At 39.7% G+C, this 144179-nt stretch overlaps 6 protein-coding genes and 1 long non-coding RNA gene across 11 annotated transcripts in view; 4 read left to right on the forward strand and 3 right to left on the reverse strand.

The window, feature by feature from the left end:
- Positions 1-19658: 19658 nt before the first annotated feature.
- Positions 19659-47376, reverse strand: LOC105945731. 4 transcript variants are annotated; one of them, XR_004223456.1, is made up of 4 exons: positions 47285-47376; positions 47038-47102; positions 21135-21389; positions 19659-20149 (listed from the first exon to the last, which is right to left on the reverse strand). It is a non-coding gene; the product is annotated as an uncharacterized LOC105945731 (long non-coding RNA). The 4 variants fall into 4 exon arrangements; XR_004223458.1 differs by having other exon boundaries at positions 47198-47289; XR_004223457.1 differs by lacking the exon at positions 47038-47102.
- On the forward strand, positions 23461-32382 carry angptl4 (angiopoietin like 4). Its single transcript, XM_002938552.4, has 7 exons — positions 23461-24039; positions 25969-26079; positions 26218-26320; positions 29674-29787; positions 30052-30147; positions 30475-30750; positions 31111-32382. The coding sequence occupies exons 1-7, from the start codon at positions 23548-23550 to the stop codon at positions 31290-31292; spliced, it is 1374 nt and encodes a 457-aa protein (XP_002938598.2). The 5' UTR covers positions 23461-23547; the 3' UTR covers positions 31293-32382.
- Positions 47377-47529: 153 nt separating the features above from the next.
- On the forward strand, positions 47530-57736 carry rab11b.1 (RAB11B, member RAS oncogene family, gene 1). Its single transcript, NM_001011048.1, has 5 exons — positions 47530-47719; positions 51088-51283; positions 53111-53304; positions 55559-55639; positions 56303-57736. Exons 1-5 carry the CDS (start codon positions 47680-47682, stop codon positions 56446-56448), a joined length of 657 nt encoding a protein of 218 aa, NP_001011048.1. The 5' UTR covers positions 47530-47679; the 3' UTR covers positions 56449-57736.
- Positions 57737-63274: 5538 nt separating this feature from the next.
- On the forward strand, positions 63275-71482 carry marchf2 (membrane associated ring-CH-type finger 2). Of its 2 annotated transcripts, none has more exons than XM_018093634.2 (5): positions 63275-63572; positions 65443-65672; positions 68660-68855; positions 68995-69204; positions 70715-71482. In XM_018093634.2, the coding sequence occupies exons 2-5, from the start codon at positions 65461-65463 to the stop codon at positions 70871-70873; spliced, it is 777 nt and encodes a 258-aa protein (XP_017949123.1). In that variant the 5' UTR covers positions 63275-63572; positions 65443-65460; the 3' UTR covers positions 70874-71482.
- Positions 71483-74006: 2524 nt separating this feature from the next.
- rab11b.2 (RAB11B, member RAS oncogene family, gene 2) lies at positions 74007-87495 on the reverse strand. Its single transcript, NM_001004880.1, has 5 exons — positions 87442-87495; positions 78576-78771; positions 78081-78274; positions 76856-76936; positions 74007-74492 (listed from the first exon to the last, which is right to left on the reverse strand). The coding sequence occupies exons 1-5, from the start codon at positions 87479-87481 to the stop codon at positions 74347-74349; spliced, it is 657 nt and encodes a 218-aa protein (NP_001004880.1). The 5' UTR covers positions 87482-87495; the 3' UTR covers positions 74007-74346.
- A 1860-nt stretch (positions 87496-89355) lies between these two features.
- lonp1 (lon peptidase 1, mitochondrial) lies at positions 89356-105548 on the reverse strand. Its single transcript, XM_002938553.5, has 18 exons — positions 104943-105548; positions 100941-101029; positions 100231-100350; positions 99729-99948; positions 99518-99579; positions 99311-99440; positions 98477-98560; positions 96143-96363; positions 95587-95725; positions 95252-95430; positions 94888-94975; positions 94460-94582; positions 94084-94200; positions 92521-92661; positions 91802-91967; positions 91276-91484; positions 90833-90997; positions 89356-89683 (listed from the first exon to the last, which is right to left on the reverse strand). The coding sequence occupies exons 1-18, from the start codon at positions 105450-105452 to the stop codon at positions 89534-89536; spliced, it is 2913 nt and encodes a 970-aa protein (XP_002938599.2). The 5' UTR covers positions 105453-105548; the 3' UTR covers positions 89356-89533.
- Positions 105549-126962: 21414 nt separating this feature from the next.
- larp6-like.1 (acheron) overlaps positions 126963-144179 on the forward strand; it is a 25449-nt gene continuing 8232 nt past the window's right edge. Inside the window, 2 exon segments of the mRNA NM_001079168.1 lie at positions 126963-126979; positions 137768-137943. Coding sequence (NP_001072636.1) covers positions 137783-137943 — 161 coding nt within the window. The 5' untranslated portion in view covers positions 126963-126979; positions 137768-137782.

Genomic DNA, 144179 nt, shown 5'->3' on the forward strand with positions numbered 1-144179 from the left:
ATAAGTACAAGTGAGTTCCAACAAATATGGAAGAGTGGAAAGGTCTACAACAGATTAGCAGAGCTGGAACTTGTGTTGTGTTTTTTAAACTCAATAACTTAGATGCAAATACCTCTGGAGAGTGTGGTTCTACAAACTTGTTTTAATTATATTTTTGAGGAGCAATATGAGGTTTCATCATATAGTCCTCTCTATATAATTAGTGCCTGTAGGGTTTTATGTTATTAATTTTCCTGGAAGCCTTGAAAAAACATCAGACACTGATATGCCTTTTCGCCAAAGCATTTTTTAAACACTATGAGCTTACTAAACATAAGCTGATCTCTCTTCAGGATGAAAGAATGTAAATAAAAAGATTATGCTATTATTTTTAGAAGGGGTAATTATTTTATATCCAATTGGCTTGGAAAAAGAAAAATCTTGGGTAAACAGCTGTAATTAATGCTGCCATGGACTCCACAGAAGTAAATGGAACAGGAATGGAGTTGTTAACAGAAAGAGGAAAGCTGTACATCACTTCCTTAAATCACTTCCTTAATTGAGCATTAACATTTTTTTATAGAGGAAGTAGCTTTTATGATCCAAACATTAATTGTGTTGTTTTCAGAAACACCAGCACTGAATATGCCATTTTGCCCCAAGCCACAACCCACCAATTATGCTCCATGCTGTGTCTTATTCTTTGCATTTTAGGTACATTTCAATGTTTTAAATAGGTGTGGGATTAGCTTTAGTTCAGGTCCAAATTACAGGGAACTGGTGACTGGGCTGTAACTTTTGAGTTGTCATGTCGGTTTCATATTGCCTCTAGGCATCATGATAAAGTTATAAAAAAAATTAACATTAAAGCGGACCTGTCACCCTAAGAAATAAGTCCAAATTATTTTCTATATTGTTAGTTGAGCAAAATAAACTTTACTTACTCTATATAAATAATATAAATCGTGTTTCCTTCTGTCTCGGAATTACTCAATCAAAGCAAGCAGGCAGGCACCATTTTGTGGGCACTGTTATTAAGACAAGCTTTGTATCATGCCAAAATCTTGTTTATGTGCCACAATGGGGGGCCAGATGCCCATGCCCATGCACTGGCTACACAATTAGATGTGGAGGAGGGGGGGGGGAAGTGAGATGTGCAGTGACATCTAGGAAGTGCTGAATGGAAAGCTAAAGTTATTGTCTGCCCCACCTCTATGCCTAAGGCATAGAGGCGGGGCAAGCAATATATGATTGACAGCTGTGATTTTTAAATGCCTTTATAATGGGTTTGGATGTATTAATATAAAAATGAATTTGGGTTTCATGTTTAATTTGAACAGGACTTTTATTATACAGATTTTCATGTCTGGGTGACAGGTCCACTTTAAGGTTCCACACAAGAAAACCAGACCTCTCACGCATTAGCTAATCATACCAATTGCTTTCATTTTCCTTATGTTTCAAATGTACCCTAAACATAAGCTTTTACAAGAAGGGCCCTCTGATTCTATTATTGTCTCTATAACCTTCATTTGTTAAATGATTTTAAGACTCCTGTTGATTATAAATGAATGTAAAGCACTGTGTAACTTGCTGGCGCTATATAAATAAATGACGATGATGATACTTGTGCTGAATATAATTATGTATAATTTTTTAAGAAAATTTGCAATGATTGTTAAAAAAGTATTTAGGCTACAGGATAAATGCTAAAAAGAAATGTATAACTATATACCCTTAATAAGATAGTATCTTTGCAATATAGCTTAGTTATGAAGATTTTTGTAGTTCCTTTCTACGACTGAATTTAAAGTGTACACTGATAGTGTTTTATTGCACTATTTGTTGCCAAAAATATTGTTACTGTAACAGTATGATGGAATTTCAATATGATGAAACACTTGACAGCTCTTACAAGGGCTATTTTCCCCTTTTATCCTGGCAGCTGCTGCTTCATTCAATTGGTCTGTTCTCTGCATTTGCATCATACTGACATATGAGCCATGTGCATTGCTTTTATACTCAGTCCCATCTAGCATTACTATAGGGAGAATGTGTGCAGTAAAATGCATTTGCATATATTCATATTTTGGAAGGCAGTACAGGTATGGAATTCATTACCAGAAACCCGTTATCCAGAAAGTTCTGAATTACGGAAAGGACGTCTCCCATGGACTCTATTATAAGCAAGTAATTCTAACTTTTGAAAATTATTTCCTTTGTAATAATAAAACAGTACCTTGTACTTGGTCCCAACTATGATATAATCAATACTTATTGGGGGCAAAACAATCCTATTGGGTTTATTCAATATTTAAATGATTTTTTAGCAGACTTAAGGTATGGAGATCCAAATTCCGGAAAACCCCAGGTCCTGCGCATTCTGGATAATAGGTCCCATACCTGTTCAGAGTCTTTGTAAAAACAGAAGGGTGCAATACACAGATAATGAAGCAAACTGCTTGCAAATGCATTCAATTTAATTATTATTAGTTGCATTGGCAACAAAAGGATGCAAATGTTTTCCACTACATTTATCTTTTTGGCCTTATTTCTCTAACCTCCCCTACACAGAAACAAATGGATATCTGATAAAATGCCTACAACATTCAATGCAGTTTGCAATCAAATTACATAATGATCAATTCAATTTTGTAAGCTCTGAAACCCTGCAAAAAACTGATAAAACATAATCAGAAATACCTTGGTCCTAGAAAAAACAACGATAACTGAAAACCACACAGCAACGTCTAATTTCTTTTTAAAAGGAAAAGCAGGCTACTTAAGCACTACGTTCACCAACAATAAAGTGTACTTTATCATTTGCAGATTGTCATGATTTTGGTTCCGCACTTCAGATTTCTTTCCCAGAATCCAATGTAATTGGGCTAGTAGCAATAAGATGCAAAATTATAGATACTGGAGGTGCAAATATTTACACTGGTTTGTAAACTTGTGCCTGTGAGAGAGAGGGAAGCATGTGAAAGAGATATAGGTAAATACTTGCATGTCCTTTCATTGTCATTGATTTAAATTGAACAGCTTTGAGCACCTATAGGTGTAAAATGGAAAGGGAGGGTGCCAGTTGCTGTGTCTAATTGTCTCATAGGGTAATTAACAGTTTAAAATACAAGGGAAATGTAGATCACTGGGGGGGGGGTGACAATTTTTTAGGTACCCACACTAAGGGGCTGATTTATCAAAGTCTGAATTTCGGATCTTAAAGGAACAGTAACACCAAAAAATGAAAGTGTATAAAAGTAACTAAAATATAATGTGCTGCTGCCCCGCACTGGTAAAAGTTGTGTGTTTACTTCAGAAAGTCTACTATAATTTATATAAATAAGCTGCTATGTAGCCATGGAGGCAGCCATTCAAAGGAGAAAAGGCACAGGCACATAACAGATAACAGATAAAACACTATTGTATTCTACAGAACTTATCTGTTATCTGCTATGTAACCTGTGCCTTTTCTCCTTTTTTCCAGCTTGAATGGCTGCCCCCGTGGCTACACAGTAGCTTATTATATAAATTATAGTAGTGTTACTGTAGCAAACACACCAGTTTTACCAGTGCAGGGCAACAGTGCATTATATTTTTATTACTTGAAAGCTCTTTCATTTTTTGGTGTTACTGTTCCTTTAAAAAGTACGATTGCAAAAAATTTGTATTAAATACGATAATTTCTGATGTGCGTTAATTAAGCAAAAAATAATATCGCGATCGTACAAAAATATTGTGGTGCTATCCGAAAGTTCCGGAATTTTTGTATCCAAATGATCGAAATTGGCGCAAAAACCTTTCTGACTTTGAACCTTCAGTGCATGATTTTGAAAGTCTCCCATAGGACTCAATGGCAATCTGCAGCTCCAACCTGGCCCAAGGAAAGTCTCCCATGGGGCTCAATGGCAATCTGCAGCTCCAACCTGGCCCAAGGAAAGTCTCCCATGGGGCTCAATGGCAATCTGCAGCTCCAACCTGGCCAAAGCAAAGTTACGATACCGAAGCTTGAATGAATTCCGAAACTTTTGTACTCGTTGCAACAAATACTATTTTGTCGCACAAATTGACACAAAGCACGAAAAAGTTGCAGAAATTAATGAAAATATTGTAGAAAATGTGCACAGTTCTAAAACTTAGAAAAAATATGAATTTTTAGCATTCGGACTTAATCGTACTTTAATGAATAGCCTCTTAATATAACTGCTAAACTTCAACCAGGGGCTGGTACTCCTTGTTGATGAAGACTGCAATCTTATGTGAGTTTGGAGCTGTCCCTTGGGGCTGTCCAAGACCAAGCGCATGCACAGTATATGTTGGAGAACAGGTTGCTTTACACAGCTACTCTTTATTGTTTCTACAATATTTTAGGGTCATTTACAAATTAATTACATTTACAATCAAAGGTTGTTGCTTGCTATAGTTAAAAGTCTCTGCCACCATTCAATAGTGGTTACAGTTATAAATATCTTTAGAGCCTTTAAACTTATATATGAAAATTGCTTATGTAGTGCATCCTACTTATGCAGGTTGAGAATGTGTGTATACTGTGGCTGCCAGTGGGCCATTGTCTCCAAACACCGTGCAATCACTCCCAGGACTCTTGCCACTTGTTTACCTTTTTCCCTTTCTCTCCCAGTGAATCCTCTTGCTGGGGTGTCTGGTAACTTAAATGAATCACCAGGACCACTGGACTTTCATGCAAACAACTGTAACTGGTTTATTAACTCTGAAGTTAGGCAGTAGTTTTTCCAGCATCAGTATTTCACAATTTAGTTGCAAACAATTTACAGGTCGGACCTTCAGTATATTCTACACAGCTTCCTTGGAGGATACACACACCTGCCCGGTGTCCCTGTCTCCAGAATAAATGCACCCATGGTGAGGACTTGCTCCCTGGCAGATCTCCTGCCCCTGAGCTCACACGCTGACTACCTTGCCTGCTATCTCTTGCTCCTAGAGCGACCCCTTCTGCCCTCTCTCTAATTTATGCTGACTAGCACTCTGACCTGTAATCCTCACCAGCAGAGAGGTGAGGTCCCAGGCAAAAGACCCCTTGAACATGTGACACATCCCCTTTTATATTAGAGAACACCCCCACCTAGTGGGCATTCTTGAACTGCAGGGGAAACATCTATTTTAATCTGGGAAGTATAACTTCCATAAGCACACCATTAGGACCACTGTTAGGCGTCCAACAAAAATTGATGGTTTCTACACTTAGAATGACATTGTCTTTAATTACGCAATTACAGTGGTGGAGGATCCCTTTAAGAAAGTATACTTTGATACTACTTTGTCTCAAGGATTCCAGTCAATGTTCATGAAGTTCAATGAGGGGTTCAATTAAGTCATTGGATGATGTTCCATTTGAATAAATGCAAATAGAGAAATACTTCAAGACCGGGGTCGGACAAAGGCCCCGTTGCTGCCATCGCACACCTCCCAGCAGGCCCCACCTCCACCCATCTGCCCTCTCCCCCGAGTGCGTGTAAACTAAATTTACCTGCAGCGTGTCGGGAGAAGAAGACCAAAGGATTGGTGGTGCGCCCTGCAGGGATCAGGTCTGGGCCGCTGGGGCCCACCAAAAATACACTGCAAGAGAAACTTACATACTGTTAGGGCCACCATCACGGGGGGAAGTAGGTTCAGTTGTGCTGCTGAAATCCTCTTCCATGAAGGGGCCCAGCCTTGTTGCGAAAGTTATGCAAGTTGCATAGGTTATGTATAAAGTTACTCTGAAACGTATGCAATTTCCGTAAGTTCCACAAAAACTGCCTAGAAACGTATGTAATTTGCATAATAAGCAAAAGACAATGTATAGAGGCTTGACAAGTGCAGGCAGGGGCAAACTCCACTGACCACCAATGATTTAAAAAACTGCTTAGGCTGATGCCACACGTGGCGTAGGGCTGATATTTTCAGCAAGCGGAAAAACGCTTGGCGAAAATTCAGCCCTACGCCTGCTACTTGTGCTTGCACCCGAATGAATGGAATACACTCGGGTGCAGGCACATGTAGCCGATATACGCAAGAAAACGCGTGAGAATGCAAAGTTTTCTTGCGTATATCGGCTACATGTGCCTGCACCCGAGTGTATTCCATTCATTTGGGTGCAGGCACAAGTAGCAGGCGTAGGGCTGAATTTTCGCCAAGCGTTTTTCCGCTTGCTGAAAATATCAGCCCTACGCCTCGTGTGGCATCAGCCTAATTCTAAATTAACACCAGCTGTTTATATTGGGAGTGTTTTAACTTAATTATTAAGTGAACTTTCAAGCAGGATAATGACTAGCTATTGGGCCCCAAAGCAACATCATTTGGCCCCTATGCTTACACTATTTATGTACCTTATGCAAAAGCTTTACTTTCATAGAATATCCACTGACCCCAAATTAAAATACTGACTTACTAGCATATTCAAGGGGAAGGGGAAGATACCAGGAAAGAGTTGCAAATATTTTCATTCTTACTGTAATACATTGTGAAACAATTACTATGAAATGTTTAAAAATGGAAAAAGGAAGAATGTTTTTTTGTTGCCCATTAAAGAATATTTATATATTTTCAGTTTCAAATTGATAGTGTTGATTTTGTAACCTTTTTCTCATGGGACCCAAATAAAATATTTTAAAGTTACTACTGGATGTTGCAAGAAGTATTTTCATTACATACAAGGATCTAATGGGAACCCACCATAAACATACAGACTAATATTTAGACTTGCTGTGATTGGCCTCCATCTGTGTATTTGTAAATGCATATCTGACTAACATTGTCATTATGTGAATTTTATGCAATGCATTTAGTTCTGCTCTTACTAATCTGATCGCACTGGAAACCACGTTTATACAATTTCAATGCAGTACTCTAGACCAGTGCTGTCCAACTTCTGCGGTGCCGAGGGCCGGAATTTCTCTCGCATAAATGGTGGAGCGCCGCTAATGGAAGCCAGTTTTGACCACTCCCCCTTTAAACCACACCCACTTCAAACCACGCCCATTTATCACTATGGTTGTGCAGCAAAAACCCAAAACTTTGTCCTCACTCACACCATCATTCATATGTGAAAGAATTATATTATTATTATTATTAAGACGTACCCTTAAATCCATATGCCTCCTCCCCTGTGGATAGCACAGCAACCCCCAGCACATAATTACACACCTTAGGGACCATTTCATCGCTATTTCCAACTGCTAACAAACTCCCAAAACAAACCCATGCCAGGTTCACCTCCCACAGGCAGCATAGGTTAGGCAGAGTATGGCACACACAGGCAGCACTCTGCCTGCCCTATGATGCCTGTGTGTGCCATACTCTGCCCTATGCTGCCTGTGTGTGCGATACTCAGCCCTACCCTGCCTGTGTGTGCAATGCTCTGCCAGCCCTATGCTGCCTGTGTGTGCCATGCTCTGCCAGCCATATGCTGCCTGTGTGTGCCATGCTCTGCCTGCCCTACCCTGCTTGTGTGTGCCATACCCTCCCTGCCCTATGCTGCCTGTGTGTGCCATACTCTGCCTGCCCTACCCTGCCTGTGTGTGCCATATCCTCCCTGACCTATGCTGCCTGTATGTGCCATACCCTCCCTGCCCTATGTGCCATACTCTGCCTACCCTATGCTGCCTACACACAGGAAGCATAGACCATGTACATACAATGTTTGAGGTGTGAACAGGAGAACAATATGGGTGATTACAGCCTGAGCTTGAGGTGTGAACACCGCAGGGGGTAAACAATGCAGAGATTAGAAGGTGTGAACAGAACAGGGGATTACATTTTTAAACAATACAGAGGGATTACAGCCTGAATCTGAGGTGAGAAACATGCAGGGGGCCAGTTAAGTTCAGTACTGATACCATTTAAAGCTTATACAAAGGTAAGTCGTCAAAGCAGCCAGACAGGTGGGGGCCACACAGAGGGGGGTCGCGGGCCGCCAGTTGGACAGCACTGCTCTAGACATATAAACAGGATGCAATTTGTGGACCACCTGAAGAAAAGCTTTAGCATCTATCAGTTCTTTCAGTTTGTTATAACAATGCTTTGTTTGTATGGCCCTATCTGATCCCCATGGAAATTCACAGCAGCACAATGGTCCAACTACTTATACATATTGACTGTGTAAATAAATGAAGGTGTGCCTTATTTTTCATTATAAATATGGTAACTTATCAATGTATGTTTAAATTGCAATTACTTGTTTCATACATATATTGTATTTTGTTTTATAATGGCTTTTGTGTATTTCTCCTTTAGAATTCTAAAAAAATGAAAATATTTGGTTCTGTATATATAAGCACCATCAGAAGGTATATCCATCTCTACTTCTCTGTTATGTAATCCATAGCATGACACTTTTTAAATTTACAAATGAACTTATTCAGTCATTCTAACCATACTGTCAGAATTTATTAGGTATGGGTCTACACTGCTAATGAAGTGGAACTGATTTTTAACCAAATCCATTGTGCAGATTTGCAAGAAGTTGACATTTTATCAAGTCATTTGCATTCATGTGGCTATGATCTCTGCATTTCAGCAGCAAAATATGATGCAACAAGACCTGAACATTGCATCAGCTACAATGCCTGCCATTCAGGACACTATCCCAGCAGTAGGCATTTGCTAAAGTAAGTACAATAATTTCCCAGACACAAAGCTGCACCTTGTTACGGGCTGTAGTGTATAGAAGCCCGTACCTGCCAGGAGTAATCTCTTAGGCGAGACAGGCAAGCCCTGCCAACCCCGGTATTCAGCAATGTCCTTTTGAGGCGGTGGGACTGACATGCATCCTACTCACAGCCAAGATTATTTCTGGAAACGTGGTACAGAGGGGATCAGGCAGAAGCAAGGTCAAAATCAGGCAAACGTCAGTGGCAGGCAGTGAAGAATTGTGGTCAAAAAGTAAGGCAAGGAGTCAAAACCAGGGATTCCATCAAATACAAATCTTAGTGAGAATCTAGGAACACAGAACCAACTTGGGCAATTCAAAACAGAGAACCAGTTTTAAATTCAGCTTTGGTGCCAAAAATGATGTCAGCGCGTCCACCAGCAGCACGATGCAGCGCTGGGCGTCATTGCGCATGCGCGCCTAGAGACAGTGTGTGCCAGATGCACTAAAGATGGATGCACCAGGGAACAAGCCTACAAGGTGAAGAGCTACTTAAAGGAACAGTAACACCAAAAAATGAAAGTGTATAAAAGTAACTAAAATATAATGTGCTGTTGCCCTGCACTGGTAAAAGTTGTGTGTTTACTTCACAAAGTCTACTATAATTTATATAAATAAGCTGCTGTGTAGCCATGGGGGCAGCCATTCAAAGGAGAAAAGGCACAGGCATATAGCAGATAACAGATAAAACACTATTGTATTCTGCAGAGCTTATCTGTTATCTGCTATGTAACCTGTGCCTTTTCTCCTTTTTTCCAGCTTGAATGGCTGCCCCCGGGGCTACACAGCAGTTTATTATATAAATTATAGTAGTGTTACTGTAGCAAACACACCAGTTTTACCAGTGCAGGGCAACAGTGCATTATATATTTATTACTTTAAAGCTCTTTCATTTTTTGGTGTTACTGTTCCTTTAAGTATGTGACCTGTAGGGACCACAGTATGAAAATTGTGCTTTTGTCTTGGCTGCCAATTCAGCTTCAATTTCAACACCGCACCTTGCCTGTCTATTGTGTGTTATAAAACAGCATAACCTCTCATCATTCCTCATATTACTACCAAGCCTCTCTGATGTCTTTACCTTCTTCATCTGTATAACACATCTCCATCTATACAGTATCTAGTAGAATTAAAGGAGAAGGAAAGGCTAAGTCACTTGGGGGTGCCAAAATGTTAGGCACCCCCAAGTGACTAAGATCGCTCACCTCATACCCCGGGCTGGTGCCCCTGTACGGAGAGAACAGCACCAGCCCGGGGTAGCAGCAATCGCTTCCTCCTTCCTGTAGCGCCGCGTGCGCATGCGCAGTAGAGTGAAAAGCCGAACTTAAAAAACAGTCGGCTTTTTACTCTACTGCACATGCGCCGGCCGAATCGCTACAGGTACCCTGGTCTGGTGCTTTTTTCTCCTAACAGGGGCACCAGCCCGGGGTACAAGGTAAGCGATCTAAGTCACTTGGGGGTGTTTAACATTTTGGCACCCCCAAGTGACTTAGCCTTTCCTTCTCCTTTAAGTCTAATAGACACATGTGTCTCATAGACACATCTCCAGCTCTTCTCTACTTCTCTCCTAGCATTATTTTCTCTCCTTTCTCTTCTATATGCTCTTTTGGGGAAGTGTAGAGTTACAAAATAAAGCTTTAGTATTACAATTAAAAAGTTCCAGTATCCAAAAACCCTTGCATCCCCCCCGCCAAGGAGATGCTATTTCACAGAAATAAAAAAGTGGAGGGCTGGCATCCCTGATAATCCCTCCCCAATTCCAGAACTGCGTCTAAGCAAAAAGCTACCCAACTGCTAGTTGATCCAAAGAAAGGTGTACCTTTTCTAGGGACATGCCCCCCTAAGTACCCTATCTCCAGTATAAAAAATCTCAACTTTGCTAATAACTAAGACTTTCCAAACCCTTCCAAACCCATTTCAATAGGACCCAAGTTGTACAATACCAAAACAGGGTTTCTTCTGCTTCGGTGCTATTCACTTGTCTTCCACCATATGGGGCATGTAAGTATGTTTAGCAATGCAAACAACTGATTTTTTGATTTTTGTTTTTTGTTTTTTTTTTTAATTTCCATAATGCTCAAATCTTCTCCAGGCCTCAGGAAACCTGCTTTTTGGAAGGATAAGGGGGTGTTAGAAATCATTGCCTATTCATTCAATCATTATTGTATTTAATGAATATGGGACTCGATTTCCCACTACTTCTGACTGTATTTCATGTACAGTATTTGTTGTACCACTGCCCTCTGTCTCTCACTGTATTCAATGTATTTTGGGTGCCACTACTTCTGCCCCTCACTGTATAATGTATTTAGGATCTGGAGTTATTTTTCACAGAAGTCAATAAGCATACTGTGTGTATATATCTTTTACTGTACAAGCTAATTGAGGATAATGGCACATGGGGCAGTTTTTTCACAGTGTATTTTAGTTGGCAGAGAAATGCCTGAAGCACCCTCAATTATTAATTAGCTGTATAATTTTGTCTGTTTACCCATTCACTAAAATTCAGGACAGTACCAGCAGTGCTATTAGCCCATGGAGGTACTACCAGTTCAGGCAGCGTAATCCTTCAGTAGAGCTGCTATCTTTTTACCTGCCTATTGTTCTGCTGACTTGATGCTGGGGGGGGGGGAAATAGAGGGAGGTGAAATCACTCCATCTTGCAGTTTATCAGAGCACAAGTCACATGACTGTGGCACCTGGGAAATGAAGAATATTTCTTCATTTCAAAATTTAATTAAAAAAAAATCTCCCGAAAACGCCTTGCATTTCCTAACATTGAAATCCCTGCAAGTACTACCCTTGTTTTACTTTCAGCAATATGGCTTAATTGCAGAAAAATGCAAAGGAAGGGAATTTCCCATGATTAAGCCAGGTCACCTCGACAAATATGTTTTGTTTGCAGCGATTGCAATGATAGGCAACGGCAGACATTTTCAGGAGATTTGTCGCTGCGGTAGTATAGATTTAACCACTGGTGACAAATCATACCATGTTCCTTTGCCCTAAAGTCCCAAACAGAATACCTGCATAATATAAAACCACTGACACACCTCATGCTACAGATGTTACCTGCTCTTTTTACCACAATGCAGCATTGTTTCTTAGAATTCCAACCAAGTAGGGAGTTGCATGTATTGCAGTTGCACCCATTGCATCAAATCAACTGTAATTGTGCATGCACATGTTTGCATATCTAGTGGCAAACACTTTTAAAGTGGAGTCTAGGTCACTTTCAACGGACAGTGCTAAAATCATCATCATATCATCATATTAGTGTATGAATGTTTTGGCACAAGGTTGCTGTGCCTATTGACAGAATCACTAGAATTACTGCCACATTCAGGGTAAAGGTAGTTCCACCAGTATGCGAAAAATATAGCAGAAGAGGAAGGACAGATGCATTGGTGTTTATTACAACAATACCAAGTTTGGCATCTGATCAACACCTAGGGGCAGATTTACTAATCCACGAATCTGAATCCCGAAAGGGAAAAAATCGTATTGGAAACGAAAATGTTGCGACTTTTTCGTATTTGTCGCGACTTTTTCATTGCCGTCGCGACTTTATCGTATTTCGCGCGACTATTTCGTCGCCGTTACGATTTTTTTGTATTGAGAGATAGTAAATGGCGGCAAAACCAATCCGATTTATCGTGACGGCGCCGAAAAAGTCGCGGAGAGTATACGAAAAAGTTGCGCCGGTGACGAAAAAATCGTGGGACATATGAAAAAGTCGCGCCGGCGACGAAAAAGTCGCAAAAATATCGATCATTACGAATAAACGCATTCGAACCGTTCGTGGATTCGTAAATCTCCCCCCTACTCTAGCTGTGCCTGAATATACCGAATGTAAGCATCAAAACAGATGCAAATTGCCATGAAGTGTAACTGCAAAGTTTTCTCAGAGTTTACCAATGGAGATGCAACTGAACATTTTGTTTTGTAAATCACATGCAAATTGTAGTGCAAGTCTGTGCTGGTAATTCTGGTGCAGGGATATACATGGCGTCAATAAAATCATTTGTGTGTGTGATTCATAATGTGCAAGACAGTCGTGTCAGCCTACATAAAACCTTCTGACAGCTGAAAACCAGTACAGCCGGTATTTTGCACCTTGCAAGCAATGACATACAAATCATGAGAGCAGTCTACCGTGGATGCAGGGTCAGACTGGGCCGGCAGGATTCCAGGGAAAAACCTGGTGGGCACTGGCCCTTGTAGACCTGCATTACTGGACCTTTGCAGTAAAAATATATTTGCTGCTCTGACTCTACCAATTAAATTTAAAATCATATTTTCTGTTAATAAAAAAATGTTTTAAATAAGTGTACATCCTGTCATAAAGAGAAACTTACCATAGTTTCTCTTTAAAATCGTTCTGAGGGAAAAAATGATGAAAACACGTGACTTCTTTGAAGCCTCAGACCTCACTGAAATTCCAGTGCTGTATCCAAAGTGTTAGATTACCAGAATAGCAATTCCCTGCATACTGTACCATAGTATTCACTGTACACCAGGCACTAAGTCAGGAGCTTAGTGTGTGCAAAGGTCAGGCAGGCGTAGAACAGAGCAGATGTTTAGCCAGAAAACAGCTTTAGTCCCATTCCTTTGCATTCAGTAGAGTGATCACAGCTGTAAATGAGTCAAGGGTAACTTTCACATTAGGGGCTTTGTAAAGGAAACCTGAAAATTAAAATGAACTTATGGGGGCTCCATTCCTGACAGCTGCACTATTTGTAATTGATTATGGGTATAAATGCCCCATGAACTTATTGCACCAGCCTTATGGTCCAGTAACTATAGCACTGGCATTTCTGGGGCCTGATGAGGCCCCTTGCTCTACAATTACCTCTTCAGCATTGGAGTGGGTCCAGGGGAGCTGAATTGCAAGTTCAGAGAGTTCTGTACTAGCAGAGTCTAATATCTATTTTATTAAACAGAAATTTGGTTCTTAAAAGTTACCATTGGCAGCTTTTTTTGTGGTAACTAGACGCTCACTGCCCCCTGAGGCAAGGTTCTCACCAGGAGTGGCCCTACTCTATAGTAGTAATGGTCCAGGACTTTAAAGTTGTCAAAGTAGCTCACCATCTGGAATTTTCTTAGGAGTGTCAGTGACACTGCACATGCTCAGTGTGCTCAGGGCAGCTGTTGAGAAGCTAAGCTTAGGGGGCACAAATCATCAATGGAGGCACAGATCTTCCCTGCTAAAGGGTTGTGGTTGCCTTGGGCTGGTACTGAAGTCAATCATAATAAACTTCACATTTTGTTAGTAAGGAAAGCTTTGCATTGTGCCAAAATCTTGTTTATGTGCCAGAATGGTGAACCTAATGCACCTGCCCATGCACTGGCTACATAATAGGATGGTGAAGAGGGAGGGGGGAAAGTGAGGAGGGCAGTGACATCTACAAAGTGCTGAATGGAAATGGAAATGGAATGATGTCTGTCCCACCGGCAATATACGATTGACAGCTGCGATTTTTAAATGCCTTTATAATGGGTATTTTGTGATCATTTGCACCCCATCAATATAGATAAGTAGATGGTTTAAGCGGATTATACAAAAAACAGTCAAAAAAAGCTGCCTGTGTATGGTCACATGTACCATATGTGTAGAGTATTTATGGGAGGTTGGTTCTATTGCTATGTGCTGTGCTCTGTGACCAGGGCTGCCATTAGGAATCCTGGAGCCCTATACTAAGGCCCTACCATCAAGTAAAATGGCCAGAACATACACAGCCACACCCCATATCTACCCCAGTGACACACACAGTTACATGTGCTGAAAAACTGCCCATGATCTACCCACTCCCCACATCACCGCTCCATCCTCTGACATCACCACCACCCCCCTGCCTGGAGTCCCCACTGCCAGAAGGTAGCAACCCTAGCCTAGAATGGAAAGTAAGAACTCATTAAAAAAAGTCAAAATGGGTTGTTTGTGGCACTGAATAAATTATTCAATATTTTTTCCTAACCCAAGAGTGCCCATGATTTGATTTATCTGTGGGTAGGGTAATAAAAGGCCCAAAATTGTCTAGGTAATAACCCCAGAGTAGTGTTTGCTGACAAGTAAATGTAGAGTAGACTCATGTTATGGCCCTTACACACGGGCGTCTATTGATATTTTCTTGTTATGTTTTTCATTGCTCAGGAATGCATGAGTTAATGAAGCCCATTCTTCCATTTTCTACCTGTACACTGCACTGTGCTGAACCATGTTCCATCTCAACTGCATTCAGCAGTTCAGTGCGGTGCTGTTGGTACAGGCACAGTAGAAAAGAATGTGCTATTTAACTCTTGCATTCCTGTAAGGTGGAATGCTTACAAAGCCACTGAATGGGAACACGTGAATAAACATATGTATAAGGCCCTTAAAGTGGTACTCAAATGTTTCTAAAATTTTTAGAAATATGGCAGTATCACTAGTAATTTAGAAATGTATTATTTTTATTATTATTTTTTTATGTTTTTGTTCATTTTTATAGCACAGACATAGTGCAACCACTTCACATAGTGTGTACATCAAATCAGTGGGGTAACTACTGATCACGGGATCTGCTTCCTCTATTGTTGCACGAACAGGGATTTTATTTGCAAGTGGGTGGGAGGGCACATGCAGGCAGGGGAAAAGGGATGGGTGAGGTTTGCTACCCTGCAGGTTTGCTACCCAGATAGCACTTTTTAAGCCTGAGTGCTTTGCATAAAAAACAAAGAAAATAATAAAACCACAAAAAATAAAAACGAGGAATAATTGAAAACAGCTTTAGAATGGTGCTGTCTACATCACTCGAAAATGCACAGTGCTGCTTCTTTTAGCGATACGCATCAATCACTAAACAGTACCAGTGCCTGGTGGTAATTCCTTAAAGGAGAATGCAAGTCAAAATTTAAAAACATACTGCCCAATAGTCCTCCTATTGTTTAGTAAAAACCCCACACTTTTGGCTCACCTAATCAAATATTTACTCACACTTACTTCACATTTTCTAGAACAGGCAGCCATCTCTAAAAAGGTATTCTCCCTTCCTTTCCCTCCTTGCTTCATACTGCACATGTGTTTCATTCCCTCCCCCCCTCCCCTCTGCCAGATCCGCTTCTGATTGGCTGGTGGGTATGTGTAGCTCAGAACAGGAGACAGGATCAAGTTACGCACATGCTCAGAGAATAGGAAGGCTGCCGCTGGCACCTACAGGAAGGGAAGAGAGATTTCAGTGATGTCACTGTAGGCTTCACACTGCTGTAGGCTGCCAGTACCATATCTCAGAGAAGCAAGCAGGGATCTGGGAATTTAGATATGCAGTAAGTACTTAAAAAGAATGCCTTTAGACTTACTTTTAATTTATATTAACCTTTCATTGTCCTTTAAATTTAGTTGTCATTGCATTAAAAAACCATTGCAGAAATCTATGCAAAACTGTATGGGTGCTCTACAGGAATGTACATGTGTAACAGTGTATACGTGTTTAGTTAGAGACCACCAAGATTCAGGCTGAACTGAAAAGCGGTAAGCGGAAAAGCGGTAAGAAAATGAACATGCTGTAAGCACCCATGCTAGAAATGTCACAGCATCAAGAGGAAAAAAAATACTGCATGGGTCAAATTCTAGACTGTTCCATAAAAACACCCATCAGGAATCCATTTAGTTAATTCCCATTGTGGATGTCTGCACGTGTTTCCACTGCCATTTATAGCTATGAACTTAAACATTTAACAGGGAACGCAGTGAACTTTCACCCAGTAACCAGCAAGAGTAGAATTTCATTATATAAATGGTAAAACTCTGCATAAGGACCATTATTTAACAGTTCATAGAGGAAACAATAAAGCAGACATTGCAAATGTTGCAAAATTGCTTCAGATATTAAGATTTAGAAAACAAGTTAAAAGAAAAGTCCCCTTTTAAAATAAATTTTAGTTTGTTATTAATAGATCTATATAAGCAATTAGTTACTTGGGGGCACATTCACTTATCCACGAACGCTCCGAGTGTTCGTTCGATCGGTCCAATCGTATTTTCCACAACTTTTTTGTACCTTGCGCGACTTTTTCGTATTTTTAGCGTGAAAATTACGTAATTTTCAGAGCGCCAATACAATATTATCGTGACTAATACGATTTTTTCGTAAGCATTTTCGTGATATTTGGGACCTTCGGAAATTTTCGTTTTCAATCCGAATTTTTCCCATGCGGGATTCGAACTCATGTTTATAAACATAAATCTGCCCCTTGGTCTTCACTGTTTTTTTTGTATGCATTTTTGTTTCATTATTAGGGCTCTGGCACACGGGGAGATTAGTCGCCCGCGGCAAAACTCCCTGTTCGCGGGCGACTAATCTCCCCGAGTTGCCTTCCCCTGCCATCCCACCGGCGAACATGTAAGTCGCCGGCGGGATGGCACACGCGGCAGTGCGATTTCGCGCAAATCGCCCCGCCGCGTCTGTTTCCACCCCGATACTGAAAATGCTATTTGGTTTTCAGGGTCACTGACCCCAGCAACCAAAACACAGATCAACAGTGAAGGTTGAGTTTTACTGGTATACTAATTTTTATTGCTTATCTTTCTTAGCCTGCGGATAGACACAGGGCGAGAAGCCACCCCTATACTTTAAGAATCTTGTGGCTGCACCAGGAATCATTGCTTTAGCCAGGGTGCTGCCACACTAAGTGGAATTCGGCAGAATTCCAGGACGTTATCTTTTTTATGTAAAAAAAATGTTTTAATGGGGCCCTGGTAATATCTGATATTGTGAATGTAATGTCAGATATGTGTGAATTGGCGTTATTCATGGGCATTTTCATTTGTGTTTGGTGGATTTTTATTCAACTGAACTTAACTGCTAAATAATCTCAATCAGCCCTACAAGTCAAGTGGCATAAGCATGAGGACAAGGGATTGGATTGCCATGTGATCTTCTAGGGAAGCTGAATGGCAAGTTTGCGCATGCCAGTGTGAGAGGAAAAGCAGAAAGGCATAGGAGCAGAGACCCAGTCTATGGGTTTGTAATTAAGCTACTGTACAGGTCTGTACTTATAAGAACATGAAATGAACTAAATCTTGAATTGCTATGCGGAGGAATGCATTATAATATCTTCTAGTGTAGATTCATCAACAGATCCCTTGTCATAGGGTGATAATGACTGATTTAGACTTTATGTCACATTAGCATTAGTGTGAAGAGGTTTTACAAAATCCAGGACTGGATTCATTTTACCCTAATGACATGGGGTAAGTTGGCATCCCTGAGCATGGTAAACTTGAATTTGAAAATTGTAGGAAGACTTAAATTATTTATATATCTCATTTACCCCAATTTCCATTACCCGCCAGCAGGAGGTAAGGACAGGGCAAACTGTTCCTCCTGAAGCTGCTCTCTTCTCTTCATTTATGACTCCTATTATGTGTATATACATTAATGAACACTTCCATAATATCTTGTCACTTAGGGGACATTTTGTTTCCTGCTGTAAGTTTGCACAACCATGGATAACAAAAGTTTCCTACCCACCAACATGTAATGTAAATAGCCCATGGAAAAACATAAGTATTACCTGTGCTGTCTAAAGTAGCCCAAAGGTACTGGTAATTTATATTAATGCAGATGGGAAAGAAACTTTTGATGTTTTGTCATCAACGGTTGTGCAAATTTACCACGGGCGACAAAAACATCCCTAAAGGTACATGCAACTTCTTGCCACCCCCAGAACAATTGTGTTATAACTTGGGATCAGCAGGGGACCCAGCACCCAGACTTGCAGGCCCAATGACCCCCCCCCCCCAGTGCTCCACAGATCCATTTAAATGCATATGGGCAGGGGTAGGGAACCTATGGCTCAGGAGCCAGATGTGGCTCTTTTGATGGCTGCATCTGGCTCTCTGCCAAATCTTTAATAAAAAAAATAACGACTGGCGTGGCCTGCGCTTGGCGGATAGAAGACGTGTTCTAAGCCTTAGAACACGTCTTCTATCCGCCGAGCACAGGCCACGCCCTTCTCCGCATTCGGCATCCTTGGGACACACCCTACTTTGCCCCACAGTATCTGTGCCAAACATATTGTATGGCTCTCATGGAATTACATTTTAAAATATGTGGTGTTTATGGCTCTCTCAGCCAAAAAGGTTCCCGACCCCTGCATATGGGTTCTGCTCCACCTATAGTAACCACTGCCTATAGCAAACTTTACCTTACCCCCTTGTTTTAGAGCATTTTGGAAGAACAACAATGGCATTTTCTTCAGATCAACTAAGCACATTATTAGTCAGATATAGTAATAAAACATAGAAAAATCATGTAACTACTACTGTTGTTAACTATATGGGGGAATTTCCAGTCTTGCAAAATTGTTGGGAACAAGCTCAGAAAGCTGCAGTTTTATCTGGCAAGCTTAAATCATACAGACCTTTTTTACTTCATTTTATATTGTTGTATAGACTTTCACACTAATATAGCATCAAATTTATGTAATCAGAAACCACATTACAGCAAGTAGGATGAGATACTATTGAGCATTGCTTTGAGAGATGGACAGTTTGATCCAACTAAAGTCTGTGTAAACCACTGTAATGCTGGCCATACATGTGGCGATCTGACGATGTTTTGTGCGACCATCGGTCGCACGAAACATCGTCAGATGTGCCACACACCATTCAGGGCTGAATCGGCAGGTAAGGAGCGCTGAATCAAAATTTTCCAACTGGTCCGATCGGCGAGTCGCCCGATATCAGCAGCTTCCTGCGATATCGGTCGACTCGCCGACATACCATACACACACCGAATATTATCGGTGCGTGTATGGCCACCTTAAGCCATTCTCTGCCTGGGTGGTTCTGACTTTTCAAATAATGTAGCAAAAGCAAGTGATATAAAAGACCTGTAAAGAAGCATGCAAATCTAACTTCTACTACATTGTTTTAAGAGACAGAACCAGCAGTGTGGAAAGAGACAGACAGATGCTGTTTACAGTTGCAATGACATTTACAAATAATTTTAAAACCAATGAAAATGTTTATTGAACATATATTACAAAGTTGCTTAGCATTATATTTAGGCAACATTAGGCAAAATTTTATTTTTTGGTTTAATCTCTTTTAATGTCACTGGAAAAATATTTATGTCATAATGTCCCTCTTGCCCTCCAATAAATAATCTTTAGAGCAGGATATAGAGATCCAGCTAAGGGTCGTCATCACTCTCCTGGGCACAACAAAAGTTCTTTGTCTGGAAAATGATCAGCATGCGGAAGAGCTGCGCACCACAAGGATTTGCGATGAACTTTCACACAGTAACCTGTAGGTCAAGTCTGCATCCAGAAAAATGCTGTGTGATGGAAATGCCTCGTCACTCCCCCACATTTCTAAAAAATCGTCGCATTGTGGGAATGGAGAAAAAAAAATTCGAACATTTGGAACAACGGAATTGATAAATAGGTGAAAGGTGAAAAGATTTTTCTCCACTTCGTTCCAATGGTTTTGTAATTGGGTGTACACATGAATAACCATCACTGCAAAAAGAAAAATAATATAAGGAAGCATTGCAGGGAGATACACTTATGATTAAAAAAATAAAGAGTGATGGATTCTTATATAACGATAAATATACAGACAAAGGCACAGATAGAATAAATAGATAGACATATATACTGTAGATAGATTCAGATAGGTATGGGTATAAATAGGTATGAAAAGATTAATACCTCTACTATATATTATACTGCACTATGCCACTACATATGTACCACACAGGCATTCTAGAGTGGGTATTCAACAGACTAATTTCCATGGAAAGCCAGAGTAATAATGGCACTCTAAGCTGTGCAACTGTGGGCCTCGGTCTCCCTTTGGGCTCCATAGACTCCTTTGGGTTCCAGTCTTTTATCAAACAAGTCTTCATGTTTATGGGCCTGTACCATGCAAGGAATTTGAAAGCACTATTCTAAGTCATGACTGAAAGACCCTGTCACAGAAAGTATGAACTTCAAATCCATCATAATATACAAAATATATCTCCAGTAATAGGTATAAAAAGATGTAGAGAAAATAAAGAACCTGGTATTCAAGAACCTACCGTGAGCTGTATATGCTTTTTCACTTAAAGAGAAACTATACCTATGTAACTATATATAAAATATTTATATACTGTATAGTCAATAGATGTATCATGACATGAAGATGTAGTGCATCTTCAAGGAACAAAAACTCAGTTATAACTAGAATAATTAGTATTTTTCCCTGTACTGGAGTGTTACAATTATGCTCCTACAACACAAACGCATGCATTTGGATGGAATACAACTGCACACCTACAATAACCTACATACCTATGAGCCAATAATACAGATATGTAAATTAGAGAAACTAGATACAGTGGCCTTTGCCTAGTAACTAAGAAATAGGACTTGTAGGAGATGTAAAGCCAAATGAGCTATTAAACCTATGGGTTATTGTATTGCAATGCCTTAATTGTATGCTAATTGTTATATGACGTACTGTATAGTGATAGATGTATGAAATACGTGGTCCTTCTTTGATTGTGTTCTGATGAGACCTCTGGCACGTCTATATTTGAAGCACAGTGTGACACAACATCCTGTGTATTTTTGGCCGATTGACACTTTCACAATTTCTAATCTTGTGTCTGGGAAATAGCTGTTCTGATTCACTCACAGAGTATCCTGTGGCTGCAGGACGGCACACCCGCACGTCTCCAACTTTATGCACGTGCCAGCTTCATGCTGTCCAGGCCTGTTCAAAAATAAACAAAGTGCAGCTGTAGGTGCAAATAGGTATCACAATGGAGACATGTATATTTAGATAGGTGCACATAACTGCAGCTCTGTAAATGTCCTATTTATGCATGTAGATATAACTACAGGGGGATCACAGCAAGTAATTTCTGAATTATGACATATGTTGCACTTTTAAAAATAACAGAAAAACTAAACTTATATGGGGCAAGCAAATGTAAAGTATTTTATTCCTTATAACCAAAGAAAATGCCTTTTACCTCCTATACCCTGGGCTGGTTCTCCTGTTAGCAAAAACCTGCACCAGCCTGGAGTACTTCTGTATAAAAACCACTTTCTTCTGATTCTTCTTTCTTCTGTTGCCCCTGGCCAGCACATGAGCAGTAGAGTGAAACGGCTTTTTCTTAAAGTGATACTGACACAAAAAATACTCTTCAAAATATTAATTAACATAAAAAGTTACCAATAGGTCATGTTAATAATTTTTCAAGGAAAGGTTTGCTTTTGTAAGTAACTGTTATTTAAAGTTCCTAAACCTGACTGCCCCTTTTCAGCCTGTTATTTATAGCTTCTAATGCTAACAGACTCTTGCCGCACAAATATGGCAGCCCCCTCATAGAGGGACTTGGGGGATCAGATAGGGAATGTAAAACATCAGGAAGTACTTTTATGACAACATTATAAAGTTCATGCAATGACAATGTTATGATATATTTTAAAACAGTTTAATTTTAGGTGTCAGTATCCCATTAAAGTTCAGATTTTCACTCTACTGCACATGAGCACCCCCCAAAAAGAAGGAAGAAGAAGGACTAATACTGCAACGTGGTACTTGCACAGAAGTACCTACACGGTGTAGTTTTCTCTTAACAGGAGCACCAGCTCAGGGTATTAGGTAAATGATTACAATCACTGGGGATGCCTAATATTTGCAAGTCCCTATGATTATAACTTTCCTTCTTTTTTAGGGTAAAGACACACATTGCTACTAGTAGTAGCTACTTGTCTTGGCTACTAAAATAGACAATTCTGATCAATTGCCTCTATGTGTGTTTTAGCAGAGTCAATTTTCAGTATTGGCAGGGTATTTTTTGGTGTTTAGTAGCAGTGAAAAACTAGCTGCTACTAGTAGCTCAGTGTGTCTTCACCCTTACAGGTCAAGGTTAGATGAACATAAACTTTTAATATGTCAGTGTCTGTGTCTTTAAATATATAATTTCCAACTATGCACATAATTTGAACCTACTGTACCAGCAGGATCTAAAATTAATTTGCTGCTAGGTCCAGTTTAATCTATTAACACCAGTGGATTTAGGTACAATTGATAGAAAGCATGAATGCAAGGGGTTTCTGTTCCAGACTGGTGCTCAAAGCAGGTGCATGAAACAACTGACACCAGATACGTGCCAGACTTTTAGTGCTTATTCCACGCTGAACCCAATGACTCTGCTAATGTCACGAGTAATACTCTTCTATGGTGACCTCCCTTTTGGCTGCTCTTCAGTTAGAGCACATAAAATGTGACACTTATTTGGGCTCCATATCACAGGGCCTCTTTGTCTTTAACCACATACATAGCATTCTCTCCTACTTGCTTGCTTCCCCCCAGAGACACCATCTTTGTGACTGTACACAGGCATTTTGCAAGCACTAATAAATACTCATACTTACATGTTGGAAAGACAGTTCTGGAATAAATAATAAAATAGTAGCAGCAATACACATACAGCTGCATAATTTTATGCTAGGGCGTTTAAGAAAATGAAGTACACATATTATAATATGAATACTAAAATAGCACTGCGCATATTAATGAAACTGCTAGTACCTGTTCTGCATATATACATTAATCCGGTGTAACAGGCTATCTGTTACCTAACGATTGTCTGGGAAGCTTAATTCCCAGGCAAAATCCATGCGGCTAAATGCGTGTGTTTGAGGAGAACCAACAAGCAGGAATTCACTCTGGAGAGCCGACTGAAGGCAGAGTGACATTTGCCACTCCCCTAGTCACACTCATTGAGAGAAGAATAAGGGAGGGCGAGAGGAGGGGTCATAGACTGTATATAAAGAAGGGTTCCTTGACAGAGAGCACAAGCCTGAACTTGAGAAAGGCAGACAGGGTGAAGGGGATATAGTGAAGGAATTACGCAAAGATGAAGCTGTTACTTGCAAGTATAACTGTGAGCCTGCTAGTGCTGAGCCTGCTAGTGCTGGGAGGGGAGAGCTGGGGATTCTCTTCAGAGAAGAAGGTGCAGTATGCCTCCTGGGATGAAGTAAATGTACTAGCTCATGGGTTGCTCCAGTTAGGTCATGGGCTCAAAGAACATGTGGACAAGACCAAGGGGCAGCTGAAGGAGATCAGTGGCAAGCTAGTACAGCACAATGTGTCCTTGCTGGAGCTAAGCAGGCAAGCCAGTGAAGTGCGGGAGAGTGGGGAGGTGCTGAAGGGAAGGTTGCAGGAGCTGGAGGATAAGGACAAGCAGCTGTATGATGTGTCCCAGGGGCTGAAAGGAAAGGTGCAGGAGATCAGTAAAGACAGACAGCTCCTGGAGCACAGGCTGCAGAATATGGAGGCCAAGATCCAGCTGCTGGAGCCAAGCAAGAGGCAGAATCGCAGTGAAAAAGAGGACCTGCTGAGCATCCAGGTGAGACAGCAATGTGGGGACAATGCAGGGGAAGTGAATGGAAGGCATCAAACTGTATAGGTACAGTAATATATTGCAACCAACCAGTTCTTGGCTGTGATGGTCAAGTCTACATTACAATAGAATAGGAAACATCCTCTTGGTTGCTATAGGTTACTGTGCTTGATCACTTTGGCACTTAATTGTGTAAAGGATTACTTATGGCTCTAGAAAAAAAGGCACATGCAGATGTTAACCCTCAAGCTTGTGTTAAACTACATATCCAGATACCTTTAAATATCAATTTTCACTTCATAGCCTGACGCTATAATAATTAGTATGGGTACGCATCATTTTAAGTATTAAATGCAATGGATGCAAAATAAATTAAATGGGAAATACAGGGTGGTTGCCTAGCAATGCAGGCATGCTGCTCCTTTTAAACCAGTTATGGCAGGAAAGGAGCAGTTATCATTAGAGTGATGTATGTAACAGTAGCCCACCGTACGTAGCACTGAATTTTTACTCTCTGCATGCACTGAATGTTATTGATCTGATGAAGCAATACATATAAACACCCCCAGTGTTCCATGCTCCTGTTTAAAAACAATCTGTACGCCACAGAGAAGTTTATCCATTTATTGTGGTTACTTAATAAGGTAACCAATCCTTGTAAATCCTAGTAATCCACATAACCCCATTAACCACCTACTGCTTCTTCCTTTTATCCATATAATCCACTTTAGCCACTTACTGCCAAATTATATTTAAACAAAACTAAACTCCTATTTTCAGTCTTTCTCTGTCTATGTTCAGCAGCTGTTTGCTGGTACAGCTTTCCTTCCTATTAATAATATATACATTTCTAGGTAAGGTATGCAGTAACAGTACTGAAACATTCTGGCACGAACTGTCATTTAAATTGCCTATACTATAAGTGGCAAACAGTGAACAGCTGTCTTTAAATTCTGATCCCGAGACAAGTTCAATGAGAGATGTTTCCTGGAACATAAGAAGCTGCCATTCCAAAGGGCAGTAACTTGTTTACTGCTCTGTCCTCCTCACTTAAAGGCATGCTATGTTTTGATCCTGTTTATAACAAGTCATCTGTTCAACCATAAATGTCTCTATGTATGTTTGCAAAACATTATTTGCCATAATCACTGGGCTGTTCTTTCAGTGGTCTGTATATAGGGACTATAAAGTATATGTTGGTAAAGGTATGTGTGTGCATGCTGGCACAGATATCTGTATTAGTACATTAATTTTAGTGCTTAGATATGTGATATGTCAAATTAGTTATGTCATTAGATTTAATGATTGCTTATGTGGACATGAAACTTGGTAACTTCCAAAACATGGGGTACATTATCACCCATATGAACTCCATGTAATAAAAATACATTATAATAAGGGTCCAAGAGTATATAATCCACCTAGCTAGAAGTATGTATATTCTGCATTGGCAGTAAGAATAAAATTGTTTAGGAAATCTGTCTAGTAGTAGGATATACCTAAAGCTGAGGCATTAGGGAAAGATGTGTAATAAAATCTCAACAAACACTCAGCATCCCCCATTCTGCACGTACTGCATGTGCAGTGGGTGGTGATGTAAAACTCTCTTGTTTCACTGATCAAGGGGGGGAGGAAGTGTTTTGTGGGGTGTAAAATGTGCTGTAGTTAGTACAACAGATTTCTATACATGAGCATGTGCACCTTACATTCTTTGTAAAAAAACATTGTGGTGAATCATTTTATGGTACTGCTAATTTCCCACTGAAGAATGTGTTGGTATTGTTGCCATCAATAGTGGACTTTGGATATTGTAAAGGGATTGATTAGAGAGGGAATTTGTAGTAACTCCCATGAAAGTAAAGCATATATGAGTTTCATAGTTAATATTACACTTGAAGCATTTATTTAATGATTGCATTTTCTGTTCTATTGCAGACTTTAATGGAGATTCAAAGCAAGAGGATTGATGAGCTTTTAGAGAAGATTAAACTGCAGCAATACAAACTGGATAAACAAAATTTGCAAATTAAAAGCTTACAAAATACAGTAAGTCTAACTTTTATCGGTCAATGAATTGAATGCAGGGAGAGATTAAATATTTATGAAACAAGTTAGAGGAATGAGCAGATATATAGAATGACAAACTTTATAATATATGTAGCTAATACAAAGCATATATTACAGATTCAGAGTAACAGACTTGAAACTCAGACATGGAAGATGAACCTTAAAAAAACTGTTGAAGATGAAGCTCAGAGTAACAGTAGCACAGAAGAAGGAAAACATGGTAAGTAATGCCAAAGCAGGGCAATTATGCTTTCATAATGACTCCTTTTATTCCTAGTCTTGTTGTTTAGGGCTCAGTAAGGACTGTAGTATTCATTACAGAACTAACAAGCAGATTAATACAGTTTATCATCCTGACATGAAAATGGTACATTATGTAACTGTATCTTTTTCTGTGTATTATTTTAAATGCACTTGCCTGCATGCTAGCTTTGTGTCCAGTATTAAGGACAAGCAAACACAGAAAACACCCATGTTGTGTAACTGAACCTATACCAAGAAAACCCTTTGCTTTCATATATAAAACTGTAATAGCATTCAAAACATTCCATCATCTGCTCTTAGTCCCCTTTTTAATCCTGGTGCAGGCTAGACATGCTTATATAAAGCTTGAACTGTTGTTCTTATAGTATTGTACACACTTGTTCTAGCTTCCTTTCTGTTCTGGGTTAAATCCATTCACACATTTAATTGTGGACAGAGCCTACAAATTTAAGAAAGTTATAAGCCTACGTGACTTTTCCTGCCAAGTATTTCTGTAGGTCATCTAAATGTGATTTTCTGTCTGCTAGCATGCTGCTTTGTGGTAATTTTGTCTCCTTCTGTAGCATGTTCAGGAAACAGCTAAGCCTGTAACTATTTCGATTGCAAATTTATGTCCAGTGTGATATATTAACATACAGTCCTCCTCTTAGGGGGTTTGAAAAATGCTAGGCTATAAAAGAGCATATGCAGGTATGTCATCTCTGTACTAGCATTCTCAAACATTGTTAACTTAGCATTTCACTGCAGATGTATATTAAAAAGTAGGACCCTTCTTGACATACAATGACATATAAAAGCAATTTATATGGTCACTGAACTCTGAGATGTTTTATAATTTTTTTTTTCATTTTATGAAAGGGGTACATTATTTCCTATACATGTAATAAAGTAGTAGTACAAGGAATACTTAGCTCACATTGCAAGAGTGAAAATTGTCTCTTTGAAACAAAGCAAGACTGTTACATCCATACTGGTACTGTAAATAGCCCCTTTGGTGCCAGTCCAGTGTGTTAATGGAATGACCCTGTATGAGTTGTCTCTCTTGCACCTGCATCATGAGAACAGCTCCCTTCAATGTCATTTTAGTACAGTATGGAGCCTGTACAAAGCCCCAGTTGTTTGCATAGAAAACAGATGGGGATAAGAAGTCTTGGCTCAGAGCCGAGTGTGTGAAAGTTGAAGCCCTATTCCATGTAGGAGAGGGTTTAGCCACCTCCAGAAGATGAAGTCTCTGTGCCCTTAGCAGAAAACACTTGGAAAGCTTCCAACTGTGTGAAAGTTCAGTCCCCGTAGGAGGAATAATAGGGTTTAGTCTTCAATGGGATGAATGAAGTCAGAGGGGAGACTTAACTAGTACAGTGCCACTAAAGCTTAATTCATCAGCCTACTTTCAACAATGCCAGATATACACAGTCAGTAGATGAGAAGCTTTGCAGATGACAGCCTGTGTTACAAATGTCCAAGACTAAGGGTTACCACCCAAAAACAGAAACAGTGACAAACTACCACCTATGATACTGATTTAACAGTACAAGTATAAGATCTATTATCCAAAATGATTGGGACCTGGGGTTTTCAGGATAAGGGATCTTTCCTTAATTTTGATCACAATACCTTAAGTCTGCTAAAAATCATTTAAAGATTAAATAAGCCCAATAGCATAATTTTGCCACAAATATAAATCCATGCAAATTAGATGTCAGTGTCAGGTTAGTGCAAGTTACTGTTTATTTTATGGGAGATGACCTTCCCATAATTTGGAGCTTTCTGGAAAACGGGTTTCCAGATAAGGGATCCCATACCTGTAAAAATGCAGCAGAAGTTAAAGGATGATGCACAATAGACATATTTCTATGAAGTAGGGGAAAGTTCACATAACTGTGTGTGTAGGGGATTTTCTTAATGTTCCGTACCACAGAAAAGAAGGAGCAGCCTTTCAGAATTCCCCGTGTAACCTTTCCCCTACTTCTCACATTGCACAGCTGATGTAATTCTTTACAATGCGTCACACTTACTGTTACACGGAATCATTTCAAGGTGGTGGGTTGAGCACAAACTATAGCCTGAAGCATTCAAATCTCTTGATACATAATGAAGCCATATTTTCATATCCCTAATTATAGTTGTTCAGCCTTTTAAGCAATACATTTTCCAAAATGCATTATTGCAACATGTTTTGTATTACAAATCCACATTTACAATTAACTTGAAGAGAAACAGACTAAGTTTATAATTATTCTGTAACCAGTACATTCATGGTTATACATTGACAGTCAGTACTGCCAAAGTTACTTTGTAAATTTTTAAAAGAAAAAAAATGTTATTATGGAAAGAAATGTTTATGTATTCAACCTGTGAAACTTTAGAGAAAGTAATCCATTGCCAGGACTCTAGAAATTGAGTTAGAGTTTTAACCCAAAAAAAAAGCACATATTAAATGAAATTAAAGAAAACCATTTAACAAATGCATCAAAAGTCAGTCAACATTTACAGCTAAAGCAATGGTGATATTTTAAAAATGCAAAGAAGGGTGATCATTACATCTAATATTCCATGTTATCCAAATTTACTGTGTTTGGGCTAGTAGAAATGGTTGGTACAGGCCTTTTAATAAAATGGTAAAATATCCCTTTAAATTGCCTGCAGACTAGGTAGTGAAGTGTACATTATCACAAAAACCTGAAATTGTAAACATGCAGGAGGCCAAGCCTGACATTCCTCAGCCAGATCAGGGAGGAGGGAGACTTTAGAATTGGGTGAAAGTTCATATTTACTACTCTCACCATAAAAGACTTATTTTTACCATGGACTTAAACCCTTTACCTTATCTGTTTGGTTATCTACGGAAAAAAATGATTGATCTAAATTTGCATCACAAACTTTAATTTCTGATTTTCATGAGCTACGAATGGACTTTAGTCTTTTCTGTTAAAATTGTATCATGTTGGCACATGTAAGGGGTTGAGGTTAAAGTCCACAAGTAAAGCAGATTTTTTTTTTGTAACTTATTAAATAGCACAGGGTCAGAACAGTGTCATGAACTATGAATCATAACAGAAGAGCTGTACGGGTTGTAAATAATGTCTTACAGTGTCTAGTCATTTATTACTTGGATATGTACCTTACTGCTATAATGCATCATCATCTAACATGGCTTGAAATTAAGAAACTTTAGTGTTCGTTGATGATATATGGCGTTGCAGACCTTTTATTGTACATTTTTATTGGATATGTATATTAGTCATGTCTATTGATTCATTTGTTGACAAACTAGACAACTTTTTAATGATATCTTCTTTTGCTTTTCAGTGTTCCCTTCTGACTGTCACCAAATCTTCTTAGAAGGAAAAAAGTCCAGCGGAATCTTCTCAATACAGCCTTCTGGTGCTCAACCTTTTGAAGTCTATTGTGAAATGACAGCCGGTGAGTGAACTTTGTTATATTTTTTATTAGTGCGGGTTACTAGATTTTCATTGCACTGCACACCTCACATTGTTTAGAGAAATTAGTTTGCATAAAGGCAGAAGGCCATATAAAAAAATCTGGCATTGCAAATAAGCTATTTTGTAATGACGCATAGTTCCTCAGAATATAGTTACCAACACATATCAGTAACCAAGGACAGAGCAATGTTTTTTTTCCAGTTACAGATGTGACTAATGTACAATTTTTTTTTTTTTACAACAGACGCAGGCTGGACTGTTACACAGAGACGTACTGATGGCTCTGTTGATTTTGATCGGCTCTGGGATGCTTACACAGATGGTTTTGGAAACCTAAATGGTAAGTAAGAAAATATTTTGCTTTGTTCTGCTATTCTTTTTTTTACAATGCTGTCTACAAAGCTCATACAGTAAAGTGTATAAATGTAGTTATTTCTACAGAAGAGGGTTTGTTAGGTTTTTTTAACTATAGCTTTGTGATTGCTTAAAAACATTTACCCCATCACCCACAGGACCACTCAGGATTAGTTTAACAGAATAACTCTATGCCTTTTTTAGCCTTTGAGTCTGTGCGTGTTACATAAGGCATAAGAAGTACATTCACTATGTTATTATTTCATTTAAAGTAAGTCATATAAATAATTAACTGGATTTCTTGTGCTTGCAGGAGAGTTCTGGCTGGGACTAGAAAAGATGCACCAGATTACTCAGCAGGGACAGTATCTCATACACATTGATCTCCAGGACTGGGAAAATAATGTCCAACACATGGAAGCAAAGTTTCTACTGGCTGGTTCTAATGAAGCCTATGCTCTTCAGCTTCTTGGCCCAGTGACTGGGGAACTAGAAAATGCGCTAAGTGACTTTCAACAACTACAATTCTCTACTCGTGACAGAGATCAAGACAAAAAATCTGATTTTAACTGCGCCAAACACCTTTCAGGTCAGATAAATTCTTAAAAATACATATACATATCAATCAGACATTTATAATCTTTTAATGAGTAGCAAACTAGGGCTTACAGCCTACAATGAAATACCCACTAACATTAACCTTAGCTCTGAGCTGCTTTAAGTAACATTTTAATGAGACTTAAAATAAGCTGATTGTTTACAGTGCATGAGATAAACCTGTCCAAAGCCATTGGTGTTATAATTCAATGCATGAAGTAATTGATAAATAAAAGCAGCATTTAATTTAAGAAATAGCCCTGACCCATACTGTAGGTTGTAATATTGAGGTTTTAATTTATACTATGTATTAAAATATGCAACTAACCATGATTTTTTTTTATGCTTACAGGAGGATGGTGGTTTAGCTCATGCGGCCATTCTAACCTTAATGGGAAATATTTTCTCTCAGTACCCCGAGCAAGGCATGAGAGGAAACAAGGGATATTCTGGAAGACCTGGAAGGGCCGATACTACCCCCTGAAGTCTACCTCTATCAAAATCCGTCCTGTTGATACAGACCTTACTGTGTGAACACTGATCACCTGAAAGCAACCAAGTTGAAACTGATTCAAAAACTAAAAACTGTTGAACATCACCAATAGGGTGTTTTTTATTGCTGACAGTTGTCCACAGTTGTCAATTAGCGTGGAATACTATGAGCTGGTCAGCTGTATACTTGCTGAAAGCTTTGAACAGCTAGTTAATAGTAACATTAGGCTAGTAAACAGTAGACAGATTAACGTTACTGAGGGGCAGCACTTACTTTTTTTATGCCCACAGTACAATTACATTTTACTTTTGAATTTTTACTTTGTTCTGTTTACAGATTCTACATCTATTCTATGCCAAAATGTATTGCTACAAATGCTCAATAGAGCTTTATTTTTGGGGGGGATCAAAATGTAGACTGCATGTGTGCCATCCTACTGCACCCAAATCTGGCCTGAGTTATACATTTTTAAATCAGGTATTGATTAGACTGATACTGATTATTGCACTAATTATATTGTGTACTGTTTTTTACACTTTAAAGAGGATGTTAATAGAAAAATGGAGGACTCCAGATAATATTAAAAAAAAAAATATCCGCAATACACTGCAGGTATGAGGGGACAATGCTCATTCCATTCTCTTCAAATGCAGACAGGTACTACAGATCAGGCCACTATAGGTCAATAAGCTGTCCGTCTTCTGTTAGGTGGATAAATACTGATTTGTTTCTTGCATAGAAAATGCAAACATTTGCTTTTTATAGCTGCTCATTTGGGAGATTTCTGGTAAAAAAAGATTTTGCTAAATCAGTTCTACTTAGTTCACTGTGTGCAAAATAAAGTCCTTGCAGGTTTATGCAAAGATGTTACACTTAAAGAATATCTTACAGCCTGAACAAGGTTCATATATTCCAGTCATATTGACTGATTTACAACGGTGACCAAAAACGTTGAACAATGTAAATATTTTGTGTTTTTTTAATGCAATCTGTTGTTAAATGTGTCTGTATATTTAAATAATTGTAATTTATAAAACAAAAGTATTCAAAGTTTCATTTTAACATTTTTTATTTGTTCATTTTTCTTTGGTTATCAAATAAACATTCAAAAGCCCAGCTTTTTGAATAAGAGCATGTGTCTGTCTTATTATCTGTTTCTACAGGGAGATAACAAGAGAACAGGTTTAGGGTTCCATAAAATATTTCTTAGTAATAAACTCAAATGTATGGAAGAAAGTTATTGTTAAAGGGATAGTATTTACTGTTTCTATGTGTGAAACATAAATTTTATAGTCATAAAGATTCAGGAACACATAATGGAATAGGTTATTCTGCAGAAGATGCCCTATTCATCTTGATATTGTAGTTCATTTATGTGCGGAAGCAGTCATTATTATAAGCTTTCAGGGAAAGACTTTGGAATTGTTTTCATATAAGGGTCATCTCTCAGTTATGCTTCATAGGAAGCAAAATTTACACAAAACATTTATTATTTTCTATATAAGTAACTTAGAAGTCAGTAAAGCCACATATCTTTCTAGTCTACACAGCAGTTAAACAAGCAGACCCAGAAGTGCAACTATATTTAATAATTTCTTTAAACCCATAACATGGAGTATGCATGTAGCTTATGAAGCACAAACAATAAAGAAATTTATAAGTTAGTGTTGACTTCTGGCTTTTTGCAATATGAATGGCAACTGGGTGGCTGACTTAACACATTCTTCAAAAACAAGAGTGTTGAATGATAAAATGTATGTATGTATATCTTTATTTATAAAGCGCTACTTATGTACGCAGTGCTGTACAGTAGAATACATTAATAGAAACAGGGTTTTTAAGATAATAATACATAAATACAAAGTATAACAATTAATACAAATAAATACAAGATACAGTTGCAAAGACACAAGAGGATGAAGGTCCTTGTCCTGTAGAGCTTACAATCTATATGGGAGGGTAACAGACACAAATAGGCAAATATAGGTGCTGTAGGTCACAGCGGGTGAGACTACAATATAAGTATAAGAGTTTAAATGATCTGAAAGGGTTAGATTGCATGTTATATATGTGGAACTGAGAGCTCTGTAGGTTCTGAACTGCACATTGGACATGCACTGACACGTTGAATAGATCAAAGTCTGCTATGAATATTCTCTCTCTGATAGGTACTGATTTATAGCCTTATAAAAAAAATTTCAGTATTATGTAGAAAGTTACTTTTGAATTAGCTTTTTTAAATATTTAATGTATTATCTGTTGATCTAGAACCTACAAATAAAACATTTATTGACAACAAATGTCCTATTTTATATGAGAGAGGAATTCATTATATAGTTCTGTAGAGAGCCATGAATGGTATTAGATCCAGAACTAAACCCAGTGTATTCTACACAGCTTATCTGTTATCTGCTATGACACTGTGATCATTCTCCTTTTTCAGCTTGAATAGCTGCCCACATGGTTTCTGAAACTAACACACAGTTTTCATGAGTGCAGGGTAACAGTACATTATATATTAATTACTTTTTCATCAATAGGCATCAGACTAATTGCTAAAATGCATTGGGCTGCTGTGCTGATCAAATTTTAAAGCTGATTATCCACTTCATTCTGTAAGTGCAATGATTTTTATTTAAAAAAACACAACTGCTGGTACTGTTTTACACTTTGAGAGTGCACCTCTGCCTGGCTGAGCTGTGAGCTGCACCCGTTTATACAGGAGACATTAATCATCTGGATTATTCTTTTAATTAAAAGTAAATGGAACTTCAGGATTCGATTAACCTGCCAGTAGGGTTTTGAAATGCGGGAGGAAACCCACACAGACAGAGAAAAAAACATAGAAACTCTATGTAGATGGTTGGTTGAAATCAAACTTAGGACCCCAGTGCTGCAAAGCAGAAAGGCTCTAAGCACCGGGACACCATGCCACATATTTGTTGTAGAGCACTGTAGCTGAAGAGGATGAATTATGTTTTGCTCAAAAGTTATTGCAGATAAAAAAAGATGGAAATAGTATGAGTTGCAGGCCCATATTTTCTCCAGATCTGGCTATTGGCTGATATTCCCATAGGGCCCTAAGACATTGATGCCGCATAACTTGTTAATAAAGCATCTCTTGCTGATAATAATAGAGAGCACCCTATTTATGTCCCTCAAGGTAAAGAGGCTGATATCTACCATGAATATACGTGTTATGTAATTTGACCAACTGGATATGTAACCTTGAACCTTTCAACTGTTTCTCTCTGTTTGATTAGATTTTTCTTTTTCATTTTTTGTTTTGTATTTTTCTGTTTTTTTTTTTAAACAAACCCGCCCCCCCTGGAAAAAAGTCATATTAAGCTCAGTTACCTTTAATGCTTTTATAATATACTTAGAAGGCACTTGTAGGTGTCCTTTTGTCCTTTACATTTAACCTTCTCAGGTACTGTGGTTTAGTGATGGCTGTAGGCAAGGAAAGTTCTGTGATGTATGCAATTCATTTCTCTTTTGCTAATGTTTTTCTGCAGTTAAATGGAGATTCAGTACTGTACTGACTTGGGAGTTCTTATTCTGAAGCACATACTCTGCAGTTCCTATGTGTCAAAACTAAACAGGAAAAAAGAGGAAATTTAAGCTACTCCATGTTTCCCATTCAGCTCATAAAAAAAGAAAAAAAAACTGTTATTAAAACAACAGGTAAAAAGTATATTTAACACAAACCCTATTCATTGAACTCATGTCGAACAATGAGTAACAATGTCTCTTTAATTATTAAACAACCCTGATTCCAAACACACATAGACATATACACAAAAGCATACTGCCCTGTGCTAAATCCAACAGCCCAATGGCAAATTTTAAAACCAGCATGTACATAATTTAAATCATTGCCATTAACCATTTTTTAAACACAGAGAACAACTGATATTGTCTCAAGATACTGAGCTTATATACAAAAAGGGGGGGGGCTGAGTTAAGGCAGCGTTGTGACAAAGGGGCAAGTCTAAGGGGCGAAGACAAGCGGAGCTACTAGTAGCGATACTTGTTAATGGCTATTAAACTCTAGAAAATACCCTGCCATAGACAATACTGAGAATAGCCTCTGCTAAAACACACGTAGTGACAATCATCAGTATCAGTAAATGATCAGCATTGTCTTTTTTAAAGCCACAACAAGTAGCTGCTACTAGTGGCTCCATGTGTCTTCACCCTCAGACATCAGGGGCATGGATGAGGTTGATTTATTTTACAGGTTTTGCACTAAGCAAAACCAGGCTGTCCAGTTTAAAACCAGACAGGTGGTTACCCTGTTCAAGGCTGTTAATTTGGGATAGGATGGCCTGTTACCCTTAGTATTGATATTTTTTGGGACACAATTGCAAAACTGGGGGCTCTCGCTGTATGTGTACTTTGGATGAACTGCTTGGTAATAAAATGCTATTTATTCTGAATTCCATAGATATGAAAGAACCACCAGAAGCTCCTAGCTCTGATGTACCAGAACCCTTAGCAAACCGTGACATGTACAAGAAGTCTCTAGGATTATGTTGTGCTGTTGTTTGTCCAGCAAAATCTCAATTATAAAACTTCTCTTAATTTTATAAATTTAGTTGTGTCCCCGTCATTTCCATAACATACCAGTGCCTCTTGTGCAATGCATCCTTTCAGCTCCCTCTGGTGTCTGTGAAAAACACCAATAACATTTACTGTGAAAGATGAAACTAACTTTGTCATTGGTATTTAGTACACCAGGCAAGAACTGTTATTGCAGATCAAGTCTATGTTGTGCAGTAATTCCTACCTCAAACTTGTTTTAAACATATTTTATTAACATAAAAAACAGAAAAGAATAACAAATAGAAATATTTTTACAAGAATCATTGTAAAAAAAACTCTAGTTGATTATAGTTGCTTTAGGCATAAGTTATATGCTATGGGGAAGATTTATCAAAGGAAAAAAATTGAGCTCACCACAGAAAAATGTTCCCACTCTCTATTCATTCCTATTTGATGTTTAGATTATTTATCAAATGGTGAACTCTAACTTTTACCCATTGATAAATACACTACTAAAAATCCCGTAGGAATGAATAGTTTTTCTGTGGTGAGCTATAATTCCTCACTTTGATAATTCTGCCATATAGTGGCGACACCTTGTGGTGAGAACAGTGAAGTATCCGTTTTCATTCTTTTCAGATGTATATAAATGCAGAGATATATAATGTTGGCTGTTTAAGGTATAAAGGTTGAAATCTGGGATGGAAACGGCACGGTGAAGAGATCGTATCCGTCTATCTATCCTGTAGATTTGATACCTTTACCTTGTGACTTCATAAAACATGCTTTTTTGGGAGAGAAAATAAAATTCATGTTTTTTTTCACATTGTGTTGCCCATAGGTTACCATTTAGGTACCATTACAAAATATTTAACACCTCACTCATTTACCTATTCCCATGCACAAGTAAAAGACTTTGCTGCAGTGGTACCCATTCTCTGAAATTCCCTCTCACATTCTACGATTTTCTGCTGATCTCTCTGTCTTCAAACACTTTTTTTTTTATAGAAAAGCTTATCTTTATCTAGCATTCCTTTGATATACACTGCATGCTAATGCCACCTGCTAAATGCATTGATTGGTGCCACTGTCTTGTCTCATACCCCTTCTTTTTTGCAAGTGCTATTATGCAGGGCTCTCTTTACCTTTTGTAGCAGCCAATAATTATATTACAGTGTTTAACTAACAAGGCAGAATCTGTTGGTGCTTTATGTTATAATATATATAATGTATTATCAGCATGGGAAATCTTGGAGAGCACTGTAATACAGAATTCTGATCTTAGCTGATGTTAAACTGTCAGCATCAAATTTCAGCTTTCGGGAATGCAGGGAGTTGTGATTTAAAATGGCTGGAGCCTGAATGATGGATAGCATTGATATAAAATTAAACTATTTTTTTTCTTTCCTATAGCTGCTGTCTCTTACAAAAAAAATGCAAAGATACATCTGTGAGGCATAAATGCATTTCTTTGTTATTCCTGCAGCCTATTACTGCTGATCTGTGGGGCCCATAGAGGTGAGGACTGAGGCAGTCACCCCAACTGCAGCCCCCTAAGTACAGCACTTGATATTTGGAGCTCTCAAACCACCACCACAAACAGTGCCCAACTGTAACAAGGTGTAAATATCAGCAGTAAAATTGCAGCATTCCATTAAATCTGCATAACAAGGAGTGGGTCGGGTTCAGTGATGCGTGTGCACCCGGCACAGAGAGCTTGGGTACAGATGTGCACCACTGGATGATGATCTGCAAGCATGTCTGGGTGCAGTGCCAATGGGCCCCTGATCTCCATGGGCCCCTAGGCTATAGCCTAAGTATGCCTAGGCATTAATCTGCCCCTGTTACTGGGAGTCCATTAGGAACTCCTCTGGATTAAATCTTATTTAAAATGCCCCTAAATAGTGTACCTCCCTTAATAAAAGAATGGCATCAGCAAGTTCATCATCATTATTACTTGTGGCATGGAAGAAGGATGCGGTTTTGACAGAAGTTTTATTATGACAGCTTTGTTTAAAGGAGATCTACAACCCCCGGGCTATAAAAGCCCCCTCATATAGCACTGCCTTGACCCCCCTCACCTCTCCCTTATGGGGTAGTTTCTAACTTTAAAAACTGTCCCTATCTCTAACCCCAAGCTAAAAGAGCAGAGTAGTGCAGATTCGTACCTGCCCAACATCTTCCCTGCAAGCGAACAGTCTTTGGGTCTCACTGCCGATATGAACCATGCTTGCGCATGCGCAGTTGGTGGTAGCAGGAAATCTGCTTAGTCTGTGGATGCGCAAGCAGGGTTTGTGTCGGTGGTGAGACCCAAAGACTGTTCACTTGCAGGGAAGATGTCGGGCAGATACGCAGCTGTGCTATTCTGCTCTTTTAGGTTGGGGTTAGCGATAGGGACAGTTTTTAAAATTAGAAACTACCTAATAAGGGAGAGGTGAGAGGGGTCAAGCAGTGCAAGTTAAGGGGGCTTTTATAGCCCAGGGGGGTAGTTCTCCTTTAAGAAAACTGGAGATGGAAGTACTGAAGGTTGGCGTGCCAGAGGGAAATATAAAAAAAATTACCTGGGGGTTAAATAAACAAATGAAATCAACGGTGAATTGGTTAAATGTAGAAATTAATACTTTGTCATTGGAGTTACAATTGCAGGGTAATGTGGCTCATGTCACTGCAGTTGTGCGTAATACTAATAATGAATAACGATAACAATACTAAAAAAATCACAAAGACAAAACACAAGTTTGCACTATACCCCTGGCATTCATTTACTGTATTCAGTCCAGTACGGAAACACTGACCCTTTGTAGCTCAATGGCATATAAGTAGGACCCAGCTTTCTTTTTACCATTTAGCACCCTCAGCTTTTATTCCATTTTAGCCACTAATGTGTGTGAGGTCCACTGGGGCTCCCACACCCCCTCTGGGGCCACCGTCACCCACCTACTCATCCACTGCCAGCCCCTTCCCCACCTTATTCTTACTTATGCTGCAATTGGGGGAGGCAGGGCAGCAGGGGAGTGACAGGGTAGAGCAGGCACTGACTGGGTCAAGGTCAGCAGGTCCCACGAGGGTTGGGGCGCACCCCTTTTTTTCCAGTGTCCCTTTGTCCCAGTCCAACCCTCATTTTAGCCACTATTAGCCATGACTTGGCAGGCCCATATTTAGCAAGTGGACTAACTTGGTATCTTTGACATTTACCCAGGTCAAATACTGGGTTTCTAGGCAGTTACTGAAGGTTATGTATGGGCCTTGATCAAAGCAAGGTTTTGATGCTAATGTGTGTGTGGCTAAATCACCATTATTCTGTGACCTTGTGACCATGCTGTATACTCAAGAGAGAACTTCTAGAGGGGGTATTTCATAAATGGAAGGAATGGCAATGCAGTACCTGCTCTAGGAGAATGGCACTGCCTGGCTGATTGGCTCTATTAGCGTATTCGCTCTGCCCCAACAAATAGCTCCAAATCTTTTTCTATCGTTTTATTTACCATCTGGTGAACAATGAAATGCCCTCGACATAATGCTTATATAGAACCACCAATGCTATAGACAGAAACCTGAAGGGAACTGAAAATCAGGGTCGCTTAAAAGCAAGAATGGGCTAACCATTCCACCAGCACCAGAGGCAGCTTAATCCATGCCTTTAGGATGGCAATACACCAGTCCTAGATTTTTTATTTTAAGCTTCCTGTTAATTTATTGGAGAAGGAAAGTCATTTTGGCATTTTACTGCCAATAGATTTGCCACATTAATGCCACCTAGAACAATATATTTATTTTGCAGAAACATGTTAACATACCTGAGTAAACAGCTTAAGAAGCTCTCTCCTTTTGCTTAAGATAGCAGGTGCCATTTTAAGTGGCTTCCTTCCTGCAGTCTCTAGCTGTTATAGCTGAGATCACACATTCCTAAGGGAGCGGGAGGGAGTTCTTAGAATTCAAGCTGTTTCTGAGAGAGGAAGTCAGACACTGGAACATCAAGTTTACAAAAAAAGAGACAAGAAATCCTGTGTTTCTTTTGATAGAGAGTGCAGCATTACTGTAAGCGCTTATGGCTGTATTTACATAGACCTTTTTGATAAAGCTTACTTAGTTTTTACCTTGCCATCTCCTTTAAAAAAATCACACTCAAAATGCCCACATTGGAATATTAGTTAGTTGGAATCTCTGCTCATGAAGGCATTGCTGTGCTGTCCTGCCATTTGAGTGTTAGAGACACATTGGCTACTAGGAGTCCCTGGAGTATAGAAGAACCAATGATGGTCCTCACTATATGATGTATTCAAAGCAGACATATTTTTGCCCAAGATTTGGAAGTCCTAAAATACTTTGCAGAGAGGCACAGCTAACAATATTGTCACTGGTTCATTAATAGTATTACTGTAATTATTGTTAATCTGAAATGGTTAAATGTCACTTCTTAAATTCCAAATGGAGATGGAGTGAAAAGGGATCCATTAATGGCACCAAAGCAGTGTCACAGAGAAACCAGCATACTGCCATGGAGGTAATTTTTTAATGCAGTCCATGAAGGCTACATCTGATCCTTAGGGTATCACAATGGGAGAGGTGCTTTTTAAACAAGCAAAATCCCAGCATTCCAGTCACAGGCAGCACAACCCCAGTGTGTGCTATTCTTAAAACTTATATTACTCATAAATAATTGAAAGTATTAAGGGTCAAATCATATTAGTTCATCCACTAAGCACATTTCTAACCCAAGGGTGCCAGTGGATTGCTAACAACATGCTAGGGTTTGGGAACTATGGCACATAGAGTATTTTGATTGTCAGTGATTTTCCCATGAAAGTTAGCATGGAGTACATATGCAATTTTCGTCCCGGGAAAATAAACAAAATACCCTATGTGCCATAGCTGTGTAGTTAAAGGGGTAGCTCACCTTTACATCAACATTTACTGTGTCACAGTCAGTGATATTCTGGGACAATTTACATCTGCTCTTTTTGTATTAGTCACGATAATATCGTATTGGCGATCTGAAAGTCACAAAATTTTCGTACTGAGCTATTGTAAACAGCGGCAGAACCTTTCCGAATTTTTTGCGCAAGCATACAAAAAAAATCGGCGAAAGTACACTCGGAGCGTTCATTCGTGTCTTAATAAATCTACCCCTAGGTCTTTTTATATTTTGCCTGTTAAGTAAATCAAATCATTTAATTAAAAGTATGGAATCTGTTATATAGAAACCAATTAACCAAAAATCTCTGAAATCAGAAATTTTAATTAACTGATTGATTTGCTTTTTCTTTCTGTATTTAATTCCAAAATTAACTGTACTTAATAACTAAGCCATGCTGATAGAAAAAAATCATTGTGAGGATCTTAATATATAAATGTTTTTCATTTATTGGGCAGATTATTGTTTGGGTTTTATAAGGCTCAATACCAAACAGGCAGTTGAGACCCAAACAGGCCCAAGAAAAAAACAACAGTTGGCAACCCTAGACCAGACCCCCTCATGCCGCATTAAAGGAATATTTTAATCGGAGGGTGCTACATGAGGAAACACTTTTGCCCTGCTTACACAATATCCTGTGCTTTGCATTGCAAAGAACCACAGGAAATGATAAGTGCATAGGATCCTGGGTCCCCCGGCCTGCAAAACCAACACATTTGGATGCTTTTTTTTTTTTAGTTGTGGATAAACGTAATATACTGTACTGTGGTTACAATCTTATGGGATTTCCCTTATACAAGTCAGTGCTGTTCTTTGTAAGAACTTGTTATATTTGGTACTTGGGGATGGGTATATAAACCCAAAACATACTGGATGTGTAACTGCTGCTATTATTCATGTATTTTTCCCTTGACTAGACAATAGTGGAATATCACTTCTTAAAGGGACACTGACACCAAAAACCTATTCTTCAAAATATAAATGTATGTAAAAGTTAAAGGTCATGTTGATTGTTTCCCACTGATAGGGCTTCTTTTATAAGTAAGTGTTACATGAATCTCCTAAACCCTACTGTTTCACCAACCTGACTGTCCCTTTTCAACCTGTCAATTATGGCATCTAAGGTTAACGGACTACTGCAGCACAAATATGGCAGCCCCCTCATAGAGGAACATAAGGATTGGTTGTTTAATGTAAAAGCATTGGGCAAATATTATTAAGGAAAAACCAGTGGCATAAATAGATGTTAATTTGCTCCACAGCAAATCCAATTTAGGGCCCCCAATATATTAGTAAATTGACCTGTTCTACCAAGATATATTGAAATTGCTCATTTATTCACTTCAGGGCCCCTTGCAACCACAGGCTCTGCTTCCTTTATAGTTACGCCCCTGGGCAAAACTATAAAGAGCATGCAAATACAGTGTTATAAAATTTGTAAAAAAGGGATTTAATTTCTGGTGTCAGTATCTCTTTAAAATGTCCAGAACATTCCTTCTTACCATGTTTGCATTCAACCAATCGTGATGGCAAACTCTAGAGATGTGTTGTTCTGTTGGTATCTAAAGTGACCTTTTCCATTAGGCAAGTCCCATGAAGGAATTACTTGCCTTGTTTGTAAGCCATACCCTTTTATTCAAATAGAAAAGAGTCCTACTTATAAATAGGGAAAATCCCACCACTTTCAGCCAGCAATGGGTACCACACTGCCATTGTGTGCCTGCAACTTGTAAAAGTTAAAAATGTAAATTAGCAGTGTTCACCTCTGGCTCCAACAGTCAGTGGGTTTCATGGTGTATGTGTGTGTGTATATATATATATATATATACCATATGTAATAAAAGGCACCAGATCTTATATCCACCACCCTCCTAATTCCTATATATATATATATATATAGGGTATATTATCCCTGCCCCAACCACAAATTTTATTCCACTTTTTATCTTATTCTCTTGATATCAGGGCCTGATACTCTCTTCTTTTAATATCCTTGCCCAAAAGCTTTTTATTTCCCAATTTTACTTTCTGCCTCTGTGGATATTTTTTTCTACTTACAACCCTACCCACCCCTGCAGGGGAATGCAGAGTGGCAAGTAAAAAAGGCAAGCAGAGGGCAGCACCAGTTCTGAAATTATATTTACTCCTTTATCAGTACTGCTAAATACTTACTTTGCTCAGATATGTTGTGATATCATGTGTGTACCTGCAATGCCTTAGCTTTGAATTTCCAGAGGAGCAGCCACAGCCAATACACCTAATATCTTACATCATAACTGGGTGAACCAAAGCACATGTTTGGTAATGCTGATAAAGGAATAATTTAAAGGAGAAGGAAAGGCTAAGTCACTTGGGGGTGCCAAAATGTTAGGCACCCCCAAGTGACTTAGAACGCCTACCTTGTACCCCGGGCTGTTGCCCCTGTACGGAGGGAACAGCACCAGCCCGGGGTAGCTGCCGGCGCTTCCTCCTTCCTCCTCGCTTGCGCGCGCATGCGCAGTAGAGTGAAAAGCCGAACTTTAACATTAAAGTCGGCTTTTCACTCTACTGCGCATGCGCCGGCCGGCGGATTTCGCCGGCAGCGCGCAAAGGAAGGAGGAAGTGGTGTCTACAGGTGCCCCGGGCTGGTGCTGTTCCCTCCGTACAGGGGCACCAGCCCGGGGTACAAGGTAGGCGCTCTAAGTCACTTGGGGGTGCCTAACATTTTGGCACCCCCAAGTGACTTAGCCTTTCCTTCTCCTTTAAGGTCCTCACTTGCCTAAATACTATTCTTGCTTCGGTCTCTCCATGTGCAATTTCCTCATTTGGCCTTTTTCTTAATGTGCCTCCTTGTTTTTTCCTATTCCTGCTTTTTTTTCATCTACGACTAACATACCCTTCTCTCATGTCTGCCCCGTCATGTGGCATACTCTTCCTATTCTCCAAACTTTTCCCAGCCTTATGTCATTTTCCCCCTTTGATAATATATTTCTAGCTTCCTTGCAGCATCTGTGTTCAGTCGGAGGCTTTAAATCATTCTGTCATTGCTTCCTTCTCCCTGGCTCAGGCTTGTACTGGGTGCCTGTGTGTGTCTCACTCTCACAGGATAACAGAGAAAGACATTGCACATTACAAGCTTGAAACAGGAGAGGGAAGTGATAACAGAATGATTTAAAGCTGCACAGTGAACCACAAGGGTCTGGTTGGATCAGGATGATGAAGAAGAATTGGTTCCTGTAAAAGCTTGCAAATCTGATTTGAAGTCGAAGACAGAATCGAGGTTAGAAGACGGAACAGGTAAGTCAAGAATGGCTGAAATCTTTTTTTGATCCATTTGAATGCCACTAGGAGCAATAACCAATTCAAGAAATTCAAGAAGTTTTATCAAATTTACATTTCTCAAATCTGACAAATAACTGGTGCGACCAAATACGAGAGAAAACTTTTCTCATGTGAAGATGGTGTTCAGTCAGAGATCTTTCGTGCGACCAAGATCGGAAATCGCCACGTGTGTGGCCACCTTTAGCTCAGGTTCTGATAGCAGATAAGTGCACCCAAAAGGTATTTGAGACCCAGGAAGAAGGTCAATTGGACAGTCATATTTCTGACCAGGACTTTGTCTTCCCATTGTACAGTGAGAGAAGGATTTATATGAGGTGAAGAAGGACAAGTCAGACATTTGTTGGTAGGTGACCAGGCAAGCCACAATAAAGACAAAGATTTAACCTTCTATGTCCCAGATGTTCTTCAAGGGAGAGAGATGGCCAAAGGGTGCCAATTTCCATGGGTTTGAGTACTGAGAGTGTCTGAGAGACACCACAGATTTTCTCAAAAAAATTGCACATATAAATATACTGGATGATAAGGAAGCTCTCCTTTGTACCACTGAAGTCTCTAGCCTTTATACATGTATTCCTCATGATGAAGGACTGGCCAACAAACTTTTGCATAGAACACACTTACAAACTGGTATCTAGTCTTCTTCCTTTGCACTATATAACAAATTATTTTGACATGAAATTACATCATGTTCAGATCACAATACTATCTCCAGACACAAGGTACTAGTATGGGTGCTAACATGGCAAATATCTTCATGTATGAGCTTGAACAGAACATTATATTACAGAACATGTTTTCTCTGAGTTTCTCAGTATTTTCTGGTAATGTAGATTTGAGGATGATATCTTTTTTGTATGGAGGGGCTGTAAAAAAAACTGGTCTTTCCAAAATCGGTCTTTCCAAAAGTCAGGTGAGATGTAAACACATCAGATTATATGGACAGGAAAGAGAAGATGATCCAGATGTTAAGGAACAAAGGGTATCCTAAATCTATTCTTAAAAGCCGAAAAGTAGCTAGAAACTAGAAAAGACCACGGAAGAAAATAACGAGCAATAAAAAAGAGAACAGATCACTGGATAGGCTTTCGTTACTACCTATGATATTCACTCAAAGAAAGTGAGGAACGTTTGTTTGCATATAAAGGGAAAAATTTCAGTGATTACTTGGTACATACTGATATCCAACCACCTAAGGAACAAAAAGCAGAGATTTTTAAGAAAACCCTTGATTGGTACCTTTCCTTGTCTCTCCTGTCAAAACTGTAGCAGCATCATTACGGGTAATGTGGTTTTACATCCCACACAAGGCATTCAAAAAAAGTTAAGAGGTTAACACACTTGTATATGAAAAAATGTAATTTATTTCTAGAAATGTCCCTGCAGAAAAGGATATGTTGGTAAAACTAACTGGATGGCACTTGTTAGACTTACGTACGTACGTGTTAGAACTATACCCCCAGGCGCTAAAAGCCCCCTTAACTATCACTTATCACCTAACCCCCCTCACCTCTCCCTTATCGCATAGTTTTTAAAGGAGAAGGAAAGACTAATAAAGAGTTAATCTCAAGCTGCAGGCATACTTTCAGTTCTCTCAATAGTGCCCTTAAGTCTCCCCATAGTTCTCCAGTTCAGATGATCAGGAGCCAAACAGGAAGAGAAAACGCTGAGCTGTGTAAAGAAAGTTCCCATAATGCCTCGCTCCTGCACTGAGACCCAGACCAAGTGTACATGCTCAGTTAGTTAGTTATGAGTCAGCTTCCTGCTGATTGGATCAGATCCACATTCCTAAGGGGGGGGGGAGCAGGAGAGGGGAGAGAGAGCTGCGTGTCTCTGGCACAGGAATTGCAGACACAACAAATCTTTTCACAGAGAACTCAGTGCAGCGTTTCTGTAAGTGCTTATGGCTGTATTTACATAGAGCTTTTTGATAAAGCTTACTTAGTTTTCACCTTTCTTTCTCCTTTAAGTTTAAATGCTGTCCCTATCGCTAACCCCTAGCTAAAAATGCAGAGTAGTCCAGCAGCATTCCTGGCACCTTGGAATTCAGTTGGGATCACCCCGTTTGATCCAATCATACAGGTATCGGCTTTCTAATTTGTTCTTGGTAGGGCCAGAACTGATATCTTCGCCGATATTAATTTATTTATCGTGAACCAAATAATGCAGTTCCAGGGAGCAGTCAAAAATGTCCGGGTTGAGGAAGGCAGCTATGGTTCACAAGGCAGGACCAAGTTGCAGTCACAACAGGAAATTAAAAGGAAAAAGGACGCTAGGCACAAGACAACTTTGCATCCTGGAACTGGTGCCCGATTCACACATCATAGCCAGAATGCCAAAGGAGCCGATAAGCTGCCTTACATAAAGCATGACAAAAAATAAAAATGTTCCTTACAAGAGCAAGAAAAGTGGAAATCACTGGGGATAGGGTGCCAGCAACACACTAGGCCGCAGGTGGTGACGTAAAAGGGAGTAGGCTGTGATGTTGCAGTCGGCTGGTTTCCAGAGGTCCCCTGCCTGGACCACCACAAAGGACCACTGTGAATTCACAAAAGATGGTGGTGCAGCCACCTTCTGTGAAGATGTTTTTTTTCAGCAACTAGGGGCAATGACCCAGGGTCCAAGCTTAGCAGTCACTTAGGGATACCTAACAAATTGTCACTGCCCTTCCTTTCCTTGTCATTTTACCATTATACTTTACTATGCAACAACAATAGTGACCATACCTTTTACCAAAATTAAAAAATGCATTATATAGAGTTGCCATCTGGCCTTGGCGGTAAAATGACACTTTTTGCCAATCTTACCATAAAGTAAAAGGCAAATATAAAGCAAAAAGCAAATATATTCTAAAGCCATTATTTTTTTTTCCAGAAAAGCTGGCAAACTGTATTTAATTGCTGACCTCAAGCCTTCTGTGTTGTACAACCACAAATGAATAAGTAACATCCAGGGAAAGACTATATAAGCAGGAAAGCAAGACAGGAAATGTGGTAACATCCCCTCACCAACACAGCTTTTCGCACTTTGGAGTAGGGCACGTGACTAATGATTTTCGCTCACCTTCTCCGCCCTGCGAATAACAATAGAAAGACTTTACATGTTTGTATGTTCAAAATCTAAGCTGCTGGGTTTAAGAGACGTTTGTTTAGAAAACAAATACAGTACTTTTAGAAAAGCAGCGGCAATGGAATGCAGAAGTATTCGAGAACAGCCCACATACCAATCCTCAAAGGATTCCTACGCAACCCATACCTGCAACTCGTTCCCCTTCCCTCCCTTGGCCAATTGTCTTATCAATCACATCGCGTCGAGCTGTGATTGGGTGACTCAACGCCTTTCCTGCAACTCCGCTAGCCAGTAATATTTTCACAATTTCATCCCTCCCATTTTGCCATAAACGCTATATGATCGGCTGTCTCACTGGTCACTTATGAGTTTAACCCGCCCTTCACAGGGGGAAGAGTCTGGCCCTGCTGGTATTGGTTCACATGACTGTCATTTAATCCGCCTGCCTTGGTGGTGTACTTTAGGATTGGGTATTTCTCTGGTCGTTCAAATATTTCGCTCAGCCTCTGAATTTAGTGTTAGTATCGCTGCTTTACCGGGACGGTCGCCTGTTTGTTACCGGGACAAGGTCGCTAAAAAAAATGGGAGCCAGAGATGACGAATACGATTATTTATTCAAAGGTATTACGGGGTGGTACGGGTTGAAGCGCAGGTTTTAATTGCAGTGGGTAGGCCGCTATGCCTTGGCCTTTGGTTAATGGAGGTTTTCTCTACTAGAATAGGGCTATCAGTTGTAGGCTAAGGCTTCGTTAGAGAGGAGATAAGCGTAGCTAGGTTGTACGCGCCCTACACAGGAAGCCCGAGGCATTCGGCTTATCTACAGACCCCCGTTTGCCCCAGGTAGCGGAGACATTCTTGGGGGTTGTGGCCCTTCAGTAGCTGGAAGGCCGCAAGTTGCAAGCCTATAACATGTATGTATAGTATTTGCCGTGTACAGAACGTAGAAAACCTTGCCTAATAAACCGTTGAATAGTAGTTAATTATCTAGCGTTACATATTATGGGAGCCACCCTTACAGGCTGCTTGTGTATGTGACGGGAGAGCAGTCACACTTTAAAATGATTAAATAAGTTACAAGGAAAATGACTGTCCCTGCTTGATGTACTAAGACTTTATTCACATTTAGAGGTGCGGTTGGTCAGTTGCCACTGGCATTCTCTATATTGTCACTGGGACATGTAGTGTGACAACATTTAAAAAGGTTTGTTCTGCTTCACTTGTTTTTATTTCCTGTTATTTATTTATCACTAACACATTTCCGCAGCACTTTACAGAGATTATACATCATCCACATCAGTACCTGCCCCAGCGGAGCTTACAATCGAAGGTCCCTATTGTATTTCCATACACTATGGTCAGAAGCCAATTAACCTGCCTGTTGCCATGTTGAGCTTAGTATTTTGAGATAAGTTCTGCAGGATGACATCACATCCCTTTCAGATTCCCAGCACCATATCATTGCATTTTGGTAGCAGCACAGTATATACATTGAACTCTGATGTTATTTGTGAGAATGCCAGGCATTGAACCATAGGGAATATATCAATGCTTATTATGTAGGGCTGTAACATCTGCATTTATATTCTGTTCAGTTCTATAGTGTATGGCTATTTAGTATTGGATGGCTTGAAAATGTATGCAGACAATACAGATTGGCGGGTGAAAAATAAACCATACATACTTTTTTTCCAAAGCAGGCTAAGTATAGTCACATTTATGTGGGTTGTGTAATTTTTTTAAACTAGCTACACAATATCAGTTAAAATAATTTCTTCTTGAAGCACTAATATCACTATAATGATTGTATTCAAGATCTACCACTGGATCTTAAGATGGTCATTTGTAGGCTGATATAAGCTGCTGGACTCCAGTCATCATCTTATTGGCCAGTGTATGGGGCCTGCCTGGCTCATATCTGGGTAAAAATTCTGGCCAAAAGGTGTCTGACTAAATGTGTTGGATCTGAAGGGGAATCTTTAACTGAAAAAACTCAAAACTTATCAAAGTATTTTTTTTCTATAGCATGGTCAGAAGTTTAGTTAAGTTATATTGTAATGTAAATGTGAACTTCCCCTTTAAGTTTGCATTCTGTTGACTTAGCTGTGATACCTGCTTTGGCATGTCTGAAATATGCAGCCAGTGCCTTAAACATGCCTAATAGGCTTATAGATAGTCTGAAGTAATTATATTAAGTTCCTTGCTACTTATGTTATACAGATAAGGAGGCCATACACTGGCTGAGAAAACTGTCTATTTGACCTCTCCAAAAAGAGTAGGCTGCTGTTATCAAATTATGTATGGGGCTTTCTTGGTAGCCTGTTCTACCAGTATCTTTCATAATGTTGAAATAGCACATTAAAAATGATGCACATTATTAATGTAAAATTCACTAAGATACAAGGAAACGTTACTGAAGTTTGGTTAAAGGAGACATTTTATATAAAGTTCCTCTTTAGTTATAATATTCATCGTCCCTCAAAATGTGAAATGATGCAAAAAGAAAGATGTTTTGAAAGCATTTTACCTCCTAAAACTGTCATTATATGAGAGCTGCATACACAACCTCTCTAATCAGAAGCCAGAGTGAAATGAAAGATGGGAGTGTCGCTTCAGTCTCCCACAGGAAGTGGTCACAGCACTGACTGACAGGCTTTACCCAGCAGTAGCAGGGAAAACCCCTCCCGATTTCCTCCTGTGTCTCTCTGCTTGTGCTGCTGTCAGGGGGTGGGGTGAGAGCAGGAACAGACTGCCTGTGACATCGCTAAGCCCTGCCCACTCTATGCATATTCACTGCACTATAAGTAGCTGAGGCTGCCTTACCAAAGTCTGTCAGGGCCAGCAGCCCCAGCCACATACTGAAGAGTCTAAACTGGAAGCTTGCAAAAGTTCTTGGTACCTTGGTTTAGTGCATTGTAAAAATATATGGCATATATCCCCTTTAAAGTACCATATTCTTCAGTCATCCATGATAGATCTTTCCGAAATGCCTTTCCACTGGCATCAAAGGGAATCGCCAGTGGAAAGGCCTTTGCATCGCTTCAGTTTTCTGAACTTTCCATTTCAGAGAGATTACCTGCCGGACATTAACTAAATGAAGTAAATAGATTTCAGTAATGATGACCCCAAGTGTGTGTAGGATATAAAGTATGGTGTTTTAGTCTGTACAATTCCAGCACCCTTTGACTTTTAGGTAAGCTGGAATGTATGTGTAAGGAAGATCATCTATAAATTACCAGTATGTTCTAGAAACTAGATTGTTTGTTTTTGTTTGTAGTTTGACAGAGGAATTCTTAAAGGCTACAAAAACCAGACGGCTATCCCAGGGTTACATGAACTCCACACCTGTCATTGCTTCAGCTTAGTGCTGCTGCATTTTTGCATTAACTATATTGAAAACATATTTTATTTTGCCCAGTTTCATTTTTACATAGAACTATCCCTTTAATGTTGCTCCCAGTGGACACAGTTTTACTCCAAGCAGATCCTCTTGATAGGTCATTTAAAAGCTTTCGGCAAATACATTTAAAGCAAAATTATAAATAGCATGTAAAGACCCTGTCATGATAAATGTAAAAAAGGATTCATTTCTGGTGAATGTTTTAGGGCAGTAGCTCACATCATTGGGGAAAATAAAATAAATGTATGCGGAAAATTTTGCTTTCATTATTTACTTGTGAAACTGAATATGTTTGCTAATTCTGTCTGCCCCTTGCCACCATTTTTGTGAAAACAAGGTTGTGTGGGAAATACCCTCATTTAATAATAGCAGGAAAAGATTTTCTTAGTAATGCAGATATTGCATAACAAATAACAATGGTTGATAGGCAACAGCCTCAAACCTGTTTTTCTAACTAGTGATTTTCTACAGGTGTTATTGAAACCACTTAATATAACAGTATACTATGGGAGTGTAATGCATATATACAGAAAATGTTAAGCATTGCACATTTTCTTTTACTATTAATAAAATATATTTTTATTTTTGGCAGTTGTTCTGATCGGAGACTCCGGAGTGGGTAAGAGTAACCTGCTGTCTCGTTTTACTCGTAATGAATTTAACTTGGAAAGTAAAAGTACCATCGGTGTGGAATTTGCCACCCGGAGCATCCAGGTTGATGGCAAGACTATAAAGGCTCAGATCTGGGACACGGCTGGACAAGAGAGATACAGAGCCATCACATCTGCGTAAGTTCCAGGGGGTCCAGTACTAGGTAAAATCCATGGTTGATTGTATGAAAATGTAGAATTGTATTTATTTATTTTTTTAGCCGAAATGTTTGAATTTTTTGGCAACAGTTTTACGAAAGTTTTGTGAATATATTGCCAGTTCTTGAAAAAATTGTGAAATTTAAATGGATGTACAGTTCCGTGACATGTCTGTTTCCCAAACAGGAACTCATCCAGCAGCCATTTTAGGAGCATTGGTGTGCATTTTCCTCACTTATATTTTTGATATTAGAGAGGAAATAGTGTTTTTAAGTTACCCTTGAATGTGTTTGAAATAGAAAACAATGTGTTTAAGTTTCTTTTGAAAGTGTTTGAAAATGTGCTTAACTTCCCCTTGATATTGTGGGTGTGAAAAATGTGCTTAACTTCCCTTTGAAAATGTGCCAAGGACAGGCTGCCAATGACTATTGTATTTTTTTTTTTTGTTTTGGCAGCTTAAACCTGGCATGTTTTTTGTTTTTTAAAAAAGCCATATAAAGTGTTTGAACGCTTGTAGTTTGTAAAAAAAAAAAAAAAATTTATACAAATGTTTCAAGAAAATACTTCCAAACTCTAAATTTTTCGAGGGAAAAAAAAAATAAAACACAAATGCTGCCAAAAACACATACATAAATCTCGATAAAAACGAAACATTAAAAAAAGTAAGGGAAAATGTTTAGTTTTTTTTTTTTTTTAAACCTATATTGTCATACACAATGGTATCACCACTCCACTGTCTACATGATGGGGTGGGGATTTTTGATGAAAAATGCACACAAGTTTTTACCAGCAGAAATTTACCCCATGTGCGCAGTGACAGGTGGATTGCATTTCTATCACTGCACACGTTACTTTTGTGACATTTAGCCTTCGTGTGCTGGCTTTACAGGGCTTGACTTAACCTCTCTTCTGACAATTATGTATTATATATGCTACATTTTTTTTAAAGTTTTGGTTAGTAGAAATATAATTTTTAGTCTACATAATGTTTTTAAAGGAGAAGGAAAGGGTTAAAAATGTGACCCCCCCCCCCCCCCCCCCCCCAGCTGATCGCTAAATTTTTTAAAATCTTTTCTGCAAGTACGTTCAGAGCACTCGCCCTTCGTTCTAAGTGCTCTTTATCATCTATTGTGGCCGCCATGTTGGATATTTAAATTAGTCCAACATGGCGTCACTTAACTAAATGTGCATGCACAAATCTTCTCCCTTCCCCTAGATGTGAGCGCGACCTACTCTACTGTGCGAGCTTGTAGTGGGAGGGTCACAGGTTCGGTGGGACGGCGGATGCTCCTGCTTGTGAGATTGAAAGCGCGCTCACAGTATATGTAAAATGCACATGCGCATCCTGAGTAGCTGGTCTCTGGAGCGAGGCACTATGGGAATCTACTTTACTCAGCTCAGCGTTTTTTTTCCTGTTTGGCTTCTGATCATCTGAACAGGCGAAATATTGGGAGTGTTAAGGGCACTATTGAGACAACTGAAGGTATTCCTGCAGCTTGAGATTAACTTTTAATTAGCCTTTACTTCTCCTTTAAAGTTATACTGACACTAAAAAACAAGCCAATGTGAAATAAAGTTCTTGTGTTTGTGTTTTTCATTTGGTGCTTAAATGTAAAAAAAAAAAAAAAAGCGTTGCTATAAATAAAGAAGGTCTGTTTTTCCAAGTGAAATTTTAATAGTAATGCAAATTTCCCAGATCCAGTTACTAACTGGTACTGCAGTTTACCGAAACTGCACATTTTTACTAATTTTATTATTAAAACTGTGCATGTATTCATAATCATACGTCTTTCTTCATTATCTTAGTTATTATCGGGGTGCTGTGGGTGCACTTCTAGTTTATGACATTGCTAAACATCTGACCTACGAGAACGTAGAGCGTTGGCTTAAGGAATTAAGAGACCATGCAGACAACAACATTGTAATAATGCTGGTTGGGAACAAAAGTGATCTGCGTCATCTCCGTGCTGTCCCCACAGACGAGGCAAGGGCATTTGCAGGTAATATCCAATTTTTTTAGAGATCCTTTTTTGCGATTTACTAAAGGTTTCTACTGAGTGCTGTTGGTCAGTGGCATAATTAACAATTCTATTAAACTCTTTTTTTTTTTTTTTTTTTTTAAATCTAAAATTTTAAAATTAACAGTACAGGTATGGGATTCGTTATCCGGAAACCTATTATCCAGAAAGCTCCGAATTACGGAAAGCCTGTCCCCCATAGACTCCAGTCAAATCAAATAATTCAGATTTTATAAGTCGATTCCCTTTTTCTCTGTAATTATAAAACAGTACAGGTATCGGACCCGTTATCCAGAAAGCTCCGAAGTACGGAAAGCCCGTCTCCCATAGACTCCATTATAAGCAAATAATTCAGCTTCCTGTCAATTGAACTACGGCGATAAGGCGAAGGAAGGAGCTGCATCCACTATGCGACGATCGATTGATCGAGCCTAGCCTTCTTTCTGTATAGGAAGGAGTCAGGCTAGGCTCGATCAATCGCTCGTCGCATAGTGAATGCAGCTCCTTCCTTCGCCTTATCGCAGTAGTTCAATTGACAGGAAGCCAAGTTTTAGCAGGTATTTTCTATTAAAGCATTTAAAATACTAAGTGGTTTGCAGGATAGGGCAGTTATTGGTGCAGGGTAGAATAGCTTTTTTACTTAAAGGAAATGTAACACTAAATATTTTTTAAGACATAGTGATTCCAGTACATTTAATTTGGGATGCGGTGACAAATGGTAAAGAGCATTTACCACCTGTGTTGCCTGCAGAAATGCAGTGGCCCATTTACCCGAGGGCAAGTGGATAAGAAAGTGAAATCAAAAGCCAGAGGAATGGGGAAGAGAGCAGTAAGGGAGATTAGTAGAAAGAAGAGAAGAGCACTCGATAAGAGGTGGCCATACAGGAGCCCACAATAGCTGCTAACACAGCTACTCCAGACTGGGTTAGCATCTTAGCATGTATATTGGAGCAAAATTATGGTATACTTCGATTGGCAACCTCACTAAAATGTATGGCCAGTGTCATGGTAAAATCTCATGGCTGGGTAAATGTGTATTTTAGATTTCTTATCAAGAAGCTGAAAATAGCACATGTAAGGAAAAAATATATATCTTTGCTTTGCAAAATAAGGACAGTATATGTTAGAAAAGTTTTCACTTTAAGTACAATACACACCTAGCACTATTGATTCTTATTTATGTTGCACCATAGTCCTTAGGCAGCAGAATTAAACACAGGGCTGAGAATATTGGCCATCTTAAAGGAACAGTAACACCAAAAAATGTATATATTTTAAAGAAATTATATTATAATGTACTGCTGCCCTGCACTGGTAAAAGTTGTGTGTTTGCTTCAGAAACATTACTAGAGTTTATATAAACCCTGGTGTGTAGCCATGGGGGCAGCCATTCAAAAGAAGAAAGGGCACAGGTTATATAGCAGCTAACACATAAACCCTGTAGAATACAATGGTGTCTTATCTGTTATCTGCTATGTAACCTGTGCCTTTTCTCCTTTTTTCCAGCTTGAATAGCTGCCCCCATGGCTACACAGCAGCGTATTTATATAAACTATAGTAGTGTTCCTGAAGCAAACGCCCCAGTTTCACCATTGCAGGGACACAGTACATTAAATTTCAATTACTTTAAAACACTTTCATTTTTTGGTGTTACTGTTCCTTTAAAGGAATACTGTCGTGGGGCTTTTCCAGCAGAATTGTGTATTGAAATCTTTTTAAAAGTGCAAATAGATTTTTATTATATATATTTAATTTTGAAATTTCACACAGGGCTAGCCATATTCTTCATTTCCCAAGGTGCTACAGCCTTGTCACTTGTGCTACGATAAATTTAATTCACACAATATTACAGAGCTGTAAGTTGGAGTGATATCACCACCCTCCTAGCAGCCGATCAGCAGAACAATGGGAAGGTAGCAAGATAGCAACTCCCTAACACCTGTGGTGTCTGAAAGCAGTTTTAATGAGAAGCGCTGGCTCCATCTCAAAGCTCAGACTCTGGCACAATGCACTGAGATGGCTGCCGACACACCAACATTACAAATAAACAAAAATACATTTCTTGATTTTAAGAATACAGTTTTAAATGGTACAGTGAATTATTTGCTATGTAAACTCATGATAGAATCCCTTTTCTAGGCCATGAAATGGTTAAATCACCCTTTAACTTACAAGTTGTGCACAGAGACATACACCAATTTTTACTTTAATGCCTAACTATGATATTTTTTTACAGAAAAGAACAATCTGTCATTCATAGAAACCTCTGCACTTGATTCAACAAATGTGGAGGAAGCCTTCAAGAACATCCTTACAGGTATTATGGGAATTCTGGGTTTTTACACAATTAGCTTTATTGTATTATACAAAATTTTATATTGAACATCATATATAAGGACCCCCTCATTTTATGTAAACCAATTCCCTTCGGCTTATATAAAGAATGTACATAAACATCTAATGTGACGAAAATAAATACATAATCCATGGATCCATGATGGCCTGTCTCTGATCACACAGACCCTTTTCTTCCACTACCTTTAGACTAAGGACCCATGGAGGACCCTGCTATCATGGGCAACTGAACTACTCCTTGTGTCCTTAGCCTTAGGCTGCAAGTCATTCATTCAACCCCTCCTTCAGTTTGTTTGTGTTAGAATCCTTCTGCATGCTGCGGTGGGCAGTAAACATATTATCTGGAGTAGTTAGGGATGTTTCTTTCTGGTTGCTTGTTTGGTTAGACTTGGTAAAGCCCTTTCTTCTATATAATGTAACTAATGTTTCTCTGAAATAATGTTTGTGCATGTGTGATTTTTAGCGAAGGGGGCAACAGGGGTGGGGGTTGTTTCCATCCACACTTCCAAAAGAGAGAGAGGCTGTTAATGATTTCTGTTTTTTTTTTTTTTCTTTAATTTTACCCCATACTTGATAATGTTTTTAATTCAAACTGAGCTAATGGTGCCTTTTTTTCTTTCTACAGAAATCTACCGCATAGTGTCACAGAAACAGATTGCAGATAGGTCAGCTCATGATGAGTCTCCTGGTAACAATGTGGTGGATATCAGTGTCCCTCCAACCACGGACGGGCAAAAATCCAGCAAACTGCAGTGCTGTCAGAACCTGTGATTTGGACCTGACCTAGTCTGGGCTTTTGCTGAAGAATCCCTTCCAAAAAATGATCCTTTTTAACCATTCACTTTCCCTTCCTTTCGGTTAACCAGAGGTTGGAGCCGGGCATCCAGCTGTAGTGTTTGAAATCCACTCCGCTCATTTGCTGGATTATCTCATGCACCGGGTGATGCTTACTCGCTGCAAGGAATTTTGCTTGTTTCAAGGACCCTAATTCATTGGAGGGCTGTCTGATTTAGGAGCTTTTTCACTCCTTTCAAGCAAGCCTGGGACTGCTCCATAGTCTGTATAGCACTGTCATTGTTAGGGTGTCTTTCTCACTGGCTTTTTATCCACTTCCAAATGTATCTCCTTAAGGGTGATCTCTCATTTGAAGAAATTACAGACCATTAATTTTATGTTTTTTATTTTCACTGCTTACTACTTGCCAAGGGTATTTCTTTACCAGTAGCATTTCGACCTATGTCCCTACAGTCTCATTTTTGCCTAATGCTCTGGAAATGCTGTTTCTCCTACCAGTCCTGCCAAGCATGTAATTTTGCAGTGGTTTGCAAATGAAATATTAGGGACTGTTGACTCAGAAAAAATACCCTTGTCTCATTGATTGAGATATACCGGAGGCGTCCAACATCAGTTCTGCAATAACAGCAGCTGCACTGCGTAAACTACAGGTTAGCCGTCTGGTTAGAGCTGGATATGTATAAACAACGTAAACAATATTATATTAGCAGATTAAGAGGTTGCATAGCAGCACCATGCATTTGAACTTAAAAGTATGAAATGACTTGCATACTATATTCTGTAGGCTACATAAAGTAGGTACAGTATTGTAGGTTGTGATGTTCTCATTCCTAAGAATCCCTTATGCCCTTGCACTCCTTTATCCTTTTCTAGTTGATTTTCTTGATGTCCCTTACTGCATGTGCATTGTTAAGTAGAGGGACTATTGCCTCTGTTGTCCTGATTGTACTGTATATGACAATAATTGTTTCAAAATATCATGCAATGCTTTTTTAAAGACTATTGTATGCATTATTATAGCACACCATAGACACTTCACAGCAGTTCTGTAACATCTACAGTCATTTGATCTAGGCACCATTGTTTCCTCTTGCAGGGCTGTTAATAAGGGGAGCAGAACACTAACCAGCATTGTGAATTGAGTTACCAACTATTAAACAAAATTGTCTTTTTTTCTGAACTAGGTGGTTCATCTATATCGTTATTCCGATACATTGTGCTCAATTCGGATGTCTATATATAAATTTGTATGGATATCTATAAATGTGTGTGCGTGTGTAATTATTGATCGACGTTTAAAATGTGAATGTACACATAAATATGCATACACTGAAAACTTAAGCTCATCCCAACAAATGTAAGCATATGTGAAAGCATCTCCCAAAAAGCATTCAGTTATCACTCAACTGTTATGCAATTTTACTGAGTTTTCAAGATAATCTAGGTTTAAAGGGGGTTAAAAACCAATCCAATGGGGCACTGATGTAGCTGGAAGCTGGCTAGTCCATTGTGTGTTAGGGCAAAGAAAGAGTGGCTATGAAGAATGCTGTGGAAAAGCACTTCAAAGCTTTTGTCTTTATATTTGTAAAGAGTAAATTTTCTCTGTTGCAGAACAGTGAAAGGATACTAAAGAACTTCAGATAATCTAAGATGGGAATTTATGGAGAGCAGCCACCAAATAAAGCAACTTAATCAGTGTGTTTTTGTTTTGTGTTTTTTCATATATAATTAGGGATGCAGCGAGTCCGGGATTTGACCTTTTTTGGCAGGGTTCAGATTCAGCCGAATCGAATCCTAATTAGCATATGCATGGATTCAGGGGTTCAGCTGAACCCAAAAAACTGGGTTTGGTGCATCCCTATATATAATAAAAAAAAATATGTGAACAAATACCCATAAGGCTGATGCCACACCAGGCGTATGACGTATATTTTCAGAAAGCTGAAAAACGCTTGCCGAAAATATGCGCCATACGCACTATATGTCCCCTACCTGCGCACCGGAATGAATGAGAGATGCTCGGGTTCAGGCACATGTAAACGATATCCGCATCAAAACGTGAGAGAATGCAGAGTCTCACATTTTTATGCATATTTCAGCTACATGTGCCTGCACCCGAGCATCTCTCATTCATTCGGGTGGAGGCACAGGTAGGAGCGTATGGCGATATTTTGCTTGCCAAAAATATGCCATACGATTTGTCTAGCATCAGCCTTAGTTGGAGTTGCCATTAAGTTGGGACCAAAATATTTATCCATACAAAGCCACTCTGCACTCGTTTATCACCAATATATTTAAGGCATTGGGACATTTTGTGTATTTAAGTATAAGTAAGCCTTTTTATTTTAAGATCTCCAAAAAGTCTAAACAGCCCTCAAAATGGGACATCTCTCTGTGATATTCTTTCAAAGCCAAAAGCGGAACCATTCTGCAGAGATCAGTCACTTCCTTATTAAGTGTGAAGCTTCACCCTCTATATTATACTGAGTCTTCCTTTTAATAGGAAGATGGTCAACTGCTTGCTGTCTGCTGCAAAGGAAAGACACCAGGCAGATTCAGGAGATGATTCAGAAGGAGACTAAATGCAGGGAGAATGTTATTCTAGACACCATTTAGCTTAATTTTATAACTTAAAAAAAAAAAAAAAAAGAAAAGGGTACAGGTGTGTGTATAGAAACTGAGACAGAATTCAGGGAGAAAGTTATATTATTCTGGGTACTAGCTAGCACTATAGGTATCTGTATCTGCGCAGGTATTGGCATCAGCACAGGTTTCAGTAAGGCATTTATACTGGCACTGTGCTACAGAGGTATTGGTACTGGTAAATGTATCTGTATCAGCAAGGTATTGGTAGAGGTGTTATCTGAGCTTTAGCCCTAGGGAGGTATATGCACAAATTTAGGTTTTGGGAATTAACCCTGTAGCTGCCAAGCACATATGGCGTACGTGCTTTCAGAAAAAGGGTCTATCTGCCAAGCATGTGCTTTGCTGATAAAGGATTCTCTCTGCGAGTTTGGAGCAATGACAGCCCCCTGGGCAACAAGCCAGGGGTGCTGTCATGTTGGTCCTGTGATGCGATCGTCGCAGGACTGACCTCCAAGCAGCAGACACTATCATATTGTGTCTGCTGCTTGTCCTGCTCCTTTCTTCCCCCCCAGCGCTGCCACCCACTCCCTGCTGAGGACTGCTGCACGGAGGACCCTACAAGCGATCCCTTCATACAGCACACAATTTAGCAGTTTTTTTTTTTCATTTTGCACACATATACACTCATACACACACACTGTCACACACCTTTTACATGTGTACACACATGTATGCACAAACACATGTGCAGATTTATCAAAACACGAGTTCGAATCCCGAATGGGAAAAATTTGGATTGGAAACGAAAATTTCTGAAGATCGCAAATATCACAAAAATGCTTTAAAAATTGCATTAGTTATGATAATAACGTATTGGCGATCCGAAAGTCACGAAATTTCCATACCGAAAGATTGTAAACAGCAGCAAAACTGATCCGATTGTTTGCGCTAAAAATACGAAAAAGTCGCGTAAGCGACGAAAAATTTGCGGAAAATACGATTGGATCAATCGAACAAACGCTTAGAGCATTCGTGGATAAGTACATGTGCCCCTTAATCTTTAGTTTCCCACTTTGTCTTTAGTTTCTTTTCCCTAAAAACTTTATTTTGACAGCGTGACTATTGGATCAGATATTCTGACCACTAAATATGCTGTTATTTTGTTGTATTATTGATTTGCACATTTTTTGTGGTTTTATTGCATTTTTATCCCTGTATTAGTATTCCTGATCTGTTTTTAGCATAGCTTTGCCATGGGGTACTTTGGTGTAGAAAAATAATTTTACCTATTTTGAATTCTTTACAAGAATATATGGTTTTCTCGGGGTCTCTATGGTTAGGGGGTGTTATGGCACATAATACGCTGTCGGGGCTCTGTATGTAAAAGCTGAGTTGGCAGGTGTGAAATCCATATTGGCTATTTTTATCTTGGGGTCCGTACCACCAGACTTTGGTATATCTATGCATATTGGGCATCAAACTGACCTTAGGTGTTCCTATTTGGGGCGATTTGCCTATGTCTGCAAGAAATTGTGTGAGATAAATGCGGCAAAGTGCAAACTTATTAGGCGATTTTCTGACATATCATAGAAAGGTATCAGGTATCAGAACCGATACTGAAAAGTATCGGTTCAGGTATTGGTAGTGGAAAAGTATTGGTTCAGGTATCGGAAAGATATCGGTTCAGGCATTGGTATGAGAAAAGTAGCGGTTCAGGTATCGGTACTGGTATCGGAAAGATATCGGTTCAGGTATTGGTATTGGAAAAGTATCGGTTCAGGTATCGGAAAGATATCAGTTCAGGTATCGGAAAGATATCGGTCCAGGTATCGGGAAAGTATCGGTTCAGGTATCAGAAAAGTATCGGTTCAGATCTCGGAAAGATATCGGCTCAGGTATCGGAAAGATATCAGTTCAGGTATCGGAAAAGTATCGGTGTAGGTATCGGAAAGATATCTGTTCAGGTATTGGCATGGGAAAAGTATCGGTTCAGGTATCGGAAAGATATCGGTTTAGGTATTGGTCAAGTATCGGTTCAGGTATCGGCAAAGTATCGGTTCAGGTATCGGAAAAGTATCGGTTCAGGTATTGGTATGAGAAAAGTATCAGAAAGATATCGGCTCAGGTATCGGAAAGATATCGGTTCAGGTATCGGTAAAGTATCGGTTCAGGTATCAGAAAAGTATCGGTTCAGGTATCGGAAAGATATCAGTTTAGGTATAGGAAAAGTATCGTTTCAGGTATCAGAAAAGGATCGGTTCAGGTATCGGAAAGATATCAGTTTAGGTATCGGAAAAGTATAGTTTCAGGTATCAGAAAAGGATCGGTTCAGGTATCGGAAAGATATCAGTTCAGGTATCGGGAAAGTATCGGTTCAGGTATCGGAAAGATATCGGTTCAGGTATCGGAAAGATATCGGTTCAGGTATCAGAAAAGTATCGGTTCAGACATTGGTATCAGAAAAGTAGCAGTTCAGGTATCGGTACTGGTATCGGAAAGATATCGGTTCAGGTATTGGTATAGGAAAAGTATCGGTTCAGGTATAGGAAAAGTATCGGTTCGGGTATCGGAAAGATATTGGTTCAGGTATCGGAAAAGTATCGGTCCAGGTATAGGAAAAGTAATCGATTCAGGTGTCGGAAAAGTATCGGTTTAAGTATTGGTAGCAGAAAAGTATCGGTTCAGGTATCGGAAAGATATTGGTTCAGGTATTGGTATCAGAAAAGTAGTGGTTCAGGTATTGGTACTGGTATCGGAAAGATATCGGTTCAGGCATCGGAAAGATATCGGTTCAGGTATGAGAAAAGTATCGGTGCAGGTATCAGTTCAGGTATCGAAAAGATATTGGTTCAGGTATCGGAAAAGTATCGGTTCAGGTATCAGAAAAGTATCGGTTCAGGTATCGGTTCAGGTATCTGAAAGATATCGTTTTAGGTATCAGAAAAGTATCGGTTCAGGTATCAGAAAGATATCGGTTCAGGTATCGGGAAAGTATTGGTTCAGGTATCGGAAAGATATCGGTTCAGGTATCGGAAAGATATCAGTTCAGGCATTGGTATCAGAAAAGTAGCGGTTCAGGTATCGGAAAGATATCGGTTCAGGTATCGGAAAAGTATCGGTTCAGGTATCGGAAAGATATCGGTTCAGGTATCGGAAAGATATCGGTTCAGGTATCGGAAAAGTATCGGTTCAGGTATCGGAAAAGTATCGGTTCAGGTATTAGTATTGGAAAAGTATCGGTTCAGGTATCGGAAAAGTATCGGATCAGGTAGTGGAAAGACATCGGATCAGGTATCGGAAAGATATCGGTTCAGGTATCGGAAAGATATCGGTTCAGGTATCGGAAAGATATCGGTTCAGGCATCGGAAAAGTATCGGTTCAGGTATCGGAAAAGTATCGGTTCAGGCATAGGAAAGATATCGGTTCAGGCATTGGTATCCGAAAAGTAGCAGTTCAGGTATCAGTACTGGTATCGGAAAGATATCGGTACTGGTATCGGAAAGATATCGGCTCAGGTATTGGTATCGGTTCAGGTATCGGAAAGATATCGGTTCAGGTATCGGAAAGATATCGGTTCAGGTATCGGAAAAGTATCGGTTCAGGTATTGGTATTGGAAAAGTATCGGTTCAGGTATCGGAAAGATATCGGTTCAGGTATCGGTATGGGAAAAGTATCGGTTCAGGTATCGGAAAGATATCGGTTCAGGTATAATACACAAAATATCTTTTAAATCATAGCCTTTCAAACTGTGCTTAGTGATGTCAGTTACAATTGGTGCTTAGTGATGTAATTTCACACGACTCACTCAAACTTATGCGAATTTTGCCTATTGTCTATCGTCATGCTCCTTTGGTTCACTGATGCAAATTAAAAACACAAAGAATATACTGCAACACTTTTAGCAGGGAGCACATTAATTTGGTATTTTCGTACAATATTTTACTCCCCTCAAATAAATATAAAGCACCAATAATCGAAAGCACGGCGGGAGTAGCTAGTTTTCACTAGGTTCTGTTGCTGCCGTTTTTCTGGACATAACGTTTCACACATCAAAATGTTGTTTTTCCAGGTCTCCGTACTGGATTGAGGCGCGGTCACATGTTATCCATCTTCTGTCTGATTGGCTTGTAATGTTGACGTTCCACCTACCCAGCTGTGCATAGGCAGCTGCGGGTGCTCCGTTATTTTACGCATTGGACGTAACATCTGTGCATTCACGCTTTCTACGTAGCATGGAAAGCCGTGTTCTATTACGCCAGAGGTTGTTACGTATCAATACAGAGGTAGCAGAGCCTCAGTGAGGCGACATCCTCTTTTACGCAGGCCGCTGCTCCGACATCGTAAAGTTACGCTCTCTACATAGTTACGCTTTAGGCACAGCTGACAGGAGAGGAGATGGTAGTCATGGCGGCTCCGGTGTAAAGCGGATGGGCCGGAGTGAAGTCTGACAGCGAGAAGTCAGGTAATTTACGCTACATATGGGCGCTATAACACCTCCTGACAGCAATATATGTAAGTGACATTGGTTTACATCCCAGCCCAGTGCTGCCTGCCCTTTATTTTATGCCGATCGAGTAACCGGCCCTAGCAGGCAGATCTGCAAGATGAATGTATATACAGGCAGGCAGCGTTCATTCGTACCCTTTTAATCAGTATCCGTTCACATCTTGTCATGATAATAACTTGTTTAGATGCCCCGGGCAGTACATCCTGGTATATACTGGATATATTAATACATACATAAGATGGTATTGAAGTTGGTTTCATCTTGCTGAGCCTGGGGCCTAAAATTTGTATTTTTTTAGATATCACATTACCTATTGGCTGAATATGGTTCCCAGGAGTGATGTGCAGGTTAACCTGATGGTTTAGCAGAGGCTGCTAAAACACACATAGAGACAATTATCAGTACATTATCTGCATGGTCTATTGTAGTAGTTGCTACCAGTGCTGGGCCAAGCTGGACGGGAACCCTAGGCAACTTGGCTGGCACGTGTGCACGTGCACGATTAGCGGATTAACGCACACTGTTGCGCCCTAGGCAGGTGCCTCTTCTGTCTACCCCTAGTTCCGGCCCTGGTTGCTACTAGTAGCTCCATGTGTCTTCACCCTTAGGTCATATGAGTTAGGGTGGAAAGTTGGGCAGCCATTGTGTGTTCCGGTTTCTGTGTATGGCCAGCTTTAAATGTATTGTGTTGCTCACAACCTGCTGGTTAAGGCAGCCATACACTGGCCAGTCCCATATTGATCAGCTTTGGGGCCTAAGAGAGAGATGCCATATGAGGGGCCATACATGAAACACCAGGACTGTGAAGGATTGAAATATCTGGAAGAGAACAGGAGCTTCAGATCCTCTTCTCTTCACTTATTTATTTTCCAGTGCACAGTACTGATGTGATGTATCAGCAGATGAAGGTTTCAAACTGATATATATAAATATATCAGGATTGTCTGTCTAGCATACAGGTACAGCAAATCACATTTGAAACAATTTTATTGGTACTTGTATGGCCAGGTTACAGGTAACTTTGAATAATGTTTCATAATCCTAGACTTAGTTGTTATGTATTACTTTATATTTAGCTACCACATAAACCCCCATATTTTACAAAAAAGGTATTAAAGGGGTTCAACTTTGTACAGTATTCACAAATATAACCATTTGCAGTAACCCATGGCAACCCAATAATATGTTTGCTTACCAGTAAATGCTTCTACCTGAATGGGTGCTATGGGATACTGGGCAAACATAGTGCCTTTTATAATATAACCTCAAAAAAGTTTAAAGATTAGAAGGTAATGTGAAAGTCATACATGATGGATTTTTTCTGAGGACTATTGATGTGATAATAAATGTTGCATATATCAAAATCCAAATATATATATATGACCAACACTAGGCCAAATCCTTACTGTGCCCAAGGCAGGATGCAGGCTCATTGCTCCTCCTGCTTCTCTCCCTCTGCAATAAATTTCCCCACTGCCCTGCCAAAAGGAGTGGAGTGTGTGGGTCAAAGGGAGGAGCAGGTGGAAGTGGTGACGAGTGGATCAAGGAAGAAGCGAGGTGAATTCTTGAAGTCCTGGGCTGGTGAGGAGCCATAGAAAATCCAGGCATGCAGAAGGGGTACGTGCCTAACTCTGCCCCACCATTGCACTCTAGGTACCTGCCCCTTCTGGCCCTGTACATGACTTCATAAGCACTTATGGGTTATCCTTTATGCAATTGATATAAATAGCCCAAGGGTACACAAATATAACAAATATACATTATTTGATAATGTTCAAGTGAATGAAAGGTTCCAGAAAATGCAAAAATATGGTGTACCTGGCTTAAGAAGAGCTTGTTTTATTGTTTTAATTATTTAATCTCTTTTTATTACAGACCTACCATGGCTGTTGTATGCAATCCTTAAAAAGGAAGGCACTTTGGGTTGCCATGACTACAGGCGACTGTTGCCACCTTCCAGGTTCCTTGTGTGATTGTACTGGCAGTGCCACCTTTCTGAAGTCTTTAGAGGAGTCAGATTTAGGGAGGCCACAGTATGTTACCCAAGTAACTGCCAAAGATGGACAACTCCTGTCTACAGTGATCAAGGCTCTGGGTACACAGAGGTATGCAGAGTTATATAATTTATGATTTTATTGTATTAATTCCCAAGGCCTGCGAAAAGAAAATTATAGGGATACTGATAATTAGTTTTGGACATTGAAGAAAAATACTTTAGACCTCTTCCATCTATGTCTAGTGTTCTCCCTTATTCAGGCTTCTGCTCAGTGCTGTGTTCTTAAGTGTATACCTGGCTACCATACAAAGTGGTTGGTTCTGCTTCCAGAGTGGGTTGGTGATCATTGTACTCATTGAGGGAGAAATTTTAGGTCCATTTTTAATAATACCCTATCATTGCCTACAAAGTATCACGGATAAGTAAAATGGAGCATAAACTAATATTGGTTCTAAACAAAGATATTTTGTTATCCAGTGAGAAAGGGCACAGACAATATTAAATCAGTTTCTCTGCTTCTAGTAAAGTATAGCCTGTTCCTTCATGATAGATACATTGCAAACTGTACTAGAGGTCACAATCCTGATAAGAATGTGCTTGGACTTGCATTATCAAGCATGCTTTCCTACATCAGCATCTTGTAACTTTATTTTTGGTAACGTTTTGTCTGTCTATGCAATACTGACCCTTTTGTGTAATAGTATGGTTTAGGATCTGTCCCACAGACATTTGGTTGGTAGGCTGAGAGCCCTCTACTCAGAATAGGTTATCAAGGACTGGTTTAGCACAATTAGTAAAACTGAAAAATACACTTTACGCTATATATGATATAAATGTATATAATTGTAATGTACATATCTTGTGTAGTAACATAATTATTGTGCACTGATTATTTCATTACATATTTGATTGCTAATGTAGATTAATTTTAGGATTGACTACTTAGCAATTGTTATTATGTATCTAGTTGCAGCTGATGTTTGTAATTGTGTACAGATGCATTACAGCAATTGTTAGGAGCCTGTTAATGGTTGCTTAAGTATTTTTGTGTTTTTCATTGTTTTATATGGTAAGACCAAAGTCGCGCTATAGAACAAGTTTAGCCTGACTGTTTCTTTACATAGGTCCAACATCAGGTTAAAGCACAAATCCAGTATTGCTTTGGTCCACTTTTTATCAGTCACACCACATATAATTGTCTGACAGAACCTTTATATATAGAGAGTCAACATGGCTTTTTGGGTTTGCAGATTAATTAAAAAAACTTGCTTGCTGTCAGTATAAAAACTATGAAAACAGATTATATCAGAAAGAGACAAATAATGCCCATGCAATTTAGGAATTATGTGAATAAAGAAACATGGCATGGATGTGCCTGTTTTGTGTACTGAGCGAGTACATAAGATTAGGAAAAGGGAGTGCATTTTCAAAATAGAAGCAGTCATGGAGGTACCAGTATGAGGGGGCAGTAAGGGTGGATGATTGTGGTAAAGGTGGAAAGTACAAATGTGTTGTTAGACCTTTGTAACTGAGAGGAAGAGTGCAGAAGATGGCCAGGATTTGTATAGTTAGTAGAATGTTTAGTGGTGAAATGCAATGTAGAAATAATTTAGACATTTTTAAGCAAAGGATAAATGCTAGTGATTTGGAGGGCCATATACTAACAGTCAGATTTGTTCTTTTTCACGATTTCTATTCTTTAGAGATAAAAATTGCAGAAAAAATCATTATTACTTTGTGGTTTACTATGTGACAAAGCGGCTAAAAATCTGAATCAGACAAATCACTTGTGCCTGCCTGTCCACCCTTAAAGGAGCATTGTGCCAATGTGACTATAGGCATCAAGCACATAGCACGAAGTGAAATATGCCCCAGCACTTGAAAGCCCTACACCTAAAGTTTGACTTCAGCTATTAAGTATAGGGCTCTCTTTGCATATTATGCCTATAGGCATCACTGTTGCACCTATTGAACAGTACACAAATGGTAGTGATCAATGTCTTGCCATCATACCACCTTTCCAAATGCTCTCAATTCAGTACCCCAAGAAAATCATTGGGCTTTTAGTATTGGGCTCAAAGATTTGCACTTGTTTGCAGCAAGCACAATTATGCAGAAATTCTGCAAAACAATGGTGCATATTGGTTAAACCATGTTGATTTGCTGTCTTCTTCACATTGTTTTTTTGGCCTCAAAAAGGAGAACGTGAGACTGTAATGGTATTGGTCATTAGAGAGGGAGAAAATTCACGTGACGGGGCACAGAGCTGGACATCTTCTGCATGAAGATTGTGCTGAAACACAAACTTTCTGATTAAATTTCAAAGCTGCCAAGAGTAGATCTTATCTCTAGTGAGCAAGAAATACCATAGAGTCTGCAGAGAAGACTATAAGGCAGGGATCCTCAAACTACGGCCTGCGGGCCTAATCTGGCCCCCCAAGGTAATTTACCCGGCCCCAGCTGCGTCCTCACCCCTGACAGCAGGAAGCGGGAGGACACAGCAAGAAGCTGGGAGAGAGAGCACGAAGCGAGGGAACAGGGAGAGCGCAAGAGCGGGCCGTAGTTTGACCCAGCAGCAGGGAGCAGGCAGCAAGAGTGGGCCGTAGTTTGAGGGGGGGAGGGGCGTAATTTGAGGACTATAGTCTGGCCCTCCAACAATCTGAGGGACCATGAACTGGCCCCCCTGTTTAATACGTTTGAGGGGCCCTGCTATAAGGGAACTGTTGGGATGATTGAATAACTACTATTGCTCAGTTCTTACATAAGAAGTTAATGTTTATTTAAAATAAAGGAGACGGATAGATAAAGAGGAATTAACAGTAATGAATATGGATGGCTTATACATCTACAACATTGTTAGAAGCATAAATGGAAACCGGTCAGTTGAATTATGTCAGTAGTAACCAAAATTGATACATGGAGTTAGGGGCAAAGTAGCAGATTAGGTGGTTTCAAGCAGAGGAAAGGGTTTAAAACTAGGTGATAACAAGAAAGACAGGAAGGATCAAGCCATTTATTATTTACAATAGATGTAATCAATGCATGCTTGAAAGTAGAGGGAATAATACATCTGGTAACTTGGTTTTGCTTTTTTAGTGATGGTCCCATCTGTCGAATATGCCATGAAGGTGGGAATGGAGAGAGACTGTTGTCCCCCTGTGATTGCACAGGGACTTTGGGGACAGTACATAAAACATGCCTGGAAAAGTGGCTGTCCTCTTCTAATACAAGCTATTGTGAATTGTGTCACACAGAGTTTGCTGTTGAAAGAAGACCAAGGCCTGTCACAGAAGTAAAGTACCATCATTTTGCATATCTCAACCCTTCGTGTCTTAAATACTCATGATTGTTTCCAGAGAAACAAAACATGGTTATTTAATTGTTTTAATGGAATTATTATATATGTAATATTGTGTTGTGTTTTCTGGTAGTGGCTTAAAGACCCAGGACCACGAAATGAAAAGAGGACACTTTTCTGTGACATGGTGTGTTTCCTATTCATCACTCCACTAGCTGCCATTTCTGGCTGGTTGTGTCTTCGTGGAGCACAAGATCACTTGCAGTTTAACAGTCGACTAGAAGCTGTTGGCCTCATTGCTCTCACTATAGCACTTTTTACTATCTATGTTCTTTGGACTTTGGTAAGTATAATACCCAGGGAAATATTCTGCAAATTTAATTTAATTTATTTTATAGAATTTTTGCCTTGAGCTATATCACATGCACTATTACTTCAAGTAAAAAAAAGTTACAGTTTCCAAAAAGAGAGCCTGAGTGTGCCATACTCTGCCTGCCCTATGCTGCCTGTATGATTAATACTCTGCCTGCCCTATGCTGCCTGTATGATTAATACTCTGCCTGCCCCATGCTGCCTGTATGCTTAATACTCTGCCTGCCCCATGCTGCCTGTATGCTTAATACTCTGCCTGCCCCATGCTGCCTGTATGATTAATACTCTGCCTGCACCATGCTGCCTGTATGATTAATACTCTGCCTGCCCTATGCTGCCTGTATGCTTAATACTCTGCCTGCCCCATGCTGCCTGTATGCTCAATATTCTGCCTGCCCCATGCTGCCTATATGCGCAATACTCTGCCTGCCCCATGCTGCCTGTATGCGCAATACTCTGCCTGCCCTACCCCGTCAGTGTGTGCCATACTCTGCTTGCCCTACCCTGCCCATTTGTACCATACTCTGCTAGCCCTACCCTGCCTATGAGTGCCTGCTCTATGCTGCCTGTGGGTGGTGAACCTGGCAGGGGGTTGTTCTAGAAGTTTCTTAGCATTTGGAAATTGTTTTTAAGGGGGTCTCTAAGGTGTGTGGGGGTTGCTGCACAGCAGAGGAGGCATATGGATTTAAGGGTATGTCATAATATGACATAATAAACTTCTTTCACATAAGAGTGAAGGGTGATATCCCTGCAGTGACCAATTGTTTTTTTTTGTTTTGTTTGTTTGTTTTGTTTTTTGCTGTGCTACCATCATTAATGTGGGTATGGTATTAAAAGCTCTTGTGATAACATGGGTGTGGTTTGAAAAAAAGGGAGTGGTCAAAACTGGCCAGGAAAAATCCGGCCTCTGTACCACAGAAGTTGGACAGCACTACTTTAAGTATTTAGGCAGAATGCTATTTTGATGTGTTTTTTTTCCAGCTATATAGTTCACTTTTTAACTATAAAAAAATCAGAATCCAACTGGTTATGTGGATATTGACTACATTAATATTTTTCTAATGTGTTAACTCGTTTGACTTGTCAGATCAAGCTATGTAACTCCCACTGGCACTATGTCGGACAACATAGGATGCAAAGAGCCATGCAATTTCAGTAGTAAAGAACTGTGGCATGAAGCTTGCCATACATGTAAGAATAACATTGCACAATACATAGGTCATATGATATTTGGTATGCGATTAGTGGCTGACCAATCACAAATGATATCCGTTTACTATGGATACTGGTCGGTTCTTCAGTTTGACAGGTTTCAAAATGAATCTGCTTATGCACCTTATATATTAGTGTATGGTGCATTTGCCTTATGCAGTGTTGAGTAACCACAGCTGCCCTTAATTTTTGGCCCCCTCAAAATGAATATGGAGAAAGCAGCTCTATTTAAAGCTAAACCATAACCTCCGTGTTTGTTTCTCTCACAGGTGTCATTCCGCTACCACTGTCAGTTATACTCTGAGTGGAGACGGACCAATCAAAAAGTACTGCTGCTGATACCAGACTCCAAAACAGCTCCTACCACTCATCATTCCCTTCTGTCCTCCAAACTTTTAAAGTCTGCATCAGATGAGACTACCGTATGAGATCTCACAAATGGACCACCATGAAATCTGTAGTAGCTGGCAAAGCAATGTTGCCCCTCATCAATGGACCACCATATAATTGGTTTGGAAAACTGGGGATCCTGCTTTGTTCCCCTGTTAACAGTTTTAGAACTATTTTTGTTCTGTTGTGGTTTTTTTGTTTTGTTTTTTTATTTAATTCTACCTGCAAGGTAAAGCCACTAGAATGGACTTTGGTGCTTCAAAGTTAAAAAAGCAAGTCATTCAAAACATTTTGATAGCAGTTTGGAATCATATGTGAAGTTTTTTTTAATGGAATGTATTGTCTGCAATTTTTCATATGACTATATACACTCATCTAGGGATGGGTATTTTTGTATACTTTTTTTTTCATAGTGTCTGCTACCCACAAGCTTCTGCAGTATCTAAACTCCTTGTCAGAGCAAAGGTCTCTGGAGTAGATGGGATTAAATAGTATCCCCACCCATTAAAAATAAATGCAAGATGAGCTCTGAGGTCTAGGCACATCTACAGATAGCATTAATAGCATTGAATGCACTACAAGATTTAGCCCACATATAACCTGTACTTTATATACAGTTATGGAAAAAATAAAGCACTGAAAAAACACCTGGCTCCTTAGTCTGTTTGGTGCCCATATATTTGTTGGCATTCATATTAGTTATTGACATTTACTTGTTTTTAAACTCTGCATCTACAAGGGGATATCAGGAAAAGGTATAACTAATACTTGATACAATCATTTTGTCTTGTGTTATTTTTATGGGGTGTCCATATAGTTAGAGAAATGATTATGGAGAACTCCTTAAATGAGACCCATCTGAATTTTCATTTGGAGTCCAAATAAAGTACCATCCCTTTAATATGGCTCCATTGCTCATAAGCAGGTTGCTATGTGATGTAACAGAAACTATTTTGTTTCCAACTTCGAAAAAAGCACTTTCTGTATATCTTTTACAACACATTCAAGAAATAACTTTACAGTAGTTTTTTTCAGGTTTGTAACAATGGGAATGGAATGCAATACATTGTATATAGTCAAATCCATGACTGTTTTGCTTGAGCAACAATCTAAAATAGCTTATAGTTGGTAATGAATGCAACTCATTGCTCTGGTGGAAATTTCTACTTCTTTGTAGAAATGTTATTACTGAGAACCCTTAGCCTTAATGCAATCTGTCATTGTTCTTCAGAGAGATACCTGCCATCGATGTCAGCCTTGCTGTTAGAAAATTTTCCATGTGTGCTTTTCATCCCCCTTTTTTATAATAATTTATCTACTTCATCCGATTATGTTGGAAGTGAACCTTGGGGTACTGGGGTCTTTCATTATTGCAGTCCAGGGGTGCTTTATTGATTTTGTTCTGGCACATGATATATTATTTTATTCCCAGTGCAATTTTAGTAGTGTTCCAGAGTGCTACTTCACTCCTTTGTGACTTGTGCATTTGTCCAGTGCCAGGGGTATACCTGGAGGAGTTCCTAGGACAAACCACACCATCTCTAGGCAAAGCAAAGAGAGCCTTGGCATTTCAATATGTTTTATTACAATCTTTCGTTAAAGTGTTTCATGCTTTTGACTCTGATGTGTGTGGGTAGTTACTAAACTGCAGTCAATCTTATCTAATTGTTATTAATTAGACAGGATTTTACAGAGATTGTATATCATTCACATCAGTCCCTGCCCCAGTAGAGCTTACAGTCTAAGCCCCTATCACATTTACACACACACACTACGGTCAGTTTTATCAAGAACCAATATGTTTTTGGAGTGTGGGAGAAAACCAGCGTACATGGGGAAAACCTGTGCAGACAGTTTCTAAAGGTGGCCGAACATGGGCAGATTTCAGCTGCTGTCCATGTATGGGGCCCTCTGACAGGTCCCTTATCTGTCCGTGTATGGGGCCCTCCGACAGGCCTCCCCGACCAATATCTGTCCAAAAATTTGCTAAATGTCAATCAGACAGGTTTGATTTTTGAATCCTATCCCCGTCATTAAAATGCAGCATCCCACTTTTTTGGGCCGTGGGTGGGTTTGGGCTAAACCCACCCTGCTGTGCTTCTGCCTCAAGATGTTGCTATTTATAGATTTGCACCTGCATGCCCCACTTCTTACATGACATCAGAGAGGGTGGGCCTGTAAATACCAAGGCTCAGCAAGTTAGGCCCAGGTACAGATAAGAAGCAGGCGGGTTAGGATAGATATTTTTATCAACCCACACATGACTACTGGTTATCTACCTTGCAAAAAAAACCAAAAACATTTGCCCTGTTTAACTGGAATAAAATGCTAGTTTGAGCTTAACACTTTTGTGAATCCTCCCCACTTTTATTCTGAAGTGCACTGATGCTGGCTACTGGTACGTAGCCTAATGCCTATTTTTCTCATTCTTACTCAAACAAAATTGCTATTGGAGGAAGTCGATGTAGCTGCTGCAGCATCCACAAACATCAAGTGCTACATAAAAACTGCAAACCGCTGGGACTGAAAACAGATGGGGAAGCCCAAAAAAAATACTAATTTTGAAATTAAAAACATGAATACTGTGGCTAATGTTAAACCCTTCCAAAGGGGAGCTGGTTTCTGCATTCAATGTTACCAAATCGCAAGGCTAATTCCTTGAAACAGTCTCTAAATCATTGCAGTTTTAATTAAAGCAGATTGCTTTATAAGTATTGCTGTTGGGATGTTTATTGCAGGAGTTTCTCATATTAAAGCTGTAGTACTTTGCCACTTATAAAATGTATTCCACCCATGGTACACCTCTCCCACCAGCCGACTGTCTCAGTAGTCCCAATTGTATCACTTGTGTTCACGGTGGTTAACATTAGTGTCAATAAAATGGCTGAAAAAAGACAATAGTCCTTCAAGGTCAAACTTATCCCTAGCACATATATACAGACTGATCGATACACTCACAAATATTAAACTAACTGAAGATCTTGAGATTACTAAAGCTATATACGTATCCATATGTTCCTTCTTTTAATGGCAATGGTCAACACTGATACTGTGACTTATCTTACAAGGGCTAGAAATGCTACTACACCTCATGCTAAAAAGAAAAGGTGTAATTATACCATAACATTTACATCACTCACAAAGATCATCATAGATTTTCAACAAGAAAACTACCTTTGTATTTTTATTGGTTTGTCTGCTGCCATTGTAGTTACAAACTCAAAAATGGTGCTTATTTTGCACCAATACAAAATGTTTATATATGAATACATACACTCTTTTAAATATTTTGCCTTCAAACCTTGATATAACGTCTACATCCTGAGGTCCAGTAGATCAGGATGTAGCAGCCATAACATTGCAATTGGCACTGATTAGTGGTGAGGCAGGAAGGTGAGCACCATGGGACTCCTGGATATGACTTCTTTTGCCCTGCTTCCTCCACCAATTCTGCCTATCCTAACATCAGTTCATAAGATCTTCTACACAATACCCAGTTATTTACATTTCATCACAGGTTCTGACAGCACTGGAGTTTAATGGATCTTTGCCCATCCATGGTGGGTGTGACACTGATATCAACCACATTATTCCCAGGAGAATCTTCATGGGCTGCCCTGTCCGCCATCTGTTTCTGTGACACTATGCGATAGATCTCTGCAGAAGACAAATTAATTATGTGAGATAAAGCAACATTGGTCACAAAATATTTTGTACAGAATTTCAGCTTAACAGCAAGTCACAAAACATTGCTGTTGTTTCTATGAGAACTTACTGCAACTTACTGCAAAAAGGCTCAAAGCTTGCATCTGCTTGTGCTAGTTGCACTAGTGTAATTTTGGGCATCACTTGTTTAGGCCATGGGTGTATACTGCCCTTTTGTATGTGGCCTATAGTTTTACAGCCAGATAATCAATGTAAAAAATGGTGTAATGATTGATTAGTTTTACTAAGCAATAACTAAAAATCCAAAACTAATTCTCCAAGACAATTACCAGTGCACATATAGTCCTCCTGTATCTTTGCTCTTATAATCTAATTATCTGCCTGGCAAGGCCCAAACATGGAGTAGCTTCAATTTCCATTTTTGGCCTGTTTAGCTAAGAAATAGAAAAAAAACATAGATTTTTCTGTCATTAAAACAACAGGCAAAATCTATGTTTAGAATAACCCATTTTTATTGAGCTCAGGTTGGACAAGGGGCCCTTTCAGGGGTGCTGCTGCCATAAGGGGAGTTGAGAGACTTGCCTCAGATGACAGCACCTGGCAGGTTACCAGAGGCAGCAAAAAGCCTCTCCTGGTAACTTAAAGAGACAAACTAGTGATGTGGCCCCCCTCTTGGGGCAGCTAGGACCCCTCAGGTGGCACTGGGCTCCTTTAACAGCAAACAATAATCTAAACAAAGGAATTAATTCGAAACCAGTTTTGAGGTTTGAATTTGACCCTGCAATAAAAGCTGGACTCTCTCAAAAGGTTGAAACCTTAGTTTAATGCCATACACAATATTTATACTGTAATCCCACATAGCAATGCATCCATATCTGTGCAGAGAATTGCTGCAGATGATTTTGAAGAAAATTAGGTGAATCAATGCAAATGCTGATCTATGTGGGTAAATATAAAACATTTTGTGTGCTCTAACATTTGTGTCAGCTTGCTAACTTGGGTATGGGCGCAAACCTAAAAGGGAATGCTCTACTACTTGGATTTCATTACAATTAGGAACTGCCAAGTGTGGGGCCTGCAAATGCCCTTTGTCATAGTTTCAATGATTTGATGTATTTATATTAAATGCATTTTTATCATGAATAAAAACGATTGGAAACAAAGAAAAGACACAGATATTAACTAAATAGTTCTATTTCATCAACACAAAATAACAAAATTATTGCAAATGCTGTTACCCCTTATTACCTCTAGTCATTTAAAATGGTCAAATGTAGCTTAAAGAAGAAGTAAAGTTAAATCAACAGAGGGTTGGGTGCCAAATGTTAGGCACCCCCCAGTGGTTTTAATGGCTTACCTGAGACCCCAGGTGCTCCTGTTAGCTGGATACTGCACCAGACCAGGGTAGCTCTGTAGGAGCACCAAAGAGCGATCTTCTTCCATTACTTTATTCTTTATACCTGGTGTGCATGTGCAGTAAGATGAAAAGCCAACCTAAATAATAAAGCCAGCTTTTTCACTCATCTGCATATGCGCTGGCGTGAAGAAGGTTTCTGCTACAGAAGCACCGGCCCAGGGTTGAGGTAAGTGGTTTTATTCGCTAGGTGGTGCCCAACATTTGTTACCCCACAGTGATTATAATCTTACTTCTCCTTTATGAACAGTATAATTATTGTGAATTTCTTATAATCATTTATAAAAAGTTCTGTAACATTACTATTCACTATACCAGCAGTACAGTTAAATATTCAAGCATTTATATGAGACTTGGGTTTCCTTGTACAGTTATCTGGCTCATATACCAATCAGCCATGAGTTTATCAGACTGGAAAATCTGCCTGGTCAGTTTTCCTGCATGATAATACCCGCTCCTCAGCAAAGTTCTTGTCCTCTGATGTGATGTTTGCAAGGAGGAGGACATGAGACATATCTCTCTGTTGCACTCAGAGGAACAAAGACATGCAATCAGGATTTCTGGTGAGGCCCCAAAAGCCTGGGCCTAGGGCGGCACAAAGTTAGGGGCGGCATGCCACCCAGCTTGCCACTTTGCTCATATAGGGAGCACTGGGGACAGGATGCACAGAAAACTTCAGCGTGTCCAATCCCAAGTGCTCTCAATGTGAGATAAATGGATGCACATGCAGGGAATGGGGACTGAAATTATAAATCTGGTGTTGCATGCAATACACAGTCCACAAAGTGGAGGTTATAAACCATATATTTTTTTCTTTTTTATTATCCATTTGAAAGCTGGAAAGAAGCAGAAGAGGAAGGCAAATAACTAAAAAAATATACAAAACAGTCCTAATTCGCACATTCTAAAATAGAAATTAGCGTACATATCTGATCTTTACCTGTCAGGATGTTCTTAAATGACTCCTCCACATTGGTTGAATCCAAAGCGGAAGTTTCGATGAATGATAAGTTATTCTTTTCTGTCAGAGAGAAATGAGTAGGGTGCTAAATTACAGTTGCAGGGAAAACAGTTTTTCCAATGAAATGAAATTGTCCGTCAATGTGAAGGTTAGTGTTTTCTATTTCTGAAGTTCAAACAGGAAATAAGAATGGTTGATAAGCTCTATAGTAATCATGGGTTTGGAATGTACCAAGGGCAAAAAATGTGCTTAACTGCAGATCCCTGTGGTGTGCACTTTCTCTTGCTGTATGTGACAAAAGAAAAAAAAAAGCTAAAGGAAAACTAGTCCTAAAGGAAGATGTGGCTGTGTTGTCTTTTGTAATAACATATGATATAGCTGCCAGGTTTGGAAAGTCAGGCCTATGCCCCACTTCTCGTGTACTATGGTCACATTGAGATTTAGTATCACAATATTGTACGATGAGAGCTCATTTACTTTAAATTGCAGGTTGAAAAAATGAATTCAAATATTTCCCACAATGCCGCATTCCTTCCCAGAATGCTAGAATTAACGCACCTGCCTCAAACAGGTTTAAGTATAGGAGGCCCTATACTTACTGCCTGTCAAGTGACAGGAATCTCCTGGGCCAGAGAATACAGAACCTTGCATCACTAGGTGAAATTGGCATACTGGAGCGGTTAAGTGCAGTTACTACAGCTGTATATAGCTATTTATTATCTCTCAGTTTACAATAAGTAGGAAATGTAGATGGTTTTCCTGCTAAAGTTGTACCTGAAGAGCTCCACGTCCAGCTATTTCTGACTGGTCTTGCCCAAATTATATTAGCTTCTTTTAAAAGAATTAAAACAGGGATTATAGCAACGCATGTGAATGTATTTAATCAGGAAATAGCTCTAGAACAGCAAAGGTTTGTAGTTGGTATGTAGGGTTTCCACTTTTTAAGAACAAATTTACAGGCCAGCGGGGTCCAGAGAAGGCTCAGGAAGGTCCAGGCCTTGGTAGGTGTTTTACCGGCTAGGTCAGTAAAATACCGGCCTGGTGGCAACCCTATCGGTGTACCATCTGCCTGTTTTTCAGGCACACCCTGGCAACTTATGAGAAATAATTTAGATTATTTATGCTACAACTTTCATCAGAATTAAAATTCATCACAGTACCAGAGGTTTTCTTGCCAACTAGAAAAACTGGAGTAAGATCACACCTGCAAATGCACGAGCCTCATCTGTGGGGACAGCACGAAGGTGACGCAGGTCGCTTTTGTTCCCAACCAGCATTATGACAATGTTGTTGTCTGCATGGTCCCTCAGCTCTTTGAGCCAGCGCTCCACATTTTCATAGGTCAGATGTTTAGCAATGTCATAAACTAACAGTGCTCCCACTGCACCCCTGTAATAACTGAGAGAGAAATAAAATGATTCTCAAAAATTCCCTCAGTAAGTGCTTATCATTTATCTCAAGCCACTATACCAGTGAGTCGGGCATTCCAAGAGTCACTTCTGCCTCTTCTATGCTCAGCTATTGCCTGATATACTAGGAGACCCACCTGAAACCCTCTGTCTGCTAACTGCACTGATTTACTGGAATAGAGTATTATTTGAATAATATCCTTCATCTATTAAAGATTTGTTCCTGTGAAAAACAGAAACACATCAGTATCACTTAAAGACCCTTTAGTTGTGGACCTTCTGATACTTACGCAGATGTGATGGCTCTGTATCTCTCTTGTCCAGCCGTGTCCCAGATCTGAGCCTTTATAGTCTTGCCATCAACCTGGATGCTCCGGGTGGCAAATTCCACACCGATGGTACTTTTACTCTCCAAGTTAAATTCATTACGAGTAAAACGAGACAGCAGGTTACTCTTACCCACTCCGGAGTCTCCGATCAGAACAACTGTGGGGAGGAAAAGGGGAAAGGTAACTTGCAAGATGCCCGTAAATGTGTAATTCAGCAATGACCAAATTGTATTGTTCTGCTTGTTCGGGCCAGCTGTTTCTTTTCTCACTTCCTTATCAGCCATGTGATTATGCACCCGCTATGAAGGTGCATGGACTAATAACATTATAAGTATGGACAGATGGACTATTACTCAATAAAATTATAAGATGGTATTGCAACTGGCCTCTGAAGGTACCATAAATACATACATACATTATTGGTTAATTCCTCTAAACTTTCTGACCAGATCTGTAGTAGCAGAATTAGGGAATATACACAATGTACAGTACTCACATTGAATTAAAAGAACAATTAAAGAAACTGACACACCCTAACAATGATGATTTGTTCTGGATGACATGTAAGAAGAAAACTTGATCCCTAAAGGCCTTCAAGTTGAAAAATTCAAATGAGCAAACCAGCTGATTTGCAGAGCAACTATGGATCAGGAATTCTGAGAGGCTGTGAAACCCAGGTCTGGAACTAGGGGTAGACAGTAAAGGCATGTGTCTAGGGCACAACAGTGAAGGGGCAAAATAAATACCTTTTCTGTCTGCCTACCCTTAGTTTAGGTCCTGGGTGAGGGAAAGGGTACTAGGAATCTGGCATTCTTTGCACACACATGGAGGTCTCCTTTCCTGCATTCTCTGCTGTCATCTTGTTCAGGGGAGGGGGAGGCACAAGTTTGCCGTGAGTCTGGCATTGATGACCTCTTCAAAGTTTGCTACAACATCACAGCAAATGTATAACAGGATATTCAAAAGATCAACATTCTGCTAGGAATAACATACTAACCAGAGGACATAAGCTGCATCCTTACCACCAGACCTAGACTGGCAATCTATGGATTCTGGCAAATGCCACAGGGGCTGCTGTAAGATGCTATAGACAGTCACTATTTAGTGGAAAGGTGGGGGCTGTTTGGGCCTCTGTGTACTTGAAATGTCAAGGCCTATTATGAATCCCAGTGCAGACCTGCTTAACACAAATAAATCTACTTAAGCAGACAACAGAACTACATCAGAAGCAAACAAAGGTAAACAGATGATTTTTAGTAGACGTAAGCTGAGATCCAAATTACAGAAAGACCTCTTATCCGAAATAACCCTAGGTCTCAAGCATTCTGGATAACAGGTCCCATTTTTCTTTCTACTTCTACACCAAATAAGGCTAAAATATCAGTATTATCTAAAGGGCTCATATTCTGTCCTGCTAAGCCTATTGAAACAATCAGATTGTGCAGTGACATGGAAGAATAGTTCCATGACAAAGAGCAATTTGCCACAGAGAAGCCAGAACAAAACTAAAATAACCTTACTAAAATATACACATAGATACAAACTTCAGAAACCAAACCCCATGATGGCATAATGGATATCTCCCATCACAGGGTCGGAACAGAAATTCTGGTTTTAATGCAGGATAAGCTTTCCAACCTTAATTGACAAGAACAAAATGTAAAGACAGCTTTCTAGGGCTACAGTCAAACCAGCATAACTGCTAACCTCACCTGCACCTGCAGGCATGACATCGCTCTGGTTGCAGACACAAGGAGCAGATTTTGGTGCAAAACTGAATCCTGCAGCGTTTCTGCTCTGAAATCTGCTAAGCATGTCTGCATCCAGATGCAGGAACAACATGGAGTCTAGCCTAATAACATCCATTACTGTTAGCTGCACAAGGATCCAGTGATATCTATTAGTATAGCAAATAACTTAATGTAATGTAAGGGGTCATATAAACACACTTAATTTCTGAGGATTCAAAAGTAGGCTGCTTATACATACTTCCAAAAATCCATAATGTGGGTCATCCAGGTAGACCTATATTGGGTCTAGTTGGGTCACTCCTTTAAAGTTGAGGAAATGAGCTTTTATTTGAAGCAGCATAGGTGGTTCTTTATGGTGAGGGCAGTTTGTGGAATGCCCTGCTTGTTGATATTGTGATGGCAATTCTATTAATGCCTTTAAGAGTGGCTTGTCTTGGACAAGCATAATATCCATAGCTTAAGATCTTTTTAAAATTTTTTTAATAATAACTGCAGAATTTAGGACAAACAAATAAAACACATTAGGGTTGATTCACTAAAGGTCGATAAAACGTGTATTATTTATAGCGTGCGCTGAAAATTTTATCGCGTCTAATTTTTTGCGAATTAACGCACGATTCCCTAAAATCATACTTGCGTTAATTTACACGCGATGCTGCTTGCGTTATTTTAGTTGCGAATACTATTTTAGTGCGGTATTTGACGGAACGCGCGCTAATCAACGCACCGCGTACAAATAGTCGATGCGTGCGAAAAAATGCATGCCATGTTAGCCATACACACCATTACTTTCGGAAAATTACTGTACTGAAAATGACCATTTCCCTGCAAACTGGAGGATGCATCACTCTAGGGCCAACACATACTTGAATAAATCCCACTACAAAGTCCATATTGTGTTGCCAAAAGCTCATTAACTGTACTTTTCTATAATTACCGCCTGCCTCAAGTAGGTGTTAATTTTCGCACAGACAAATGCAATATTTAGCGCGTTTAAGTGTTTGTGAATCATGCGTTAGTCTTATTTCAGCGTACAAGTTAACGCATGCATTAAAATTAACGCATTCGGTAGCGCGAAATTTAACGCACGTGATATGCGACTTAATGCATGCGTTAATACTTTAGCGAATCGCGTGTTTTTTTCCATGCCAATTTTAACGCAAAAAAGCGTGCAATAAAACTTATCGACCTTTAGTGAATCAACCCTTTTGCCTTCAAAATGTACACATATATACACATATTACATACATCCAGTACAGTACATATTTAGGCATTGTAAGTGATAAATATGCCTCATGAATCAACCACTTGTTTTAGTAAGCCTTGCACCTGTGCCAAAAAGGGTAACTGCATTGAAATAATCAGAATTGCTACTCTGAACAATGGAGTAAGCAATTTATAAATATAAGAACATTACCGTACAGGCAAATAAAAATGAGCAACACAGCTGAGTTGTGTTTTTGTCCAGGAAGGAAAAGTGCTGCTGACTGTGCAGGGAAGAGAGGTAGAAATTAGGAGGGGAGGGCCTGACACACACAGATAAGAGTAACCTCTGGAGGGATCAGCTAATACTAATCAGCATCTGTCCCTCAAATAGCAGGATGGGTCACACAAATGGACCACAATGAAGAAAATGCATTTCCCAACACTGTTAGAGCCAATGTGCTGCCCCCCTTCTCTGGAACTCCTACAATCTGTCAGACTTTCTCCCAATCTCTCTGCCTTCAAAGGATCTCTAAAGACAAATTTATTTAGAGAAGCTTACCCTAATTTAACATAACCTCAGTGTGTTGCTAAATAAATAACCTGTGCCACACCTCTCACAACTCTGGTCATGCCCATTCCCACACCTTGTGTCTCATTCCTTTCTCCTTGTAGATTGTAAGCTCTTTTGGGCAGGGCTCCCTTTACCTCTTGTATCGGTTATTGATTGCTTCATATGTTACTCTGTATGTCCAATTTAAGAAACCCACTTATTGTACAGCGCTGCAGAATATGTTGGCGCTTTATAAATAAATGTTAATAATTATATTGTGAGAGCAATTTTGGTGAGGCCACAAAGGCCCAGGCCTAGGGCTGCACAAATTTAAGCCCACCGGAATTTTGCTCACATACAGAGCAATAGGGACCTCTCCCCACTGTTTCGCATGTAAGTTTAAATGATTGCACGAATGTGGGCGCGTGTGTCCGCGAATGCGCATGTGCGCGGGGGTGGCTTCGGGGAGCCCAGGTGACAAATCCGGCGCCTACTGGAGTGTATGTGATCAAAGCTTTATCATTAAATGACTATATTATAAAGAATTTATATGGTTTTAGCCTATATGTGTGCCAATAGGTGGTCTTAATTATATACCTACTTACTTCCTTAAAGAGAACATAAGTAGCATAGTAGGGGGTGGGGGTGGACTGCGGTGGCACTGGGCTAGGGGTGGCTTTGGGGTTCTTTTGGCTAGCTTTATTTTTGTGTTGCAACTCTTTAGTAATACTGACATATTTGTAATGATCTTAAAAGGAACATGTCGGAATCCATTTAAAATAATAGGCAAAAAATATGTTCACCACAAACACTATTCATTGAATTAGTTGAACAAAGGGGTATAGGAGCCCTTTAAAAAATAAAAAAAATGCCGTAAAGTATTCTATTGCTTAAATACAAGATTCTTTTCCTGAATAGATAGATAGATAGATAGATAGATGATAGATAGATAGATAGTGTTATGGTTGAATCAGTAAAGCAAGGGTTAAGCTGCAGATTTGTGCACCCCTTCACTGATCAGCCTGCGTTCCTGAGTACATTTCCACAGCCCAGTGATAAGCACAGGCCCTCTGAGTTGGATGGATTCTGTTCTCAAGCTAGCCTTGGTTACGTCTACTATGGCCTTGAAGACAACAACCTATTTGGCAAAGAGCAGCTCAATGTTTTCTGTGCTGTGAACAGATATCTCTGTGCACGTCCACTGGTAAACTAGTAACACCCATGTTCATATGTTTTTCATATGTGTGCTACTATGCCACAAAGTCTATAAAAACCCTGTGCTTTCTTTGTTCTGACTCTTGGCTCTGTTCAGAACCCACATACATGTCAAATAAATCTTACCTTTTTAACTCAAATGTTATTTGGTATCAGACTTTCCTTAACAACAGATAGATAGATAGCTGTCAGCACAGACTGCTGCTGTGCCAGAGGATTTTGGGCATGGCGCTACAACACATGCACTCGATGCACAGTGACATCACCAAATGCTCACTACAGTGTTCAACCGGGGGATCCTCATAAGTGTGGGGAGACCATGGGGGCAGCCGGGAAAAACAGGTAACGTGATCAAGTGCACAGTGCAAGTTGCACTCCTATGTTTATGTTTTGTATCTATCTATCTATCTATCTATCTATCTATCATCTATCTATATTTTTATCCATAGATAGATAGCACACAAGAGTTTTAAATATTCTGTACATGATATCCTTATAAATGGTGCTAGGGGAAATCAGTTGTAATCAAGGCCTAAAGGGGTTGTTCACCTTTGAGTTAACTTTTAGTATGATATAAAGAGTAATATTCTGAGACAATTTGACAATCTGAGTCTTAATTTTTTTATCATCTGCAGTTTTGAATAATAGCACTGGTATATTAATAGGAGAGGCCTTGAATAAAAAAAGGTTACAGAAAGTAACAATAACAATTAAACTGTAGCCTCGCAAGCAATATTTTTTTGGCTGCTGGGTTAATGACCCCCATTTAAAAAGCTGCAAAGTGTTGAAAAAGAAGGCAAATAATTAAAAAACGATAAAATAAATAATGAAGACCAATTAGCCATTCTATAACTTACTGAGTTAACTTAAAAGTGAACCACTCCTTTAATTTCCATCACATGACTGAAACTTTTGTATTATAATAAATAATGTACCCCTGTTATAAAATATGAGGATATTAGAAGTCCCCTCAGAGTGCCATAACCTGTATAAAAGCCAAGGTATTTCTAGGTAACATATAATATCCTTATATTTTGCAACAGGGGGTACATATTGAATATATACCATATTACTTACTCAACAAAGGTGTACTTCATCCTCATAAAGAATGAAAACTAGTAAGAGTTCTCTAGATGCCAGAATGATACTGTCCAAGGAACATGCTTCTGCACAAGGGTTTGGAAGGCTGACTAATCCTTTCTGTGGCTGCTAGCACCCCACCCATACTGGTTTAATTAAGAAAAGTATTTACACTGCCTCAAACAAAGAGCTGCAACTGGTTAGGACTTACCAAAGAGATTTGCCTAAATGGGACACAAATGGCACACATATCCTCCATTGCTTTATGGTATTATTAAAATCACATTTGTATCAACAATGAGCAGACATGAAATACACTAAAGGAATGTTAGGTAATATAGTCTGCAGTAGGATCGCCACAACTGCCCTAAAACCAGACACAAATAAAAACTCTGATCCTAAATAACCACCAGATCAAAGAGGCAACGCCTTAGCAAATAAAACATTTTGTTTCAAGCAGATGTGTTTTCATTAGATTTTATCTGGATATGAATGTGATCAAATGCAGGAGTCAGAACCTGGTTATTTCACACGGGCCCATGACATGCTATAAACTCTTGTGGAATGACATGAGTCGGGCTTTGGGGTACCTTTGTGCAGTAAAAAGCTCACTACATCCCTATAAAGGGAAAAGTGGAACTTCTTTTTTAAATGACTAACCAGCTGGATATATGGGATAGCATATTGCTGAGATAGAAGGGAGCTCTTGTTTGCAGTGCTGTTCATGTTTTTATTTATTAAAATGTGAGATTAGAGCTCACCACATAAAAACCCACCTCTATGGACTCCTATGGGATTTTTAGATGCATACATAACAATGGGTGAAACTTAGAATTCACCCATTAACTACACTTCTAATAATCTCATAGGAACAGATGGGTGAGTTTTTCAGTCTTGAGCTTTAATTTCACATTTTTTATAAATTTGCCCCATAAAGACTATGAAATATAACCGAATCAGATCACGGTATAGCAGCTGTTACACTAAGGGGCAGACTTATTAAAATGTGAGTTTGGAGCTTAATAAATAAGAACTCCATGTTCTATTTATTCCTATGGGATTTCTTGAAGCGTATTTATCAATGGGTGAAAGTTAGAACTCACCATTTGGTAAATATTCTTCTAAAAATCCCATAGGAATGAAGAGAACATGAATGAGTATTTATGTATTAAGCTCTAAACTCAAATTTTGATAAATTTGCCCCTAATACAACTGTTGCAAATAACAGGGAAGTTAGTTAATAACTCTTGACACTGCAAGTTGACTTTCTTCATAAGGGGAACTCACCATGGGAGCTGCCAGAAGCAATGATCTGGATGGCCCCTGCCTTGTTATCAAGGGCCTACACAATGTCCTTGCTCAATTGCCACAAGACTGACATAATCACACAATGGTTTCCTCCTTTTACAAAAACACCAACACTAACAACCTCTCAGTCTAATAGTGCAGTGTATGTATGTTTGGGAAGAACTGCTTGAAACTGTATGATGCACAAAATGAAGACATACTGTATACAACGCTAGTAAACAGTATAATGAACACAAGTGTCTAATTAAAGTGCCTGCAATATGCTGCACTGCTTTCTCTGTTTAAGTGAAGCTATTTGAATTGGGGCGTATGGATATGTGTAGCAATTGACAATTAATATTTAAATCTTTACTGTTCCTATATGTACTTTAGCTGTGTTTGAACTGTTTCTAGACAGCTGCCTAGCCCACATTCAACAATGCCAATGCAATGTACAGTATATGAATACACTCAGTTGCGTATGACTGCAGTAATGCATGTACGCTAACGCATCGGAACTCCAGCCCAATTGGTTACAAAGGGGCACATCTCTATAGTGCATTGGAAGCTATCCTCTATCTGTGGCACAGACTGACCTCTAAAATGTACCTAAAAGGCCCTAAAAGGCGATACAACCCACTGTCCTGACTGAACTACATATCCCATCACAAGGCTAACATTTAAAGTTCCATGATAACTGTATTGCATTAGTGTTGTTGGGGTATGAGTTATAAAAGTCTAAGCACAGATAAAAAGAACCTCTGCCCTCGGCAGCCCTTTCATTAACTGTAGAGATGCTAGGGAATACAGGCCCTTATTGGTGGCACTAGAAGGGACAACTGCTATACTAAGGTACCAGTAAAATTACTTCAAATGGAAAAGAAGCTGCATTACAGGATCAGCAATTATTCATATTCTTTGCAGAGAATCAGCATTTATTATTTATTGCTGTTCACTGCCATTATATCATGTTAATCATGTTATTTATTGATTTTTTTTTTCTAGTCCTTAAAAAGTGAATATGGATGCCACTTACAAGGCCACTTTGTATATATTTTATGTTCATTCTTGTACCATGGGGATGCAGCAGCGCTTAGCTGTGCAAGGGTTAAACCGTCACACAGAGAATTGAGCTCAAAGAGAAATGTGACATTTCCTTCCTGAGTTTGGCTGGATCAGGATATAAATGGGAATCCTGTTTGTACAGAAGGGATGCGACACAAAGATAACATTGTATGGCCCTGGGGCCCCAGCACAACAGGGCTACTGACAGCACACAATACACAGTACAGCAACCATTGCACATACACTGCTGCAATAAAGAATGAACCACTGATCACACGTACACATCATATACACATACACATCTCATACACATCATATACACATACACATCTCATACACATACACATCTCATACACGACACTGACACTATTTATATCCTAGGTACAAGCCCAATGATGCGTCCATTTAAATCCACAGGGGCTGAATATGACATTTTATGTACAGATTTATGAATAATACAAATGCTATGCTTATGGTTATTTATTGCCAGTAAGGTATATATTCCGCTACAATGAGAGTCCGCTGGACACACCTTTCCCCCTGTCTCTGTGTATAGATGCCTCTGCATTGCTGCACAGTGTTTCCTGGGCGCCCCTTTCTTACGTGCATTTCCCAAGCTGTAAGTGGGCAAGATCCCGTTCCATTCCCCATTACAGTTCAGCAGGACACTTACCTTTGAATAAATAATCGTACTCATCGTCACGGGTCCCCATGTCGCGATGTCCCGAGGCTCGTCTAATTGTGACAATAGAAGGCGACCAGGGCTCAGCAGAATAAGGAAGGAACCGACAACAGCGCCACCTGCTGGGAAACGCACGGCCAACATCTACTGAGACTTAGTAGGCTGCAGGGCAACGCTCCCATTTAGCGCCATCTCATGGCCAAAAGTATGAATAGCTACGAAGGGACCGTTTTTACAACAATGCGTAGCGAAATGCTTTGGTGGATTGAAGCGTTACATTTTTTTTATTTGATTTTTGAGACAACGAATGCACGAATCAGACCTCTGACTGACATCACAGTTTATTAAGAGCTGCAACTCAGTACCAGAATATACAATTTTATAATCAACACCCAGAATTATGTGTTACAGAAATTCTCATTTAATCATTAGGCTTCATTTTATTCTGCTTTTATCGGATTGTGTGATGTTAAATCCAGCTCTTTTAATACATTAAACTTTATTTGTAGATACTGCTTTCTGGACACAATGCCTACATCCTCTGCTGCAAGATCTGCAGCATCACTCAGGTTTCACTGCATTGCCAAATGAGCAGATCTTACCCCAGTGTGCCTACCTAAGGTGGGCAAATATTGTGCTAATTTGATCGTTTGGCCCTAGGGCCAAACAATAAAATTACATCGGTTATAGGAGTGGTCAGAGCAAGGACCACATCAATGAGCCGATGCAGTCCCCAATCTGTCTGAAAAATCAAACCTGCCCAATCGACACCTGCCTGATTTTCAGTCAGGAAGAGGCAGTCAGGGGTCCCCATACATCAGTGTAAAGGACTTAAATTGCCAGCCTAAATCTGCCAATTTAAGCTGCTGAACATCAGCAAAATGTTAATACTGAATTGTCAGAAAGAGATAGAATTCTTTTGTTTCTACCTGTATATCTGATGATTCATCTCTTAAAGGGGTGGTTTAAATTTAACCATCAGTATGTTATAGAATGGACAACACTATGCAACTTTTCAAATGGCCTTCATTATTTATTTCTTATAGTTTTTAAATTATTTGCCTTCTTCTTCAAACTCTTTGTGATTTTCAAATGGGGGTCACTGACCCCAGTAGCCAGTAGCTTTTATTGTTACGTTTTATAACTTTTTTTTCAATTCAGGTCCTGTCCTATTCATATATCAGTCTCTCTTTCAAAGCACTCCCTGGGTGCTAAGATAATTTGTACCCTAGAAACCAGATAGCTGGAGAGCTGCTCAACAAAATTTGAAATAATTAGAAAACTACAAATTATAAAAAAAATGAAGACCAATTGCAAATTGTCTTAGAATATTACTCTCCAGGTCATACTAAAAGTTAACTCAAAGGTAAACAGCCCCTTTAATGTCAGTGGGAAAGATTGTTATTGTAACATGTATGGCCACCTTTAGAACCTGGCCAATAAAATAACTGGGCAGAGCCTTCCAGCTTTCACATGGGACAGAAAGTAGAATAAGGGGAAGGAATTGGGGTGGAGGTGATCTTTTATTGGTTAGGCTAATTAATATGTGTCGTAAGCTAGTGGGCTGGAGATTCGTACAGGTGACCCACTGCAATGTAAAAAGTGACCAGGGAAACATTAAATACATTATTCCTGTATCAACATTGCAAAACACACCATGTATGCACTTCTTTAGCCATTAGATATTTGTAACCACAGACTCTTGGTGCAGCCACTTCAGATCTCAGGTACCTTAGCAGCTAAAGGCACTGGGCCAAGTAAGGTCTGCATGAGTATTGGGCATACAGCAACTCTTAGTTTTAGATCATTAGCCATTTTACCTATATTGATATTTTGGAAATCAGGATTGAGGTGGGCAAACCCAACCAACCGAACACACACACAAAGTATTTAAGAATACAAAGCAACAAGATAAAAATTTGTTTTAATAATTACATTACTAAACTGATACCATATACAAAGGCAAATACTAAATTAAGCCATAATGAATGAGACTGGGCTGCGCGGCAGCAAAATTGAGCTTGCTATTTCAGTGGCTGACACCGAAACGAATGATCCTCCTTTGTGACGGAAGAATAGCGTGTCAGTTTGTTGAAAACACAATGTCATAAATCTCATGATAATGCTCAACAAAATGTACTTCCAGGCCCTCTGTGATAAAAGCGGCCAAATCATAGTAATCCTTCTTATTCTCCGAGGGAAGGATGATACATGTAACTCCGGCTCGCTTAGCCTGTGTAGAAAATAAAGACGATGTAGATGTCAGGATATAGGAGAGTTTGACCTTACAGATAATGTTTTGCAGCTATCCAGTTTGGAAGGTAGGCTGCTAATTTACTCAGACCATAGCAATGAGTATGGATCAGAATGAATAAAGAATAGGACATGGCCTTAGTATTAAAGGAATAAATCACAATAAACGCAAACCTAGCAATCTGATTTTCAGATTTCAGGGCCAGGGTTACTGGCCTTATACCAAAGCAGTACAGAAAACAGATAATTGACCCCCCCCCCCCCCCCCCCAATATCTCTCCATATTTATTATTTTATGTCCCCAACACAAATATCTCTCCATATTTATTTCCTGCTGCATTACAGAATATGCTCATCCTGCCCTGGCCTACCACCAGGCTACACCAGTAAAATGTAACCTCTTAAATCAAATAAACAAAGCCAGGCTTGATGCATTACAGCCAATTCGTTTAGAAGCAATAATAACAGAAAGCTAATAAAGCTTACTGATTGCAGTGGTTTCTATGCAGCAATGCATTGCATATCAGATGATCTACTATCAGTAAAAGACCATAAGGGCTCTGGCACACGGGGGAGATTAGTCGCCCGCGATTAACTCCCTGTTCGCGGGCGACTAATCTCCCCGAGTTGCCTACCCCTGCCATCCCACCGGCGAACATGTAAGTCGCCGGCGGGATGGCAGACGCGGTGGGGCAATTTCAGGGAATCGCCGAAAAAGACTCGCGACTAATCTCCCCCGTGTGCCAGAGCCCTAAGGGGTTGCTTACAGGTTGTGGTAAAATAATATATAAAGGGCCTCATGTTGTCCATATCTGAATTAGATGGATTTTATTGTGTCTTGAATAGTAGTAAGATTGGCATTAAATGAAATAAGCCAGGGTGTCAGAGGAATACCTCAGAAAAATCCATGTATGTCCTACCACTTTCCAACAAGGAATACTGTAGGATGAGTTACTACTATATCAATAGAGAGCTAAATATGGACACTTCTTGGCTTCTGCCTATGCTGTTTCTTCAGCTGATTTCAATATTTTACTATTACGACAGAAAATACTGTTTGTGTGTAGGATTCATTTAAATCCCTATGAAGTTAGAGAATGCCAGAATGCCTGATACAGTTGGTACTTACAGCAATTGTCTTCTCCTTGATACCTCCTACAGGAAGGATTTTGCCTGTTAGCGACACCTCACCAGTCATTGCCACATTCTGGCGTAAAGGGCGATCCATTGCGAGGGACAGCAGTGCTGTAACAATAGTGCAACCTGCACTTGGACCATCCTTTGGAGTGGCACCCTATACAAAATTCACATTAAACACATCACCGTTGAAGATTAGCAAAAATAATCAAATGAGACATTAACCCCTTTCATCAATAAGTCATTTTTTAAATTATATACCCACTTAACCGTAAGTATGTGACTTGGATAATCAAAAAATTTTACTTTGTTGCGATCTTGACTAGATGCCGATAAGCCAAGAAGTACATCTCTTTGGGCCTGAGAGACTTTTTCTTTTTTTTTTCAAGCAAAAACAACTAAAGCACTCTTTGGTCATAGGGTTAAAGTTCTTACCTCGGGTACATGCAGATGAATATGTGAGGTAACAAGAAATCCATTATCAGGGTGTTTTTTCATTAGGAAGGCACGAGCAAAGGTGTAGGCAATCTTCGCACTCTCTTTCATAACATCCCCAAGCTGACCAGTAACCTCCAAGGAGCCATCTTTACTTTCCTTATCCAGGGGACGCCGAAGCGATGTCTCAATAAATAGAGTTGAGCCACCTATATAAAGGAGTTTTTCAGATTTGCTTACATGGTGACATTATATCTTGACTCTTTGACAAGTAACAGTGAATACAAATGATTGTGGGATTACCCAAAACTAATCATGTACAAATATTTCTCTCCCCAGCCCCACCACATGTTGTTTTAAAGAGTCAGTATACACCTGTGTTTTGATATAGTTGGCTAATGATCCAATATAACACTTAACACTAGGGTTGGTTAAGGGTCATAATAATTTTATGGACGACTGCATCTATGCTACAGTCTTCCAGTTATAATACTCCCCTACTCTACATAGTTTTTATATATCTCACCCATTGCTGTCCATGCTAGTCCCATCACCACACCAGCTGGAGTGACACTGTACATTCGGTCCACAGTAAAGACTGGTTTCCCAACGAAGTCCTGCAGGTTATGAGGTGTCACCTCCACAAACTGAGCTTCCCCGTTCACAATCTTGTATGCAGATTTCCTTAGGACCTAAGTTACAGGGAGGTTCAAATTTGGTATTTGCCACCTACACACCATTGGGGAATATTCATTATAGAGTGGAAGCCAACATCACTGGTGATGTTGCCCATAAAAAAAGCAGATCTTTGCATTTGCTTTCTAACTTGTAGTTGACTATTGAAATCTAATTGCTGATGGGTTGCTATGGGCAACGTCACCTGTAATGCTGGCTTACATACTATAATAAATATGCCCCCTAGTGTGTATAACATTCAACTTAAGGCTCATGCAAAGGGCATGGTTGCTTACGAGTGAACCAGCTGAAAACTTATTTGCTTAGGCTAATGCCAGACGAGGCGTATGTAGCCGATATACGTATAAAAACGCAAGACTTTGCATTCTCTCACATTTTTATGCTTATATCAGCTACATGTGCCTGCACCCGAGCGTATCTCATTCATTCATATTTTCCACTTGCCGAAAATATCCACCCTACGCCTCGTCTGGCATTAGCCTTAGGGATAACTACCTGTTTCTTATTATCTCTATGTCTAAACTTGTAAACTTTCCTTCTTCCTCTCACCTTTTCAACTTGCTTTTGAAGGTTCCTGACACCGCTCTCTCTGCAGTACTGTTTAATAAGCACTGTCAGGGCATCTGATGTGATCCGAGTCTTCGCTTCATCTAACCCACACATAGTAAGTGCCTGTGGTACCAAATATTTCTGCAAGTACAATCGTGTTTACATTTCATTAAACTGTTGTTGAACTGCTGTAAAAAAAAAAAATCTCCTACAGTACCTAAAATGTTACACCATAATAATCTGCCAGGTGAGCTTATAAAGCAGGTACAAGATGAATATGTGGCAGTGCACCAACTGTCCAAATCAAATCAAGAATGCCTGCCAAGCCAATGAGTGTTTTTAGTGCTGGATTACTAAATATGGGCGACTGTTTTCTTGTCTAAACTGCTGGGATAAAAAGGGGTTTCAATCCAATACCACTGGTACACCATTTAAATGCATAGTATTGACAGTGCCTTATATTATGCACACATGGATTAAATTACTGTAACAGAAGGTGTAGAGCCCACAACACCTAAGTGGAATAGAAAGATGAATGAACAAATCCCAGTCTACTGCTTCCCCAATAATACAGTATAGTGATGTACTGCAAGTTAAAGAAATCTAAATAATGTAAAATACATTTACCCTTTTATAAAACTGGGCTCACCACCACCAGCAACACATGCAGCATATATCAGTACAGTCTTTCAATTAAGTTCCTTGCTTTTAATGGTGAGTTTACCCATAAAATCACTCTAGGTTGCCTTCCTGTATGCAAGAAAAAGTTACCTTTCAATCTTACAATCAATGTATTGTGTGACACATGTAAAGTTCTCGGATGGCCATGTACTGAGACAATGTCTCTGACAACAAAGATCAAAACTATCCATTTTTAGAGACTAGCACTGGTAGTACAGTAACCACAATTTGGTGCAGCGCTGCTAATGATCATGAGTTCAGTTTATGGGAAAGAATCCCATCAGGGTTCTACTGGTTAAAGGAAGGCAAACAGGTATGCAAAGCAGTATAATAGGCATGTAAATTAGTTTGCATTAGTCACATATTAACTATTTGCAGTAACCAGAAAATCAAAGAAAGAATTTGATATTTAGCAACTTACATTTATGAAAACTGTAAACTGTTATCCATATTACTGTAAGTAATATTACACATGCTGTAAATGTAAGGCACCCCCAAGTGACTTAAATTGCCTACCTTTTACCCCGGGCTGGTGCCCCTGTTAGGAGAGAACAGCACCAGCCCGGGGTAGCTGCAGCGCTTCCTCCTTCCTGCTTCGCGTGCGAATGCGCAGTAGAGTGAAAAAGCCGAACTTTAACAGAGAAGTCAGCTTTTCACTCTAATGCGCATGCGCCGGTCCCGGGGAATTTGCCAGCAAAACGAAGCAGGAAGGAGGAAGCGCTCGCTACAGGTACCCCGGGCTGGTGCTGTTTTCTCCTAACAGGGGCACCAGCCCGGGGTACAAGGTAAGCGATTAAAGTCACTTTAACTCTAACATTTTGGCACCCCCAAGTGACTTAGCCTTGTCCTTTAAAAGGATCTCTCACAGATAAGGAGTCCTACCTCTGCTATTGCAAGTTTCTCCTGGGCAACATACCCAGAGACATTAATCATCTCCATACGATCTCTTAGAGGTTCAGGAATTGTCTCTGTCACATTTGCAGTGCAGATAAAGAGAACCTGAGGAAGAGAAGCACAATTGAAGCTTTCCATCATTTTCTGTGTTATATTTGTTATATAGAAGTTTAGTTAATATTGACTTATCCATACTTTCCCAACATGCAGTTATACTTGACATATACAACATATGTTGCCATCCAATATCGAGTGTGGAGTTCCACCAATATAGAAATAATCAGATTTGTCTTACTTTCCAGCTTGAAGCCTTAGCTTTTATATATTTCTCTTAATTGCAAGCGATTTAGGTGAAGATATTTACCTTTGATAAGTCAACAGGCACATCCAAGTAATGATCCAAAAAGTTGGAGTTCTGCTCTGGATCGAGCAGTTCCAAAAGAGCGGATGATGGATCCCCTTGATAACCTCGTCCAAGTTTATCCACCTGTCACATGGGTTATAACAAAGAGATGTATCATAGGATGTTATCTATGCCTTCCTTTGCTTTGCCAAAGGCACAAAAAATGGCCATTTCACCACAAATTCCTACGTTTGTTTGCAGCTCTAACAAGACATATAATAGCATATCTGTGCATACTGTCAACACTTTATTTCTGTACATTTCATTTTCATTTAATAAAGAAGATCTATATCTGCAGCTTTGCAGTTTTCAATATATAGATAAAAATGCACGTTTTTAGACACATCTGGCACAGATACTGGTATAAATTCCCATTAACACAGATGTACCTCATCAATTAGAATCAAGGGGTTCTCAGTTTTTGTCTTCTTTAAGCACTGAATAATTTTGCCAGGCATGGCCCCAACGTATGTTCTCCTGCAAAATAGAAATGAAGAAGCATGCAAAGTCTGAATGGAGGATAAGTAAAAGAAGAATTAAGTAAAATAATAAGTGATGAAAAATTCTAATGTTTCACCCAAACATACAAGTACTGAAATAGTACAGAACAAGTGTATCACAGCACCTTTTTAATTATATAAACCTGCATCTGGCTCAGACAGAAGCAATGCACTAATTACAACAATATTTTCAGAACAACCCATGTTTTAAAGATCAAAATGTTTTCTTCTATTAACATGGAAATCTACTCACCTGTGTCCCTTAATCTCAGCAACATCAGTCATCCCGCCAACACTAAAGCGAAAGTACTCCCGATTCAGCGCACGGGCAATAGAACGGGCTATGCTGGTTTTCCCTACTCCAGGCGGGCCATAAAAACAAAGGATCTTACCCTGGGTGCTGCCTCTTAGCTGGCTTACTGCTATGAACTCCTGTAAAAGAAATGAGATTCAGTACTATCTTCACCTACGCTAGCTGATACAGCCAAAATTTGGTAATCAAAACTAATGACAAAAAATTATAGTACATTAAAGTCAATTTCTCTCTATACTATTTCAAATATCTTTGGCAAGGTAAAGTTAACTTACAAGAATTCTCTTTTTGACATCCTCCATCCCATAATGATCCTCCTCCAGTACCTCCTCTGCCCGGCGCAGATCCAAATTTTCCTGGCTATACTTGCCCCAGGGAATGGAAGTCAGCCAGTCCAGATAATTACGAGTAACACTGTCCAAAAAGCACAATGAAAAAAGTTAGAGTTTTTTAAGTGTCATCAAAATAGCTTTGGCAGCTTGTCAACTGCACTGACCAGCAGCCCCAGTTCTTGCAAGCTTATGGCAACTCTTTCCCCAACACAGCAAAGAACACCGATAGACTATCGATCTGGCTACTGATAGAAAACATGGCACACAGAGGAAACCATAACATTAAAAAGGATTGGTTTGTGCCAAATGCTTCAATTAATATTATATTCTCTATACAAAGGGGACTCCAATGGCTCTAAATTCAACCTAATACTGGGTTAATGTGAGAGTTTTCCAACCCGCATAACCTCCTCTATACACATTACAATATACATTAAGTATGAGTTTTAACATTAGCAAGTCCCATAGAGAGCAAGCGATTTAGTGAATTGATTCTTACTTAAACTCTGAGGAGTGATTATCAAGCAGACCCAGTTTTCCCAGTTCTTCATCAATGACCTCCATGACATGTTTAGGAACAGTGAGATCCTTCAGTCGTTCTCGAAATTTCTCCTCAATAGCATCTTTGTCTTCCTTCTCCAGACCCAGCTCCTTCTTGATAATTTTCAGCTGCTCTTGCAGAAGGTACTTTCGGTGGGTTTGCTTGATCTTCTCTTCCACCTGAGTGATTGTTGCAAAACAGCTGGCTGATTAATGGATAACAACTTTAACCTTAAAGGAAAACTATAACCTTTAACCTTAAAGGACAAGGAAAGGCTAAGTCACTTGGGGGTGCCAAAATGATAGGCACCCCCAAGTGACTTAAATCACTTACCTTGTACCCCGGGCTGGTGCCCCTGTTAAGAGAAAACAGCACCAGCCCGGGGTACCTGTCGAGAGCGCTTCCTACTCGCGCTGCAGCCAATTGTCCCGGACAAACGCATGCGCAGTAGAGTGAAAAGCCGACTTCTCTGTTAAAGTTCGGCTTTTCACTCTACTTCGCATGCGCGCCCGTTCGATCAGGAAGTAGGAAGCGATTGCTGCTACCCCGGGCTGGTGCTGTTCTCTCTGTACAGGGGCACCAGCCTGGGGTAGAAAGTAAGTGATTAAAGTCACTTGGGGGTGCCTAACATTTTGGCACCCCCAAGTGACTTTGCCTTTCCTTCTCCTTTAAAGGAAAAACCTATAAAATATATTGCATAAACAAGCTCATATGTAAAACACTGCTTCATCTAAATAAACTATTTTCATAAAAATATACCTTTTTAGTAGTATGTGCTATTGGGTACTCCTAAATAGAAAATTGCCATTTTAAGAATTAAGGGCCATCTCCTGGGATCATAGGATTCACTGTTCACACAAACAAGCCAAGGCACACATACTGTACATGCTAGGTCACATCAGCCAATAAATGGACAGAGTTCTGCCTTTTACTTCCTCATTTCTTCCTGTTACAGTTAGAGCTGCATTATTTCTGGTTATGTGATCTCTGAGGAACCCTCACACAGACCATCACAAAATGGTGGGTCAAAGGAAAGAATGTAAAAGGGCACTATATATATACGTCACTTAACATAATATAAACTGTCTACGAATTCATTCTGGGGGTATAGTTTTTCTTTAATCTCAACTGAAAAAAGGTTCTAAAATATTTCCTTGTGATCCAGTCTTTGATCAGGTTTTGTGCATAATTATATAACAATGCAGGTGGATAGTGGGAAAGTGAGCAACAAATCCAGTTGTGTTGCTTTGTGTATATTTAGTAAATATGTACTCCTGGAGGCAATGAAGGCCTTCCCAAGAACCTTGCGGCTTTGTCAGTGTGGATAGTGTGGAGATTTTGCCAGGTTTCAGGCTGCATTAGATATATACGCTTGTGCCAAAGTACATGACACAGTACACACTTTGCATGAGATCAAAATGAGACAGGGAGGGAGACAGCATCCTTTCTCTTTCCAGTTGTGCCTTCCATGCAGGACTCTCTTATCAATGAAACCAATATCATCTTCTGCAGTAGGGATAATGCCCCTTATAGATGAACTAAAGCTTAACTAAAGAAGTAGGGTGGAAATGTTATAAATTATGTTTCTGTACCAAGGCAACCAAAGCCCTTTAGCAGTGAAGATTCGTGCCTCCAAAGGTGCCCCCAGTAGCTCCCCGTCTTCTTTTTTGTGCTACTGTCAGTTACTAAGCTCAGAGCAATATACTCTATATATAAAATAGAAATGTCATAACATAAGGCTGACTAGTCATTAATACAGATAATTACAACTTGGCAGCTCAGAAACCAATGCAGTTAGTATCAGAATTTAATAATCAGCCCTGTAGCATCAGTTTATATGACAGGCCAGCCTCATTATCTGGTTGATAATTTGAGACAAATTAGCTTCTCAACAGCTGTTTAGAGCTCACTGAGCATGTGATTGTCACTGACACTTTCCAAATAGGGGAGCTCTTGTGACAAGTTTGAAGGCCTGGATCATTGCTACTATTGAGATGCTGAAACTTTAGGCTGAAGTACAGTATATAAAATATAGCATTTTTAGCTATATTCATTTTTAGGGTTTAGTTCTCCTTTAATCAAGCGTGTTCCAGATATAACCTTGTCTGAATATAACATTTTTCCAACACCATTGGTTTCCCAGCCTACAGCTAGTTACAATAAGTTGCTTACTGTATTTATGAAAAATTAGGAGGCCACCAATTGTACAGTTTTACTTAAAAGGAAAGCTTGACCATTATAGCATAATGTGTTTTACATGTATATGTAGAAATATATATTTATATTTCTCACCTCTCTTCCAAGACGCTGCTGAAGTTTACTCAGCTCATATTCTTTTTTCAGAAGTGAGAGAGATTTGTATAGGCGTTTCGGTATCTGTAACAGGATAATAAATTTGTTGTGTGTACTGCCTTATATGTTTCATATTTCAAGATGTGCTACATCTAAGCCTGGAACTGGCATTAATATTGTGAACAGCCAATCTAGTGCGTCTAATCTATTCTACAGGTTGTTTGGAAATCTTTGCATTTCCTTTTAGAAATTGTTTGGACTTAGCATAGCTACACTTGAGTAAGGCAGAGCATTTAAACTTATATATTATTTTAAGCCAGAGTCATCATTCAAGAAAATTATACCTTAAAGAGTTCTCACTAGTTGTGCAAGACTAGTCCTCAGGGGAGGAATCTGTAGCTCTTCAGCTAAAATATTCCTTCCAAAATCGCTTGCAACCAAGTAAATATAGCTCAGCAAAATTCTGCCCTGGTGCAGGTCGTTTATGATTAAGCAAACTCGGCAAATGTATATTCCCAACTTGAGTAATTAAAAGTATAACTAGTTATTTTAATCCTGTGTTAAGAAATAAAATTATATAATTTTTTTTTAAATAAACTCCCTCATATAGCAGTTTGGTATATTCCTGCTTTAGTTTTAAATGTATTTATTTAATCTTTAAAGTCTGTACCTTGCTATAGATCTACATCCGGAAAATACTTGCTATAAACCAACTAATTATCCATTAACTCCATGCCCGCAGAAACTTTTTGCTGTTGATTCTTATTTAGTATTAAAAGACATCTATTCCTTGCCAAATGTAAAAGTATATGTAAAGCCTGTGGTTATACACACATTGGTTTCTTCCAACACATCCTGTAGTTCATGAGACTCTGCTCCAGTCAATGCGGCACCCATGTCACTCAGATAAATAGGGTTGTCCACAACTCTCTGGCCAGCTTGCATCATCTGCATTACAGACTCCCTAATAGGAAAAAAAACCCAGAAATAAAACTGTTTTTTAATATATACAGCAAGGTACTTCAGTATTCAGTATTTTACCTGTACAGAGGATTCAGTGCAATGATATCACGGATGGTTTTCACTATTTCAGCGGTGAGTGCCTGGGAACAAAATAAAAGCACTGTGTTCGCTCAAGTTCCCACCTTAGTATGCACCATGCCAATTATTTGTTTTGAGACAGAATATAATAATAGGTAAAGAGGCAGCAAAAGATCACATATAATAAAGAACAGAAAAACGTGAATCTTACTTTGACCTCCTCTGTGTTCTGGAAATCCTCATGAGCCACATTGTCTACCTCCACCATGAGGACTCCACGAGGGCTGCTTGGATCAATCAGCACTTGTTCTAGTTTCTCCATCTCCTTAGTGAGTTTAGGTACTACATTTCTTCTTTTTTTCTTCCCCTCTCCTTTCTCTTCACTTTGTTCCCCCTCAGCTTCCACGTCAAGTTCTTTGTTAATGCGTATTCTGAAAAATGTGCAAACAATTCAACATAGGATAACCACGTTAAGAGCCAAAACACAGAATGACATTGTAACGCTACATCTTTACTCCCTGGGAACTCTTCCTGTAGAATTACAGACTATCATTTATATTTTATTTTATATATGCCTTTACATGAAAACATTCCATGCCTGTTATCAGTACCTGCATGTGTGCTTTTATAAATGCTACCTTGATTGGGACACAAGACTGTATAAAAGATTTGACTAATTCATTTTCATTTGTTTACAGCGTTAGAACACCAACCTCCTGTGGCCCATAACAATCATGCGCAGTTTGTCTTCCATGTCATGCATCTCATGGATCTGAACAAATGTTCCTGTATTATAAATTTCATCCAGACTGTTGACAACATCAGATTCATTACTGGAAAAAAAAGAAAGACAGAAGCTTGGATTTTCCACTGAGCCTTAGTCTGTTTGTAGGGTTCTCCATAATGAACCGCAAATCCAGTCAAAGCACAGACTGTGTCTGATATATTTTCCTGTGTCTGTTACATATTTGTGTATGAATCATTGTAACATAATAAACTTTGCTAATTGGGTACAAAAACAGAAAATTTAGAGAAAAAAACCCCCAAAACTATAAACAGATAAAACTGATATAAAAACTGGGAGAATAAGGGGGTCATAAAACAAAAGAAAAATGTTTAAACAACTATAGCACGCAATTGGCATGTAGCATTTACAAGTCGCCTGTTTGAATTGCACCTGGGCAAACTTTGTGCTCATTTTTAAATTCCTGGCTTGGAGGCACAGTTCTATACAGAGACTCCTTTATAAAAGCTTTGCTCATGTTCACATTTGAATGTGACTAACAGGTAAAAAAACAAAGTTTGGGACACATGTGGGTTAAAGGTTTAGACTAACACAATGAAGTTAAAAATAAATTAAAGTAATACTAGCAGGTCAGAGTACAGAAAATGGGCAGCTTGATGAAGAGGGATTTTCACTTACCTATCATCTTTCTTAAGAAAGATTCCAGCATAAGGCTGAGCAAGCCGTACCTTTCTCCTCAATAGGGCCATTAGATTTGGGTTCTTAACCTTGGATTGGGAAAGGACAACAAAGATTACACATGCAGGTGTTATTGCTATTGCTATTATTGTTATTACTATATTCAAAGCATGTAATTAACATAGTAGCTCCAAAATTTCAATGTTAATTTAGATGACAGTTTATGTAAATATATATAAAACCATTAGTTGCACAGTTGGTCCTCCCTAAAGTACAAGAGACACAGAAGGATTCTACATGGAAAAGGTCAGTGGTGTAACTACTATGCAGCAGACCCCACATCTGTGGGGTGACCTGGGGGTTTTGGCTAACCAGACCTGATGTATGGTAGCTTCTATCCCCCACTTCTGCAGCTTAAATTCCACCTCATGCCGCAAACAAGCAAGTGAGATGTGGAGTGGAAAGAGATGAAGGTGCACACTATGCAGCTGAAAGATTTCAGTCTAGTTACACCACTGCATAAGGCGTTACAGGGATTATTTGTTGACAGGAAAAATGTATGCTGTGAGATTGTAAGGTTTTCTCCAAGGTTATGAAATCCCAAAGAATGATGTATTTGAGGCCAATTGGCTTTAATTTTAAGGTTGTATAAACATTGTAGGCTAATGGGAAAGCAAGTAATAATCAGTATCTGAACGGCTAACAATCTTTAAAAAACGATTATATAAGTTAATTAAAACACATTTTTTTGTGAAAGATAAGGCGGCTGACTACATAGATTATCTAGTGGAATGTATTAACATGAAAAATTTGCTGTAGGTCTAGTAACCCTAAGGAAATATTTACTTGGCAACTAGTTAGAATATTCAAATCAGACAGCTAATTGATAGTTATGGGTTACTGGACCTGGAGGAAACTTTATGTGAACAAATAACACCAGATGCTACACTGCAAGTACAAAACATGCAGAGCTGTGTTATGAAAGCTCTCACAATAAACCATTATTTACTGGATTACTTTAAGCACTTTTCCAATCTACCACATGACTGGAGAGACCGAAGGAATAATAAACTAAGCCAGAGGTTTTAATTAACAGTTCTACCAAACTTTTTCTGCTTAGTAGTTCAATGTAACCATTATACCATATGTCCCTGTTATGTTAGATAACTGGCCTACTGGGGTAGACAGAGGGAGCGGTTTCCTGGCTGCATCCCCAGGCATGTCCATAGAGTAGAGGAAGCCTGAAATTTAAATTTTTGCTTCAGGGTCCGGGGAGATTAAATTACCCCCTGTATATTAAAAGTCAGCAAGGACCACATACATGATCACTAACAGGTCATGGAACTCTGAAGTTAGGTCTAATGACAAGCTGATGTAGCTAAAATTACTTCCTATTAATATTAACCCTAATTAATTTACATTGGTAACCGTTTTATATGGTACAAAAGTTTAAATAAATCATATGACATGTGACATCCCTAGGCATGAAGTATAACAAATGACTAACCACAGCTAACAGAATATTTTCCACATTATTCATGGCTTTTGTGCATTGCAATTAAAAATGATTCAAAGAAAAGTATATAAAAGGATAGAAATATGGATACTGAGATGAAGCATGTGGCACCACTCTAAAAAGAAGCCTAAATGTGTGAGTACATATTTTTAGAAACTGAACAGTTGTGTTGGCTTTATGTGGTGTAGGCTGCATTTATCTGCCATGGTTATCACCAGAAGGCAATCTCCAGGAAATAATAAAGGACAAGGAAAGGCTAAGTCACTTGGGGGTGCCAAAATGTTAGGCACCCCCAAGTGACTTTAATCACTTACCTTGTACCCCGGGTTGGTGCCCCTGTTAGGAGAAAACAGCACCAACGGGCGGTACCTGCAAGCAAGTACTTCCTCCATCCTGCTTTGTTTTGCCGGGACCCCACGACCGACGCATTCGCAGTAGAGTGAAAATCCGAATTCTCTGTTAAAGTTTGGCTTTTTTACTTTACTGCGCACGCACGCGAACAGGAAGGAGGAAGTGCTGCAGCTACCCCGGGCTGGTGCTGTTCTCTCCGAAGAGGGGCACCAGTCCGGGGTAAAAGGTAGGCGATTTAAGTAACTTGGGGGTGCCTAACATTTTGGCACCCCCAAGTGACTTTGCCTTTCCTTCTCCTTTAAATTCGTAAAATCACTTTCTTCCCAATATTTTCGTGGGAGTGGAGTCTCAATACACAATTGCACACTTTGATAAGCATGAGAGCAATATAAGCAAAGTCATGGTCATCACAGTGATTGCAACATATCTGGATATTTATAAGCAACTCTGGAGCACTGTTTGAGACTGTGCATTCCATCCTCACAACAAAGAGCATTTCTTACACATGAATAGTGTTGCATCCACTTAACATAGGTTCAGAAGCTTACAGAACCTATCCCAGGGAATATAAAAGCTGGTCAGGTGACTTACTAACTTAGGGCTCATTTACTATCATAAGGTCAAAGCAAACATCCAAATTCTATTCACAAGTGTGCATGCATCTATACATACTCACACTTCCTATACATTCATACCTCTTATACTTTTAAACTTTTCATACTTACCCACTCTACACTTATGCCTTACACCAAAATGCCAGTTGCTTACACTTTGCTGAATAAGATAAAAGTACAGGGTGCACAGATGCAAGAGAGCCCTGGAATTAAGGAGGAGGCATTACTTCCAGAGCTTCCTTTACAAGCTGTACCTATGTACATAAATACATTTCACATGCTAAACTGCACCCCTAATAACACAAACAAAACGCATATGGAATTTGGGAGCAATTTACCAATGTGAATGCAAATCAGCAAAATACACTGTGAATAATGCTGTTTTATAGGTAGGAAAATGGTGATTTGCATTTTTTTTTTACTTGTTATATTATATTTTTTACCCTGTTATATTACTGTCTCATTTATACAGTCAATTATATTTTATGACTTTTATTAAACGGGTAATCTACTATAAAAGTAACCTTATACTTAAAGGAGAGCTTAACCTTTGAGACACATCTTTGGACTTTTAGAAACAGCATCACATGATCTAGATCAGGGGCGGGCAAACTACGGCCCGCGGGCCACATCCGGCCCCTTTGCCTTTTTAATCCGGCCCGCCGACGCCGCCAAGTCTCATCACGCGAGACTTGGTGTCATTGGCGTGCCGGAATTAAAGAGAGAAGGGGGCCCGCCCTGGCCCGGTCCGGCCCGGGGGTGAGTAAATGTGGCCCGTGAGCCAAAAAGTTTGCCCACCCCTGATCTAGATCCATATACTGCTTTAGCCTAAAAACAATTGGAAAGTCACTATGAATGCAAATTATTTTTCTTTTATTATGACTATTCATTGGAAAACTGAAAGCATAGATGCCCATATGCCTGACCATGATCATAAGTGCCCATCACACATTTGGAATTTATTAATGTTTATACATCCACATTGGCTTCCTATAAATGAAAAATAACTTCATTTTCTTGTGTGTGTGAGAGACTTCATGTTAGGGACATCTGATCATTCTTATGAATTTTACTCGGTTATGTGTTTTACTGATATCTGTGCCTCCAAACATAATTCACAGTTCTTGCATTCTCTTTTAAAGAATAGCTCTGATAGCAATATTAGGTCTTGTTCACACTAGCATATCTTTGTAGGGGCAGGTGTTTCCACCCATATTAAAGTGCAAGCTTCACTGCTCTTATCCTGACTCCATAAAAACTGTGTGAATTCTTTGCACTTTCATTACAATACTGTACAGATACAAGGGGATCATTCCTGCTCATATTTGATAGCTAGAGACCATTAGACAGGCACAGTTACTAGTTACAATGTGCTCTGAAGTATTAAATAAATCCTTTTACATTAGGGCATAAGACTGCTCATTTGACACTTGTAGAAAGGGACACAGTTCCCAACATCCTTTGGCAGCCAATAACATCCTCAGTGGTAATCTGACTGAAAGAAATCTGCCCATACATTACCTCTATGATCTTCACGAACCTCGGAAACACAGGATTTCTGGACACTGCAATGACAGGTACATTAGGGAAAACCTCTGGCACCATGAGAGGGGCAAGGGCTGTTACTATGGGCGGCGCAAAACCAGCGCTATCCACGCCGCCGCTCCCTCCTTCTTCCCCTCCGTTGCCCCCCTCCTCTTCTCCGCTCCCCCCACTCTCAGCTCCATCACCCCCAGAAAAGGCCCCGCTTCCTCTGTTTCCAAAGTCGTGCAGGTATCGGCTGTGAATGCGAGAAAAATGTGGGAGGGCGGCGAAGGAGGAAGATGAAGGCAGGTAGCGGTTTAGAGTAGTCCTGGTTGATGCAATAGCAGTGAAAGAACTTCTGCCAGAGCGCAGCATGCCCGCCGTGTACGATCTGCCGGAGCCCTGGGAAAGCAGCCGAGCCCCGGCTTCCCGTGCAGAACCGATATACCATGAACGGCTTTGTCCCAGCCATTGGCAGCAGCGAGAGAAGCGAACGCAAGCTGTCATCTTACAGCAAGAGCTTGAACCTCTCTGCTTCACCCCCAACACTAGGAGCACGCTGCTTCCGGCACTGACTGATGACGTTGCAGCTTCTTTGCCAGTACAATATTACTGAAAGCTCCAAAAGTTCATTGTAACTGAGACATTGTGAGTCCTTTGCGGTCATGTGGGGTACTGGCAAAGCTTCCAATGTCAAATTCTTACAGCTGCATTTTGGGGGAAGATGTTTGACCTTCTGTTTTTGTTACTAGCTGTATTATAATTGTGTTCAACAGGGGAGGCCTATTTGACAAAGCATGCAAATAAAAAAAGTTTATCTTAGTTTACAAAGTCAAAATGCTATGTTTATTATTTTAAAGCCGTTATGTATGTATGTATGTATGTATAACTTTATTTATAAAGTGCCACAAGGGTACGCAGCGCTGTACAGTCTTACAGAATGCAAAATTACACACAGGGAGGACGAGTGATATAATAAATAAATACAATAAATACATATATGTATATATATATATAAGTGCCATGTGGTATGAGACACAGTAGGAAGGAGGTCCCTGCCCCGTAGAGCTTACAATCTGAGTAGTTATACGTGCAGAAATGCTGTAATCTTATATGTGACAGGCTTCTAATATAACTGTCCATAGTGTGTTAATATTATAGGGACTTTAGACTGTTAAACACTACAGAATATGTCAGTGCTATATAAATAAAGGATAACAATAACTAATGCATGTCTAGAGTTCTAGGTTTATTGTGTGTCATTTAGATGCATTTAGGGAGTACCAGCAGTCACTTGTTACATGCAGGCTCGGCACACGCAGGCACGGGGGGTGCGCCGAGGCACGGGGGGAGTCCTTTCATTAAATATTTGATTATTGAGGCTTAGCAGTAGCGGCTACATTTCCCACCCTAGGCTTATACTCGAGTCAATACATTTTTCCAGTTTGCTTAGGTAAAATTAGGTACCTCGGCTTATACTCGATATGTTGGGCATTAAAAAACTAATGAGCATAGGGTATGGGGGGATTCATAAAAGTAAAGTTACATTTAGATTATAGTTTAGAGCAGATACATATCAGTGTTGCAGTTTAATGCATTAAAATTAGGGGAACCCTATGTAACAGGTAATTGTAAAAAAATATTTATATTTGTTATAAAAGAGGGCCCAGTAACCATATGTAACCAATGGCTAAAGCTATGTTTTCAATACACCATGCCCGGTGGGTAATTAAGAAACAAACACGCAGCCCCTAACTAATTTATAATATGTTATAATAGAGTTATTTAATAGTTTAGTTAATAGTCTCCTATATCTAATAAAAATTCGGCAGAAGTGAACTGGGCATGTTTCGAATAGTGTCTGTGTCAGAGAAAGGGAAGGGTTTATTGAATCTAGCTCACAGCAAATAGTTTATAAAGATCCCCATAAAAAAAAAGCAATCGACGTTCAACTCCTAATTGAATCAACTCCAAGATATGAAAGGTGGGTGAATGCTCATTAACATAAGTTGAAGCTTTGGAATGATGTTGCTGCTCACGTCGCCGCCCCCCTGCGCACGCGTGTGTATAAGCCTGCATACATGTGCCTGGCTTCACTGAAAACTACTAAGACAGAAATAATGTAGCTAGTGAGGACGACATGGGTGCAATGTGAGGACAAGGACCCAGAAAAGGACCCAGGCAAAAGAGGTACGTGCCTGGCACCCCCCACCATTGTGCCCTAGGCATGTGCATGCTCACCCTGGGAATGTGCTAACTCAACCTTTTTGCCTACATGGATTCGTTTTTGTGTTATTTTGTATTCCTGAACAGTGGCGTAACTACAAGGCGAGCAGTTGTGGCAACTGCACCTCGGCCTGTCCTGCATAGGGCTTGCTGAAGTCGCTGCCGGAGTCACGGCACCGAGGGTTAGAGCGACCGTGCACTTTGGGTTCCTAAGTAACTATCAGAGCAATTAGGTATTCTCTGCAAAGTTCACCCTTATTTCCAGACTATGACCTATCCACCTAGCCACCAGACCCATGCCCCTAAGGTTCACCTTACGTCTGTCTGCAATTTCAACTTCAAGCTTGAATATGTGGGAAGAGTCAAATCAAGGGGTTGATGTATGCAGCTCTCTGCTATTATTAATGTGCTGCTAATCACTCAGGGGATAATTTAACCCCTGTGGGCTTAGAATCAGGAATTGTACATCGTCCCTCCTGGCCATCAGCAATTCACTTAAAGGTAAGAGAGGAGTATGGTTTGGAATCACAATGGCCACCCAACAATCTTAGTGACAAGAGAATGTTTTCTCCATTGTATGTGGCCTCTTTTTACATGTTTATGAGAGACGCAATGTGTGCTTCCCTGCATATCATGAAAGACACAATTTGTTACCCTCTTAAAATTTTAAGACACATTGTGTGACCTTGCCAGCATTTTGATGACAGACACTGTGTGGCCCAGCAAGATCATATCAGTCATTGACAGTCCTGCTTGATCTGAACCTTGGTTTGACACATTTGTATGCAGTGTCTTAGAAGTGATCCATTTTTTCAGTGTGTGCACATCATTTGTGCCTGTGTCAATAGCCTTACGTTATTCTCTGCATTTAAGAAACCTGTGGCCACTGCGCTATTGTGTCATTACTGACTACATGGTTGCTGTTATGTTTATAGTGCATGCGTAATTTGTCTACAATTGGAAGTGACCAAAATTCTCCATATGCCTTCTATAAATGAAAAACACAGGCAATCTAATTAAAATGTAACTTTCTAATTATGTTTATTATTTTTTTTTTTTGTTTATTCTCTTTCTGCAGTTCACGTGAGAAGAATGCTACTGGTATTAATACACAGAGAACGCTAATTCAAAACACCTGGCATTGTAACATGAGGATTCACATCTGCACCAGACCTGTCTAGATTAGAAGTTATTCGTAGTTACTGCTTTATAGTTTTGCCATAAACAGTTCATGATATGAAACTTTTTTGGTACCCCTAATTTCCAACAGGTCGAAGCAGAATACTTCAAAAAGTAGATCTGCACTGGATCTCAAACTTTTAATAAGAGGAAGATGATGTTATATGGGATGTTTTGTTATAGGTTTATAAATGGGAAGAGTAGTATGCAAACCTTAACCAGATGTTTAGCCTATCCCTATATTCATTTAATATAAGGCGAGACACTAGGGATGGGTATGGGTTAAAGAATAAAACATATGTGTTAGTAAAGCTTGGTTGAGGTGTTGCTCTGGGAAATGCCTGGCAGGTTGGAAGCTTGGCTATGCTAAAGACTAACAAAATCAAAAAATGCAAAAATCATGCTCAATACTCAGCAGGTCTGTTAATAAAACAAAGAATTTTGCCAAGTTTTGACTTACAAAGCACTGTTATATTTATTGCCTGTTTCCTGTTACATTAAAGCAGCAGGGCTATTGCAATTAAAGGTCTCTAGTCCCACCTAAGTGCCTACTTTCTCTTAGCAATAAGGCTAATGCCACACAAAGTGTATGTCGCATATTTTCAGCCAGCCGAAAATCGCTTGCTGAGAATACGCACCATATGCTTGACACTCTCTCTACCTTTACCTGCACCCAAATGGTGGAATACGCTCGAGTGCAGGCACATGTAGCCGATATGCAGAAAATGCAGTCTCACGTTTTTAGGTGGAAATCGGCTACATGTGCCTGCACCCGAGAGTATTCATTTCATTTGGGTGCAGGCACACGTAGGAGCGTATTTTCAACAAGTGTTTTTCAGCTTGACGAAAATATTCACCATACGCTATGTGTGGCATAAGCCTAAGCTATTAAGTTTTGGTGTCAAGGAAGTATCCTATGTAAAGCAACTTATTTTTATTAAAACCCAAATGCTTTTTGAAAAGTAAACTTTGCAAGCAACTTTGCAGTGTACGTGAATTAAAAAATATGCTTGTGTTTTCAGGGAAATGGTAATTTTCAGAAAAGTAGTTTTCAGAAAGTAACTGCTACGTGCGTAATAGCATGTGCTAATATCAAGTGCGGCGAAAAATATCACACACGGTGGAAATGACCATGCATGCGTTGAAATATCGCTTAAAAACGCTCATCGCCAGATAAATAATGCCAATAACATCACTTCTTAATTATGACAAGTGTCCTTTTAGTGAATCGAGCATTAAGTCACATAAAATAAGTGATAACATTTTTAACGCATGCTATAAATAGCACTCGTTTTAGTGAATCGGCCCCTTAGAGTTTTAGTAAATCTGCCTCCACAATATGGAGATTTAAATTGCAAATATACTTGTTTTGGATTGTTTTTGGTTAGTCAGGGTTTTTTTAAAAATATAAATGGCCTATAAAATAATCTTGAGAGGAAAACTACATTCGCATTCCAAACAAAACACCAAACATAGGGGCAGATTAATCAAAATGTGAGATTAGAGTTTAATACATTAAAACTCATCCATGTTCTATTTATTCCTATGGGATTTTTTGAAGCATAAAACCATTGATAAACAGGCTTCTAAAAATCCCATAGGAATGAATAGAACATGGGTGAGTTTTTATGTACAAAATACAAAAAGGAAGTCACTCACGATTCAGTAGGTGTAAAAAAACTGCCTCCATGCCGGTTTATTGGAGCAATCAGTGAGAAGGATACAGACGTTTGGGAACCTCTCGTTCCCTTTTTCAATGTAGCATTCCCTTTTATGTAGTAAGCTCTAAACTTACATTTTGATAAATCTGCCTTATATTTTTTATAAGGGATTTCAGGACATCTAATATTAGAAAAAATATTTTGTTCTTTGGAAGACCACATTATACCATAATATAACTGCCATAACCCAAATACTATTAAACATCCTCTAAAGCTGAAAAAACATATTACAGTCTGAATTTTGTATTACTTCATATATTCTGGCTTCAGTGTGGGCAGTGGGTCCTTGGCATATCTGGGTGTTTTAAAAGGGCCTAAATATAAAAGATAAGTAATAAAAAGTAATAATGACATTAGAATTGTAGCCTCACTGAGCAATAGTTTTTTGGCTGCTTGGGTCAGTAACCCCCATTTGAAAGACTAACTTTTAATCAATCTGAAAAATAGGTTTCAAGTCAAAGCTTACCAGTCAATATAAAAATAAGTAGTTTGCTGTGATTTTATCAGGTTATTCTACAAGACTAGAGAAGGGGCACAATCGCTATGAAGTTGCAGAACACTAACCATGAAATAATCTTTATGTTCCTGGACTATTCCAAAACTAACTATCAGCTTGAGGATATATATATATATATATATAGAACAAACTGTGGGAGACAAGTTAAAATGTCCCTTGTTTGCATGTTTTGAAAGTTTATTGTGAATAAGAGCTGCACAATAAAGGCATACAGTACGGGCCTACATTTGAGTTTTATGTGTCCTAAAATAGGAAGCTAAATTCAGGAGAATACTGCACAAGTTGAAAACACAATATGGCCTTCTATCTAAATGGAACAGGAGCAGAAGAATACAACTTAAATCCAAAGCACTTCAGTCTTTCTAATAGTGATTATCAAACTTGCAGCCTTTTGCTTCATGGGAAATCTGCAAAACCGTGAAATGTATTGAAGTAAATAGAAAGGTGAAATGAAGGCTCTTTTTCATTATGCTATAACTGTGTATTCCCAGAGTAAAAGGCTCCCATGTTTTTTCTTAGATAGACAGGGGAAGGGGAATATTCCCATTGGTGGATATTGAAGGCAAGGAGTAGGTAATTATGACATCTGCATTTTAGTTCCAGCACAACAGACTGTGGATTTCTTTCTGGTGAAAAAGACCACATGGAGAAATTCTACTGCAGATTCACAAACACAATTGACTGGCTGCTGGCAAAACTACTGGGTGAAAAAGTTTGCTCATCCCAACATTTTAACAATGCCCATAATGCTGTCACAGGATTACTGGTATTAGAAGACACATCCTTGTAGTTATATCTCAGTGAGTGGGCCCCCCTCATCTCCAGAAGAGCACCCAGTCTTCTTTTGTGAAGGGCACGCAAAATATACGCGGATTTGCCCGCAATGACACCCCAATCACGTTTCCTGCAGGCCCCGGTGTAATCACATTGTCTGTTCCCCCACTAGTCTACACAAGTGCAAATAGCCATTTGTCCACACTAAGGCATAGCCATATTGTACAACACTCTTCTCACAAACACAGCATCATGTGACCATGCTGTGATCAGCCCAGGTAAAAAGAAACAAGTATGGGAGCTGCAGCAGCTGACAGTTATAGCTGCAATGTTATCAGGAGAGAGAGACAGAGAATTACTATTGTATTAGAGAGACTGGGGCACCTGTTTGTGCTCTCCTTGTGGGAAGAACTCAGTGGGATGGCAAGTGACTCCTGACCCCTCCTACATGGATGCCTATAAAAGGCAAAGCCCTGATTTATGGAGGTTTCTGTAATATAGTTACATAGTTACATAGAGTTGAAAAATGACCAGAGTCCACCAAGCTCAACCCTTCCAAGAAAATCCAGCACACACAACCTATACTTACCAATCTATACACTCACATACATAAACTATAAATACAACCACTAATACTAACTGTAGATATTAGTATCACAATAGCCTTGGATACTATGCTTGTTCAAGAACTCATCCAGGCCCCTCTTAAAGGCATTAACAGAATCTGCCATTACCACATCACTAGAAAGGGTATTCCACAACCTCACTGCCCTCACCGTGAAAAACCACCTACGCTGCTTCAAATGGAAGCTCCGTTCCTCTAATCTAAAGGGGTGGCCTCTGGGGCGTTGATCATTTTTATGGGAAAAAAGAACACCCCCTATCTGCCTATAATCCCCTCTAATGTACTTATACAGAGTAATCATGTCCCCTCGCAAGTGCCTCTTTTCCAGAGAAAACAACCCCAACCATGACAGTCTAACCTCATAGCTTAAATCTTCAATCCCTTTTACCAGTTTAGTTGCACGTCTCTGCACTCTCTCCAGCTCATTAATATCCTTCTTAAGGACTGGAGCCCAAAACTGCACTGCATACTCAAGGTGAGGCCTTACCAGGCATATAAAGAGGCAAAATTATGTTTTCATCCCTTGAGTCAATGCCTTTTTTTTATACAAGACAGCACTTCATTTGCTTTAGTAGCCACAGAATGACACTACCTGGAAATATGTATGGTACAGGTATCGGACCCCTTATCCGGAAACCCGTTATCCAGAAAGCTCCGAATTACGGAAAGCCTGTCTCCCATAGACTCCATTATAAGCAAATAATTCAGAATTTTAAAACTGATTTCCTTTTTTATGTAGAAATAAAACAGAACCTTGTAATTGATCCCAACTAAGATATAAATAATCCTTATTGGATGCAAAACAATCCTACTGGGTTTAATTAATGTTTTATTAATTTTTTAGTAGACTTAAGGTATGGAAATCCAAATTATGGAAAGACCCCTTATCCGGAATACCCTTGGTCCCGAGCATTCTGGATAATGGGTCCTATACCTGTATATTGTATTACTGACATCAGGGTGGGTGCATGATCATGTCCTGTTTCCCAAGATGCAGCAGCTTCTACTTAGAGAATAGATTCAGGCCCAACAGCCAAGCAGCCTGGTCACTGCCAGAGTAATGAATGATTTGTGCTGCTGCCCCACCCATCTGCTCCCTTACTAGAAGAAACGTGCCCACAATACATACCTTGTATAAAGCATTTCCCCAATTAAGGACAAAGGTCTTCCTATTGCTGAGGCTGAGTGTAATCCCCATCTCTATCCACTATTCAGGCTAAGGAAGGGACACCATACAAACTAAGGACAACACCATGCAACACTAACTAAAACAATGGCTGATGAATGAGCAGATCTTGCCAAGAGATATGGCAGCACAGTAACTGCACTTACTCAATAGGCCACACATATAAAGCAATTCTCTGTGTGCAGAATATGAGCTCATGAGGCTATGATTAAGTACTGTGAGGTACGAAACACGTTAGGCTCTCTGTATCATGTGTTAGCTTAATAAAAGTTTTGTGATTTTACTATAATTCCTCGTGAACAAGCGATATTCTTCACCTACATTACCGGAGTGCCTGCCTTTGTTCTACGTTTATGATTCATCCATATTGGCTCCCTCTAGCTGAAGGTCTGGGGCATGAGCACCTGGGCCCATCTATACTACAGGTGAGATTTTTGTGACTTCTATGAGCATGTGTTTCTTCTATAGTGGTATTGTTAATATCACAATGGTTTCTTCCTAAGAGAATAACACCAATGCACTATAGATGGGTGCACTATGTCCTGTCCTCATTTTAATTTTACCAATGCTCAATTCTGATTGGCAACTGTGAGCAAACTTACATTGCATAAACTGAGTTCTCTTTATGTTACAGGAACAACTGGAAGAGCTGTAGAGGATTTACCATATCCTGTGCAGCAAAGCATCTCTGTGTCCAGTAGGTGCCATTATTATTAAAGGTATTAAAGGTAAGGAACCAAAATGAAAAATGCAGAAAGAGGATTTACCCATTAAGGTAAGTGACCAAAATGAAAAGTGCAACAAGAGGACAGAAGATTTAGCCACCCCCTCACTGACAGAGGCACCCACCCCCTCACTGACTCAGGCACCCACCCTCCCACCCCCTCACTGACTCAGGCACCCACCCTCCCACCCCCTCACTGACTCAGGCACCCACCCCCTCACTGACTCAGGCACCCACGCTCCCACTGACTCAGGCACCCACCCTCCCCGCCACACACACACGCACCCACCCTGCCACCCACACACCCACCCACCCTCCCACACACACACACGTGCAGCAAGAGGACAGAAGATTTAGCCACCCCCTCACTGACACAGGCACCCACCCTGCCACCCACCCCCTCACTGACACAGGCACCCACCCTCCCACCCACCCCCTCACTGACACAGGCACCCACCCTCCCACCCACCCCCTCACTGACACAGGCACCCAACCTCCCACCCACCCCCTCACTGACACAGGCACCCACCCTCCCACCCACCCCCTCACTGACACAGGCACCCACCCTCCCACCCACCCCCTCACTGACACAGGCACCCACCCTCCCACCCACCCCCTCACTGACACAGGCACCCACCCTCCCACCCACCCCCTCACTGACACAGGCACCCACCCTCCCACCCACCCCCTCACTGACACAGGCACCCACCTTCCCACCCACCCCCTCACTGACACAGGCACCCACCCTCCCACCCACCCCCTCACTGACACAGGCACCCACCCTCCCACCCACCCCCTCACTGACACAGGCACCCACCCTCCCACCCAACCCACCCCCTCACTGACACAGGCACCCACCCTCCCACCCACCCCCTCACTGACACAGGCACCCACCCTCCCACCCCCTCACTGACTAAGGCACCCACCCTCCCACCCCCTCACTGACTCAGGCACCCACCCTCCCACCCCCTCACTGACTCAGGCACCCACCCTCCCACCCCCTCACTGACTCAGGCACCCACCCTCCCACCCCCTCACTGACTCAGGCACCCACCCTCCCACCCCCTCACTGACTCAGGCACCCACCCTCCCACCCCCTCACTGACTCAGGCACCCACCCTCCCACCCCCTCACTGACTCAGGCACCCACCCTCCCACCCCCTCACTGACTCAGGCACCCACCCTCCCACCCCCTCACTGACTCAGGCACCCACCCTCCCACCCCCTCACTGACTCAGGCACCCACCCTCCCACCCCCTCACTGATTCAGGCACCCACCCTCCCACCCCCTCACTGACTCAGGCACCCACCCTCCCACCCCCTCACTGACTCAGGCACCCACCCTCCCACCGCCTCACTGACTCAGGCACCCACCACCCATCCTACACACATGCACCCACATACGCACCCACAACTCCCACCTACACATGCTCCCACCCTCCCTCCCACCCTCACACCCTCCCACGTGGCACACCCTCCCACCCACACATACACCCACACACGCATCCACTCTCCCACCCATGCATGTAGGCCAGAAATCTAATCTCTTTACAATAAAACACAGGATGACACATATTTCATGCAGTTTCAGAACCATTTAAAGGAGAAGGAAAGGCTAAGTTACTTGGGGGTGCAAAAATGTTAGGCACCCCCAAGTGACTTTAATCGCTTACCTTGTACCCCAGGGTACCTGCAGCAAGCGCTTCCTTCTAACGTATGTCTTCTGCCTGCAAAATCCCTGGGATGGCGCATGCTCATTAGAGTGAAAAGCCAACTTTGTTGTTAAAGTTTGGGTTTTCACTCTACTGCGCATGAGCAAACGTGCGAACGAGGAAGAGGAAATGCTCGCTGCTACCCTGGGCTAGTGCAGTTTTCTCTTAACAGGGGCACCAGCCCGGGGTAAAAGGTAAGCGATTAAACTCACTTGGGGGTGCCTAACATTTTGGCACCCCCAAGTGACTTAGCCTTTCCTTCTCCTTTAATATTATGCAATTAATGTGACATTTAAATTAATGGCAGATAAAGCACAGCACAACAAAGAGCAATGTGTTTTTAAATACATTTTCCTATATACAAATAACTAAGCTCTTTGTTTAATTTAGGTATAAATTTTCCGGGCAATAAAAGTCTCTTGGAATGCACCAGTCATGGTTTAAGAATCAATCATTGCGCTCTTGTAAAACAGTATGATTTGGGTTAGGTGAACCCAGATGTGCTGGATAAATGTCCATAAAAGATGTGGAGTGGCCATCTGTATTTGTACCTCCACCCATGTAATAAAGATTTACAATAAACAAAGAATTTATATAAACCAACAACTACAGTAATGATGTACACAGAGCAAAGTATCTCCTCCAAAATGTATTGCCCTGGGTCCAACATAGAGTGTGTTGCATTTTCTGCAATAAACTCAGTATTCAAAAATAATTCTACACTCCATTGTCTACATTGAAAAAATTGTATTTTGGTTTTAGGCCATACACAAGGCAATATATTTGGGCTTTCTACATTCACTTTATCAAGCCATAAAGATATGTGTGTATAAATAGGGATCCAAACTTAAGGGGGCCATACTTGGTAAGATCTTGCCAGACGAGCAGATCTTCTCCTGATACGCCCACCTAAGGTGGGCGATATTGGGCTTATACAATCCTTTGGCCCTAGGGCCAAATTACAATGGCAGGTATATGGGCAGTTGAAACGAAGACCACATAATCGAGCAGATGCGGTCCCAATCTGACAGGAAAATCAAACCTGCCCAATCAAAATCTGCCCAATTTTAGGTCAGATATGGGTCAGGCAGGCCCGTCGGGGGTGCCCATACACGGGCAAATAAGCTGTAAATTTTACAGTGGACATATCCCAAGAGATACCAAATTGACAGCATGGTTGTATTCAAAGTTGCTTTTTAGGGCAAATGACATCCTATGTAAATATTATATTCTATGACACTATGTGACAAAATATAGGGGCTCATTAAAAGGGACCATATATTCCCTTTTTTAACATTAGTTTAATGATAGAGCTTGTTCCGAACTTACTTTTTTCCTTTTATCTTTTTAAAGAAAATGTAAACTCTAAAATCACTTACAGCCCCTATGTGAAAATTACCTCTCCCCCACCCAAACCGCATCACTATTGCTGCCCAGAACTGCTCCCATTGCCAGCACCATCACATTTGCACTGAGCAAATGACGAGTTTTTCACGGCGGCCATTTTCCCCGCCATCATAGTCACATACATTAAAGGGTTTTCCGAATGTCCATTGCCACCAGCCCCCGCAACGCACCTCTCCACGTAATTTTTTGTTCAAAGTGCCATCCAGTGCGCATGCCCTAATGGCCAAATCTCATTCTGAAGGGAGGGGGGTAGAGTGTCTGCGCATGCTCCGGTCTTAGTGTGCAGCACTATGGGAAAATTTGATCTTCAACTCTGCACTTTGTTTTGAATGGATGGTGGTGCTGCTTAGAAACAGATGTGATGTAAGCTAATTCCAGGGTGCGAGTATGTATTAAAGTAAGGCTTTTCATATGCAACTGCATGTTAACTGGGCTTTCTTTGTCCTTTAAATAAAGACATTATACAGAGGCTTCTCAGTGGACTGGTGATTTGCTCATTGGGATCAAGAGCTAAAGTCAGGGTCACTTCTGCCATGAGGATACATGAGAACCTTGCTTCAGGTGTCAGTGAGGGGTCATCTTTTTGCCAACCCTCGTAACTTTAAGCGCCTAATTTAAAAGTGCTCTCTGCATTTGTGATGTAGCCCTGCCTTGACCCAAACCAACGCCAAAGCTTAAGTGCAGAGTGGGGGGTGGCATCAGGGCTGCCCCAGAAACACCCCTAAGTAGAGTGTAACTTTAGTTTCAGTTTTTACATTTTGCTTTGTTTAGAGCAAGAAATATATGAATATTTCCTAATTAAGACAATATACAGGAAGCATGTTCAGCACAAACATTGAACCAATGTTTCAATGTTGTCTGTTAGTAGTTTGCCTGCAAATGGATGTAACCTGAGCCTGCGAAGGACAGGGTGCCATGCTTGTTGGATAAATCCATACATTTACACAGTCTCTAGCTGCATGCTATTCAGGTGGTGCAGCATACAAAAGGAGACACCTGGTCAATGCGTATCATAGTTACAAAGCTCCCTTGACCCCAGATGAAACACTGAGGGTCTTGGCAGGCCCTGGCAGACCTTTTGTCCATAACATGATAACATGATGGAAAAAAACATCCTGATAGGTAAGTACCTTGTGTAATAATCCATGTATGCTACACCACCTAAATAGCACGCAGCTAGAGACTGTGTAAATGTATGCCTTTATCCAACAAGCATGGCACCCTGTCCTTCACAGGCTCAGGTTACATCCATTTGCAGGCAAACTACTAACAGGATAGCTATTTTCCCTTATGTAAAAATGTACCACTTTTACACACATTAGTAATGCTGTTTTGCCTTTTAAAAACAGTAATACATTGATAATGTCAGTACAGGTATGGGACCCATTATCCAGAAACCCCTTATTCAGAAAGTTCCAAATTACGGAAAGGCCATCTCTCATAGACTCCATTTTAAGGAAATAATTCACATTTAAAAAAAAAAATAAAAAAAAAAAAAATCCTTTTTCTCTGTAAATAAAACAGTACCTTGTACTTGATCCCAACTAAGATATAGTTAATCCTTATTGGTGGCAAAACAGTACTATTGGGTTTGTTTAATAAAAAAAAATAAAAAAAATACTTAACTCTGGAGCGCCCTCCTCTGTCCAGACTTCTCAGATGAGGTCATATGGGGTAAAGTAAAATAAATAAATAAATAATAAAAAAAAAAAAATAGCGTAATACAGTAATGAGATATTAATAATCACCCCTCTAAAACGTGTTTATATCTAAAACAAATCTAGTGAACACCACTACTAAATTTACTTCACTTTTCTATGAAAACACATAAATACAATCCACCGCGAAATGTTTAAAGTTCGTGTCTATTTAAATAAGTGAATTTCCGTATTTCACACTCTTCCGTGACTTCTTTTTATCCTTAGCCAATTGTGCATATACTTACAGACCAACACTGTGGTCTTGGAGCTTGTAACAAATTCCCTCGTGGTTGAACTATAACTCCCAGCTTCTCTTTTTCCACTTTCTCCTGCTGCTGGACAAATATACAACGGACATGTGTAAAATCCTAAAACTTTATTCTAAAACATATTAAAAGTTTAAACTCACAAACGCCATAAAAATTGCGCCCATCGGGAGTCCTTTTGTAAACAGCGTCGGATCCTTGCTTGCTTATCAGTCTCTTTATGCGATCTGCAGTACTCGCTTTGATCCTGGCTTGCAAATCTCTCCGTTCGCGTTCTCCCTTTGGCGTCTCTCTCCACCGCTGACGCGTTTCGCCGACTGGCTTCCTCGATCGCTCAGAGTCTGGACAGAGGAGGACAGAGGAGGGCGCTCCAGAGTTAAGTATTTTTTTTTGTTTAAACCGAAGCACAAGGTATCTGGAGTGGGTTATACATTTCATTCACACTGAAAAATTGTTTTGTTTCATAAATGGGTTTGTTTAATGTTTAAATTATTTTCTTAGCAGACTTAAGGTATGGAGATCCAAATTACAGAAAGATCCTATATCCGGAATACCCCAGGTCCCAAGCATTCTGGATAACAGGTCCCATACCTGTACTACTACTCACAGGTGATAAGAAGGAAAATGTATTTTTCTCACATAGCACCATTAACACTAGGGGGCACATTCATCAAAGTACGACAGGTCCAAATACAAAAAATTCGTAAGGTTACAACTTTTGTGTATTTTCTGCGACTTTTTTGTACATTTGCATGACTTTTTCGTCCTTTGCGTCCAAAAGTGCGAACGAAAGTTTTGGATTCATTAAAGCTTCAGTATCGTGACTTTCCTTGGGCCAGGTTGGAGCTGCAGAGTGCCATTGAGCCCTATGGGAGACTTTCCTTGGGCCAGGTTGGAGCTGCAGAGTGCCATTGAGTCCTATGGGAGACTTTCCTTGGGCCAGGTTGGAGCTGCAGAGTGCCATTGAGTCCTATGGGAGACTTTCCTTGGGCCAGGTTGGAGCTGCAGAGTGCCATTGAGCCCTATGGGAGACTTTCCTTGGGCCAGGTTGGAGCTGCAGAGTGCCATTGAGCCCTATGGGAGACTTTCCTTGGGCCGGGTTGGAGCTGCAGAGTGCCATTGAGCCCTATGGGAGACTTTCCTTGGGCCGGGTTGGAGCTGCAGAGTGCCATTGAGCCCTATGGGAGACTTTCCTTGGGCCAGGTTGGAGCTGCAGAGTGCCATTGAGCCCTATGGGAGACTTTCCTTGGGCCGGGTTGGAGCTGCAGAGTGCCATTGAGCTCTATGGGAGACTTTCCTTGGGCCAGGTTGGAGCTGCAGAGTGCCATTGAGCCCTATGGGAGACTTTCCTTGGGCCAGGTTGGAGCTGCAGAGTGCCATTGAGCCCTATGGGAGGCTTCCAAAATCACGCACAGAAGGATCAAAGTCAGAAAGGTTTTCCTGCAGTTTACAATCGTTCAGATACGAATAAAACGTACTTTTCGGACATTAAATGATAAGATAGGTTTTTTTTGTATTTTGAGGATACAAATTTTTCGTATTTTATAAAGCACAATATAATTTGTATAGTGCTTTTTAAAGGTATGAAAATCGTACTTTGATAAATCTGCCCCTAGGTGGCAGCACAGCACACAGAAAACAGACAAGGACAGAGACAAAGTTTAAATTCATCGAGCAATTTACCAACACAAAAATAACGATTAAGCATAAGAAAATGTGGCAGTGACAAAGTTAAAATGACAACTTTAGTGCTGATCAGAGGAAGCTGGCTATAAAGCATTAAAGTCAGTCTGTACTGATAATCTGTCACTAACTGTATTGGCATATTCATCTATTAAATTGCAGGCCATTGTGTCTGTCCATGTTGCAGCCCACAGGCAGGTACAGCAGGATATAAAAAATGGTAGATTACAGTTTTGCACTAGTATAATGACCCAAAGCAACAAATCACCATTAAACTCATCTACTGCTGATACATCAGTGCATTAAAATATGTAGGTTCAATCAAGTGGTACCATGTTTTAAATTGCATGTTTATGGGGTGTTCAGATATATAATTATAAATTTGGTGCAGTAAGCCATAGCAATCAATCATCATTATGCTCCATTGTAGCTAGATTAAACCCAGAACCATCCCTTATCAATATCAGACTGAGGCATTCAGATGCTAATTGTTTAGGCTAGAAAGCTTTATTAACCAAGGCCTGTGAGGAACAGCATCGGTTGGTACATGGGGTGAGTGACTGAAGGAGTCCAAATTGCTACAACTTGTATATCCAGTTTGTGCAAAGATCCATTTGTTAGATGAACTTGCTAAACAAGAGGATTTATTGCTAGCTTGATAAACATATGCTTACTGTTTGTTATACTATATTACAGAGTTGTCATACATGGGTCAATAAAAGCTGCCAACTCAGCCTGTCATCCACTTATTGTCCTGGGTATGGGGCCCTCACACTGGTCTGCCTGACCAATATTTAGTCTCTACGAATATATCTCTATTAGGTAAGACACGCTTGTTGGCTAAGGACAAGCTTTGGTGCATTGATGTTGTCCTCTCCATAAACTTCTCTGTATGATCAGATCAGTATGATTTGGCCCAGCTTTTTGGTGGCTGGAACCAAGGGTAGGCAGCATAGCTGTGTTCCTTGGCCGCAACTGGCTGTAGGCACAGTTACCCTCTCTTACCCTTTCATATGATTTCCAATCTCTTCTGCTTTGCTGGGGCGGCTGGTGGCAAGCAGGAGCAGTCAGGTAGAGGCAAGTGGCAGTGGTGGTGGGAAGTATTAGTTTCAGTGGAGGCAGTAGGTAAGCATGTTGTGGCTTCAGGCACTAATACCCATAAATCAGGCTCTGCAAATCAGTAAAGATTGTAAGTAGCTGTAGGGTCAGCTTAGTTACCACTCGTCCCAGTAGTCTTTGTTAGTCCTTGTCCTTATCTGGCTTTGTTGCAAATTGGGCCCAGTAGCGCTGAATAAGTCTGTCTGGCATAATTTCTGGTGTTCTGTGTGAGTGACATGTGCACCCTATTTTTTTTGGTGGAAGTGTGTACAACTTTTGATGCAGGGCATTGAGGGAACCCTGTAGCTACTACTGCCTGGTCAAGAAGGGGGTGGGGGGGTGCACAGCAGCGCCAGATTCTGAAAGGCACGGAGGACTGAGTGGCACCAAGCACAACTACATGGAAGTGCAAAAATGATTTTAGGCATAACTGACTTCAGAGAAATGCACAAGTTGCCCATTGTGCAACTTTCAGCTGTTTCCAACTGGCCTTTCCACCCCAGTCTGTTAATATTGTTTGAGCTTAATAGGGTACCTATGACAAAAAGGGACAAAAAGCTTATAACATAGTAGTTTAATCATGAGAGCCTATAGGAAGGGTTTTCCCAAGCAAAACTAAAACTGCATAATTAACCACTGTAATACTCTCAAAAAGCCACAGGAAACTAGATAAGTGGAAAATCATGGTTTCATCTATTAGTTGAAACAAAGCAAAAGTACAACATGATGCTTTCATTGCTATTTAATGCAGCTTCCAAGCATTCCTTTATACATTCCTTTTAAATTTGTGTGTTGTCTACAGTTGCTAAACAGGTTAAATTAAAATGAAGTTATGCATTCTTTTTGTATTATCTATTGCAGTATTTCTTCTCTCTCACATTTTCTTAAAATGCGGAGGTTTCAAGCAAGAAATGAATTGTACATGATACTGTGGGTACTTACTAGGCCAGGACTGCCAATTTGTGGATTCTGGCAAATGCCAGAGGTTCTGCTATAAGAAGCCACTTATGACAGGCCTGTGGGGGCTGTTTAGACCTTGTGTACATGACATGCAAGGGCCTATTTTGAATCCCAGTCTGGAGAGTCTACTCCTGGTTGTGCCCTTCTTCCTGGTGAGATCATCAGGACGGGATATTGATCTAAGTGGGCATACAAACAACTGGGGGCTGCCGAAAATCCCAGGGGGTGATGAAGAGAGAGAAGGACCCTGAAAGAGCCTGGATTTGGCACCTAAAAAAAGGGAATTAATAGGAGAGCAGAAAGGAAGGGACTCCTGCTGCGCTCAGCAAAACACCAATGAAGTTACTGACACCATTGCTTAGAATGCCAGCACTATAGAACTGATTGATTTTGAATAATCCGTTTTGTGTAATGCTGGATGGCATGGCAATAGCCGCCCATTCAGAACCATACACGAGAGGAAAGATCTGCACAACACAAAGACCATATTTTGAGCTTTCCCTTTTAGGATGTAACTGATATAAATATTATGGTGTATCTGTCATTTCCTTATCAGCTTGAGAGAAACCATTTAAGAGAGTGTTCATTGGTCATGCCTATCTGCCTGTCTGTATTATTTCCCATTCTATATATTGTGCATTAAATTGTACTGTGAATTTCATCTTCCATATAATTGATGCATGCCAATTATTGGTATAGGCAAAGACTTTCTTCTTGTGCTGATGAAATGCTCTGTATCTCTCTTTTCTCATTTATTAAGTTTTTGCTGTGTTGCTTAACTTCTCTACTCTGTGAATGGATGTCATCTGTATGAAATAACTTTAGGTATTACATTTTCCCTTGTCATTCCTTTTAGGCAGTGATCCCCAACCAGTTGCTCTTGTGCAACATGTTACTCACCAACCCCTTGGATGTTGCTCTCAGTGTCCCAAACAAGGTAGTTATTTTTGAATTCCTGACTTGGTGGCAAGTTGAATAAAAACAAGATTTACTACCATATAAAGCCTTCTGTAAGCCAATCCTAGCCCTTGTTTTGCACTTCCATGAACTTTAATAATACTTGTGTTGCTCTCCAGGTCTTTTTACATTTGACAGTGGCTTACGAGTAAGAAAGGTTGGTGACCCCTGCCTTAGGTATGAAAGTGAATATATATTGTACTGGGGGAACCTATTGCTAAAGCACTGATCTTTGCATATTCATTTTAATAAGTGGCTCAAAGTTGATAATACACATATCGATTGAATATGAAAAATGCTTATATAATCTTTAATTTTGAAGTAGAGGTATAGGATCTGTTACCAGGAAACCCATTATCCAGAAAGCTCCAAATTACAGGATGGCCATCTCCCATAGACTCCATTTTGAAGGTGACATATTTCACAACTCTTTTTGACGCGGCCACAATTTTTGTTTTTTGATGCAGCTGCAACTTTGACTGCAAGGCTGTGATTGGTTACTCACCTCCTACTGTGCTTCTGGCAGGGACCGTTGAATCAGGGACAGGGACCTGAGAGTATTTATAGGAAACTCCAATAAAGGGGCCATTTTTTTTGTAGAAGTGTTGGAAGACAGACACACTTCTTTTAGTTTATTGGGATATTATAGAGGCCCCAAACAAGTTATGTTGCTCAGCTCTGTCTTCAACATTCCAAATCACATAGAAATGGTAGTTTTAGTTTAACAAGAAAAAACATTCCTGTTCAGCATTGCATGCTATATCGAAGGGCTGGTCAGTTTTAAGAGTTTACTTCCCTTTAATAATCCCTCGTAGGGCCTCATATTGTACTGTATGATTTTTTTAGCAGCAAGACATTCAGTTGTAGTTGTTTCCTGTAGATTTGTTTACGAGATGTAACCCCGATGGCCTTCCTATGCATCAACTTGTTAATATTACTTGGTCCTCTAATTTGTTTGAGATTCATTGCACTTCCTAATGCTGCTGGTCTGGACAGGGAGGAAAATACTATTGCTACTTTACAAAAAACTGGGAAATCACAGGGAGGGTTTCCAAAACCACATATAAACAGAGGAAACCACACGTACACCAAACTAAAACAGCATAAATATATCTATTGCAGTTGCTCACTTCCCTAAAGGCAACACATGACCAAGTGCTGCTATAAACAGATCTTAATGTTGTGGCAATGCACTTCTATAGTGATAGATTGTCAGAAAAATTGCCCTGAAATTTTCTCTATTGGCACAGCTGAGATTCTACTTCATTTTCAATCATTACAGATTTCAGTACAGATTAAAACAGTGCTAGGCTCATAGCTACTAAGAAGACAAATAAAAAACAGTACCCCTATTAGTAGCAAGCACAAATGGGAGAGGTTTTGACCCAGTGTGAAGCCAATTAAATATTACTTATATTAAAAAAGCACCAGAGTTCTTGTTAAACTATATTTCCCCCTGGATAGTGATGCACAAGTGTAGGTGGGTAGTCACACATCCATTATCATATGCAGGCTCATCAAATTTTACATTAATTTCATGGACCGTGCATAGATATTTTGGACCAATGTATCAAATTTCACTAGGACACTAGGAAGCACTCAAAACAGTCAAACTGCAGCTTCCTGGATTCCGAACTGGAGAGGGTATATTCAGCATCCTTATCCCCTGTATATTAGCTGCTGGAGAAGTACTGCAAGCTAAGATCTCAGTAAGAGGGGCAGCACAGCTCAGCAGCCCTCAGCACCCCTTATTTCTGTGCTGTCAGAACTAGCCAATAAGCTAGAATAAACAGCTATAACTATTTGAAAGCTGTAAAGGGCAGTTTAACTGCATTTAATAAAAAAAAAAAAAAGACTCGCATTAGGCTGATTTTGGCTTTGTTGTATGGGCAGCTTCTGTACCCCCTGCAGGTGTCATCTCATGCGTCGACAAAGGAATACATTTGGCCAAAGTGTTTACTAGCAGGGCTAGGTATATATATGTATACACACTTACAATATAAAGATATACCTGTATACTACATTATGTAGTACAGGTATGGGACCCGTTATCCAGAATGCTTGGGACCTGGGGTTTTCCGGATAATGTAAAATGTAATTTTGAAAAATGAAATCATTTTTAAAAATGTGAATTATTTGATTACAATGGAGTCTATGGGAGATGGCCTTTCTGTAATTCAGAATTTCCTGGATAATGGGTTTCCGGATAAGGGGCCCGAGTCCTGTATACACCATGTAGCAGATATACATTGACTTGATTGTGTTCTTGGGGATAATATGTTCTACACATTTTAATGTGAGTTTTTTATAATAGAAAACAAATGAATCTTTTGGTACGCTGTTGCATTTAGGACAATGGTAGAACTTTGCAGTCAGCTAAAAAACACTTGTGGAATCCTCCCATGGCCCCCCATTGACTTCAAGGGGGAAGTGTAGAAGTAGAGTGAGTGTACCTTTTTGGGCAGAAGCACTCATATCTTCGATTTGGTCATGAACGTGTTGCAGCAGGTTGAAATACTCTAGCTGAAAAGCACTGCTTATTATGCCACTGGCCATAGCATACGTGTTTGCATTTTGCGACCCCTTGACAGAAGCAGGTCACTTTCTGTTATATAAATAACACAGTTTTTGTGGGTTTTGAGACTATATACTAATTTTAAGTCCCACTATCCACATGACGTTATGGTGAGAATAGCTCAGTCCTGTTTTTTTTCTTTTAATTTAATTCCAATTCACTCTAAATGACCTGGAGTGGATCATTATTATTATGGGGTTTATTAATATCATTGAACTTGCTTTATACATTTCAGGTTAAATACGGAGACTTAAAAAATGCACTCTGTAGGGCTTGTGTTCAGCCCCTTTAAAGGTGAATGCGGCAATGCGTTAAGGTGTAAGCATGGACTGCGATGTCCAGAAAAAATAGGAACAATCACATAGCCCTGCACTAGGAATATTTTATATGCACCAATAGTGAATTGGATGTGTATATTTTTGAAAATAGCAAGCAGCTCTTTAAACATACAATGAAATATTTATATTTAAATAGGGCCTGCATACATTTCAGCACAACCCAATGCAATGCATTTTTCATGGGTATCTCTGGTTAAAGGCCAGTGCTGGCATGTGTGCTTTAACTCATCCACGTTTATGGTTTCCCTTTAAGAGACATTCAGGTGATCTAAATGGATCATTTAAGAGGCTTAGACTGATAAATCAGAGCAGTTTAGTCCCTCTGGCTTTTGTGGTTGTCAGATATTTGCTTTGAGGGGAAATGGTGAAGCAACTTTCAGTATTTGGTGAGTTTTGATCTTTGGATACAACCCATGTTATTTCAGTTCTCAATTATTGGCTACAATGTCAGAACTTGGTTATTTATCTAACGTGGTGCCAGAACAGCCTGGATTACAATCTGCTTCTCCAGACATGATCAGGAACAAGCATTTTATGACTAGATTCTAAGTGACATAAATTTCATTTTAGCCCAAATCTTGACTATAAAGCAGATACAAAACTGTAATGTTCTGAACCTTGCCCTCTAGTTTAGCACTTGGGGGGTTATATGGGATTTATAGTTATGCAAAATCTATTAGGAATGTGAGTACTTTTGCAATTTGCATTCACTTAAAATTCTCAGTGGTTTCTGAGATTTTAATTTATAGACTGCTAATATCAGGCTTATAATCAACATCTCTAGTCCACAACCCTAGGGTTAAATAAATAAATAAATATATATATATAATATATATATATATATATATGCATAAATGGTTGGGCTTGCTGACACACTGACTTTCAAAGAGAGCTGCTGGCTGAAAGCCTGGTATTAAGAGTCTAAAATGTTTAACTTAACTTATGATATAAATTAAAAAAATAGACAACCATTCAGGATATGTTTACATCCATTTATTTTTTGGGCTTAGGTCCCATTTAAATATATTGTACTTACGTATTAACCTTAAATCTACTTACTAATGGATTGGTATGATTAGTTTTCTGCAAGTTAGAATGTTAAAGCATAGAACTTATTGGTTGCTCAGTGTAACCGATTGGTATAGTTTAGCACCTACATTAGTAAGAGCATTTTACATAGTTTAGCTTAGTTGAACAAACACCAAAGTTCATCAAGTGAGCCCAGCACACACAAACCTATACTGACCTATCAATGCACTCGCTTACATACATAAACCTATACTGATCTATCTATACACTTGCATACATAAACCCATACTGACCTCTCTATACACTCACATACATAAACCATATATACCAACATCCATACTAACTGTAGATATTAGTATCACAATATCCTTGGATACTATGCTTGTTCAAGAACTCATCCAGGCCCCTCTTAAAGGCATTAACAGAATCTGCCATTACAACATCACTAGGAAGGGCATTCCCCAAACTCACTGCCCTCAACGTGAAAAACCACCTACGCTGTTTCAAATGAAAGTTCCGTTCCTTTAATCTGAAGGGGTGGCAAACTGATTCTTTTTATGTGAAAAAAAGAATATCCCCTATCTGCCTATAATCCCCTCTACTGTATTTGTAAGGGTCTGTGTTTAACCTGTTGTAAATTAGAGCAAAAAGAGCAAGCAGCAGGTTTTACATGTATCTGTTCTATTTTCAATGGGATCATCCTATTCATTTTCAAATGTTTTTTTCCCTCTTGCTGTTACACATGCTACATAGGGGACTGTGGTACAAGACTCATAGTTCTACTAGACTGCTTGGGTACAGAAGCACAAATATGTACATAGGTAAAGCTAGTCAAGCAGTGAGCAGTATTCATGTCAGTCCTGTGTTTACCCCTAAGTGTGAGTGCTTCAGTAGTAGTTATTCACCTGTACTGCATTAACTTAGAGGCACTTTTCCTGTAGGTAAGATGGTAATTTATTGAGACTGTATTCATGTATGAGACTTTGTCACACCCATTGGCACCCATTGTTTCCTCTAAGCTATGCATGCACATATCAGCGAACATAACACATTGTGGTGTAAACTGAGAATTTTTAGTATATTTAAATCCATTCATGTTTCTGCATGCACCGCTCCCAAAAGGCACTAAGAAGATGGCCAAAAGTACATTAGAGGGAACATAGATTTATTTGTACATATAGTTTTATTTGTAAATATTCATTTTTATTTGGTGATTAATCAAAGCTTAGTTTGAATGTTCTTTCTTGTACATTACCCTTATACTGTGGTATGCACAGAGTTCCAAATGGCTTTGTGTATCTGTGTGTCTCTCTTTCTTCCATTCAGTTTTTTAATTCGAAGGCATGTAATTTATTTGCTGCGTTTCTCTTCTTGTGGCTGTCTGCACATCCAATTTTAGCTGGCTGACTTTCTGGGGTTTCGCTCTTTTCTATGTAAGAACAATGTCAGTAAGGGCATTTTACCTGCACTTGTTTTTATTGGTCTTTCTTTATGTTTAAAATTTTTGTTCTACTGATGATGGAATCATGTAGTTTGTTGCTTTTTCAAAGCTACAACTGATAGTTGTCACAGTCACTGTTCTTATATATAATGTATTATATATAACTGTTCTGCTTTATCAATAGACCACTAAATACTGAATGTATGCAAGGCTCTCATAACTATATACAACCTTTATATTTTCATGTGCTAAATGTGAAGATCCTCTGTCCCAACTCCTTAAGAACCTAATAAATAACTGCAAATATGTAGTCTCAAAGCATAACATTAAGGGGCACATTTACTAACCCACGAACGGGCCGAATGCGTCCGATTGCGTTTTTTTCGTAATGATCGGTAATTTTGCGATTTTTTTTTCGGCGTCTTTACGATTTTTGCATAAAAACGCAAGTTTTTGTAGCCATTATGAAAGTTGCGCAAAGTCGCGATTTTTTCGTAGCGTTAAAACTTGCGCGAAACGTCGCGCCTTTTAAGTTTTAACGCTACGAAAAAGGCGCGACTTTGCGCGCAAGTGTTAACGCTACGAAAAAATCACGACTTTGCGCAACTTTCGTAATGGCTACGAAAAACTCACGTTTTTACGCAAAAATCGTAAAGACGCCGAAAAAATCGCAAAAAAAAATACGAAAAAGTCGCAAAATGTTCGTTTCCAATCGGAATTTTTCCAATTCGAAATCGTGTCTTAGTAAATCAGCCCCTATGTGTTAGGACCTCCTTGCTGCTCAGTTCTGTATATACTTTGCTGGTGTCCTGGCACTACAAACAGTTTTGTTAGCAATGCTTGCAAGAAAGATCGTCTTCACACTTATGGCTAAACTCCACGGGAGATTTTAAAAATCCTTGTCAGATCGACAAAACACATCCTATAAATCAGATGTAGTTGCATGGGTTAAAATATAATGAAACTGATTAAAAATCTGACGTGTAAACTACATGAAAAGATTTCCATCCAACACTTGTCAGAAGGGAATTCTGTGTGCTGCATCTTCATCCAAGGAGAGAAAATCTGAAGCGGACAGACTTTCTCATTGAAATACATTGACTGTCGTACAGTATGTAGATGCATAAACAAAACACATCTGACTTTCTCATCCAACTTTACATTACAGTCTATGGAGATCAGATTTTATAGGATACTACAAAATCTCTTGGTGTTGCATGGTGGTGTGTGCTCTTGCATGACCAGATCAGATAAAATCTGACCCACAAAATCTGGTCAAAACCTCCAGTGGAGTTTAGCCCTTAGGGTCTATTTTGTTCTGTTCTGCAACTCTTTGGGCTGCCTCCAGCTGTGTAATCACCCCTCAGAGGCTTAACATACATTTTCAGTATCCCCTCAAACTCCTCTGTCATTGCCTTTGGCTGTGGATATAGTTGTTCACTATTGTACTTTCTTTCCTTACTCATTAACAACATTAATATAGCCCTGGTCATCTCCTCCTTAGAAGGAAGCCACTCTCTCTAGTCAGGCTTGTTTGGTATATTTAAACTATGTTGTCATTAGTGATTTTTCTTTTTTATTCTCTACCTGCTTCTTTTCTACTAGATGAACTATATAAAATGCTCACACCAGAGTTCTTACCTGGGTTGTACTCTTTATCTAAATTTGTTTACCTGCCTTTCTGCTCAGAAAACTTAAAGGTACTGTACAGTATGTTTTGTGTTAAATTTAAAAAGATTGTACTCTTACCTGCTTACTATCTGTACTGTACTTCTGCATACAAAAGGTACTGTATCTTCCAGTACACCCCACTGTAGAGTAATTCTATCGGCTCTTAACTCCACCATTGAACCAGTCACACCAACATCTTTTATACTTATGTTTGATGATATCTTGAAAGCCTGTTCTTTGGTGCACCCTAGGAAATCCAGTGTGGCATTTCCTAATTCTATATCAGAACACAAGTGAGGAAATACAGGGTAGTCTCTTTTCAACCCAACTTACTATGTATGTTATATTACTAATGCATAGCTAAAACCCCTGCTTAACGATGTCTTGTCCTTCTGTAAGCCAAACAGTTAGAGTAAAGAGAGGGAATATATAAGGAAAACTATAAGGAAAGGATGGATAATGTTATGCAAAGCAAATCAATTAAGAGAATTAAAGAAAGGAATGAAAAGGAAAGTTTGGAGAGATGTCCTGGGCCTATGATGTTCTTGTGGGCCCATGGCACCCCAGTGCAGCACTGGCTTTTTATACAGTATATTCAGTAGGGTAGATTTTGTTTTTATATTACATTTCTTTTTATATAATAGGTGTTTTTCTTTTCTTTGGTGAGTATACAGTGCTTAGACTGAATTCTATATACTGTTATTAGCAGTATCCTATTATTGACTTAATTATTTAAATCTTTTAAGTGAACTGTCCATTGTCAGTGATTATGGTGGGAGATTGTGATCAGGCTGCAATGCCTATGTAACACCTCTTTAATGCCCAAGCCTTAGACTTAAGTTTGTACAATGGAACTTTTTCCAAGGCAATATTTAGGAACCCTAGTGCAACCTGAACAGCTTATGACATTGGATGACATGGATTTTTTTTGGAGTTTTTCTATTTTCTTTTTGTTACTAATGTCACATTCAGTAAAATGGAGCACCATTATTCAAAAGTGCCACTTTCAACTTTGCTATAGGTTAGTAGACTAATATTGTAAGGTATTGTAGTTTCTAGTCCCAATACGATTTGAATTTAAGCAACCCACCACAAAAATCAGTTCAGTTATTTTTTTTTTAATGGATTTAGGGTGGTCTGTGTATTTGAATAGAACTTTTCTGTATGGTGCATTGTGGCTTTTTTTCCCGTCTATAATGTACACATATAGGTTTGGTGGAGCAAACTTGAAATTCATGAAAGCTATAACATATAGACCATCATACTTCTATATAAATAAAAAGTGTATTTTTCATCTTGCTTTCAAGTATTTGTAACTGACCTTTTACAATATACAAAATGTTATAGTTATCTGTATATTTGGAGACTGGTCCTTCTTATGAGAATTTACAAAAGTCTAATGGGTACACCATACATGGGATTATGAATTGGTTTTCTTCCAGGAAATGAATGCTTTTATAGGGTTACTTGTATTTAATAGGGTAGTTGGCCTTGTAATCCAAAACCTCATAGCTTCTGGCATTACTTGCTGCAGCATGAAGAGATTTCTAAAAGAAATACCATCTTGTCATAAGACATTAATTTTGCCCTACTTATGAAAAGATGGTTGGAAATTGTTTTAGAAAACTGAAGGTTGTTATTTAACAGTGAAGAGGTTACAGAAAGTATCCTGTGAGAAAAGCCTAATATAGACATTTCCATGAGGAACTGTTAGTACTAAATTGAAATGAGTTCATATGAAATTTTGATCAGGGCTGGGGCACAAAGGAATCCTGTGGGACCTGATTTAAGACCTTCTGTGCATGGGTTATTATGGTAACTCGCATTCCCCTATAATTAAGCATGTCAGGGCATCCAATAAAATGTTTGATCTTGTGCATGCTGGAAAGAGGATTAAGGTTTTCATAATGTGAGCAATCTTACTGCTGCTATAATTATGCCTGCTAAACTCTATCAGTGGGCCAGAATAAGCCCTGGATGCTTTAAAATGAATGTACCTGCATTTGCTTTTGGAAGCAGTTTCTGTAGTTATGCAACTCAAAAATGCAAAATATTCCTTGTGTTCCTTGATGGAGCTTAGTATAGAAACAAGCAAAACTTAGCTGTCACTTGTGTAAAGTTGATGTGCAGAAAAAGCTATGGTCACACCGTGGGTGCTCAAGTCAACTTTTTTTTTCTTTTTTTACAGAAAGTTTAGCTCTTTATTACTGTGGGCCAGTACAATAAATTTACGCCATTGTTCCCAATCCCAAGCCACATGCGGGCCAACAACATGGTAGTGATAAGTAGGTTCCAGTGCAGCCTGGATGATGGACTGCAGGTGATTGCAGAAGTAGCAGAAAGGCCCATATTGTCCCTGAAAATAGGTAAATTCTAGGCAAGTCTTCCTAAAGTGGCAGTCTGGCAAGTACTAATGCAGATACTCATTAATTGCATTAATGTTGGACAACTCCCAACATTTTTTTGTTAACCATGGGCTATTTTGGAAAATGTATAGTGTGTGGCTGTCCTAAATTATCAGTAGTCTCGCATTTCTTTGTCATAATGTTGATCTGATTCCTATGTGAGTGCAGTTGGAAGTGACAACAGATAAAATAGAATTATCAGCATTCTAGTAATCTTTTAGAGGTATGGGATCGGTTATCTGGAAACCCGTTATCCAGAAAGCTCCTAACATTTTGGCACCCCCAAGTGACTTAACTTTTCCTTCTCCTTTAAGATATGGCGATCCAAATCACAAAGACCCATTATCTGCAATACCCTTGGTCCTGAGCATTCTGGATAATGGGTCCTATACCTGTACTATGTAAGTTAAATCTGCAAGACAGCATATGCTAGAAGTTCCTGTAGCCAGGACTGGACTGAAATTCAAAATGGGCCCTGGCATTTCAGGTACACAGAGGCCCAGCATTTGCCCAATAAATAATGACTCTCTATGGCATCTTATAGCCACTCCTCTGAAAATATAGATCAGAATAGATCAAACTAACAATCTGTTGATTCTGGGTTGTGTCAGTCTCACTGTGTGGACACCAATGTTAGATAGTGCTCAGACAGGCTGCATGAAGGTAGTTTAGTAGGATCTAAACTACCTTCAGATATATTGCATATAGGGGTGTGTGTGTGTACATTATTTATATATATATTTATTCTATATCTTCATATCCTTATATAAATTTTCAAAAGAATTCTTGCATTTCTGAACTAGTCACATTGCTAAGGCAGTATACTGTACAATGTGTTTTGCATTCCACTATGTCAAACTTATTTTTATATGTGCCTGTATGCTTTTTATACAATATCTTTATTGCAGGGGGGAGTTAAGCATGCCAAAATTATATGTGCACTCGACCCTTTAGGAATGTAACTGTCTCTTTAGAGGTTTAAATGTTGGGACCCCGAAAGAAGGTATAACGTAACTTAAAATAGAGTATGCTTATGGTGTTAAGTGGAATATGCAGTCATTCCCAGCACATGAGAGGAAATTTGGGTGCTGCAGGATACTGTATTAAGTACCACTCCGGAGACTCTACATCCACCCTACTTCCAGCTGTCCCACAGAAACTCTGAATCACTGGCTCTGGGAAGCAAGCTTGCAAACATTCCAGAAAGCTGTAGACTTATTTTTAGAATAATTGTTTTAGGGAATCTTAGCGCCCATATAATGTTCAGCTGTATAACCTCACAACCCACGCTTTGGTCGTGTAGTTTGATTAAACAATTAACTTTGCCTATATTTAAAATTGCTTTACTCCAAATCTTTTCCTTCCTTTAATTTTTCACACTACATCCATAAGCCACTAAGGTGGCTATTTCCAAATCTCCAAGAAGGACACAACTGCTATGTTTATGTATAGTTGGGAAAAAATGTAGATAAAAAGAAAATCGGGTGGGACAGGCAACAAATGGCTGGAACATTTCACCATCATCATCAACATCAGGCAGCGTCGGACTGGCCCACCAGGATACCAGGAAAACTATCGGTGGCCCCTTCTGCTCCTGATCATTTGGCCTGTTTCATTATCATTTCCTATTTCTGAATGGGGAGAAAGAGATGGAAAGATAGATGCTAGCATGTAAATAAAAGAGACTAGGAAAATAAAGGGGTTGGGTGAGGAAAGGAGGAAAAATAGTTTTGAGAGTGAGCCTATAGTCTAAGGTTTTCTGGTGGGCCCCTGAGGTCCCAGTACGATTGGGTCTCATGGAAGTAATAATTGGTAGGGGTGCACCACTCCGTGAAACACTGCACATACTAATATTGCAACAACCAAGAATGTTCCCTTGATATAAAATTGCAAAGAATTTGATTTGGGGTTTTAATTATCTAGAGTTCATAATATCCTTAAAAGATTCAAAGAAACTAAAGAAATCTTTGTAAGCAAGGCCAGTGTTGGATGATCATAATCTTCAGGCCCTCCGGTGGCACTGCATTAAGAACACACACACAATTCTGTAGTGAATCACAGCATGGGCTTAGGAATACTTCTGAAAACCACTGACTGCTATCACAGTTTATTTCTGCATCCAAAAATGCAAGTTAAAATCCACCATGCAAAGCACAAACCATATATAAACCTTATCCAGAAACAACGCAACCTTCTTTGGGCCCAAGCTCATTTAAAGGAGAAGGAAAGTCATTTTGGCATTTTGCTGCCAATAGATTTTCCCAAACGGATGCGAAACAGCGGGAAAACATGCCCCTGTCTCAGTTTTTTTTTTTTTTTATAATGTTTTGGTGGCATCAAATTCAAAATAAGCATATATTTTATTCTTTGTTTCAGCATTTGATATATTGTCTTTGCACTATTTACAATTAAATAGGGTTTTGAAAAAAATTGCAAATGATCCCATTCTCTTTGCAATTGACAGTGCCCCAACTCATAGAAATGGGGTTCTGTCTGTAACCCTTTCTTGGCACATTCACTTAATATGGGCTGTATTTTTCAGGAGATGTGTGTTCTTCAAAGAATATTGATACTGGGAACTGGGAACAGCGCAGTGCCTCCACCTAGTGGACACTGAGGAACACACCTCTAGGGGATTTCCACTAGGAAATAATCACACACCGCTTTTGCAGAAATGTTAAACTTTATATAACTGTTGGAGTTGGAAGTTAACACTTTATGTATAACTGATTTTCCTGCTCTGAGGAACCCATGTAGTTTATCCACAGCTGGCACAGACAGTCTCTATAGATGCCCAATCCCCACTTGGATCCGGATAAAACACAACCCTTAGGTTAGTTCAGTCCCTTCCCCAAGAGCTCTTTAGTCCCCCCAGGTAGCGCTACCTGCCCCAGAGTACCTTCCCTGTATAAAGGTGGCTGCTCCCACGTAGCAGGCAAACGAGCAATACCTGTTCACAGCAGGGGACACACACAAGAGATACCACAGAGGACTGATTCCTTCCTGGCAGGCCAGCAGACTTTTTCCTTTCAAGTCTAACACACAATATGGCTGCTCACACTGTATCTCTTTCAACTCTGGCAAACAACAGCAGGGGCTCCCTTTATAAGCTGCTGGGCCCGCCCCTAGATTTTTGGCTCCAAAGCTTAGGCACACCTCTCCCAGACGTGCACTGGGGCAGCCAGCCAACCGGATCCCTCCCCAGGCTGTAGCTAGGCTGGATGAGATCACAGACTGAGAAACAGGGGACAGGGTTCTCTGATCCCCTACATGTCTATAATTATAATGTCTAATAATTATACACATTCAATGGTAATGCTGCTTATCCTTTAGTTTAAAGGGCAAGTTTAGGTGCACAAGACCTGGTTAGGCTGTATATACATACTGTATATATTACTGTATTTAAACATTCTCCGCACTCCATAAATATAAAATGGCATAAATGCACACTAAGAAAAAAGTGAATTAAAACCCCACAGACATTGAGGTAAAATACCTGTTGAAACAAGTGTGTGTGTGTGTGTGTGTGTGTGTGTGTGTGTGTGTGTATATATATATATATATATATATATATATATATATATATATATATATATATATATATATATATTATATTAATTAATATACCCACAAGACCCTTGGTGCTGGTTGTTTGATTTGGTATATGAGCCGCACACATATATATAAAAGCACAAGGCCAAAGGCCTTATACAGGAACGCTGCGGTGAATTCTAAGATCCTCATATTTTACTATGGGGGCACATTATTTATTATAATACACAATTTTTCAGTGAGTCATGTGACAGAAATCACATCACCACTAAGCACTAAAACTGATGGCCAGGTTGGAGCTGTAGAGTGCCATTGAGTCCTATGGAAGGTTTCAAAGCCAGAAAGGTTTTGCGCCGTTTACGATCGTTTGCATCCGAAAATTTAGTGACTTTCGGATCGCAAACACAATGTTTTCATACGACCGAGAAAATCATTTTTGTGACGTTTTTGAACATCAGAAATTATCGTTGTTACTCCGAATTTTTTTCCAACCGTGATTTTAAACATACAAAAATCGTGGTTTAATTAATGGGCCCCTAAATGTTGTAGAAAATGTACAAAATATACTTTGGAGAATTATTTGTCAAATATCACACTATTGCCAGTAACATTTAAAATAGAAATGTCAAGGGTTATTGTGGACTTAGAGTTTCCATTGTTAATTTTTATATAATTTGTTTTAGACTGGCCCCCCTACATGCTGCCAACTAAGACTGGAAGCCACTTTTCCATTAGGGCTGAGAATAGGATTGAAAAAAAGGGGGGTTTGGTAATTAATCCTCCATAATCTGTTCTGATGGCATCAATGTATGCAAAGAGAAAATGATGTGTGTGTAAGGGTGCCCAGTCATGCTCTCAGGCCAATGTCAGATGGGTGGTTTTCTCTGGTATATTTATCTAGCAGGGAAAAAATGATCTGCCTATAAATGCCAGCAGAGAAAGCAACCCCTCTTTCATTGGCCATACACTACCAAATTTATATTGGCTACAGAGAAGAGTATATTTGGAAAAAAGAGTACTATGTACTGGAACTGTATGCTTTCTGGGATAAGAATTTCTCAACATTTGTCTTCTAGCCTTTTTAGGGAACAATGTCCTCTCCTTGTTGTTCATCCCAAAGATCTCCATCCAGCAGCCGCAGCATTCCTGTTGGTGTGCAACAGCACTCTTTTGACTCCGGTCTGGTTTTGAGAGAAAGAAATAACAGTAGCTGCCATCACAGTCAGAATGATCACCTTGATAGCCTGGACGGGTGAGTATTTTCACATTTTCACTCTAACAATGTTAGAGTGCTAGAGGTTTATATACTGATCTCTTTGACCATAGAATATATCAGTGATTAATAGTTTTTTTCCCTCACTTCTTATCAGGCAGCACTTACTTATGAGACCCCTCCTTCTATTGGTAGAAAAAACACAACCCCCCCACCCCAAACTTCAACCACACGCTATAAAACCCTCCTCTACCAGAAAGCCAGCAGTGTTTTTCCCTGCCTATCGGGTCAGAGAAGCATCACTGGTTGTTATTAGCTGCCTGTAAGCTTGGTTGCAGGAGCCTCAGATATATTTACTTTTGTGCCATTACAAGGATTATTTTGTATCTGCATACTCTGGCTATAAAATTAGACATGAAGACCATGGATCCTGTGTGGCTGAGCTGATGTTCCCATCCTGAATTTTTGAGGATATGCCTTGAGGTGCACTTAAAGGTAGTCCTGTTAGAAGATATTAGTACTTAAAGTCAGATATCACTATGAAGACTACGGGGCATCTCTTTAATTGTGGCCCTGAATAGAGCATATTTAGCTCATGTTGTAACTGAGTTTATCTCTATGCACCCTTAATATAAAGCCGCTTACTTTTGGCTGGTGATTCTAGAAAACTGCCACACCAAGGTTATGTGCCTATTTCTTCTGATAAGAGTGCCCCAGAGGCTACAAGGGCGTCTGTATTACTGTAATACATTACAGTAACACCTAAAAATTAAAGTGTTTTAAAGTAATTCAAATATAATGTACTGGTGCCTTTGCTTCAGAAAGTTTACTATAGTTTATATAAACAATCTGCTGTGCAGCCATGGGCGCAGCCAATCTAATGCAAAAAAGGAGAAAAGTCACAGGTTACACAGCAGATACCAGATAAGCTGTGCAGAATCCCATTGTATACTACAGAGTTTCTGTTATCTGCTGTGTATCCTGTGCTTAAATGGCTACCCCTATGGCTACACGGCAGCTTGTTTGCCAGTTTTACCACTGCAGGGCAACAGTACATTTTTGCCATTCTTTTAAAACACTTATTTTTAGAGGTTACTGTTCCTTTAAGTATAACTATAACTATAATTATAATATTATAACTATAATTACTACTATATGTTAATTTTTTTCCAGCACATTCTATATTTCAGTATGTGCTGCATTGCACAGTCTGGTATATAATACTACAGTATTTATGCCTGTAACATGTAGTTACATTGCAGTGTCTATTATATATATCAATAATAATAATAATAATAATTGCTAAGGCAATATATGAATAACAGTTCGTTACCATTATCATGTGCTATTGTTCATATACTGTATTATTATTGAGCTGCAGATCCCCCCCTGTTATGGTACTATCTCGATACTCTTCAGCATAGTAAACTAGATCTATTCTATATTCTATTATTTTACAGGTATGGGATCCCTTATCCGGAAACCTGTTATCCAGAAAGTTCCAAATTACGGAAAGGCCATCTCCCATAGACTCCATTAAAAGAAAATATTTCTAATTTTTAAAAATGATTCCCTTTTTCTCTGTTGCCTTCTAGTGTTCCTGCTGTCAAGATATTGACTACAGCAGTTGTAAAGTAGTCTTTATTGGAGAGAGATTTACTCTATTGCAGACTTCTGCATTATTACAGAATAGTTGTGGGTACAGTGTGACTGTTACAGGTTACTATTCTTGCTATGGGACATTTAGTATTGACTGTTGCTGTAGTTCTTTTGGCAGTTTGTAGTTAGGACGTGGGTAATAATTCCTTAATGGGACAGCGCCCTTAACTTTACTTGATAGACCAACTCCGGTTAGGAAGAAACAGGTAGACTTTCCTCATGCAAATACCTTTTATTCACAGCCGATGTCACTGTTGCATATAAACAGGCAGGCAATGAAACACTTTAAATGGTACATATGGTACATATAACTCTTTCCTCCTTCCAATGACTTTCCAGGCCAGTTACACAATTTAGAAAAATTAACATTTCAATTCTGATACCATGGACCTTTTTATCTACAGATTCTGGCCAGAAGCCTTCTACACTCTTTCTAACTGTTCCTATTCTGGCACTGGATTTCCTGACTAATGGGAGACCCGTTGGAAACTAGTTCCCCTTTTTTACCTGGTTGGGGCGGAGGCTGCCTGTTCTATCTACCCTGACTGCCTCACACATATAATGCTCCCTATTACACCCCTCTAACCTAGACTAGCTATTCCTCTACTACTGCCCAGATCCTGACTCACCTCCTGTGGATAGGTGTTGATTTGACCCCACAGTCCTGTCAAAGACCGTGAACCTGGGTGTGGCTGCTCCTTTTATATCCTCCTGCCTGCACTGTCCTCTGGTGGCCAGGGGTCTAAATTACACTTAAAGGGACAGTAACACCAAAAAATGAAAATGTATAAAAGTAATTACAGGTATGGGATCCCTTATCCGGAAACCCATTATCCAGAAAGCTCCGAATTACGGAAAGCCTGTCTCCCATAGACTCCATTTTAATCAAATAATTCAGAATTTTAAAACTGATTTCCTTTTTCTCTGTAATAATAAAACAGTATCTTGTAATTGATCCCAACTAAGATATAAATAATCCTTATTGGATGGAAAATAATCCTATTGGGTTTAATTAATGGTTTATTGATTTTTTAGTAGGCTTATGGTATGGAGACCCAAATTATGGAAAGACCCCTTATCCGGAATACCCTTGGTCCCGAGCATTCTGGATAATGGGTCCTATACCTGTACTATATAATGTAATGCTGCCCTGTACTGGTACAACTGGTGTGTTTTCCTTAGAAAGACTACTATAGTTTATATAATAAAGCTGCTGTGTAGCCACAGGGGCAGCCATTTACAGGAGAAAAGGCACAGGTTACTTAGCAGATAACAGATAAAACCCCATTATATTCTACAAAGCTTTTCTGTTATCTGCTATGTGCCTGTGCCTTTTCTCCTTTTTCCCAGCTTCAATGGCTGCCCCCCGTGTTGACATAGCAGCTCATTTATATAAACTATAGTAGCGTTTCTGTTGCAAACTTACCAGTTTTACCAGCGCAGGGCAACTGTACATTATATTTTAATTACTTTAAAACACTTTCATTTTTTGGTGTTACTGTTCCTTTAACTTTTCTAAGTAACTATACTGCTGCCTAGTGGTTAACCAACAATCCTTTACCCCATTTCCCAACATTTAAATACACATTTTTTCACCTTCTTACAAGTGTAACTTGAGGCCTAAATGTTCCATGTTCCCTATGTGTTACTGCTCCTACACACACACACACACATGACCAACCTCAACCAAAGCACCCTAATAATCAAATAACCACACTGAACACGGAATCTTATGGAAAATATAAGGGACCAGAGGTTACTGCTTTGAGCAGCATTTAGGGGCCTGTTTATTATGCTGTGTAAAATTAAATTCCTTGAAGAAAAAGTGTAAAAAGTTGTGTAACATAAAGGAGAAGTTCGTCGTCTGAATGTCAGATGTTATGCTTTTATTTTACGTAACTTCTGGTGGAAGAAGAAACTCAGATTTTGCATTGTTTTTTATGGGGCAAAGCCTGTCGGAGTTTGTTGCCGGTTTTTACATGGCATATTAAATCTGCCCTTTGGAGTAAGTCCCCTCCACCAAATGTGGCCCAGTTAACACACATGTAAGTTTTTAAGAGTACCCACCAAGGAAGAGCCCCTTGCCCTGCTCTCCCTAGTTTCTCTCTTCTCCTCACCCCCCATGGTGTTCCATAACACATGTTTCCATGCAAGCCTAACAGTACAATCACAGCCTACTAAGCCTGGGAATAGCCCCACCCCACTTTTTCTTTAATTCTGCATTCCGCTTTAAGAGTATCCACCAAGGAAGATCCCAGAGCCCCTAACTCTGTTCTCCCTGATTTCTCTCTTCTTATTGTGCCCAATGGTGGTCCATATCCCAGGTTTCCATGCAAGCCTGACCATATAATCACTAGCCTGGGCATAGCCCCCATCATCTGACACTTTCTCTGTCCTGCTGCATTCTGCTGCTCTGCCTTCCGATGTACATTTGGTAACTCTTGCTAGTGACCTCTGGCCTGTTGAAGAATACTGAACCTGTATTACTTTAAAAAAGGGGTTGGGAAAGTGGGAAAAATACAAAAGCAAAAAAGTTATCCCTTCTCTCCCATCCTCACCTTTAAAGCACCTGATAGCCCTCCCCTTTTACACTTCTCTTGGGCCAGGGGGAGTAAGGGGGCAGCTCCCTGAAACATTCAGCGCCCCCACCCCCTGGCAGTCATTTCATTATCAAGAACAATAGGCCTCATGGGCCTCCATTTTAAGAATTGCAGCCTTCTATAACTGTTGTTACTGTGGTTATAGACTATATTGTTGTTGTAGCATGGCTTCTGTTATAGTCATGGTAAACTTAGGAGTGCTGCATTGCTGTTCTACTTATCCCACCCTAATATACTGCTACTCATTTGTAAGTGCTGCCTGATGGGACATGAGGGAAATAATGAATTTTTACTTACCAAAAATTCCTTTTCCCTCAGACCCACAGGCGGCACAATTTTGCCTTCTTATATTATTGGCTTGTTGTTGCTTGGTAAATCCCTGCTGTCTTCCTGGTGAAGGAGGGTTTTATCGGGTGCAGTTAAAGTTTGGGGGCAGTGTTTTTTTTCCTACCTATAAAAGAAGGGCTCATCTCAAATATAAGTGCTGCTTTTGGGACTGAGGCAAAAGGGTTTTTCATTAATATTTATTCATTCATTATTCTTGTGCCTTACTGACCAAACAAATGTTCATTTTGCATCTGTTTTAATTAGGTTTCCAAAAAGCAACTTCCTTTTCGGATATGGAAATTTTGTCCTTTTATTTGTTCAGAATTATTTATCCAGGCAAAGTATTCAATGCACACATACAAAACATACTCTTGTCAAACAAATTACATTCAGCAATAAGCATTACCTTCTTTCAACAATCAAATTTCCTTCCTGGCAGCTATATATATTTCTCTATATTATGAGGTATTGGAATAAGCCCTGAGGCATGTTGCTATGGGGGGTAGGGGGTGGCTGTTGGTAACATCAACTTAACAGAGAGGCATTACATTACATTACACTATACATACACTTCTTTCTTATAAATTTTCTTGTGGTACCAATGTACCTGGGATACCTAGGGTGGTATCTCCACACAATACCAATACAGGTATATGGAACCCTTATCTGGAAACCCATTATTCAAAAATCTCTGAATTACAGAAAGGTCATCTCCCAAAGTCTATTTTAAGCAAATGTTTTTTAAATGGTTTCCTTTTCTCCCTGTAATAATAAAACAGTATCTCATGGTAACTAAGCTGAGATGAATACATATTCATTGAAAACAATGCTATTGAATTTATTTAATGTAGGTTTTTTTTTTTGTTTTTTTTTTATAATTTTAGCAGACTTAGGGGCAAATTTGTCAAAATATGAGTTTAGAGCTTAATACATGCATGTTCCTGTTCTATTCTTATGGGGATTTTTTACAAGTATTTTTATCAAATGTTGAGTTCTAGCTCTCAGCCATTGCAAAATGCGCTTCTAAAAATCCCATAGGACTGTATAGCAAGTGGTGAGTTTTTATGTTTTTAAGTTCTAAACTCACATTTTGATAAATCTGGCCCTTAGTGTATGAATATCCAAACTATAGAAAGATCCCTCATACAGAAAATTCCAGATTCTAAGCATTCTGTATGCAAAGATTTGCTAGGGCCTAGGGCAGAACAAATTTAGGGGTGAAATGCCTCCCAGCCACACCCAACATACAGAGCTCTGGGGACAGGATGCAAAAACTTCAGTGCATCCTGTCCCCAGTGCTCTGTATGTGAAATAAATGGGCGTGCTTGCAATCCATAGTGAGGAGCGGGGGATGGGAGTGGACTCTGGGTGCCATAATTATAAATCCGGTGTTTTCTGTATATTAGATCCTATACTTGTAAATTAGATGATGGAACTGCACCTGTTTTTCACTGAAACCTGGTTCTCACCATATTCTAACCACAGATGTAACAAATAAATGAGAATGTGATGTTACAACGTGAGGAGCTTCTCCAAATTTTGGTATTCGTTGCCTGCAGTCACAAACAACATTCTTTTTACCGCATTGCTTACACAGTGAATGTGGGGTTACTAATTGGCCCCTTTTCACTATTCTGCTTCAGACACCTACACAATCTTGCTCCCCTGGTGACTGTTGGTGAAATAATC

The sequence above is a fragment of the Xenopus tropicalis genome, chromosome 1 (assembly GCF_000004195.4).
Source record: "Xenopus tropicalis strain Nigerian chromosome 1, UCB_Xtro_10.0, whole genome shotgun sequence".
NCBI classification, from domain to species: Eukaryota; Metazoa; Chordata; class Amphibia; order Anura; family Pipidae; genus Xenopus; species Xenopus tropicalis.

Coding starts and splice junctions, on each gene's coding strand:
- marchf2 (XM_018093634.2), top strand. CDS start 65,461: ATGCAATCCTTAAAAAGGAAGGCACTTTGGGTTGCCATGACTACAGGC. Junction 65,673..68,659: donor AAGGCTCTGGGTACACAGAG/GTATGCAGAGTT, acceptor TTGCTTTTTTAG/TGATGGTCCCATCTGTCGAA. Junction 68,856..68,994: donor GACCAAGGCCTGTCACAGAA/GTAAAGTACCAT, acceptor GTTTTCTGGTAG/TGGCTTAAAGACCCAGGACC.
- rab11b.1 (NM_001011048.1), top strand. CDS start 47,680: ATGGGAGCCAGAGATGACGAATACGATTATTTATTCAAAG. Junction 51,284..53,110: donor TACAGAGCCATCACATCTGC/GTAAGTTCCAGG, acceptor TCATTATCTTAG/TTATTATCGGGGTGCTGTGG. Junction 55,640..56,302: donor CTTCAAGAACATCCTTACAG/GTATTATGGGAA, acceptor TTCTTTCTACAG/AAATCTACCGCATAGTGTCA.
- rab11b.2 (NM_001004880.1), bottom strand. CDS start 87,481: ATGGGGACCCGTGACGATGAGTACGATTATTTATTCAAAG. Junction 78,275..78,575: donor TACAGAGCCATCACATCTGC/GTAAGTATCAGA, acceptor TTTCTCTCTCAG/TTATTACAGGGGTGCAGTGG. Junction 74,493..76,855: donor ATTTAAGAACATCCTGACAG/GTAAAGATCAGA, acceptor TGTCTTCTGCAG/AGATCTATCGCATAGTGTCA.
- angptl4 (XM_002938552.4), top strand. CDS start 23,548: ATGAAGCTGTTACTTGCAAGTATAACTGTGAGCCTGCTAGTGCTGAGC. Junction 26,321..29,673: donor CACAGAAGAAGGAAAACATG/GTAAGTAATGCC, acceptor TTTGCTTTTCAG/TGTTCCCTTCTGACTGTCAC. Junction 30,148..30,474: donor TGGTTTTGGAAACCTAAATG/GTAAGTAAGAAA, acceptor TTGTGCTTGCAG/GAGAGTTCTGGCTGGGACTA.
- lonp1 (XM_002938553.5), bottom strand. CDS start 105,452: ATGACAGCTTGCGTTCGCTTCTCTCGCTGCTGCCAATGGCTGGGACAA. Junction 100,351..100,940: donor TTTCTTAAGAAAGATGATAG/GTAAGTGAAAAT, acceptor TTTTTTTTCCAG/TAATGAATCTGATGTTGTCA. Junction 94,201..94,459: donor TGCCTGTTGACTTATCAAAG/GTAAATATCTTC, acceptor TCTCTTCCTCAG/GTTCTCTTTATCTGCACTGC.